This window comes from Hordeum vulgare, chromosome 4H (assembly GCF_904849725.1).
Source record: "Hordeum vulgare subsp. vulgare chromosome 4H, MorexV3_pseudomolecules_assembly, whole genome shotgun sequence".
Taxonomy (NCBI): domain Eukaryota; kingdom Viridiplantae; phylum Streptophyta; class Magnoliopsida; order Poales; family Poaceae; genus Hordeum; species Hordeum vulgare.
This window is the reverse complement of record NC_058521.1, coordinates 604,287,592-604,429,278: the sequence shown is the minus strand read 5'-3', so window position 1 is coordinate 604,429,278 and position 141,687 is coordinate 604,287,592. Positions and strand designations below refer to the sequence as shown.

General features: G+C 46.1%; 9 protein-coding genes and 1 pseudogene across 10 annotated transcripts in view; 4 read left to right on the top strand and 6 right to left on the bottom strand.

Moving 5' to 3' along the window:
• The first annotated feature begins 43,263 nt into the window (after window positions 1–43,263).
• Window positions 43,264–67,223, top strand: LOC123450914 (DJ-1 protein homolog E-like). The gene is made up of 4 exons (XM_045127950.1): window positions 43,264–43,654; window positions 65,696–65,964; window positions 66,061–66,429; window positions 66,526–67,223. The coding sequence occupies exons 1-4, from the start codon at window positions 43,264–43,266 to the stop codon at window positions 67,078–67,080; spliced, it is 1,584 nt and encodes a 527-aa protein (XP_044983885.1). The 3' UTR covers window positions 67,081–67,223.
• A 921-nt stretch (window positions 67,224–68,144) lies between these two features.
• Window positions 68,145–71,426, top strand: LOC123450011 (palmitoyl-protein thioesterase 1-like). Its single transcript, XM_045127406.1, has 12 exons — window positions 68,145–68,360; window positions 68,454–68,538; window positions 68,639–68,690; window positions 68,816–68,836; window positions 68,963–69,016; window positions 69,156–69,206; window positions 69,475–69,537; window positions 69,928–69,993; window positions 70,093–70,131; window positions 70,559–70,681; window positions 70,833–70,925; window positions 71,022–71,426. The coding sequence occupies exons 1-12, from the start codon at window positions 68,258–68,260 to the stop codon at window positions 71,265–71,267; spliced, it is 996 nt and encodes a 331-aa protein (XP_044983341.1). The 5' UTR covers window positions 68,145–68,257; the 3' UTR covers window positions 71,268–71,426.
• A 949-nt stretch (window positions 71,427–72,375) lies between these two features.
• LOC123450010 (protein ARABIDILLO 1-like) lies at window positions 72,376–81,687 on the bottom strand. The gene is made up of 12 exons (XM_045127404.1): window positions 80,176–81,687; window positions 79,918–80,076; window positions 79,755–79,832; window positions 79,532–79,663; window positions 78,835–78,962; window positions 78,621–78,708; window positions 78,182–78,276; window positions 76,999–77,062; window positions 76,186–76,361; window positions 75,435–75,656; window positions 73,098–73,182; window positions 72,376–72,830 (listed from the first exon to the last, which is right to left on the bottom strand). The coding sequence occupies exons 1-12, from the start codon at window positions 81,490–81,492 to the stop codon at window positions 72,654–72,656; spliced, it is 2,721 nt and encodes a 906-aa protein (XP_044983339.1). The 5' UTR covers window positions 81,493–81,687; the 3' UTR covers window positions 72,376–72,653.
• A 4,213-nt stretch (window positions 81,688–85,900) lies between these two features.
• LOC123447530 (general transcription and DNA repair factor IIH subunit TFB5-like) lies at window positions 85,901–86,950 on the top strand. Its single transcript, XM_045124139.1, has 3 exons — window positions 85,901–85,996; window positions 86,380–86,455; window positions 86,555–86,950. Exons 2-3 carry the CDS (start codon window positions 86,421–86,423, stop codon window positions 86,730–86,732), a joined length of 213 nt encoding a protein of 70 aa, XP_044980074.1. The 5' UTR covers window positions 85,901–85,996; window positions 86,380–86,420; the 3' UTR covers window positions 86,733–86,950.
• Window positions 86,951–94,442: 7,492 nt separating this feature from the next.
• LOC123450913 lies at window positions 94,443–96,762 on the top strand (annotated as a pseudogene).
• Window positions 96,763–100,955: 4,193 nt separating this feature from the next.
• Window positions 100,956–101,839, bottom strand: LOC123450009. The gene has a single exon (XM_045127403.1). The coding sequence runs from the start codon at window positions 101,614–101,616 to the stop codon at window positions 101,188–101,190; it is 429 nt and encodes a 142-aa protein (XP_044983338.1). The 5' UTR covers window positions 101,617–101,839; the 3' UTR covers window positions 100,956–101,187.
• Window positions 101,840–101,933: 94 nt separating this feature from the next.
• Window positions 101,934–107,870, bottom strand: LOC123450007 (U-box domain-containing protein 52-like). 2 transcript variants are annotated; one of them, XM_045127400.1, is made up of 11 exons: window positions 107,791–107,870; window positions 106,995–107,198; window positions 106,736–106,863; window positions 105,794–105,918; window positions 105,491–105,693; window positions 104,969–105,222; window positions 104,797–104,859; window positions 104,331–104,432; window positions 103,803–104,231; window positions 102,834–103,598; window positions 101,934–102,698 (listed from the first exon to the last, which is right to left on the bottom strand). In XM_045127400.1, exons 1-11 carry the CDS (start codon window positions 107,849–107,851, stop codon window positions 102,510–102,512), a joined length of 2,523 nt encoding a protein of 840 aa, XP_044983335.1. In that variant the 5' UTR covers window positions 107,852–107,870; the 3' UTR covers window positions 101,934–102,509. The 2 variants fall into 2 exon arrangements, with proteins under 2 accessions (XP_044983335.1, XP_044983336.1); XM_045127401.1 differs by having other exon boundaries at window positions 106,736–106,857.
• A 738-nt stretch (window positions 107,871–108,608) lies between these two features.
• Window positions 108,609–112,817, bottom strand: LOC123450008 (hexose carrier protein HEX6-like). The gene is made up of 3 exons (XM_045127402.1): window positions 112,512–112,817; window positions 111,390–111,715; window positions 108,609–110,088 (listed from the first exon to the last, which is right to left on the bottom strand). The coding sequence occupies exons 1-3, from the start codon at window positions 112,645–112,647 to the stop codon at window positions 108,973–108,975; spliced, it is 1,578 nt and encodes a 525-aa protein (XP_044983337.1). The 5' UTR covers window positions 112,648–112,817; the 3' UTR covers window positions 108,609–108,972.
• Window positions 112,818–136,081: 23,264 nt separating this feature from the next.
• LOC123450006 lies at window positions 136,082–138,175 on the bottom strand. The gene is made up of 4 exons (XM_045127399.1): window positions 137,743–138,175; window positions 137,052–137,219; window positions 136,795–136,903; window positions 136,082–136,646 (listed from the first exon to the last, which is right to left on the bottom strand). The coding sequence occupies exons 1-4, from the start codon at window positions 138,076–138,078 to the stop codon at window positions 136,453–136,455; spliced, it is 807 nt and encodes a 268-aa protein (XP_044983334.1). The 5' UTR covers window positions 138,079–138,175; the 3' UTR covers window positions 136,082–136,452.
• Window positions 138,176–138,670: 495 nt separating this feature from the next.
• The window catches only part of LOC123450005 (quinone oxidoreductase), a 3,186-nt gene continuing 169 nt past the window's right edge, over window positions 138,671–141,687 (bottom strand). The window contains exons 1-5 of the mRNA XM_045127398.1: window positions 141,540–141,687; window positions 141,315–141,453; window positions 140,354–140,580; window positions 139,667–139,924; window positions 138,671–139,170 (exon numbers count right to left, since the gene is read on the bottom strand). The exon at window positions 141,540–141,687 is cut by the window's right edge and continues 169 nt beyond it. Of these exons, the coding sequence (XP_044983333.1) occupies window positions 138,865–139,170; window positions 139,667–139,924; window positions 140,354–140,580; window positions 141,315–141,453; window positions 141,540–141,687 (1,078 nt within the window). The 3' untranslated portion in view covers window positions 138,671–138,864. The remainder of the gene's footprint in view (window positions 139,171–139,666; window positions 139,925–140,353; window positions 140,581–141,314; window positions 141,454–141,539) is intronic.

Sequence of the window (141,687 nt, the reverse complement as noted above, 5' to 3'; positions counted from 1 at the left end):
CGTTTTGGGCCATTTTCATGGGCTACGTATTGTTTTGGGGTTCCGGGTAGATTTTTGATACTCCATGAACCATGTGCACGTCTAACGAGACGTCGTAAAAACTCGTTCCTTTTGTAGTTTCAGTCTAGTTTTGTGGGATATACCTGGTTTGGGGTCCCGCGTCGATTTTTAATGCTCCATGAACCGTGTGCACGGCTATCGAGATGTCGAAAAAACTCATTGTTTTCGTCTTTTTGGGCCAGTTTTGTGGTCCATAGCGCACTGTTTTGGGGTCCCGGGTTGTTTTTTATGCTCAATGAACCCTGTGCACGACTATCGAGATGTGGCCAAAAATCGGTGTTTTGTCGTTTCGAGCCACCTTCGTGGGCTACAGCGCACTGTTTTGGGGTCTCGTGTCGATTTTTATGCTCCATGAACACTGTGCACGGCTATCGAGTTGTTGCAAAAATTCTAGGATTTTGTTGTTTCGAGACACTTTCATGGGCTATAGCGCACTATTTTTGGGTCTCGGGTCGATTTTTTATGCTCCATGAACCTTGTGCACGGCTATCAAGATGTCGAAATAACTTGTTGTTTTGTCGTTTCGGGCCAGTTTCGTGGGCTATAGCGCACTGTTTTGGGGTCCTGGGTCGTTTTTTGAAGCTCCATGAACCCTGTGCACGACTATCGAGATGTCGCAAAAAATCAGTGTATTTGTCGTTTCGGGCCACTTTCGTGGGCTATAGTGCACTGTTTTGTGGTCTTGTGTCGTTTTTGAATGCTCCATGAACCCTTTGCACGACTATCGAGACGTAAAAAAACTCGTTGTTTTTATCGTTTCGGGCTATTTTCATGGGCGATAACGCGAAGTTTTAGGGTTCCGGTTCAATTTTTGATGCTTCATGAACCTTGTGCACGACTATCATGATGTCGAAAAAATTGGTTGTTTTTATCATTTCGAGCAAGTTTCATGAGCTATAACGCTGTTTTGGGGTACCTCGTCAATTTCTTATGCTCCATGAACACTATGCATGGCAATTGAGACGTCGCAAAAACTCGTTCTTTTGGCGTTTCTTGCGAGTTTCGTGGGATATAACGCACTCTTTTGGGGTCGATTTTTTATGCTCCATGAACCATGTGCACGGCTATCGAGATGTCGACATAACTCATTGTTTTTTCGTTTCGGCCTAGTTTCCTGGGCTATAGCGCACTGTTTTGGGGTCCGTGGTGGATTTCTTATGCTCCATGAACCTTGTGTACGGCTATCGAAACGTCGCAAAAACTCATTCCTATTGGCGTTTGTGGCGAGTTTCGTGGGATAGAGCGCACTCTTTTGGGGTCCCGGGTCGATTTTTGATCCTCCATGGACCCTCCGCATGGCTATCGAGACATAGCCAAAACTCGGTGTTTTTGTCGTTTCGGGCAAGTTTCGTGGGCTATAGCGCACTGTTTTGGTGTCCCGGGTTGTTTTTTATGCTCAATGAACACTGTGCACGGCTATTGAGATGTCGCAAAAATTCAATGTTTTTGTCGTTTCGTGAAACTTTCATGGTTTATAGCGCACTGTTTTGGGGTTACGGTCGATTTTTTATGCTCCATAAACCGTTTGCACGACTACCGAAACGTCATAAAAACTCGGTTTTTTTTGTCGTTTCGGGCTAGTATCATGGGCGATAACGCGCTGTTTTAGGGTTCCGAGTCTATTTTTGATGCTTCATGAACACTGTGCACGGCTACCATGATGTCGAAAAAATTGGTTGTTTTTATCATTTCGTGTATGTTTCGTGGGCTATAACGCGCTGTTTTGGGGTACCTCATCAATTACTTATGCTCCATGAACCCTGTGCACGTCTATCAAGACATCGCAAAAACTCGTTCTTTATGGCGTTTTTGACCAGTTTTGTGGAATATAGCGCACTGTTTTGGGGTCCTGGGTTGATTTTTGATGCTTCATGGACCCTGTGCAGGGCTATCGACACATCGCAAAAACTCATTGTTTTGTCGTTTTGGGCCATTTTCATGGGCTACGTATTGTTTTGGGGTTCCGGGTAGATTTTTGATACTCCATGAACCATGTGCACGTCTAACGAGACGTCGTAAAAACTCGTTCCTTTTGTAGTTTCAGTCTAGTTTTGTGGGATATACCTGGTTTGGGGTCCCGCGTCGATTTTTAATGCTCCATGAACCGTGTGCACGGCTATCGAGATGTCGAAAAAACTCATTGTTTTCGTCTTTTTGGGCCAGTTTTGTGGTCCATAGCGCACTGTTTTGGGGTCCCGGGTTGTTTTTTATGCTCAATGAACCCTGTGCACGACTATCGAGATGTGGCCAAAAATCGGTGTTTTGTCGTTTCGAGCCACCTTCGTGGGCTACAGCGCACTGTTTTGGGGTCTCGTGTCGATTTTTATGCTCCATGAACACTGTGCACGGCTATCGAGTTGTTGCAAAAATTCTAGGATTTTGTTGTTTCGAGACACTTTCATGGGCTATAGCGCACTATTTTTGGGTCTCGGGTCGATTTTTTATGCTCCATGAACCTTGTGCACGGCTATCAAGATGTCGAAATAACTTGTTGTTTTGTCGTTTCGGGCCAGTTTCGTGGGCTATAGCGCACTGTTTTGGGGTCCTGGGTCGTTTTTTGAAGCTCCATGAACCCTGTGCACGACTATCGAGATGTCGCAAAAAATCAGTGTATTTGTCGTTTCGGGCCACTTTCGTGGGCTATAGTGCACTGTTTTGTGGTCTTGTGTCGTTTTTGAATGCTCCATGAACCCTTTGCACGACTATCGAGACGTAAAAAAACTCGTTGTTTTTATCGTTTCGGGCTATTTTCATGGGCGATAACGCGAAGTTTTAGGGTTCCGGTTCAATTTTTGATGCTTCATGAACCTTGTGCACGACTATCATGATGTCGAAAAAATTGGTTGTTTTTATCATTTCGAGCAAGTTTCATGAGCTATAACGCTGTTTTGGGGTACCTCGTCAATTTCTTATGCTCCATGAACACTATGCATGGCAATTGAGACGTCGCAAAAACTCGTTCTTTTGGCGTTTCTTGCGAGTTTCGTGGGATATAACGCACTCTTTTGGGGTCGATTTTTTATGCTCCATGAACCATGTGCACGGCTATCGAGATGTCGACATAACTCATTGTTTTTTCGTTTCGGCCTAGTTTCCTGGGCTATAGCGCACTGTTTTGGGGTCCGTGGTGGATTTCTTATGCTCCATGAACCTTGTGTACGGCTATCGAAACGTCGCAAAAACTCATTCCTATTGGCGTTTGTGGCGAGTTTCGTGGGATAGAGCGCACTCTTTTGGGGTCCCGGGTCGATTTTTGATCCTCCATGGACCCTCCGCATGGCTATCGAGACATAGCCAAAACTCGGTGTTTTTGTCGTTTCGGGCAAGTTTCGTGGGCTATAGCGCACTGTTTTGGTGTCCCGGGTTGTTTTTTATGCTCAATGAACACTGTGCACGGCTATTGAGATGTCGCAAAAATTCAATGTTTTTGTCGTTTCGTGACACTTTCATGGTTTATAGCGCACTGTTTTGGGGTTACGGTCGATTTTTTATGCTCCATAAACCGTTTGCACGACTACCGAAACGTCATAAAAACTCGGTTTTTTTTGTCGTTTCGGGCTAGTATCATGGGCGATAACGCGCTGTTTTAGGGTTCCGAGTCTATTTTTGATGCTTCATGAACACTGTGCACGGCTACCATGATGTCGAAAAAATTGGTTGTTTTTATCATTTCGTGTATGTTTCGTGGGCTATAACGCGCTGTTTTGGGGTACCTCATCAATTCCTTATGCTCCATGAACCCTGTGCACGTCTATCAAGACATCGCAAAAACTCGTTCTTTATGGCGTTTTTGACCAGTTTTGTGGAATATAGCGCACTGTTTTGGGGTCCTGGGTTGATTTTTGATGCTTCATGGACCCTGTGCAGGGCTATCGACACATCGCAAAAACTCATTGTTTGTCGTTTTGGGCCATTTTCATGGGCTACGTATTGTTTTGGGGTTCCGGGTAGATTTTTGATACTCCATGAACCATGTGCACGTCTAACGAGACGTCGTAAAAACTCGTTCTTTTTGTAGTTTCAGTCTAGTTTTGTGGGATATACCTGGTTTGGGGTCCCGCGTCGATTTTTAATGCTCCATGAACCGTGTGCACGGCTATCGAGATGTCGAAAAAACTCATTGTTTTCGTCTTTTTGGGCCAGTTTTGTGGTCCATAGCGCACTGTTTTGGGGTCCCGGGTTGTTTTTTATGCTCAATGAACCCTGTGCACGACTATCGAGATGTGGCCAAAAATCGGTGTTTTGTCGTTTCGAGCCACCTTCGTGGGCTACAGCGCGCTGTTTTGGGGTCTCGTGTCGATTTTTATGCTCCATGAACACTGTGCACGGCTATCGAGTTGTTGCAAAAATTCTAGGATTTTGTTGTTTCGAGACACTTTCATGGGCTATAGCGCACTATTTTTGGGTCTCGGGTCGATTTTTTATGCTCCATGAACCTTGTGCACGGCTATCAAGATGTCGAAATAACTTGTTGTTTTGTCGTTTCGGGCCAGTTTCGTGGGCTATAGCGCACTGTTTTGGGGTCCTGGGTCGTTTTTTGAAGCTCCATGAACCCTGTGCACGACTATCGAGATGTCGCAAAAAATCAGTGTATTTGTCGTTTCGGGCCACTTTCGTGGGCTATAGTGCACTGTTTTGTGGTCTTGTGTCGTTTTTGAATGCTCCATGAACCCTTTGCACGACTATCGAGACGTAAAAAAACTCGTTGTTTTTATCGTTTCGGGCTATTTTCATGGGCGATAACGCGAAGTTTTAGGGGTTCCGGTTCAATTTTTGATGCTTCATGAACCTTGTGCACGACTATCATGATGTCGAAAAAATTGGTTGTTTTTATCATTTCGAGCAAGTTTCATGAGCTATAACGCTGTTTTGGGGTACCTCGTCAATTTCTTATGCTCCATGAACACTATGCATGGCAATTGAGACGTCGCAAAAACTCGTTCTTTTGGCGTTTCTTGCGAGTTTCGTGGGATATAACGCACTCTTTTGGGGTCGATTTTTTATGCTCCATGAACCATGTGCACGGCTATCGAGATGTCGACATAACTCATTGTTTTTTCGTTTCGGCCTAGTTTCCTGGGCTATAGCGCACTGTTTTGGGGTCCGTGGTGGATTTCTTATGCTCCATGAACCTTGTGTACGGCTATCGAAACGTCGCAAAAACTCATTCCTATTGGCGTTTGTGGCGAGTTTCGTGGGATAGAGCGCACTCTTTTGGGGTCCCGGGTCGATTTTTGATCCTCCATGGACCCTCCGCATGGCTATCGAGACATAGCCAAAACTCGGTGTTTTTGTCGTTTCGGGCAAGTTTCGTGGGCTATAGCGCACTGTTTTGGTGTCCCGGGTTGTTTTTTATGCTCAATGAACACTGTGCACGGCTATTGAGATGTCGCAAAAATTCAATGTTTTTGTCGTTTCGTGACACTTTCATGGTTTATAGCGCACTGTTTTGGGGTTACGGTCGATTTTTTATGCTCCATAAACCGTTTGCACGACTACCGAAACGTCATAAAAACTCGGTTTTTTTTGTCGTTTCGGGCTAGTATCATGGGCGATAACGCGCTGTTTTAGGGTTCCGAGTCTATTTTTGATGCTTCATGAACACTGTGCACGGCTACCATGATGTCGAAAAAATTGGTTGTTTTTATCATTTCGTGTATGTTTCGTGGGCTATAACGCGCTGTTTTGGGGTACCTCATCAATTCCTTATGCTCCATGAACCCTGTGCACGTCTATCAAGACATCGCAAAAACTCGTTCTTTATGGCGTTTTTGACCAGTTTTGTGGAATATAGCGCACTGTTTTGGGGTCCTGGGTTGATTTTTGATGCTTCATGGACCCTGTGCAGGGCTATCGACACATCGCAAAAACTCATTGTTTTGTCGTTTTGGGCCATTTTCATGGGCTACGTATTGTTTTGGGGTTCCGGGTAGATTTTTGATACTCCATGAACCATGTGCACGTCTAACGAGACGTCGTAAAAACTCGTTCTTTTTGTAGTTTCAGTCTAGTTTTGTGGGATATACCTGGTTTGGGGTCCCCGCGTCGATTTTTAATGCTCCATGAACCGTGTGCACGGCTATCGAGATGTCGAAAAAACTCATTGTTTTCGTCTTTTTGGGCCAGTTTTGTGGTCCATAGCGCACTGTTTTGGGGTCCCGGGTTGTTTTTTATGCTCAATGAACCCTGTGCACGACTATCGAGATGTGGCCAAAAATCGGTGTTTTGTCGTTTCGAGCCACCTTCGTGGGCTACAGCGCGCTGTTTTGGGGGTCTCGTGTCGATTTTTATGCTCCATGAACACTGTGCACGGCTATCGAGTTGTTGCAAAAATTCTAGGATTTTGTTGTTTCGAGACACTTTCATGGGCTATAGCGCACTATTTTTGGGTCTCGGGTCGATTTTTTATGCTCCATGAACCTTGTGCACGGCTATCAAGATGTCGAAATAACTTGTTGTTTTGTCGTTTCGGGCCAGTTTCGTGGGCTATAGCGCACTGTTTTGGGGTCCTGGGTCGTTTTTTGAAGCTCCATGAACCCTGTGCACGACTATCGAGATGTCGCAAAAAATCAGTGTATTTGTCGTTTCGGGCCACTTTCGTGGGCTATAGTGCACTGTTTTGTGGTCTTGTGTCGTTTTTGAATGCTCCATGAACCCTTTGCACGACTATCGAGACGTAAAAAAACTCGTTGTTTTTATCGTTTCGGGCTATTTTCATGGGCGATAACGCGAAGTTTTAGGGTTCCGGTTCAATTTTTGATGCTTCATGAACCTTGTGCACGACTATCATGATGTCGAAAAAATTGGTTGTTTTTATCATTTCGAGCAAGTTTCATGAGCTATAACGCTGTTTTGGGGTACCTCGTCAATTTCTTATGCTCCATGAACACTATGCATGGCAATTGAGACGTCGCAAAAACTCGTTCTTTTGGCGTTTCTTGCGAGTTTCGTGGGATATAACGCACTCTTTTGGGGTCGATTTTTTATGCTCCATGAACCATGTGCACGGCTATCGAGATGTCGACATAACTCATTGTTTTTTCGTTTCGGCCTAGTTTCCTGGGCTATAGCGCACTGTTTTGGGGTCCGTGGTGGATTTCTTATGCTCCATGAACCTTGTGTACGGCTATCGAAACGTCGCAAAAACTCATTCCTATTGGCGTTTGTGGCGAGTTTCGTGGGGATAGAGCGCACTCTTTTGGGGTCCCGGGTCGATTTTTGATATGGACCCTCATGGCTATCGAGACATAGCCAAAACTCGGTGTTTTTGTCGTTTCGGGCAAGTTTCGTGGGCTATAGCGCACTGTTTTGGTGTCCCGGGTTGTTTTTTATGCTCATGTGCACGCTATTGAGATGTCGCAAAAATTCAATGTTTTTGTCGTTTCGTGACACTTTCATGGTTTATAGCGCACTGTTTTGGGGTTACGGTCGATTTTTTATGCTCCATAAACCGTTTGCACGACTACCGAAACGTCATAAAAACTCGGTTTTTTTTGTCGTTTCGGGCTAGTATCATGGGCGATAACGCGCTGTTTTAGGGTTCCGAGTCTATTTTTGATGCTTCATGAACACTGTGCACGGCTACCATGATGTCGAAAAAATTGGTTGTTTTTATCATTTCGTGTATGTTTCGTGGGCTATAACGCGCTGTTTTGGGGTACCTCATCAATTCCTTATGCTCCATGAACCCTGTGCACGTCTATCAAGACATCGCAAAAACTCGTTCTTTATGGCGTTTTTGACCAGTTTTGTGGAATATAGCGCACTGTTTTGGGGTCCTGGGTTGATTTTTGATGCTTCATGGACCCTGTGCAGGGCTATCGACACATCGCAAAAACTCATTGTTTTGTCGTTTTGGGCCATTTTCATGGGCTACGTATTGTTTTGGGGTTCCGGGTAGATTTTTGATACTCCATGAACCATGTGCACGTCTAACGAGACATCGTAAAAACTCGTTCTTTTTGTAGTTTCAGTCTAGTTTTGTGGGATATACCTGGTTTGGGGTCCCGCGTCGATTTTTAATGCTCCATGAACCGTGTGCACGGCTATCGAGATGTCGAAAAAACTCATTGTTTTCGTCTTTTTGGGCCAGTTTTGTGGTCCATAGCGCACCTGTTTTGGGGTCCCGGGTTGTTTTTTATGCTCAATGAACCCTGTGCACGACTATCGAGATGTGGCCAAAAATCGGTGTTTTGTCGTTTCGAGCCACCTTCGTGGGCTACAGCGCACTGTTTTGGGGTCTCGTGTCGATTTTTATGCTCCATGAACACTGTGCACGGCTATCGAGTTGTTGCAAAAATTCTAGGATTTTGTTGTTTCGAGACACTTTCATGGGCTATAGCGCACTATTTTGGGTCTCGGGTCGATTTTTTATGCTCCATGAACCTTGTGCACGGCTATCAAGATGTCGAAATAACTTGTTGTTTTGTCGTTTCGGGCCAGTTTCGTGGGCTATAGCGCACTGTTTTGGGGTCCTGGGTCGTTTTTTGAAGCTCCATGAACCCTGTGCACGACTATCGAGATGTCGCAAAAATCAGTTTATTTGTCGTTTCGGGCCACTTTCGTGGGCTATAGTGCACTGTTTTGTGGTCTTGTGTCGTTTTTGAATGCTCCATGAACCCTTTGCATGACTATCGAGACGTAAAAAAAACTCGTTGTTTTTATCGTTTCGGGCTATTTTCATGGGCGATAACGCGAAGTTTTAGGGTTCCGGTTCAATTTTTGATGCTTCATGAACCTTGTGCACGACTATCATGATGTCGAAAAAATTGGTTGTTTTTATCATTTCGAGCAAGTTTCATGAGCTATAACGCTGTTTTGGGGTACCTCGTCAATTTCTTATGCTCCATGAACACTATGCATGGCAATTGAGACGTCGCAAAAACTCGTTCTTTTGGCGTTTCTTGCGAGTTTCGTGGGATATAACGCACTCTTTTGGGGTCGATTTTTTATGCTCCATGAACCATGTGCACGGCTATCGAGATGTCGACATAACTCATTGTTTTTCGTTTCGGCCTAGTTTCCTGGGCTATAGCGCACTGTTTTGGGGTCCGTGGTGGATTTCTTATGCTCCATGAACCTTGTGTACGGCTATCAAAACGTCGCAAAAACTCATTCCTATTGGCGTTTGTGGCGAGTTTCGTGGGATAGAGCGCACTCTTTTGGGGTCCCGGGTCGATTTTTGATCCTCCATGGACCCTCCGCATGGCTATCGAGACATAGCCAAAACTCGGTGTTTTTGTCGTTTCGGGCAAGTTTCGTGGGCTATAGCGCACTGTTTTGGTGTCCCGGGTTGTTTTTTATGCTCAATGAACACTGTGCACGGCTATTGAGATGTCGCAAAAATTCAATGTTTTTGTCGTTTCGTGAAACTTTCATGGTTTATAGCGCACTGTTTTGGGGTTACGGTCGATTTTTTATGCTCCATAAACCGTTTGCACGACTACCGAAACGTCATAAAAACTCGGTTTTTTTTTGTCGTTTCGGGCTAGTATCATGGGCGATAACGCGCTGTTTAGGGTTCCGAGTCTATTTTTGATGCTTCATGAACACTGTGCACGGCTACCATGATGTCGAAAAAATTGGTTGTTTTTATCATTTCGTGTATGTTTCGTGGGCTATAACGCGCTGTTTTGGGGTACCTCATCAATTACTTATGCTCCATGAACCCTGTGCACGTCTATCAAGACATCGCAAAAACTCGTTCTTTATGGCGTTTTTGACCAGTTTTGTGGAATATAGCGCACTGTTTTGGGGTCCTGGGTTGATTTTTGATGCTTCATGGACCCTGTGCAGGGCTATCGACACATCGCAAAAACTCATTGTTTTGTCGTTTTGGGCCATTTTCATGGGCTACGTATTGTTTTGGGGTTCCGGGTAGATTTTGATACTCCATGAACCATGTGCACGTCTAACGAGACGTCGTAAAAACTCGTTCCTTTTGTAGTTTCAGTCTAGTTTTGTGGGATATACCTGGTTTGGGGTCCCGCGTCGATTTTTAATGCTCCATGAACCGTGTGCACGGCTATCGAGATGTCGAAAAAACTCATTGTTTTCGTCTTTTTGGGCCAGTTTTGTGGTCCATAGCGCACTGTTTTGGGGTCCCGGGTTGTTTTTATGCTCAATGAACCCTGTGCACGACTATCGAGATGTGCCAAAAATCGGTGTTTTGTCGTTTCGAGCCACCTTCGTGGGCTACAGCGCACTGTTTTGGGGTCTCGTGTCGATTTTTATGCTCCATGAACACTGTGCACGGCTATCGAGTTGTTGCAAAAATTCTAGGATTTTGTTGTTTCGAGACACTTTCATGGGCTATAGCGCACTATTTTTGGGTCTCGGGTCGATTTTTTATGCTCCATGAACCTTGTGCACGGCTATCAAGATGTCGAAATAACTTGTTGTTTTGTCGTTTCGGGCCAGTTTCGTGGGCTATAGCGCACTGTTTTGGGGTCCTGGTCGTTTTTTGAAGCTCCATGAACCCTGTGCACGACTATCGAGATGTCGCAAAAAATCAGTGTATTTGTCGTTTCGGGCCACTTTCGTGGGCTATAGTGCACTGTTTTGTGGTCTTGTGTCGTTTTTGAATGCTCCATGAACCCTTTGCACGACTATCGAGACGTAAAAAACTCGTTGTTTTTATCGTTTCGGGCTATTTTCATGGGCGATAACGCGAAGTTTTAGGGTTCCGGTTCAATTTTTGATGCTTCATGAACCTTGTGCACGACTATCATGATGTCGAAAAATTGGTTGTTTTTATCATTTCGAGCAAGTTTCATGAGCTATAACGCTGTTTTGGGGTACCTCGTCAATTTCTTATGCTCCATGAACACTATGCATGGCAATTGAGACGTCGCAAAAACTCGTTCTTTTGGCGTTTCTTGCGAGTTTCGTGGGATATAACGCACTCTTTTGGGGTCGATTTTTTATGCTCCATGAACCATGTGCACGGCTATCGAGATGTCGACATAACTCATTGTTTTTTTCGTTTCGGCCTAGTTTCCTGGGCTATAGCGCACTGTTTTGGGGTCCGTGGTGGATTTCTTATGCTCCATGAACCTTGTGTACGGCTATCGAAATGTCGCAAAAACTCATTCCTATTGGCGTTTGTGGCGAGTTTCGTGGGATAGAGCGCACTCTTTTGGGGTCCCCGGGTTGTTTTTTATGCTCAATGAACACTGTGCACGGCTATTGAGATGTCGCAACAAATTCAATGTTTTTGTCGTTTCGTGACACTTTCATGGTTTATAGCGCACTGTTTTGGGGTTACGGTCGATTTTTTATGCTCCATAAACCGTTTGCACGACTACCGAAACGTCATAAAAACTCGGTTTTTTTGCCGTTTCGGGCTAGTATCATGGGCGATAACGCGCTGTTTTAGGGTTCCGAGTCTATTTTTGATGCTTCATGAACACTGTGCACGGCTACCATGATGTCGAAAAAATTGGTTGTTTTTATCATTTCGTGTATGTTTCGTGGGCTATAACGCGCTGTTTTGGGGTACCTCATCAATTACTTATGCTCCATGAACCCTGTGCACGTCTATCAAGACATCGCAAAAACTCGTTCTTTATGGCGTTTTTGACCAGTTTTGTGGAATATAGCGCACTGTTTTGGGGTCCTGGGTTGATTTTTTATGCTTCATGGACCCTGTGCAGGGCTATCGACACATCGCAAAAACTCATTGTTTTGTCGTTTTGGGCCATTTTCATGGGCTACGTATTGTTTTGGGGTTCCGGGTAGATTTTTGATACTCCATGAACCATGTGCACGTCTAACGAGACGTCGTAAAAACTCGTTCCTTTTGTAGTTTCAGTCTAGTTTTGTGGGATATACCTGGTTTGGGGTCCCGCGTCGATTTTTAATGCTCCATGAACCGTGTGCACGGCTATCGAGATGTCGAAAAAACTCATTGTTTTCGTCTTTTTGGGCCAGTTTTGTGGTCCATAGCGCACTGTTTTGGGGTCCCGGGTTGTTTTTTATGCTCAATGAACCCTGTGCACGACTATCGAGATGTGGCCAAAAATCGGTGTTTTGTCGTTTCGAGCCACCTTCGTGGGCTACAGCGCACTGTTTTGGGGTCTCGTGTCGATTTTTATGCTCCATGAACACTGTGCACGGCTATCGAGTTGTTGCAAAAATTCTAGGATTTTGTTGTTTCGAGACACTTTCATGGGCTATAGCGCACTATTTTTGGGTCTCGGGTCGATTTTTTATGCTCCATGAACCTTGTGCACGGCTATCAAGATGTCGAAATAACTTGTTGTTTTGTCGTTTCGGGCCAGTTTCGTGGGCTATAGCGCACTGTTTTGGGGTCCTGGGTCGTTTTTTGAAGCTCCATGAACCCTGTGCACGACTATCGAGATGTCGCAAAAAATCAGTGTATTTGTCGTTTCGGGCCACTTTCGTGGGCTATAGTGCACTGTTTTGTGGTCTTGTGTCGTTTTTGAATGCTCCATGAACCCTTTGCACGACTATCGAGACGTAAAAAAACTCGTTGTTTTTATCGTTTCGGGCTATTTTCATGGGCGATAACGCGAAGTTTTAGGGTTCCGGTTCAATTTTTGATGCTTCATGAACCTTGTGCACGACTATCATGATGTCGAAAAAATTGGTTGTTTTTATCATTTCGAGCAAGTTTCATGAGCTATAACGCTGTTTTGGGGTACCTCGTCAATTTCTTATGCTCCATGAACACTATGCATGGCAATTGAGACGTCGCAAAAACTCGTTCTTTTGGCGTTTCTTGCGAGTTTCGTGGGATATAACGCACTCTTTTGGGGTCGATTTTTTATGCTCCATGAACCATGTGCACGGCTATCGAGATGTCGACATAACTCATTGTTTTTTCGTTTCGGCCTAGTTTCCTGGGCTATAGCGCACTGTTTTGGGGTCCGTGGTGGATTTCTTATGCTCCATGAACCTTGTGTACGGCTATCGAAACGTCGCAAAAACTCATTCCTATTGGCGTTTGTGGCGAGTTTCGTGGGATAGAGCGCACTCTTTTGGGGTCCCGGGTCGATTTTTGATCCTCCATGGACCCTCCGCATGGCTATCGAGACATAGCCAAAACTCGGTGTTTTTGTCGTTTCGGGCAAGTTTCGTGGGCTATAGCGCACTGTTTTGGTGTCCCGGGTTGTTTTTTATGCTCAATGAACACTGTGCACGGCTATTGAGATGTCGCAAAAATTCAATGTTTTTGTCGTTTCGTGAAACTTTCATGGTTTATAGCGCACTGTTTTGGGGTTACGGTCGATTTTTTATGCTCCATAAACCGTTTGCACGACTACCGAAACGTCATAAAAACTCGGTTTTTTTTTTGTCGTTTCGGGCTAGTATCATGGGCGATAACGCGCTGTTTTAGGGTTCCGAGTCTATTTTTGATGCTTCATGAACACTGTGCACGGCTACCATGATGTCGAAAAAATTGGTTGTTTTTATCATTTCGTGTATGTTTCGTGGGCTATAACGCGCTGTTTTGGGGTACCTCATCAATTACTTATGCTCCATGAACCCTGTGCACGTCTATCAAGACATCGCAAAAACTCGTTCTTTATGGCGTTTTTGACCAGTTTTGTGGAATATAGCGCACTGTTTTGGGGTCCTGGGTTGATTTTTGATGCTTCATGGACCCTGTGCAGGGCTATCGACACATCGCAAAAACTCATTGTTTTGTCGTTTTGGGCCATTTTCATGGGCTACGTATTGTTTTGGGGTTCCGGGTAGATTTTTGATACTCCATGAACCATGTGCACGTCTAACGAGACGTCGTAAAAACTCGTTCCTTTTGTAGTTTCAGTCTAGTTTTGTGGGATATACCTGGTTTGGGGTCCCGCGTCGATTTTTAATGCTCCATGAACCGTGTGCACGGCTATCGAGATGTCGAAAAAACTCATTGTTTTCGTCTTTTTGGGCCAGTTTTGTGGTCCATAGCGCACTGTTTTGGGGTCCCGGGTTGTTTTTTATGCTCAATGAACCCTGTGCACGACTATCGAGATGTGGCCAAAAATCGGTGTTTTGTCGTTTCGAGCCACCTTCGTGGGCTACAGCGCACTGTTTTGGGGTCTCGTGTCGATTTTTATGCTCCATGAACACTGTGCACGGCTATCGAGTTGTTGCAAAAATTCTAGGATTTTGTTGTTTCGAGACACTTTCATGGGCTATAGCGCACTATTTTTGGGTCTCGGGTCGATTTTTTATGCTCCATGAACCTTGTGCACGGCTATCAAGATGTCGAAATAACTTGTTGTTTTGTCGTTTCGGGCCAGTTTCGTGGGCTATAGCGCACTGTTTTGGGGTCCTGGGTCGTTTTTTGAAGCTCCATGAACCCTGTGCACGACTATCGAGATGTCGCAAAAAATCAGTTTATTTGTCGTTTCGGGCCACTTTCGTGGGCTATAGTGCACTGTTTTGTGGTCTTGTGTCGTTTTTGAATGCTCCATGAACCCTTTGCACGACTATCGAGACGTAAAAAAACTCATTGTTTTTATCGTTTCGGGCTATTTTCATGGGCGATAACGCGAAGTTTTAGGGTTCCGGTTCAATTTTTGATGCTTCATGAACCTTGTGCACGACTATCATGATGTCGAAAAAATTGGTTGTTTTTATCATTTCGAGCAAGTTTCATGAGCTATAACGCTGTTTTGGGGTACCTCGTCAATTTCTTATGCTCCATGAACACTATGCATGGCAATTGAGACGTCGCAAAAACTCGTTCTTTTGGCGTTTCTTGCGAGTTTCGTGGGATATAACGCACTCTTTTGGGGTCGATTTTTTATGCTCCATGAACCATGTGCACGGCTATCGAGATGTCGACATAACTCATTGTTTTTTCGTTTCGGCCTAGTTTCCTGGGCTATAGCGCACTGTTTTGGGGTCCGTGGTGGATTTCTTATGCTCCATGAACCTTGTGTACGGCTATCGAAACGTCGCAAAAACTCATTCCTATTGGCGTTTGTGGCGAGTTTCGTGGGATAGAGCGCACTCTTTTGGGGTCCCGGGTCGATTTTTGATCCTCCATGGACCCTCCGCATGGCTATCGAGACATAGCCAAAACTCGGTGTTTTTGTCGTTTCGGGCAAGTTTCGTGGGCTATAGCGCACTGTTTTGGTGTCCCGGGTTGTTTTTTATGCTCAATGAACACTGTGCACGGCTATTGAGATGTCGCAAAAATTCAATGTTTTTGTCGTTTCGTGAAACTTTCATGGTTTATAGCGCACTGTTTTGGGGTTACGGTCGATTTTTTATGCTCCATAAACCGTTTGCACGACTACCGAAACGTCATAAAAACTCGGTTTTTTTTTGTCGTTTCGGGCTAGTATCATGGGCGATAACGCGCTGTTTTAGGGTTCCGAGTCTATTTTTGATGCTTCATGAACACTGTGCACGGCTACCATGATGTCGAAAAAATTGGTTGTTTTTATCATTTCGTGTATGTTTCGTGGGCTATAACGCGCTGTTTTGGGGTACCTCATCAATTACTTATGCTCCATGAACCCTGTGCACGTCTATCAAGACATCGCAAAAACTCGTTCTTTATGGCGTTTTTGACCAGTTTTGTGGAATATAGCGCACTGTTTTGGGGTCCTGGGTTGATTTTTGATGCTTCATGGACCCTGTGCAGGGCTATCGACACATCGCAAAAACTCATTGTTTTGTCGTTTTGGGCCATTTTCATGGGCTACGTATTGTTTTGGGGTTCCGGGTAGATTTTTGATACTCCATGAACCATGTGCACGTCTAACGAGACGTCGTAAAAACTCGTTCCTTTTGTAGTTTCAGTCTAGTTTTGTGGGATATACCTGGTTTGGGGTCCCGCGTCGATTTTTAATGCTCCATGAACCGTGTGCACGGCTATCGAGATGTCGAAAAAACTCATTGTTTTCGTCTTTTTGGGCCAGTTTTGTGGTCCATAGCGCACTGTTTTGGGGTCCCGGGTTGTTTTTTATGCTCAATGAACCCTGTGCACGACTATCGAGATGTGGCCAAAAATCGGTGTTTTGTCGTTTCGAGCCACCTTCGTGGGCTACAGCGCACTGTTTTGGGGTCTCGTGTCGATTTTTATGCTCCATGAACACTGTGCACGGCTATCGAGTTGTTGCAAAAATTCTAGGATTTTGTTGTTTCGAGACACTTTCATGGGCTATAGCGCACTATTTTTGGGTCTCGGGTCGATTTTTTATGCTCCATGAACCTTGTGCACGGCTATCAAGATGTCGAAATAACTTGTTGTTTTGTCGTTTCGGGCCAGTTTCGTGGGCTATAGCGCACTGTTTTGGGGTCCTGGGTCGTTTTTTGAAGCTCCATGAACCCTGTGCACGACTATCGAGATGTCGCAAAAAATCAGTGTATTTGTCGTTTCGGGCCACTTTCGTGGGCTATAGTGCACTGTTTTGTGGTCTTGTGTCGTTTTTGAATGCTCCATGAACCCTTTGCACGACTATCGAGACGTAAAAAAACTCGTTGTTTTTATCGTTTCGGGCTATTTTCATGGGCGATAACGCGAAGTTTTAGGGTTCCGGTTCAATTTTTGATGCTTCATGAACCTTGTGCACGACTATCATGATGTCGAAAAAATTGGTTGTTTTTATCATTTCGAGCAAGTTTCATGAGCTATAACGCTGTTTTGGGGTACCTCGTCAATTTCTTATGCTCCATGAACACTATGCATGGCAATTGAGACGTCGCAAAAACTCGTTCTTTTGGCGTTTCTTGCGAGTTTCGTGGGATATAACGCACTCTTTTGGGGTCGATTTTTTATGCTCCATGAACCATGTGCACGGCTATCGAGATGTCGACATAACTCATTGTTTTTTCGTTTCGGCCTAGTTTCCTGGGCTATAGCGCACTGTTTTGGGGTCCGTGGTGGATTTCTTATGCTCCATGAACCTTGTGTACGGCTATCGAAACGTCGCAAAAACTCATTCCTATTGGCGTTTGTGGCGAGTTTCGTGGGATAGAGCGCACTCTTTTGGGGTCCCGGGTCGATTTTTGATCCTCCATGGACCCTCCGCATGGCTATCGAGACATAGCCAAAACTCGGTGTTTTTGTCGTTTCGGGCAAGTTTCGTGGGCTATAGCGCACTGTTTTGGTGTCCCGGGTTGTTTTTTATGCTCAATGAACACTGTGCACGGCTATTGAGATGTCGCAAAAATTCAATGTTTTTGTCGTTTCGTGAAACTTTCATGGTTTATAGCGCACTGTTTTGGGGTTACGGTCGATTTTTTATGCTCCATAAACCGTTTGCACGACTACCGAAACGTCATAAAAACTCGGTTTTTTTTTGTCGTTTCGGGCTAGTATCATGGGCGATAACGCGCTGTTTTAGGGTTCCGAGTCTATTTTTGATGCTTCATGAACACTGTGCACGGCTACCATGATGTCGAAAAAATTGGTTGTTTTTATCATTTCGTGTATGTTTCGTGGGCTATAACGCGCTGTTTTGGGGTACCTCATCAATTACTTATGCTCCATGAACCCTGTGCACGTCTATCAAGACATCGCAAAAACTCGTTCTTTATGGCGTTTTTGACCAGTTTTGTGGAATATAGCGCACTGTTTTGGGGTCCTGGGTTGATTTTTGATGCTTCATGGACCCTGTGCAGGGCTATCGACACATCGCAAAAACTCATTGTTTTGTCGTTTTGGGCCATTTTCATGGGCTACGTATTGTTTTGGGGTTCCGGGTAGATTTTTGATACTCCATGAACCATGTGCACGTCTAACGAGACGTCGTAAAAACTCGTTCCTTTTGTAGTTTCAGTCTAGTTTTGTGGGATATACCTGGTTTGGGGTCCCGCGTCGATTTTTAATGCTCCATGAACCGTGTGCACGGCTATCGAGATGTCGAAAAAACTCATTGTTTTCGTCTTTTTGGGCCAGTTTTGTGGTCCATAGCGCACTGTTTTGGGGTCCCGGGTTGTTTTTTATGCTCAATGAACCCTGTGCACGACTATCGAGATGTGGCCAAAAATCGGTGTTTTGTCGTTTCGAGCCACCTTCGTGGGCTACAGCGCACTGTTTTGGGGTCTCGTGTCGATTTTTATGCTCCATGAACACTGTGCACGGCTATCGAGTTGTTGCAAAAATTCTAGGATTTTGTTGTTTCGAGACACTTTCATGGGCTATAGCGCACTATTTTTGGGTCTCGGGTCGATTTTTTATGCTCCATGAACCTTGTGCACGGCTATCAAGATGTCGAAATAACTTGTTGTTTTGTCGTTTCGGGCCAGTTTCGTGGGCTATAGCGCACTGTTTTGGGGTCCTGGGTCGTTTTTTGAAGCTCCATGAACCCTGTGCACGACTATCGAGATGTCGCAAAAAATCAGTGTATTTGTCGTTTCGGGCCACTTTCGTGGGCTATAGTGCACTGTTTTGTGGTCTTGTGTCGTTTTTGAATGCTCCATGAACCCTTTGCACGACTATCGAGACGTAAAAAAACTCGTTGTTTTTATCGTTTCGGGCTATTTTCATGGGCGATAACGCGAAGTTTTAGGGTTCCGGTTCAATTTTTGATGCTTCATGAACCTTGTGCACGACTATCATGATGTCGAAAAAATTGGTTGTTTTTATCATTTCGAGCAAGTTTCATGAGCTATAACGCTGTTTTGGGGTACCTCGTCAATTTCTTATGCTCCATGAACACTATGCATGGCAATTGAGACGTCGCAAAAACTCGTTCTTTTGGCGTTTCTTGCGAGTTTCGTGGGATATAACGCACTCTTTTGGGGTCGATTTTTTATGCTCCATGAACCATGTGCACGGCTATCGAGATGTCGACATAACTCATTGTTTTTTCGTTTCGGCCTAGTTTCCTGGGCTATAGCGCACTGTTTTGGGGTCCGTGGTGGATTTCTTATGCTCCATGAACCTTGTGTACGGCTATCGAAACGTCGCAAAAACTCATTCCTATTGGCGTTTGTGGCGAGTTTCGTGGGATAGAGCGCACTCTTTTGGGGTCCCGGGTCGATTTTTGATCCTCCATGGACCCTCCGCATGGCTATCGAGACATAGCCAAAACTCGGTGTTTTTGTCGTTTCGGGCAAGTTTCGTGGGCTATAGCGCACTGTTTTGGTGTCCCGGGTTGTTTTTTATGCTCAATGAACACTGTGCACGGCTATTGAGATGTCGCAAAAATTCAATGTTTTTGTCGTTTCGTGAAACTTTCATGGTTTATAGCGCACTGTTTTGGGGTTACGGTCGATTTTTTATGCTCCATAAACCGTTTGCACGACTACCGAAACGTCATAAAAACTCGGTTTTTTTTTGTCGTTTCGGGCTAGTATCATGGGCGATAACGCGCTGTTTTAGGGTTCCGAGTCTATTTTTGATGCTTCATGAACACTGTGCACGGCTACCATGATGTCGAAAAAATTGGTTGTTTTTATCATTTCGTGTATGTTTCGTGGGCTATAACGCGCTGTTTTGGGGTACCTCATCAATTACTTATGCTCCATGAACCCTGTGCACGTCTATCAAGACATCGCAAAAACTCGTTCTTTATGGCGTTTTTGACCAGTTTTGTGGAATATAGCGCACTGTTTTGGGGTCCTGGGTTGATTTTTGATGCTTCATGGACCCTGTGCAGGGCTATCGACACATCGCAAAAACTCATTGTTTTGTCGTTTTGGGCCATTTTCATGGGCTACGTATTGTTTTGGGGTTCCGGGTAGATTTTTGATACTCCATGAACCATGTGCACGTCTAACGAGACGTCGTAAAAACTCGTTCCTTTTGTAGTTTCAGTCTAGTTTTGTGGGATATACCTGGTTTGGGGTCCCGCGTCGATTTTTAATGCTCCATGAACCGTGTGCACGGCTATCGAGATGTCGAAAAAACTCATTGTTTTCGTCTTTTTGGGCCAGTTTTGTGGTCCATAGCGCACTGTTTTGGGGTCCCGGGTTGTTTTTTATGCTCAATGAACCCTGTGCACGACTATCGAGATGTGGCCAAAAATCGGTGTTTTGTCGTTTCGAGCCACCTTCGTGGGCTACAGCGCACTGTTTTGGGGTCTCGTGTCGATTTTTATGCTCCATGAACACTGTGCACGGCTATCGAGTTGTTGCAAAAATTCTAGGATTTTGTTGTTTCGAGACACTTTCATGGGCTATAGCGCACTATTTTTGGGTCTCGGGTCGATTTTTTATGCTCCATGAACCTTGTGCACGGCTATCAAGATGTCGAAATAACTTGTTGTTTTGTCGTTTCGGGCCAGTTTCGTGGGCTATAGCGCACTGTTTTGGGGTCCTGGGTCGTTTTTTGAAGCTCCATGAACCCTGTGCACGACTATCGAGATGTCGCAAAAAATCAGTGTATTTGTCGTTTCGGGCCACTTTCGTGGGCTATAGTGCACTGTTTTGTGGTCTTGTGTCGTTTTTGAATGCTCCATGAACCCTTTGCACGACTATCGAGACGTAAAAAAACTCGTTGTTTTTATCGTTTCGGGCTATTTTCATGGGCGATAACGCGAAGTTTTAGGGTTCCGGTTCAATTTTTGATGCTTCATGAACCTTGTGCACGACTATCATGATGTCGAAAAAATTGGTTGTTTTTATCATTTCGAGCAAGTTTCATGAGCTATAACGCTGTTTTGGGGTACCTCGTCAATTTCTTATGCTCCATGAACACTATGCATGGCAATTGAGACGTCGCAAAAACTCGTTCTTTTGGCGTTTCTTGCGAGTTTCGTGGGATATAACGCACTCTTTTGGGGTCGATTTTTTATGCTCCATGAACCATGTGCACGGCTATCGAGATGTCGACATAACTCATTGTTTTTTCGTTTCGGCCTAGTTTCCTCGGCTATAGCGCACTGTTTTGGGGTCCGTGGTGGATTTCTTATGCTCCATGAACCTTGTGTACGGCTATCGAAACGTCGCAAAAACTCATTCCTATTGGCGTTTGTGGCGAGTTTCGTGGGATAGAGCGCACTCTTTTGGGGTCCCGGGTTGTTTTTTATGCTCAATGAACACTGTGCACGGCTATTGAGATGTCGCAAAAAATTCAATGTTTTTGTCGTTTCGTGACACTTTCATGGTTTATAGCGCACTGTTTTGGGGTTACGGTCGATTTTTTATGCTCCATAAACCGTTTGCACGACTACCGAAACGTCATAAAAATCGGTTTTTTTGTCGTTTCGGGCTAGTATCATGGGCGATAACGCGCTGTTTTAGGGTTCCGAGTCTATTTTTGATGCTTCATGAACACTGTGCACGGCTACCATGATGTCGAAAAAATTGGTTGTTTTTATCATTTCGTGTATGTTTCGTGGGCTATAACGCGCTGTTTTGGGGTACCTCATCAATTACTTATGCTCCATGAACCCTGTGCACGTCTATCAAGACATCGCAAAAACTCGTTCTTTATGGCGTTTTTGACCAGTTTTGTGGAATATAGCGCACTGTTTTGGGGTCCTGGGTTGATTTTTGATGCTTCATGGACCCTGTGCAGGGCTATCGACACATCGCAAAAACTCATTGTTTTGTCGTTTTGGGCCATTTTCATGGGCTACGTATTGTTTTGGGGTTCCGGGTAGATTTTTGATACTCCATGAACCATGTGCACGTCTAACGAGACGTCGTAAAAACTCGTTCCTTTTGTAGTTTCAGTCTAGTTTTGTGGGATATACCTGGTTTGGGGTCCCGTGTCGATTTTTAATGCTCCATGAACCGTGTGCACGGCTATCGAGATGTCGAAAAAACTCATTGTTTTCGTCTTTTTGGGCCAGTTTTGTGGTCCATAGCGCACTGTTTTGGGGTCCCGGGTTGTTTTTTATGCTCAATGAACCCTGTGCAAGACTATCGAGATGTGGCCAAAAATCGGTGTTTTGTCGTTTCGAGCCACCTTCGTGGGCTACAGCGCACTGTTTTGGGGTCTCGTGTCGATTTTTATGCTCCATGAACACTGTGCACGGCTATCGAGTTGTTGCAAAAATTCGAGGATTTTGTTGTTTCGAGACACTTTCATGGGCTATAGCGCACTATTTTTGGGTCTCGGGTCGATTTTTTATGCTCCATGAACCTTGTGCACGGCTATCAAGATGTCGAAATAACTTGTTGTTTTGTCGTTTCGGGCCAGTTTCGTGGGCTATAGCGCACTGTTTTGGGGTCCTGGGTCGTTTTTTGAAGCTCCATGAACCCTGTGCACGACTATCGAGATGTCGCAAAACATCAGTGTATTTGTCGTTTCGGGCCACTTTCGTGGGCTATAGTGCACTGTTTTGTGGTCTTGTGTCATTTTTGAATGCTCCATGAACCCTTTGCACGACTATCGAGACGTAAAAAAACTCGTTGTTTTTATCGTTTCGGGCTATTTTCATGGGCGATAACGCGAAGTTTTAGGGTTCCGGTTCAATTTTTGATGCTTCATGAACCTTGTGCACGACTATCATGATGTCGAAAAAATTGGTTGTTTTTATCATTTCGAGCAAGTTTCATGAGCTATAACGCTGTTTTGGGGTACCTCGTCAATTTCTTATGCTCCATGAACACTATGCATGGCAATTGAGACGTCGCAAAAACTCGTTCTTTTGGCGTTTCTTGCGAGTTTCGTGGGATATAACGCACTCTTTTGGGGTCGATTTTTTATGCTCCATGAACCATGTGCACGGCTATCGAGATGTCGACATAACTCATTGTTTTTTCGTTTCGGCCTAGTTTCCTGGGCTATAGCGCACTGTTTTGGGGTCCGTGGTGGATTTCTTATGCTCCATGAACCTTGTGTACGGCTATCGAAACGTCGCAAAAACTCATTCCTATTGGCGTTTGTGGCGAGTTTCGTGGGATAGAGCGCACTCTTTTGGGGTCCCGGGTCGATTTTTGATCCTCCATGGACCCTCCGCATGGCTATCGAGACATAGCCAAAACTCGGTGTTTTTGTCGTTTCGGGCAAGTTTCGTGGGCTATAGCGCACTGTTTTGGTGTCCCGGGTTGTTTTTTATGCTCAATGAACACTGTGCACGGCTATTGAGATGTCGCAAAAATTCAATGTTTTTGTCGTTTCGTGAAACTTTCATGGTTTATAGCGCACTGTTTTGGGGTTACGGTCGATTTTTTATGCTCCATAAACCGTTTGCACGACTACCGAAACGTCATAAAAACTCGGTTTTTTTTTGTCGTTTCGGGCTAGTATCATGGGCGATAACGCGCTGTTTTAGGGTTCCGAGTCTATTTTTGATGCTTCATGAACACTGTGCACGGCTACCATGATGTCGAAAAAATTGGTTGTTTTTATCATTTCGTGTATGTTTCGTGGGCTATAACGCGCTGTTTTGGGGTACCTCATCAATTACTTATGCTCCATGAACCCTGTGCACGTCTATCAAGACATCGCAAAAACTCGTTCTTTATGGCGTTTTTGACCAGTTTTGTGGAATATAGCGCACTGTTTTGGGGTCCTGGGTTGATTTTTGATGCTTCATGGACCCTGTGCAGGGCTATCGACACATCGCAAAAACTCATTGTTTTGTCGTTTTGGGCCATTTTCATGGGCTACGTATTGTTTTGGGGTTCCGGGTAGATTTTTGATACTCCATGAACCATGTGCACGTCTAACGAGACGTCGTAAAAACTCGTTCCTTTTGTAGTTTCAGTCTAGTTTTGTGGGATATACCTGGTTTGGGGTCCCGCGTCGATTTTTAATGCTCCATGAACCGTGTGCACGGCTATCGAGATGTCGAAAAAACTCATTGTTTTCGTCTTTTTGGGCCAGTTTTGTGGTCCATAGCGCACTGTTTTGGGGTCCCGGGTTGTTTTTTATGCTCAATGAACCCTGTGCACGACTATCGAGATGTGGCCAAAAATCGGTGTTTTGTCGTTTCGAGCCACCTTCGTGGGCTACAGCGCACTGTTTTGGGGTCTCGTGTCGATTTTTATGCTCCATGAACACTGTGCACGGCTATCGAGTTGTTGCAAAAATTCGAGGATTTTGTTGTTTCGAGACACTTTCATGGGCTATAGCGCACTATTTTTGGGTCTCGGGTCGATTTTTTATGCTCCATGAACCTTGTGCACGGCTATCAAGATGTCGAAATAACTTGTTGTTTTGTCGTTTCGGGCCAGTTTCGTGGGCTATAGCGCACTGTTTTGGGGTCCTGGGTCGTTTTTTGAAGCTCCATGAACCCTGTGCACGACTATCGAGATGTCGCAAAAAATCAGTTTATTTGTCGTTTCGGGCCACTTTCGTGGGCTATAGTGCACTGTTTTGTGGTCTTGTGTCGTTTTTGAATGCTCCATGAACCCTTTGCACGACTATCGAGACGTAAAAAAACTCGTTGTTTTTATCGTTTCGGGCTATTTTCATGGGCGATAACGCGAAGTTTTAGGGTTCCGGTTCAATTTTTGATGCTTCATGAACCTTGTGCACGACTATCATGATGTCGAAAAAATTGGTTGTTTTTATCATTTCGAGCAAGTTTCATGAGCTATAACGCTGTTTTGGGGTACCTCGTCAATTTCTTATGCTCCATGAACACTATGCATGGCAATTGAGACGTCGCAAAAACTCGTTCTTTTGGCGTTTCTTGCGAGTTTCGTGGGATATAACGCACTCTTTTGGGGTCGATTTTTTATGCTCCATGAACCATGTGCACGGCTATCGAGATGTCGACATAACTCATTGTTTTTTCGTTTCGGCCTAGTTTCCTGGGCTATAGCGCACTGTTTTGGGGTCCGTGGTGGATTTCTTATGCTCCATGAACCTTGTGTACGGCTATCGAAACGTCGCAAAAACTCATTCCTATTGGCGTTTGTGGCGAGTTTCGTGGGATAGAGCGCACTCTTTTGGGGTCCCGGGTCGATTTTTGATCCTCCATGGACCCTCCGCATGGCTATCGAGACATAGCCAAAACTCGGTGTTTTTGTCGTTTCGGGCAAGTTTCGTGGGCTATAGCGCACTGTTTTGGTGTCCCGGGTTGTTTTTTATGCTCAATGAACACTGTGCACGGCTATTGAGATGTCGCAAAAATTCAATGTTTTTGTCGTTTCGTGAAACTTTCATGGTTTATAGCGCACTGTTTTGGGGTTACGGTCGATTTTTTATGCTCCATAAACCGTTTGCACGACTACCGAAACGTCATAAAAACTCGGTTTTTTTTTGTCGTTTCGGGCTAGTATCATGGGCGATAACGCGCTGTTTTAGGGTTCCGAGTCTATTTTTGATGCTTCATGAACACTGTGCACGACTACCATGATGTCGAAAAAATTGGTTGTTTTTATCATTTCGTGTATGTTTCGTGGGCTATAACGCGCTGTTTTGGGGTACCTCATCAATTACTTATGCTCCATGAACCCTGTGCACGTCTATCAAGACATCGCAAAAACTCGTTCTTTATGGCGTTTTTGACCAGTTTTGTGGAATATAGCGCACTGTTTTGGGGTCCTGGGTTGATTTTTGATGCTTCATGGACCCTGTGCAGGGCTATCGACACATCGCAAAAACTCATTGTTTTGTCGTTTTGGGCCATTTTCATGGGCTACGTATTGTTTTGGGGTTCCGGGTAGATTTTTGATACTCCATGAACCATGTGCACGTCTAACGAGACGTCGTAAAAACTCGTTCCTTTTGTAGTTTCAGTCTAGTTTTGTGGGATATACCTGGTTTGGGGTCCCGCGTCGATTTTTAATGCTCCATGAACCGTGTGCACGGCTATCGAGATGTCGAAAAAACTCATTGTTTTCGTCTTTTTGGGCCAGTTTTGTGGTCCATAGCGCACTGTTTTGGGGTCCCGGGTTGTTTTTTATGCTCAATGAACCCTGTGCACGACTATCGAGATGTGGCCAAAAATCGGTGTTTTGTCGTTTCGAGCCACCTTCGTGGGCTACAGCGCACTGTTTTGGGGTCTCGTGTCGATTTTTATGCTCCATGAACACTGTGCACGGCTATCGAGTTGTTGCAAAAATTCTAGGATTTTGTTGTTTCGAGACACTTTCATGGGCTATAGCGCACTATTTTTGGGTCTCGGGTCGATTTTTTATGCTCCATGAACCTTGTGCACGGCTATCAAGATGTCGAAATAACTTGTTGTTTTGTCGTTTCGGGCCAGTTTCGTGGGCTATAGCGCACTGTTTTGGGGTCCTGGGTCGTTTTTTGAAGCTCCATGAACCCTGTGCACGACTATCGAGATGTCGCAAAAAATCAGTTTATTTGTCGTTTCGGGCCACTTTCGTGGGCTATAGTGCACTGTTTTGTGGTCTTGTGTCGTTTTTGAATGCTCCATGAACCCTTTGCACGACTATCGAGACGTAAAAAAACTCGTTGTTTTTATCGTTTCGGGCTATTTTCATGGGCGATAACGCGAAGTTTTAGGGTTCCGGTTCAATTTTTGATGCTTCATGAACCTTGTGCACGACTATCATGATGTCGAAAAAATTGGTTGTTTTTATCATTTCGAGCAAGTTTCATGAGCTATAACGCTGTTTTGGGGTACCTCGTCAATTTCTTATGCTCCATGAACACTATGCATGGCAATTGAGACGTCGCAAAAACTCGTTCTTTTGGCGTTTCTTGCGAGTTTCGTGGGATATAACGCACTCTTTTGGGGTCGATTTTTTATGCTCCATGAACCATGTGCACGGCTATCGAGATGTCGACATAACTCATTGTTTTTTCGTTTCGGCCTAGTTTCCTGGGCTATAGCGCACTGTTTTGGGGTCCGTGGTGGATTTCTTATGCTCCATGAACCTTGTGTACGGCTATCGAAACGTCGCAAAAACTCATTCCTATTGGCGTTTGTGGCGAGTTTCGTGGGATAGAGCGCACTCTTTTGGGGTCCCGGGTCGATTTTTGATCCTCCATGGACCCTCCGCATGGCTATCGAGACATAGCCAAAACTCGGTGTTTTTGTCGTTTCGGGCAAGTTTCGTGGGCTATAGCGCACTGTTTTGGTGTCCCGGGTTGTTTTTTATGCTCAATGAACACTGTGCACGGCTATTGAGATGTCGCAAAAATTAAATGTTTTTGTCGTTTCGTGAAACTTTCATGGTTTATAGCGCACTGTTTTGGGGTTACGGTCGATTTTTTATGCTCCATAAACCGTTTGCACGACTACCGAAACGTCATAAAAACTCGGTTTTTTTTTGTCGTTTCGGGCTAGTATCATGGGCGATAACGCGCTGTTTTAGGGTTCCGAGTCTATTTTTGATGCTTCATGAACACTGTGCACGCCTACCATGATGTCGAAAAAATTGGTTGTTTTTATCATTTCGTGTATGTTTCGTGGGCTATAACGCGCTGTTTTGGGGTACCTCATCAATTACTTATGCTCCATGAACCCTGTGCACGTCTATCAAGACATCGCAAAAACTCGTTCTTTATGGCGTTTTTGACCAGTTTTGTGGAATATAGCGCACTGTTTTGGGGTCCTGGGTTGATTTTTGATGCTTCATGGACCCTGTGCAGGGCTATCGACACATCGCAAAAACTCATTGTTTTGTCGTTTTGGGCCATTTTCATGGGCTACGTGTTGTTTTGGGGTTCCGGGTAGATTTTTGATACTCCATGAACCATGTGCACGTCTAACGAGACGTCGTAAAAACTCGTTCCTTTTGTAGTTTCAGTCTAGTTTTGTGGGATATACCTGGTTTGGGGTCCCGCGTCGATTTTTAATGCTCCATGAACCGTGTGCACGGCTATCGAGATGTCGAAAAAACTCATTGTTTTCGTCTTTTTGGGCCAGTTTTGTGGTCCATAGCGCACTGTTTTGGGGTCCCGGGTTGTTTTTTATGCTCAATGAACCCTGTGCACGACTATCGAGATGTGGCCAAAAATCGGTGTTTTGTCGTTTCGAGCCACCTTCGTGGGCTACAGCGCACTGTTTTGGGGTCTCGTGTCGATTTTTATGCTCCATGAACACTGTGCACGGCTATCGAGTTGTTGCAAAAATTCGAGGATTTTGTTGTTTCGAGACACTTTCATGGGCTATAGCGCACTATTTTTGGGTCTCGGGTCGATTTTTTATGCTCCATGAACCTTGTGCACGGCTATCAAGATGTCGAAATAACTTGTTGTTTTGTCGTTTCGGGCCAGTTTCGTGGGCTATAGCGCACTGTTTTGGGGTCCTGGGTCGTTTTTTGAAGCTCCATGAACCCTGTGCACGACTATCGAGATGTCGCAAAAAATCAGTGTATTTGTCGTTTCGGGCCACTTTCGTGGGCTATAGTGCACTGTTTTGTGGTCTTGTGTCGTTTTTGAATGCTCCATGAACCCTTTGCACGACTATCGAGACGTAAAAAAACTCGTTGTTTTTATCGTTTCGGGCTATTTTCATGGGCGATAACGCGAAGTTTTAGGGTTCCGGTTCAATTTTTGATGCTTCATGAACCTTGTGCACGACTATCATGATGTCGAAAAAATTGGTTGTTTTTATCATTTCGAGCAAGTTTCATGAGCTATAACGCTGTTTTGGGGTACCTCGTCAATTTCTTATGCTCCATGAACACTATGCATGGCAATTGAGACGTCGCAAAAACTCGTTCTTTTGGCGTTTCTTGCGAGTTTCGTGGGATATAACGCACTCTTTTGGGGTCGATTTTTTATGCTCCATGAACCATGTGCACGGCTATCGAGATGTCGACATAACTCATTGTTTTTTCGTTTCGGCCTAGTTTCCTGGGCTATAGCGCACTGTTTTGGGGTCCGTGGTGGATTTCTTATGCTCCATGAACCTTGTGTACGGCTATCGAAACGTCGCAAAAACTCATTCCTATTGGCGTTTGTGGCGAGTTTCGTGGGATAGAGCGCACTCTTTTGGGGTCCCGGGTCGATTTTTGATCCTCCATGGACCCTCCGCATGGCTATCGAGACATAGCCAAAACTCGGTGTTTTTGTCGTTTCGGGCAAGTTTCGTGGGCTATAGCGCACTGTTTTGGTGTCCCGGGTTGTTTTTTATGCTCAATGAACACTGTGCACGGCTATTGAGATGTCGCAAAAATTCAATGTTTTTGTCGTTTCGTGAAACTTTCATGGTTTATAGCGCACTGTTTTGGGGTTACGGTCGATTTTTTATGCTCCATAAACCGTTTGCACGACTACCGAAACGTCATAAAAACTCGGTTTTTTTTTTGTCGTTTCGGGCTAGTATCATGGGCGATAACGCGCTGTTTTAGGGTTCCGAGTCTATTTTTGATGCTTCATGAACACTGTGCACGGCTACCATGATGTCGAAAAAATTGGTTGTTTTTATCATTTCGTGTATGTTTCGTGGGCTATAACGCGCTGTTTTGGGGTACCTCATCAATTACTTATGCTCCATGAACCCTGTGCACGTCTATCAAGACATCGCAAAAACTCGTTCTTTATGGCGTTTTTGACCAGTTTTGTGGAATATAGCGCACTGTTTTGGGGTCCTGGGTTGATTTTTGATGCTTCATGGACCCTGTGCAGGGCTATCGACACATCGCAAAAACTCATTGTTTTGTCGTTTTGGGCCATTTTCATGGGCTACGTATTGTTTTGGGGTTCCGGGTAGATTTTTGATACTCCATGAACCATGTGCACGTCTAACGAGACGTCGTAAAAACTCGTTCCTTTTGTAGTTTCAGTCTAGTTTTGTGGGATATACCTGGTTTGGGGTCCCGCGTCGATTTTTAATGCTCCATGAACCGTGTGCACGGCTATCGAGATGTCGAAAAAACTCATTGTTTTCGTCTTTTTGGGCCAGTTTTGTGGTCCATAGCGCACTGTTTTGGGGTCCCGGGTTGTTTTTTATGCTCAATGAACCCTGTGCACGACTATCGAGATGTGGCCAAAAATCGGTGTTTTGTCGTTTCGAGCCACCTTCGTGGGCTACAGCGCACTGTTTTGGGGTCTCGTGTCGATTTTTATGCTCCATGAACACTGTGCACGGCTATCGAGTTGTTGCAAAAATTCTAGGATTTTGTTGTTTCGAGACACTTTCATGGGCTATAGCGCACTATTTTTGGGTCTCGGGTCGATTTTTTATGCTCCATGAACCTTGTGCACGGCTATCAAGATGTCGAAATAACTTGTTGTTTTGTCGTTTCGGGCCAGTTTCGTGGGCTATAGCGCACTGTTTTGGGGTCCTGGGTCGTTTTTTGAAGCTCCATGAACCCTGTGCACGACTATCGAGATGTCGCAAAAAATCAGTTTATTTGTCGTTTCGGGCCACTTTCGTGGGCTATAGTGCACTGTTTTGTGGTCTTGTGTCGTTTTTGAATGCTCCATGAACCCTTTGCACGACTATCGAGACGTAAAAAAACTCGTTGTTTTTATCGTTTCGGGCTATTTTCATGGGCGATAACGCGAAGTTTTAGGGTTCCGGTTCAATTTTTGATGCTTCATGAACCTTGTGCACGACTATCATGATGTCGAAAAAATTGGTTGTTTTTATCATTTCGAGCAAGTTTCATGAGCTATAACGCTGTTTTGGGGTACCTCGTCAATTTCTTATGCTCCATGAACACTATGCATGGCAATTGAGACGTCGCAAAAACTCGTTCTTTTGGCGTTTCTTGCGAGTTTCGTGGGATATAACGCACTCTTTTGGGGTCGATTTTTTATGCTCCATGAACCATGTGCACGGCTATCGAGATGTCGACATAACTCATTGTTTTTTCGTTTCGGCCTAGTTTCCTCGGCTATAGCGCACTGTTTTGGGGTCCGTGGTGGATTTCTTATGCTCCATGAACCTTGTGTACGGCTATCGAAACGTCGCAAAAACTCATTCCTATTGGCGTTTGTGGCGAGTTTCGTGGGATAGAGCGCACTCTTTTGGTGTCCCGGGTTGTTTTTTATGCTCAATGAACACTGTGCACGGCTATTGAGATGTCGCAAAAAATTCAATGTTTTTGTCGTTTCGTGACACTTTCATGGTTTATAGCGCACTGTTTTGGGGTTACGGTCGATTTTTTATGCTCCATAAACCGTTTGCACGACTACCGAAACGTCATAAAAATCGGTTTTTTTTGTCGTTTCGGGCTAGTATCATGGGCGATAACGCGCTGTTTTAGGGTTCCGAGTCTATTTTTGATGCTTCATGAACACTGTGCACGGCTACCATGATGTCGAAAAAATTGGTTGTTTTTATCATTTCGTGTATGTTTCGTGGGCTATAACGCGCTGTTTTGGGGTACCTCATCAATTACTTATGCTCCATGAACCCTGTGCACGTCTATCAAGACATCGCAAAAACTCGTTCTTTATGGCGTTTTTGACCAGTTTTGTGGAATATAGCGCACTGTTTTGGGGTCCTGGGTTGATTTTTGATGCTTCATGGACCCTGTGCAGGGCTATCGACACATCGCAAAAACTCATTGTTTTGTCGTTTTGGGCCATTTTCATGGGCTACGTATTGTTTTGGGGTTCCGGGTAGATTTTTGATACTCCATGAACCATGTGCACGTCTAACGAGACGTCGTAAAAACTCGTTCCTTTTGTAGTTTCAGTCTAGTTTTGTGGGATATACCTGGTTTGGGGTCCCGTGTCGATTTTTAATGCTCCATGAACCGTGTGCACGGCTATCGAGATGTCGAAAAAACTCATTGTTTTCGTCTTTTTGGGCCAGTTTTGTGGTCCATAGCGCACTGTTTTGGGGTCCCGGGTTGTTTTTTATGCTCAATGAACCCTGTGCACGACTATCGAGATGTGGCCAAAAATCGGTGTTTTGTCGTTTCGAGCCACCTTCGTGGGCTACAGCGCACTGTTTTGGGGTCTCGTGTCGATTTTTATGCTCCATGAACACTGTGCACGGCTATCGAGTTGTTGCAAAAATTCGAGGATTTTGTTGTTTCGAGACACTTTCATGGGCTATAGCGCACTATTTTTGGGTCTCGGGTCGATTTTTTATGCTCCATGAACCTTGTGCACGGCTATCAAGATGTCGAAATAACTTGTTGTTTTGTCGTTTCGGGCCAGTTTCGTGGGCTATAGCGCACTGTTTTGGGGTCCTGGGTCGTTTTTTGAAGCTCCATGAACCCTGTGCACGACTATCGAGATGTCGCAAAACATGAGTGTATTTGTCGTTTCGGGCCACTTTCGTGGGCTATAGTGCACTGTTTTGTGGTCTTGTGTCATTTTTGAATGCTCCATGAACCCTTTGCACGACTATCGAGACGTAAAAAAACTCGTTGTTTTTATCGTTTCGGGCTATTTTCATGGGCGATAACGCGAAGTTTTAGGGTTCCGGTTCAATTTTTGATGCTTCATGAACCTTGTGCACGACTATCATGATGTCGAAAAAATTGGTTGTTTTTATCATTTCGAGCAAGTTTCATGAGCTATAACGCTGTTTTGGGGTACCTCGTCAATTTCTTATGCTCCATGAACACTATGCATGGCAATTGAGACGTCGCAAAAACTCGTTCTTTTGGCGTTTCTTGCGAGTTTCGTGGGATATAACGCACTCTTTTGGGGTCGATTTTTTATGCTCCATGAACCATGTGCACGGCTATCGAGATGTCGACATAACTCATTGTTTTTTCGTTTCGGCCTAGTTTCCTGGGCTATAGCGCACTGTTTTGGGGTCCGTGGTGGATTTCTTATGCTCCATGAACCTTGTGTACGGCTATCGAAACGTCGCAAAAACTCATTCCTATTGGCGTTTGTGGCGAGTTTCGTGGGATAGAGCGCACTCTTTTGGGGTCCCGGGTCGATTTTTGATCCTCCATGGACCCTCCGCATGGCTATCGAGACATAGCCAAAACTCGGTGTTTTTGTCGTTTCGGGCAAGTTTCGTGGGCTATAGCGCACTGTTTTGGTGTCCCGGGTTGTTTTTTATGCTCAATGAACACTGTGCACGGCTATTGAGATGTCGCAAAAATTCAATGTTTTTGTCGTTTCGTGAAACTTTCATGGTTTATAGCGCACTGTTTTGGGGTTACGGTCGATTTTTTATGCTCCATAAACCGTTTGCACGACTACCGAAACGTCATAAAAACTCGGTTTTTTTTTGTCGTTTCGGGCTAGTATCATGGGCGATAACGTGCTGTTTTAGGGTTCCGAGTCTATTTTTGATGCTTCATGAACACTGTGCACGGCTACCATGATGTCGAAAAAATTGGTTGTTTTTATCATTTCGTGTATGTTTCGTGGGCTATAACGCGCTGTTTTGGGGTACCTCATCAATTACTTATGCTCCATGAACCCTGTGCACGTCTATCAAGACATCGCAAAAACTCGTTCTTTATGGCGTTTTTGACCAGTTTTGTGGAATATAGCGCACTGTTTTGGGGTCCTGGGTTGATTTTTGATGCTTCATGGACCCTGTGCAGGGCTATCGACACATCGCAAAAACTCATTGTTTTGTCGTTTTGGGCCATTTTCATGGGCTACGTATTGTTTTGGGGTTCCGGGTAGATTTTTGATACTCCATGAACCATGTGCACGTCTAACGAGACGTCGTAAAAACTCGTTCCTTTTGTAGTTTCAGTCTAGTTTTGTGGGATATACCTGGTTTGGGGTCCCGCGTCGATTTTTAATGCTCCATGAACCGTGTGCACGGCTATCGAGATGTCGAAAAAACTCATTGTTTTCGTCTTTTTGGGCCAGTTTTGTGGTCCATAGCGCACTGTTTTGGGGTCCCGGGTTGTTTTTTATGCTCAATGAACCCTGTGCACGACTATCGAGATGTGGCCAAAAATCGGTGTTTTGTCGTTTCGAGCCACCTTCGTGGGCTACAGCGCACTGTTTTGGGGTCTCGTGTCGATTTTTATGCTCCATGAACACTGTGCACGGCTATCGAGTTGTTGCAAAAATTCGAGGATTTTGTTGTTTCGAGACACTTTCATGGGCTATAGCGCACTATTTTTGGGTCTCGGGTCGATTTTTTATGCTCCATGAACCTTGTGCACGGCTATCAAGATGTCGAAATAACTTGTTGTTTTGTCGTTTCGGGCCAGTTTCGTGGGCTATAGCGCACTGTTTTGGGGTCCTGGGTCGTTTTTTGAAGCTCCATGAACCCTGTGCACGACTATCGAGATGTCGCAAAAAATCAGTTTATTTGTCGTTTCGGGCCACTTTCGTGAGCTATAGTGCACTGTTTTGTGGTCTTGTGTCGTTTTTGAATGCTCCATGAACCCTTTGCACGACTATCGAGACGTAAAAAAACTCGTTGTTTTTATCGTTTCGGGCTATTTTCATGGGCGATAACGCGAAGTTTTAGGGTTCCGGTTCAATTTTTGATGCTTCATGAACCTTGTGCACGACTATCATGATGTCGAAAAAATTGGTTGTTTTTATCATTTCGAGCAAGTTTCATGAGCTATAACGCTGTTTTGGGGTACCTCGTCAATTTCTTATTCTCCATGAACACTATGCATGGCAATTGAGACGTCGCAAAAACTCGTTCTTTTGGCGTTTCTTGCGAGTTTCGTGGGATATAACGCACTCTTTTGGGGTCGATTTTTTATGCTCCATGAACCATGTGCACGGCTATCGAGATGTCGACATAACTCATTGTTTTTTCGTTTCGGCCTAGTTTCCTGGGCTATAGCGCACTGTTTTGGGGTCCGTGGTGGATTTCTTATGCTCCATGAACCTTGTGTACGGCTATCGAAACGTCGCAAAAACTCATTCCTATTGGCGTTTGTGGCGAGTTTCGTGGGATAGAGCGCACTCTTTTGGGGTCCCGGGTCGATTTTTGATCCTCCATGGACCCTCCGCATGGCTATCGAGACATAGCCAAAACTCGGTGTTTTTGTCGTTTCGGGCAAGTTTCGTGGGCTATAGCGCACTGTTTTGGTGTCCCGGGTTGTTTTTTATGCTCAATGAACACTGTGCACGGCTATTGAGATGTCGCAAAAATTCAATGTTTTTGTCGTTTCGTGAAACTTTCATGGTTTATAGCGCACTGTTTTGGGGTTACGGTCGATTTTTTATGCTCCATAAACCGTTTGCACGACTACCGAAACGTCATAAAAACTCGGTTTTTTTTTGTCGTTTCGGGCTAGTATCATGGGCGATAACGCGCTGTTTTAGGGTTCCGAGTCTATTTTTGATGCTTCATGAACACTGTGCACGGCTACCATGATGTCGAAAAAATTGGTTGTTTTTATCATTTCGTGTATGTTTCGTGGGCTATAACGCGCTGTTTTGGGGTACCTCATCAATTACTTATGCTCCATGAACCCTGTGCACGTCTATCAAGACATCGCAAAAACTCGTTCTTTATGGCGTTTTTGACCAGTTTTGTGGAATATAGCGCACTGTTTTGGGGTCCTGGGTTGATTTTTGATGCTTCATGGACCCTGTGCAGGGCTATCGACACATCGCAAAAACTCATTGTTTTGTCGTTTTGGGCCATTTTCATGGGCTACGTATTGTTTTGGGGTTCCGGGTAGATTTTTGATACTCCATGAACCATGTGCACGTCTAACGAGACGTCGTAAAAACTCGTTCCTTTTGTAGTTTCAGTCTAGTTTTGTGGGATATACCTGGTTTGGGGTCCCGCGTCGATTTTTAATGCTCCATGAACCGTGTGCACGGCTATCGAGATGTCGAAAAAACTCATTGTTTTCGTCTTTTTGGGCCAGTTTTGTGGTCCATAGCGCACTGTTTTGGGGTCCCGGGTTGTTTTTTATGCTCAATGAACCCTGTGCACGACTATCGAGATGTGGCCAAAAATCGGTGTTTTGTCGTTTCGAGCCACCTTCGTGGGCTACAGCGCACTGTTTTGGGGTCTCGTGTCGATTTTTATGCTCCATGAACACTGTGCACGGCTATCGAGTTGTTGCAAAAATTCTAGGATTTTGTTGTTTCGAGACACTTTCATGGGCTATAGCGCACTATTTTTGGGTCTCGGGTCGATTTTTTATGCTCCATGAACCTTGTGCACGGCTATCAAGATGTCGAAATAACTTGTTGTTTTGTCGTTTCGGGCCAGTTTCGTGGGCTATAGCGCACTGTTTTGGGGTCCTGGGTCGTTTTTTGAAGCTCCATGAACCCTGTGCACGACTATCGAGATGTCGCAAAAAATCAGTTTATTTGTCGTTTCGGGCCACTTTCGTGGGCTATAGTGCACTGTTTTGTGGTCTTGTGTCGTTTTTGAATGCTCCATGAACCCTTTGCACGACTATCGAGACGTAAAAAAACTCGTTGTTTTTATCGTTTCGGGCTATTTTCATGGGCGATAACGCGAAGTTTTAGGGTTCCGGTTCAATTTTTGATGCTTCATGAACCTTGTGCACGACTATCATGATGTCGAAAAAATTGGTTGTTTTTATCATTTCGAGCAAGTTTCATGAGCTATAACGCTGTTTTGGGGTACCTCGTCAATTTCTTATGCTCCATGAACACTATGCATGGCAATTGAGACGTCGCAAAAACTCGTTCTTTTGGCGTTTCTTGCGAGTTTCGTGGGATATAACGCACTCTTTTGGGGTCGATTTTTTATGCTCCATGAACCATGTGCACGGCTATCGAGATGTCGACATAACTCATTGTTTTTTCGTTTCGGCCTAGTTTCCTGGGCTATAGCGCACTGTTTTGGGGTCCGTGGTGGATTTCTTATGCTCCATGAACCTTGTGTACGGCTATCGAAACGTCGCAAAAACTCATTCCTATTGGCGTTTGTGGCGAGTTTCGTGGGATAGAGCGCACTCTTTTGGGGTCCCGGGTCGATTTTTGATCCTCCATGGACCCTCCGCATGGCTATCGAGACATAGCCAAAACTCGGTGTTTTTGTCGTTTCGGGCAAGTTTCGTGGGCTATAGCGCACTGTTTTGGTGTCCCGGGTTGTTTTTTATGCTCAATGAACACTGTGCACGGCTATTGAGATGTCGCAAAAATTAAATGTTTTTGTCGTTTCGTGAAACTTTCATGGTTTATAGCGCACTGTTTTGGGGTTACGGTCGATTTTTTATGCTCCATAAACCGTTTGCACGACTACCGACACGTCATAAAAACTCGGTTTTTTTTTGTCGTTTCGGGCTAGTATCATGGGCGATAACGCGCTGTTTTAGGGTTCCGAGTCTATTTTTGATGCTTCATGAACACTGTGCACGCCTACCATGATGTCGAAAAAATTGGTTGTTTTTATCATTTCGTGTATGTTTCGTGGGCTATAACGCGCTGTTTTGGGGTACCTCATCAATTACTTATGCTCCATGAACCCTGTGCACGTCTATCAAGACATCGCAAAAACTCGTTCTTTATGGCGTTTTTGACCAGTTTTGTGGAATATAGCGCACTGTTTTGGGGTCCTGGGTTGATTTTTGATGCTTCATGGACCCTGTGCAGGGCTATCGACACATCGCAAAAACTCATTGTTTTGTCGTTTTGGGCCATTTTCATGGGCTACGTGTTGTTTTGGGGTTCCGGGTAGATTTTTGATACTCCATGAACCATGTGCACGTCTAACGAGACGTCGTAAAAACTCGTTCCTTTTGTAGTTTCAGTCTAGTTTTGTGGGATATACCTGGTTTGGGGTCCCGCGTCGATTTTTAATGCTCCATGAACCGTGTGCACGGCTATCGAGATGTCGAAAAAACTCATTGTTTTCGTCTTTTTGGGCCAGTTTTGTGGTCCATAGCGCACTGTTTTGGGGTCCCGGGTTGTTTTTTATGCTCAATGAACCCTGTGCACGACTATCGAGATGTGGCCAAAAATCGGTGTTTTGTCGTTTCGAGCCACCTTCGTGGGCTACAGCGCATTGTTTTGGGGTCTCGTGTCGATTTTTATGCTCCATGAACACTGTGCACGGCTATCGAGTTGTTGCAAAAATTCGAGGATTTTGTTGTTTCGAGACACTTTCATGGGCTATAGCGCACTATTTTTGGGTCTCGGGTCGATTTTTTATGCTCCATGAACCTTGTGCACGGCTATCAAGATGTCGAAATAACTTGTTGTTTTGTCGTTTCGGGCCAGTTTCGTGGGCTATAGCGCACTGTTTTGGGGTCCTGGGTCGTTTTTTGAAGCTCCATGAACCCTGTGCACGACTATCGAGATGTCGCAAAAAATCAGTTTATTTGTCGTTTCGGGCCACTTTCGTGGGCTATAGTGCACTGTTTTGTGGTCTTGTGTCGTTTTTGAATGCTCCATGAACCCTTTGCACGACTATCGAGACGTAAAAAAACTCGTTGTTTTTATCGTTTCGGGCTATTTTCATGGGCGATAACGCGAAGTTTTAGGGTTCCGGTTCAATTTTTGATGCTTCATGAACCTTGTGCACGACTATCATGATGTCGAAAAAATTGGTTGTTTTTATCATTTCGAGCAAGTTTCATGAGCTATAACGCTGTTTTGGGGTACCTCGTCAATTTCTTATGCTCCATGAACACTATGCATGGCAATTGAGACGTCGCAAAAACTCGTTCTTTTGGCGTTTCTTGCGAGTTTCGTGGGATATAACGCACTCTTTTGGGGTCGATTTTTTATGCTCCATGAACCATGTGCACGGCTATCGAGATGTCGACATAACTCATTGTTTTTTCGTTTCGGCCTAGTTTCCTGGGCTATAGCGCACTGTTTTGGGGTCCGTGGTGGATTTCTTATGCTCCATGAACCTTGTGTACGGCTATCGAAACGTCGCAAAAACTCATTCCTATTGGCGTTTGTGGCGAGTTTCGTGGGATAGAGCGCACTCTTTTGGGGTCCCGGGTCGATTTTTGATCCTCCATGGACCCTCCGCATGGCTATCGAGACATAGCCAAAACTCGGTGTTTTTGTCGTTTCGGGCAAGTTTCGTGGGCTATAGCGCACTGTTTTGGTGTCCCGGGTTGTTTTTTATGCTCAATGAACACTGTGCACGGCTATTGAGATGTCGCAAAAATTCAATGTTTTTGTCGTTTCGTGAAACTTTCATGGTTTATAGCGCACTGTTTTGGGGTTACGGTCGATTTTTTATGCTCCATAAACCGTTTGCACGACTACCGAAACGTCATAAAAACTCGGTTTTTTTTTGTCGTTTCGGGCTAGTATCATGGGCGATAACGCGCTGTTTTAGGGTTCCGAGTCTATTTTTGATGCTTCATGAACACTGTGCACGACTACCATGATGTCGAAAAAATTGGTTGTTTTTATCATTTCGTGTATGTTTCGTGGGCTATAACGCGCTGTTTTGGGGTACCTCATCAATTACTTATGCTCCATGAACCCTGTGCACGTCTATCAAGACATCGCAAAAACTCGTTCTTTATGGCGTTTTTGACCAGTTTTGTGGAATATAGCGCACTGTTTTGGGGTCCTGGGTTGATTTTTGATGCTTCATGGACCCTGTGCAGGGCTATCGACACATCGCAAAAACTCATTGTTTTGTCGTTTTGGGCCATTTTCATGGGCTACGTATTGTTTTGGGGTTCCGGGTAGATTTTTGATACTCCATGGACCATGTGCACGTCTAACGAGACGTCGTAAAAACTCGTTCCTTTTGTAGTTTCAGTCTAGTTTTGTGGGATATACCTGGTTTGGGGTCCCGCGTCGATTTTTAATGCTCCATGAACCGTGTGCACGGCTATCGAGATGTCGAAAAAACTCATTGTTTTCGTCTTTTTGGGCCAGTTTTGTGGTCCATAGCGCACTGTTTTGGGGTCCCGGGTTGTTTTTTATGCTCAATGAACCCTGTGCACGACTATCGAGATGTGGCCAAAAATCGGTGTTTTGTCGTTTCGAGCCACCTTCGTGGGCTACAGCGCACTGTTTTGGGGTCTCGTGTCGATTTTTATGCTCCATGAACACTGTGCACGGCTATCGAGTTGTTGCAAAAATTCTAGGATTTTGTTGTTTCGAGACACTTTCATGGGCTATAGCGCACTATTTTTGGGTCTCGGGTCGATTTTTTATGCTCCATGAACCTTGTGCACGGCTATCAAGATGTCGAAATAACTTGTTGTTTTGTCGTTTCGGGCCAGTTTCGTGGGCTATAGCGCACTGTTTTGGGGTCCTGGGTCGTTTTTTGAAGCTCCATGAACCCTGTGCACGACTATCGAGATGTCGCAAAAAATCAGTGTATTTGTCGTTTCGGGCCACTTTCGTGGGCTATAGTGCACTGTTTTGTGGTCTTGTGTCGTTTTTGAATGCTCCATGAACCCTTTGCACGACTATCGAGACGTAAAAAAACTCGTTGTTTTTATCGTTTCGGGCTATTTTCATGGGCGATAACGCGAAGTTTTAGGGTTCCGGTTCAATTTTTGATGCTTCATGAACCTTGTGCACGACTATCATGATGTCGAAAAAATTGGTTGTTTTTATCATTTCGAGCAAGTTTCATGAGCTATAACGCTGTTTTGGGGTACCTCGTCAATTTCTTATGCTCCATGAACACTATGCATGGCAATTGAGACGTCGCAAAAACTCGTTCTTTTGGCGTTTCTTGCGAGTTTCGTGGGATATAACGCACTCTTTTGGGGTCGATTTTTTATGCTCCATGAACCATGTGCACGGCTATCGAGATGTCGACATAACTCATTGTTTTTTCGTTTCGGCCTAGTTTCCTGGGCTATAGCGCACTGTTTTGGGGTCCGTGGTGGATTTCTTATGCTCCATGAACCTTGTGTACGGCTATCGAAACGTCGCAAAAACTCATTCCTATTGGCGTTTGTGGCGAGTTTCGTGGGATAGAGCGCACTCTTTTGGGGTCCCGGGTCGATTTTTGATCCTCCATGGACCCTCCGCATGGCTATCGAGACATAGCCAAAACTCGGTGTTTTTGTCGTTTCGGGCAAGTTTCGTGGGCTATAGCGCACTGTTTTGGTGTCCCGGGTTGTTTTTTATGCTCAATGAACACTGTGCACGGCTATTGAGATGTCGCAAAAATTAAATGTTTTTGTCGTTTCGTGACACTTTCATGGTTTATAGCGCACTGTTTTGGGGTTACGGTCGATTTTTTATGCTCCATAAACCGTTTGCACGACTACCGAAACGTCATAAAAACTCGGTTTTTTTGTCGTTTCGTGCTAGTATCATGGGCGATAACGCGCTGTTTTAGGGTTCCGAGTCTATTTTTGATGCTTCATGAACACTGTGCACGGCTACCATGATGTCGAAAAAATTGGTTGTTTTTATCATTTCGTGTATGTTTCGTGGGCTATAACGCGCTGTTTTGGGGTACCTCATCAATTACTTATGCTCCATGAACCCTGTGCACGTCTATCAAGACATCGCAAAAACTCGTTCTTTATGGCGTTTTTGACCAGTTTTGTGGAATATAGCGCACTGTTTTGGGGTCCTGGGTTGATTTTTGATGCTTCATGGACCCTGTGCAGGGCTATCGACACATCGCAAAAACTCATTGTTTTGTCGTTTTGGGCCATTTTCATGGGCTACGTATTGTTTTGGGGTTCCGGGTAGATTTTTGATACTCCATGAACCATGTGCACGTCTAACGAGACATCGTAAAAACTCGTTCTTTTTGTAGTTTCAGTCTAGTTTTGTGGGATATACCTGGTTTGGGGTCCCGCGTCGATTTTTAATGCTCCATGAACCGTGTGCACGGCTATCGAGATGTCGAAAAAACTCATTGTTTTCGTCTTTTTGGGCCAGTTTTGTGGTCCATAGCGCACTGTTTTGGGGTCCCGGGTTGTTTTTTATGCTCAATGAACCCTGTGCACGACTATCGAGATGTGGCCAAAAATCGGTGTTTTGTCGTTTCGAGCCACCTTCGTGGGCTACAGCGCACTGTTTTGGGGTCTCGTGTCGATTTTTATGCTCCATGAACACTGTGCACGGCTATCGAGTTGTTGCAAAAATTCTAGGATTTTGTTGTTTCGAGACACTTTCATGGGCTATAGCGCACTATTTTTGGGTCTCGGGTCGATTTTTTATGCTCCATGAACCTTGTGCACGGCTATCAAGATGTCGAAATAACTTGTTGTTTTGTCGTTTCGGGCCAGTTTCGTGGGCTATAGCGCACTGTTTTGGGGTCCTGGGTCGTTTTTTGAAGCTCCATGAACCCTGTGCACGACTATCGAGATGTCGCAAAAAATCAGTGTATTTGTCGTTTCGGGCCACTTTCGTGGGCTATAGTGCACTGTTTTGTGGTCTTGTGTCGTTTTTGAATGCTCCATGAACCCTTTGCACGACTATCGAGACGTAAAAAAACTCGTTGTTTTTATCGTTTCGGGCTATTTTCATGGGCGATAACGCGAAGTTTTAGGGTTCCGGTTCAATTTTTGATGCTTCATGAACCTTGTGCACGACTATCATGATGTCGAAAAAATTGGTTGTTTTTATCATTTCGAGCAAGTTTCATGAGCTATAACGCTGTTTTGGGGTACCTCGTCAATTTCTTATGCTCCATGAACACTATGCATGGTAATTGAGACGTCGCAAAAACTCGTTCTTTTGGCGTTTCTTGCGAGTTTCGTGGGATATAACGCACTCTTTTGGGCTCCCGGGTTGATTTTTGATGCTTCATGGACCGTGTGCACGGTGTTGGGGATATTACCTACGGATAACCCGCCCTTAGTGGGTCGGGTCATCAAAGGGGGACTCACCATTAGAAGTGTGTCCTGTGGCCCAGAAGCTGGATGGCGGTTCGAGAGGTTATGCAGATGATGGATTACCAAGGGAGTTCCCAAATCTTGGAGGGCACGGCGACTTAGAGATAGGGAAAGCTACGAAGAGTAGCATGGCCAGGACTCTTGTAAACCCTAGGGCCTCGACCTGTGTATAATGGCGAGTCCCGGGGTAAGGTCAGGCGAGTTAGAGAGAATCGAGAGCTAGGTCACGCGAGTTACGCCCTCCTTGTAATCGAAACCATCATCAATCCACACAAAGCAGGACGTAGGCTTTTACCTCTTCACGAGGGGCCGAACCTGGGTAAATCTGAGTCTCGCTATCGCTCACCCCCTTCGAGTCACCACCATGGTGCGATCGCTCCATCTTTAAGTCCTTTCACGAGAACATCTGCCGTGATAAAACCACGACAGTTGGCACCCACCGTTGGGCTAGCGCACGGTGGAGTTGAGTTCTCGAAAGGAGCCCTACCAGGGTCAGAAAGCTATGCGGCCGGCATCATGACAAAAAGCCGCCGCGGAAGGTACTACATCGACAACTCGCTATGGGGGCCAGAAGCCGATTTAGTCGAATCTGGTTACAGAGTCCCCTTCGGCAAGATCAACATCTTCATCGGCATGATTGGGACGCCCGTGCCTGAGCGGGACACCTCCACCGACATCATCGAGCCGGCCAGGTACGTCCTCCCCATCACACGACGGGACAGAAGTCGCCATGCCTTCGTCGGTTTTACGCAGGGAAACGACGTACAAGACGAACTGGCGGCCCAGGAGATCACCGCCGTCAATTCTGACGGTGTGTCATCTATGGGCGAGACAGATTCAATCCATCCTCTTCAGGAAGGACAACTTGGAGGGCTGTCATTGGCAATGGACTCCGAGATCCTCGAGAGATCCCATCGACAAATCGCCATCTATATGGCGGGGTCGGCACAGCCTCAGCAAAACCCGGCCGGCAACAACGAAACCGGTGGGACGTCGAAACCCCCAGCACAAGCCATGGCGGAGTTAGCGGCGGAGGTCGCCAGCCTTATGGCGACCGCTGTCACGTCCGAGAATCAAGAGTCTATCAACGCCGAGCTAGCAAAGCTGCGGGAGGCCATGGCAAACGCACAGCGGGACATGGAAGCAGAAGCCGCCAGGGTAGAGACGCAGCAGGCTGCAATCGCAGCGGAGACGGAGCGGTTGAACACCGAAGGCTGGCGGCTCGAGAGACAGCAGCACGCGTCCGACGCCGTTCACCAAAGGAGGCACCATAGACGTATCCCGGCCGACTTACATCCAAATCGACTCTTCGACACTCCGCGCACCCCCGGGGCAGGTCCTGGTCGACCTTTACAAACTGTTCCAAGGGGAGGTCCGGCTCCACCACCTAACCCGTCGCTGCCTCAACCGATGGATGCCCATGCGACCCGGTTCCAGACGCCACGAGGTCACTGATACGCCTCCAACGTATCTATAATTTTTGATGGTTTCATGCTATTATCTTGCCAAACTTTGGATGTTTTGTATGCCTTTTATATATTTTTTGGGACTAACTTATTAACTCAGTGCCAAGTGCCAGTTCCTGTTTTTTCGTGTTTTTGACCCTTTTCAGAGGAGGATTTTAAACAGATTCCAAACGGAATAAAACTTCCGAAAAGATTTTTTTCCGGAACAAAAGATATGCAGAAAGCTTCGGAACCAAGGCACGGAGTCCCGGGGGAGGCCACAAGCCCCCATGGCGCAGCCAGGGGGCCCGCGCCTCCCAGTCTGGTGGGCTCCCTGGGCCTCCCCTGCCCTAGCTCCCTCGCCTATAAATTCCTTAAAATCCCTAAAAAATAGAGAGATCCACGAAAATACTTTTCCACCGCCACAAGCTTCTGTCTCCGCAAGATCCCATCTGGGGCACGTTCTGGTGCCCTGCCGAAGGGGAGATTTGGATACGGAGGGCTTCTTCATCAACACCATGACCTCTCCGATGATGCGTGAGTAGTTCACCATAGACCTACGGGTCCATAGCTAGTAGCTAGATGGATTCTTCTCTCTCTTGGATCTTCAATACAAAGTTCTCCATGATCTTCATGGAGATCTATCCGATGTAATCTTCTTTTGCGGTGTGTTTGTCGAGATCCGATGAATTGTGGATTGATGATCAGATTATCTATGAAACTTATTTGAGTTTCTTCTGATCTCTCTTATGCATGATTTCATATCCTTGTAATTCTCTTCGAGTTGTGGGTTTTGTTTGGCCAACTTGATCAATGGTTCTTGCAATGGGAGAAGTTCTTGGTTTTGGGTTCATACCGTGCGGTGACCTCACCCAGTGACAGAAGGGGTAGCGAGGCACGCATCGTGTTGTTTCCATCAAGGGTAAAAAGATGGGGTTTACATCATTGGTTTGAGTTTATCCCTCTACATCATGTCATCTTGCTTAAGGCGTTACTCTGTTCGTCATGAACTCAACACACTAGATGCATATTGGATAGCGGTCGATGTGTGGAGTAATAGTAGTAGATGTAGAAAGTATTGGTCTACTTGTCTCGGACGTGATGCCTATATGTATGATCATTGCCTTAGATATTGTCATGACTTTGCGCGGTTCTATCAATTGCTCGACAGTAATTTGTTCACCCACTGTAATATTTGCTATTTTGAGAGAAGCCTCTAGTGAACAATAGCCCCCGGGTCTACTTCACACCATATTTTCAGCCTTACCCTTTTACTTCGTTGCACTTTCCGCCTTCAGATCTCACTTTGCAATCAATCTTGAAGGGATTGACAACCCCTTTCTAGGGTTGGGTGCAAGCTCTTTTGTCTTTGCGCAGGTACTCTGGACATGACGAGATTCTCTTACTGGATTGATACCTTGGTTCTCAAACTGAGCGAAATACTTACTGCTCCTGTGCTGCATCACCCTTTCCTCTTCAAGGGAAAAACCAACGCAAGCCAAGTCTCCGTCAACGTGCCAATTTCTGGCATTGTTGTTTGAGAAGTAGCAGAAGGATTTCTGGCGCCGTTGCCGGGGAGGATCAAGTCAAGAACTCATCCAAGTAAGTGTCGCAAACTCATCTCTTGCATGTACTTTTTTGCCTCTCGTTTTCCTCTCCCCCACTTCTGAAAAACAAAAATTTACAAAAATATTTGCCTTTTTTGTTTGCCTTTCCTTTGCTTGTGTGCTATGTGCCTTCAATATGCTTGCATCTTCGCTTGCTGAGAATTTAGTGATATGGATCCTCATCCACTTGCTAATCTCTTTAAGAGATCCAATTATGTTGATCCAATTGCTAGTGAGTTGAGTACACTTGACTTTCTCTATGGAGTTTTGCTTGAGATGCGTGAATCTGAAAATGGTGATGAAGAAATTTATGAAGTGATTCACGAGGGCTCCTTGAATGAAAAGCATGATTGCAATGGTTCACTATGAATTCTATTAATGGCAATCATGCTAAAAATATGCAAAACCCTAAGCTTGGGGGTGCTAGTTTTGCTATGTCCACTACTTGTTGCAATGATCATGATTGGGGTAATGATTTTTCTTTTGATCTTGAAAATTTGTTTAAGCCTCATGATGAATATGATGTTTGCAATAAGATTGAAAGTGGGTTTGGAGAAGTCATGACTTTGCATGCATGTGGATCATGAAAATTATATCCTTTGGGATAGCTATATTGTTGAATTTTAATATGATCCCACATGTAATTGCTATGAGAGAGGAAAATATTGTGGTAGAAACTTTCATTTTACCAAATTACCTCTAGTTATGTTGAGATTGCTATTGTCTGTTTCTTCTTCCTTGCATTTGGTAACTATTGTTTGTCTTGCCAATTTTTTTCCTATAAAATGCCTATGCATAGGAAGTATGTTAGACTTATATGTGATTTTCACATGCTTTATGATGCTCCGTTGTGCTTCAATTCTTGTCTTTTGTGTGAGCATCATTGAATTATCAAATACCTAGCTAAGGGTGTTAAACAATAGCGCTTGTTGGGAGGCAACCCAATGAATTTATCTTTGCTTTTTTGATTTATATTTTGTTGGGTCCACACCATCATAATTCTGTTATGATTGTGTCTTTTGTGTTTCTTTTTGTGTTTAAGCCAAGCAAAACCTTTATGACTAGTCTTGGTGATGGTTGTTTGATCCTGCTGGAAAAAGACAGAAACTTTTCGCTCACGAGCTTATTTTTCATTTTTATGCAGAAAGAGATTTTGAGTTGATTCTTTTTGCTGCTGGTTGATATGCCTTTTTTCCAGGCAGCCGTAATTTTTCAGAATTTGTGAGGTAACAGAAGTATACTAAGTATACAGATTGCTACAGACTGGTCTGTTTTTGACAGATTCTGTTTTTGTTGAGTTGGTTGCTTGTTTTGATGAAACTATGGATAGTATCGGGGGGTACTAGCCATGGAAAAGTGAGAATACAGTAATCTAACACCAATATAAATATAAATCAAGATTGCTACAGTACCTAAATAGGTGGTAGTTTGTTTTCTTGTGCTAATGATATCACGAGTTTCTGTTTAAGTTTTGTGTTGTGAAGTTTTCAAGTTTTGGGTGATGTTCTCATGGACAAAGGGATAAAGAGTGGAAAGAGCTAAAGCTTGGAGATTCCCAAGGAATCCCAAGACAAATTCAAGGACACCAAAAATCCTAAGCTTGGGGATGCCCCGGGAAGGCATCCCCTCTTTCGTCTTCGATCCATCGGTAACACTACTTGGAGCTATATTTTTATTCACCACATGATATGTGTTTTGCTTGGAGCGTCTTGTATCGTAGGAGTCTTTTCTTTTTATTGTGTCACAATCATCCTTGCTTCACACCTTTTGAGATAGACATGCACTCATAGTGAATTTGCTAGAATGCTCATTGTGCTTCACTTATATCCTTTGAGCCTAGATAATTTTGCTCTATGTGCTTCACTTAGATCTTTTAGAGCACGGCGGTGCGTGACTTGGTAGTTGGTTTGTTCTATGAAAGTAGTCCCAAATGTGATAGGTGCCCAAAGAGGATACAAAAACCTCCATCTTCATGTGCATTGGGTAGAAAGATAAGTTTTATTCCTCTCAATTAGTATTGAGACGTGGATTTGGTAATATTAAAGAGTTATGTTAGTAGGGTGCTGTGAATCTAGAAATACTTGTGTTGAAGTTAGTGATTCCCGTAACATGCACGTATGGTGAACCGCTATGCTAGGAAGTCGGAGCATAATTGATCTATTGATTGTCATCCTTTGTGTTCCGGTCGGGATCGCGCGATGGTTAACACCTACCAACCATTCCCCTAGGAGTATGCATTTAGCAATTTGTTTCGATTACTAATAAAAAATTTCACAATAAGTATGTGAGTTCTTCATGACTAATGTGAGTCCATGGTATAGATGCACTTTCACCTGCCACCATTGCTAGGCTCTCTAGTGCCGCGCAACTTTCGCCGGTGCACAAACCCACCATATGCCTTCCTCAAAATAGCCACCATACCTACCTACTATGGCATTTCCATAGCCATTCCGAGATATATTGCCGTGCAACTCCCACCGTTCCGTCTCATGACTTGTGCCATCACTCTCATATTTCCATTGCATGATCGTAAGATAGCTAGCGAGATGTTTCAACATCATACGCCAAGCTAGATCGTTGCACATCCCGGTACACTGTCGGAGGCATTTCCTATGGAGTCATCATCGTTCTAAGCTTTGAGCTGTGAGTAAATAAAAGTGTGATGATCATAATTATTAGAGCATTGTCCCATGTGAGGAAATAAAAAAAGAGGCCAAAGTTGCCGACATAAAAAAAGAGGCCAAAGATCCCAAATAAAAAATAAAAAAAAAGAGAGAAAAAGAGAGAAGGGACAATGCTACTATCTTTTTCCACACTTGTGCTTCATAATAGCACCATGTTCTTCATGATTGAGAGCTTCTTGCTTTGTCACCACCATATACTAGTGGGAATCTTTATTATATAACTTGGCTTGTATATTCCAAGGATGGGCTTCCTCAAATTTCCCTAGGTCTTCGGGAGCAAGCAAGTTGGATGCACACCCACTAGTTCTCCTTTTGAGCTTTCACATACTTATAGCTCTCATGCATCCTTTGTATGGCAATCCCTACTCATTCACATTGATATCTATTAATGGGCATCTCCATAACCCTTTGATACGCCGAGTCAATGTGACCATCTCCTCCTTTTTTGTCTCACAACCACCACCACACTCTATTCCACCTATAGTGCTATATCCATGGCTCACGCTCATGTATTGTGGGATAGTTGAAAAAGGTTTGAGAAAGTAAGAGTGCGAAAACAATTACTTGGCCAATACCGGGGTTGTGCATGATTTAAATTAGTTGTGTGGGGATGATGGAGCATAGCCAGAGTATATGATTTTGTAGGGATAACTTTCTTTGGCCTTGTTATTTCGAAAGTTCATGATTACCTTGCTAGTTTGCTTGAGGTATTATTGTTTTCATGTCAACAACAAACTATTGTTTTGAATCTTATGGATCTGAACATTCTTGTCACATGAAAGAATTTACAAATGACAACTGTGCTAGGTAGCATTCCACATCAAAAATTCAGTCTTTATCACTTCCCTACTGGAGAACGAGCAGGAGTAAAGCTTGGGGATGCTTAATGCGTCTCCAACGTATCTATAAATTTTTTATGGTTTCATGCTATTATCCTGTCAAACTTTGGATGTTTTGTATGCCTTTTATATCTTTTTTGGGACTAACTTATTAACTCAGTGCCAAGTGCCAGTTCCTGTTTTTTCCGTGTTTTTGACCCTTTCCAGAGGAGGATTTTGAACGGAGTCCAAACGGAATAAAACTTCCGAAATGGTTTTTTTCAGAAGAGAAGATACACACAAAGCTTGGGAACAAAGGCAGGGAGTCCCGGGGGAGGCCACAAGCCCCCATGGCGCGGCCAGGGGGCGCGTCTCCCAGGCTTGTGGGCTCCTTGGGCCTCCCCTGCCCTAGCTCCTTCGCCTATAAATTCCCTAAAATCCCTAAAAAATAGAGAGATCCACGAAAATATTTTTCCGCCGCCACAAGCTTGTGTCTCCGCAAGATCCCATCTGGGGCACGTTTTGGTGCCCTATCGGAGGGGGATTCGGATACGGAGGTCTTCTTCATCAACACCATGACCTCTCTGATGATGCGTGAGTAGTTCACCATAGACCTACGGGTCCATAGCTAGTAGCTAGATGGCTTCTTATCTCTCTTGGATCTTCAATACAAAGTTCTCCATGATCTTCATGGAGATCTATCCGATGTAATCTTCTGTTGCGGTGTGTTTGTCGAGATCCGATGAATTGTGGATTGATGATCAGATTATCTATGAATCTTATTTGAGTTTCTTCTGATCACTCTTATGCATGATTTCATATCCTTGTAATTCTCTTCGAGTTGTGGGTTTTGTTTGGCTAACTTGATCTATGATTCTTGCAATGGGAGAAGTGCTTGGTTTTGGGTTCATACCATGCGGTGACCTCACCCAGTGACAGAAGGGGTAGCAAGGCACGCATCTTGTTGTTGCCATCAAGGGTAAAAAGATGGGGTTTACATCATTGGTTTGAGTTTATCCCTCTACATCATGTCATCTTGCTTAAGGCGTTACTCTGTTCGTCATGAACTCAATACGCTAGATGCATGCTGGATAGCGGTCGATGTGTGGAGTAATAGTAGTAGATGTAGGAAGTATCGGTCTACTTGTCTCGGACGTGATGCCTATATGTATGATCATTGCCTTAGATATCATCATGACTTCGCGCGGTTCTATCAATTGCTCGACAGTAATTTGTTCACCCACCGTAATATTTGCTATTTTGGGAGAAGCCTCTATTGAACACTATGGCCTCGGGGTCTACTTCACACCATATTTTCAGCCTTACTCTTTTACTTCGTTGCACTTTCCGCCTTCAGATCTCACTTTGCAATCAATCTTGAAGGGATTGACAACCCCTTTATAGCGTTGGGTGCAAGCTCTTTTGTGTTTGTGCAGGTACTCTGGACTTGACGAGATTCTCCTACTGGATTGATACCTTGGTTCTCAAACTGAGGGAAATACTTACTGCTCCTGTGCTGCATCACCCTTTCCTCTTCAAGGGAAAAACCAACGCAAGCCAAGTCTCCGTCAACGTGCCAATTTCTGGCGCTGTTGTTTGAGAAGTAGCAGTCACTTCTCGAATCCCGTGGATAATGTGTTGGCGGCAACCCGCCACCTGGAGTCCCTTCCGATTTATGGAAACTCCCCGGCCGAGATAGAAGCCAGAAACGCCATCGAGATGCTAAATACGGTCGTGGTCCAACACACGCAGTATTCTCATAACCTCGATCGGTTGCACTCCACGCCTCAGGCGAGCCACACTAGAAGTCACCACGAGGACTTACCCGCAGTAACCAGCGGGCCACGGCGATTCCCTCAAAATAACCCACTCGGGATGCCCGACACGCGAGCCCAAGACATCATGGATGCGGCACGAGCTACGCGTCATATAGAAACAGCAGCCGCGGCGGGGCCGGTCTATCCGGCTTACACCTCGACACCTCCCGCACCCTTGGACGCCAAAGGCAAGCACATCGGAGTATCGTGTCTCGCACCGGTTCTGCGCAATGAGCGGATGCCAAAGGACTTCAAAGGGCCCCGAAAGGTCCCTAATTACTCGTCGGATCTCGAATCAGGGTCATGGATCGAGAGTTACGAACTTGCGATGGACATGGTCGATGTAAATGAGGCGGTTTGCGCCAAGTATTTCACTATGATGCTCGAGGGGACGGCGCACGCGTGGTTGAAAACTTACCGCCTAACTCCATCAACACCTGGGCAGAGCTAAAAGAGCGCTTCATCAAGAATTTTAGAGGAACTTGCAAACGCCCGATGACCATCGTCGACCTGCAGCGTTGCGTCTAGCGGCCGGATGAGTCGGCCCATCACTGGACTCGGCGAGTCGCGAAGGTGATTCATTCATCAGAAGGCATCTCGGTGGCTCAGGCAGTCTTGATCCTGGAGAAGAACTGCCATTACGAACCTTTGGTACTAAAGCTAGGGCGACTTAAGAGGAAAGTACAGGACATGGGCGAATTAATGGATACCCTCACTAGGTATGCTGAGTCGGATGACACCAAGGATCCTGGGGAGGACGACGACAAAGTTAGTACCGCAAGGAAGGGAAAGTTATCAAAGGGCCACTCTCAGTTTCAGGGTCGGGGCAACCACCACCATGGTGGGCACGGCAAAAGAAGACAACAGGAAAGTCCTACGGAAATCCACGCCAGAAGAAGCGGGGCTTCAGTGGGAAGAAACCACACAATTATCACGAGATGCTCAAAGGCCCCTGTCCGCAGCATGCCACGGCGGAGGGACCGGCGACTCACTCTTGGGAGGATTGCAACGTGATGCAGGAATTCCGGGCCGAGGCGCTCAGAAGAGGTCAAGGCGGTGACCAGGGACAGCGACAGGAGCAACCCGGCACATCCGAGTCAAGCCAGATCCCGTTCGGCGGTTTTCCTAACCCGGGACCATAGGGCGGGTCGCAGCCCAACACTCGACAGTACCAAGTTCACAACCAGCGGTACAACCCGCCAGGAGTGTTTCAGCAACCGCCCTCACAAGGGGATCTCCAGCGACATGAAGATCGGGGCGGCTTTCAGAATAACCCTAAGCAACTAAACAACGGGCAATACCACGTGTTCACCACTAGCACCTGCAAGTGGGATCAGAAGGTGAAACATAGAACCTTCAGCGTGGTCGAGCCGGCGCTCCCCCGATACCTTCACTGGTCTGAACAACCCATAACCTGGAGGAGGGAGCACCACCCACCCCGAGTAGATAACCCTGGCGACTTGGCTTTGGTCGTGGCTCCCCAAGTCGGGGGTTACACTCTTTCCAAAGTCCTCATGGATGGAGGCAGCAACATTAACATCTTATACTTTGATACCTTCCGACGGATGAATCTCTTGGAGAAAGACTTGATGCCATCATCCACGGTCTTCCACGGTATCGTCCCCGGTAAGTCGGAATATCCAATTGGGTGGATTAAACTTAACGTGGCATTTGGCACAGAGTCCAACTATAGGAGCGAGTCTCTCATGTTCGAGGTGGTCAAGATCAAGAGCCCCTACCATGTGTTGTTTGGAAGGCCCGCATACGATCGATTCATGGCCTGCCCATGTTATGTTTATCTCAAACTCGATGCCCGGCCCCAAGGGACCTATCACCATCAATGGAGACAGGAAGATAGCTCAAGAATGTGAAGAAGGAGATGCAGCTTACGCCGAGTCGGCTTGCGCGGCCGAAGAGCTCAAGTTTCACCAAGCTAATATTGACCCGGCTAACATGACGCCTCTTAAAAGGCCAACCATCGACTCTGGGCCGCCCCTCAAGTTTAAACCGGCGGACGATACCAAGGTCATAGACTTCACGCCTGGCGACTCCACCAAGCAGTTCACTGTTGGGGCGGGTCTGGATTCCAAATAGGAAAGCGCGCTCATCGAATTCATCTGTGGGAATCAGGACATCTTCGCATGGGAACCTTCTGATATGCCAGGTGTACCGAGAGAATTCGCTGAGCACCATCTTAATACTGACCCTAAAGTTAAGCTAGTTCGGCAGTATCTTCGCAGGTTTAATGAAGAGCGTTGTAAGGAGATCGGAGAGCAAGTCGCCCGGCTCTTGGCCGCGGATTTATCATCGAGGTTTTCCATCCTGAATGGTTGGCTAACCCGGTCCTGGTGCTAAAAAAGAACGGTACTTTCTGCATGTGCATTGACTACACTGACCTCAACAGAGCCTATCTGAAGGATCCCTTCGCCCTTCCCCGCATTGATCAAATTATTGATTCAACAGCGGGTTGTGACCGTTTGTGTTTCCTGGATGCGTACTCAGGATACCATCAGATCAAGATGGTAGTGGCGGATCAGGAGAAGACATCCTTTATAACCTCTTTCGGAGCTTTCTATTACGTCTCTATGCCGTTCGGACTCAAGAGTGCGGGGGCGACTTATCAACCATGCATACAAATTTGTTTGCACAACCAGATCGGTCGTAATGTCCACGCTTATGTGGACGACATCATGGTCAGATCTCGACAGAAGGAGTCTCTCTTGGGGGATCTAACGGGAACTTTTGACAATCTACGCGTCTACCAGATGAGGCTTAATCCACCAAGTGTGTGTTTGGTGTTCCTGCAGGGAAGTTACTAGGCTTTTTGGTATCGGAGTGTGGCATTGAAGCTAACCCGGACAAGATTGAAGCTATTACTTCGCTGAAGAAACCGGCTAACATTAACCAAGTCCAGCGCATGGCGGGTCGAATCGCAGCTTTGAGCCGCTTTATAAGTTGCCTCAGGGAGAAGGCCATCCCTCCATATAAGTTGCTCAAGAAAACTGATCGGTTCGTATGGACGGATGAGGCCAACGAAGCCTTTGAAGCCTTGAAGTGACAATTAGTTAACCTGCCAGTATTGGCGGCTCCGACGGATAAGGAACCAATGCTCCTGTACATTGCGTCCAATTCCAAGGCAGTTAGCGTGGCGGTGGTTTTCGAACGGAAGGAAGAAGGAAAGGAGTATCTGGTCCAGCGACCGGTGTATTTTATCAGCGAGGTCCTAACCCTCTCCAAGCAACATTACCCGCAGTGGCAAAAGCTGGTTTTTGGGGTGTTTATGGCGAGTCGGAAGCTAAAGCACTACTTCCACGAACATCCAATTATGGTCGTCAGTTCCGCCCCCCCCCCCCCCCCTCGGTGACATCATACTGAATCGAGAGGCAACCGAAGGGATTGCTAAGTGGGCCATCGAGTTAGGGCCCCATCATGTGCGGTATACGCCTCGGACGGCCATCAAATCTCAAGCACTCGTGGACTTCATCAACGATTGGACCGAGTTGCAAATCCCATAGGATAGGCCCGATTATACTTATTGGACCATCTATTTCGATGGATCCACGCAATTGGAAGATTCGGGGGCCGGCGTGGTGATAACTTCGCCTCAAGGTGACAAGTTTTGCTATGTCCTTCATCTTTGTTTCCATGTACCAATAATGCATCACAATATGAAGCTTTGCTCCATGGTTTGCGACTCGCCAAAGAGATGAACCTCACGTGAGTGAGATGTCTGGGCGACTCGGATTTGGTGGCACAACAGATTTCTGGCACCTGGGATTCACGAGACCCCTTGATGGCGTCTTACAGACGAGCTCTGTCAGATGTGGCGGGTCACTTCCATGGTTATCAAGTGGGTCACATCGACCGGTGGCTTAATGAAGCAGCGGACGCTCTTTCACGTCTCAGTTCACAACGTAAGCCGGTTCCCCCCATTGTCTTTTTGGATATATTATATAACCCCTCGGTGAGACTTCCTTCATAGGAAGACTTAGCGGTGCCGGACCCCGAGTCTCAACTCGTGGCGGCTCTTCATGCTACTCTGGACTGGGCGGCTCCTTATATGGCGTATCTCACCAGAGGCGAGTTACCTGCCGATGAATTATTGGCTCGCCAAATCGTCCGTCAGTGTAAATCCATGGTCATACACAATGGCGAGTTGCACAAACGAAGCATCTCACGGGTATTTCAAAGATGCCTCTCTCCTGAAGAAGGATGTATGATCCTCAATGAGATTCACGCTGGCGACTGTGGTCATCATGTTGGGTCACGATCTTTGGTTTCTAAAGCCTTCAGACATGGGTTCTATCGGCTGACGGCTCACGCAGATGCAGAGGAGATCGTTCGCTGATGTGATGGCTGCCAAAAATTTGGACGTCAAATCCACTCGTGTCGGCTCACGAATTGCGGATGATACCAATCACTTGGCCATTTGAAGTCTGGGGGCTTGATATGGTTGGCCCTTTCAATATGTCATCCACTAAAAAGACTCACCTATTGGTAGCGGTTGACAAGTTTACCAAGCGGGTTCAGGCAGAGCCCGTTAGTAGCTGTGATGCAGACACAGCCGTCAAATTCTTGAAGAAACTGATTTTCAGATTTGCATATCCTCATAGTATCATTACTGACAATGGTACTAATCTATCCAAAGGTGCAATGCAAGATTTTTGTTCACGAGAGCATATTCGGCTTGACGTTTTCGCGGTTGCACATCCCTAGTCCAATGGGCAGGCGGAAAGGGCGAATCGGGAAATATTGCGGGGATTAAGCCTCGGCTCATGGTACCTTTGGAACGTACTCCAGGGTGTTGGGTGGAGGAGTTGCCTTCAGTATTGTGGAGCATCAGGACAACTCCAAATCGCTCCACGGGCTTTACTCCTCTCTTTCTCGTCTACGGGGCAAAGGCGGTGTTACCAAGTGACATCAGACACGATTCACCGCGAGTCGCCGCCTATGTGGAACAGGACAACGAGCTGGCATGACAAGACTCATTGGACGCTTTGGAAGAGGAACGTGACTTGGCCGCGTCACGCTCGGCGATCTACCAACAAGACTTACGACGCTACCACAGCCGCCGGGTCAAGAGCCGGACTTTCCAAGAGGGCGACGTGGTGCTCCGTTTGATTCAAGATCACACTGGTATGCACAAACTATCACCTCTGTAGGAAGGACCGTTTGTCATCAGTAAGATTCTTTGAAATGGCTCATACTACTTGGTGGATCTTCGCCCAGATCGGCCAACTACAGAGGTTGAGAAAACTCGCTCCTGGAACATAGCCCACCTGCGGCCTTACTACACTTAGAGCCATGGGCTCCTTTTTTCCAATTTTCAGTAAATTGTAATTCATTATTTATGAAAGCAATAAAGCCGGCACCCACGAACTTCGGGGTCCTTTGCCGTTTCAGCTCTTGAAAGCATGAATCTTTATTGTTCTATAAGTCGTCCAAACATGGACGCTATCAAGGCCAAAGAGCATAAGTCGCCATGTTGCACTTATTTCAAAACTGGGCCTCGGTAAAGCCAAAGAGGACCAGTCGCTGATACATCTCAAACGTATCTATAATTTTTTATGGTTTCATGTTATTATCTTGTCAACCTTGGATGTTTTATATACCTTTTATATCTTTTTTGGGACTAAATTACTAATTCAGTGCCAAGTGTCAGTTCCTGTTTTTTCTGTGTTTTTTACTCTTTTCAGATCTGATTTTGGAACGGAGTCCAAACGGAATAAAATCCCCGAAATAAATTTTTCCAGAACGGAAGAAGATCGGGAGACTTGAGGGACAAGGCAGGGGGGCCACAGGGAGCCCACAAGCCCTGTTGCCGCGGCCAGGGGCGCTCGCGGCAACCAAGCTTGTGGCCTCCCTGGCGCTCCCCTGCCCTAGCTCTTTGGCCTATAAATTCCCTAAAAATCCAGAAAAAATCAGGGCATCCACGAAAACACTTTTCTTCCGCCGCAAGCTTCCGTTTCCGCGAGATCTCATCTGGAGACCCTTCCCGGTGCCCTGCCGGAGGGGACTTTGGAGTTGGAGGGCTTCTACATCAACATCATCGCCTCTCCAATGACTCGTGAGTAGTCTACTTCAGACCTACGGGTCCGTAGTTAGTAGCAAGATGGCTTCTTCTCTCTCTTGGATCTTCAATACAAAGTTCTCCATGATTTTCATGGAGATCTATCCGATGTAATCCTCTTTGGCGGTGTGTTTGTCGAGATCCGATGAATTCTGGATTTGTGATCAGATTATCTATGAATTATATTTGAGTCTTTGCTAATTTCTTATATGCATGATTTGATATCCTTGTAAGTCTCTCCGAGTCTTGGGTTTTGTTTGGCCAACTAGATCTATGATTCTTGCAATGGGATAAGTGATTGGTTTTGGGTTCATACCGTGTGGTGACCTTTGCCAGTGACAGAAGGGGCAGCAAGGCACGCCTCGTGTTGTTGCCATCAAGGGTAACAAGATGGGCTTTTATCGTAGATATGAGATTGTCCATCTACATCATGTCATCTTGCTTAAGTCGTTACTCTGTTCTCATGAACTTAATACACTAGATGCATGCTGGATAGCGGTCGACGTGTGGAGTAATAGTAGTAGATGCAGAAAGTATCGGTCTACTTGTTTTGGACGTGATGCCTATAGATATAATCATTGCCTTAGATAACGTCACGACTTTGCGTGTTTCTATCAATTGCTTGACAGTAATTCGTTCACCCACCATCTACTTGCTTTAATGAGAGAAGCCACTAGTGAACACTACGCCCCGGGTCTATTCCCAACTATCGTTTCCACTTTCACGTTTACTTTGCTTTGTTTACTCTTTGCTTTCAGTTCTCACTTTGCAAACAATCTATAAGGGATTGACAACCCCTTCATAGCGTTGGGTGCAAGCTCTTTGTGTTTGTGCAGGTACTTGAACTCTCCTCCTACTGGATTGATACCTTGGTTCTCAAACTGAGGGAAATACATACCGCCGCTGTGCTACATCACCCTTTCCTCTTCAAGGGAACACCAACGCAAGGCTCCAAGGCCGCGAGGAAACCCTTTGCATATTTGCTAAGGAAGTCCCTATAGGCGTAGCCGTAGCAGCAGGATTCCTGGCGTTGCCAGGGAAGGTCTGTTGTCGCAGTAGCAGAAGGATTTCTGGCGCGGTTGCCGGGGAAGGAGAGATCAAGTCAAGATCTATCCAAGTAAGTGTCACAAACTCATCTCTTGCATTTACCTTTTTTGCCAGTTGCCTCTCGTTTTCCTCTCCCCCACTTCACATTTGCCGTTTTCATTTGCCTTTTTTGTTTGGCTTTTTCGTTCGCCTTTCCTTTGCTTGTGTGCTATGTGCCTTCAATATGCTTGCATCTTCACTTGCTGAAAATCTAGTGATATGGATCCTCATCCACTTGCTAACCTCTTTAAGATATCCACTTATGTGGAACAAATTGCTAGTGAATTGAGTGCACTTGACTATCTTTATGGAGTTTTGCTTGAGATGCGTGAATCCGAAAATCGTGATGAAGAAACTTATGAAGTGATTCACGAGGGCTCCTTGAATGAAAAGCATGATTGCAATGGTTTCACTATAAATCCTATTAGTGACAATCATGCTAAAAATATGCAAAACCCTAAGCTTGGGGATGCTAGTTTTGCTATGTCCCCTACTTGTTGCAATAATCATGATTGGGGTGATGATCTTTCTTATGATCTTGAAAATTTGTTCAAGCCTCATGATGATAATGATATTTGCAATAATATTGAAAGTGGGATTGGAGAAGTCATGACTTTTGTTGATGATAATCCCACTATTTTTGAAGAGCGTCAGCTTTGCGTGCATGTGGATCATGAAAAAAATATCCTATGGGATAGCTATATTGTTGAATTTGAATATGATCCCACATGTAATTGCTATGAGAGAGGAAAATGGTGTGGTAGAAACTTTCATGTTACCAAATTACCTCTCGTCATGTTGAGATTGCTATTGTGTCTTTCTTCTTCCTTGCATATGGCAACTATTGGTTGTCTTGACAATCTGTTTTCCTATAAAATGCCTATGCATAGGAAGTATGTTAGACTTAGATGTGATTTGCACATGCTTTATGATGCTCTCGTTGCGCTTCAACTCTTGTCTTTTGTGTGAGCATCATTGATGCCTAGCTAAGGGCGTTAAACAATAGCGCTTGTTGGGAGGCAACCCAACGAAACTATCCTTTTTCTTTCTGTTTTGTGTTTTCCACACTTTCATAATTCTGTTATGATTGTGTTCTTTGTGTTTCTTTTTGCGTTTGTGCCAAGTAAAACCGTTATGATTAGTCTTGGGGATGATCGTTTGGTCATGCTGGAAAAGACAGAAACTTTCTGCTCACGAAAAGAATTTTTTTTTTCTGTAAGAGCTTTTGAGTTGATTCTTTTTGCTGCTGATTGCTACGCAAATTCTTCAGACTGTCGTAATTTTTCAGAATTTTTTAAGTACCATAAGTATACGAAGTATACATATTGCTACAGACTGGTCTGCTGTTAACAGATTATGTTTTTGTTGAGTTGGTTGCTTATTTTGATGAAACTATGGATAGTATCGGGGGGTATTAGCCATGGAAGATTGAAAATACGGTAACCAACATCAACATAAGTAGAATTTAAATTTGCTACAGTACCTAAGGAAGTGGTGGTTTGCTTTCTTGTACTAATGTTATCACGAGTTTCTGTTTAAGTTTCGTGTTGTGATGTTTTCAAGTTTTGGGTGAAGTTCTTATGGACAAATAGATAAAGAGTGGCAAGAGCTCAAGCTTGGGGATTCCCAAGGCACCCCAAGTTGATTCAAGGATGTCGTAAAATCCTAAGCTTGGGGATTCCCGGGAAGACATCCCCTCTTTCGTCTTCAATCCATCGGTAACGTTACTTGGGGCTATATTTTTATTCACCACATGTTATGTGTTTTGCCTGGAGCGTCTTGTATCGTAGGAGTCTTTTATTTTTGTTGTGTCACAATCTTCCTTGCTGCACACCTAGAGAGAGAGAGACATGCACTCACCGTGATTTTGTCGAGCTTCACTTATATCCTTTGGTTAGACAATTCAGCTCACATGTGCTTCACTTATATCTTTTGAGCTAGTTGATTTTGCTCTATGTGCTTCACTTATATCTTTTAGAGAACGGAAGCGCGTGGCTTGGTAGTTGATCTATGCTATGAAAGTAGTCTCAAAAGGGGTAGTTATCCAAAGGGATATGAAAACTTCCATCTTCATGTGCATTGAATAGTTAGAGAAGTTTGATTCCTCTCAATTAGTTTTGAGATGTGGTATGGTAATATTTAAGTTATGTTAGTGGGGTGTTGTGGATCTAGAAATACTTGTGTTAAAGTTAGTGATTCCCGTAGCATGCACGTATGGTGAACCGTTATGTGATGAAGTCTGAGCATGATTAGCCTATTGATTGTCATCCTTTGTGTAGTGGTCGGGATCGCGCGATGGTTTATACCTACCAACCCTTCCCCTAGGAGTATGCGTTGAACGCTTTGTTTCGATTACTACTAAAACTTTTGCAACAAGTATATGAGTTCTTCATGACTAATGTTGAGTCCATGGTTTAGATGCAACTTTCACCTTCCACCATCACTATCTTCTTTAGTGTCGTGCAACTTTCGCCGGTGCATAAACCAACCATTAGCGTCCCTCAAAACAACCACCATACCTACCTACTATGGCTTTTTCAAAGCTATTCCGAGATATATTGCCATGCAACTACCACCATGACATGTGCCACTACATTGCCATTGCATGATCGTAAGATAGCTAGCATGATGTTTCCATTTATGTCTATGCCATGCTAGATCATTGTCACGGTACACTACCAAAGGCGTTCCATATAGAGTCATCATTGCTCTAAGTTTTGAGTTGAAAGTGTGATGATCATCATTGATGGAGCATTGTCCCATGTGAGGAAATAAAAGAGGCCAGCGAAGCCCATATACAAAAAGAGGCCAAAGATGCCCACCAAAAAATTATAAAAAAAGAGGCCAAAGAGCCCACAAAAAATGATGAGAGAAAAAGAGAGAAGGGACAATGCTACTATCATTCCACACTTGTGCTTATTAAGCACCATGGTCTTCATGATTGAGAATCTCTCGTTTTGTCACCACCATATAGCTAGTGGGAAATTTTCATTATATAACTTGGCTTGTATATTCCAATGATAGGCTTCCTTAAAATTGCCTTAGGTCTTCGTGAGCAAGCAAGTTGGATGCACACGCACTAGTTTTCTTTAAGAGCTTTCACATACTCTTAGCTCTAGTGCATCATTTGTATGGCAATCCCTACTCATTCACATTGATATCTATTGATGAGCATCTCCATAGCTCATTGATATGCCTAGTTAACGTGACCATCTTCTCCTTGTTTGTCTTGCAACCTCCACCACATTCCATTCCACTTATAGTGCTAAAATCATGGCTCACGCTCATGTATTGCGTGAGAGTTGAAAAGGTTTGAGAAAGTAAAGGTGTGAAAACAATTACTTGGCCAATACTGGGGTTGTGCATGATTTAAATTCGTTGTGCAAGGATGATAGAGCATAGCCAGACTATATGATTTTTTAGGGATAACTTTCTTTTGGCCTTGTTATTTTGAAAGTTCAAGATTACCTCGCTAGTTTGCTTGAATTATTGTTGTCTCCACGTCAATAGCAAACTATTGTTTTGAATCTAATGGATCTAAACATTCACGTCACATAAGAGGAGTTACAAAGGACATCTATGCTAGGTAGCATGAAAGCATCAAAAATTCATTCTTTATCACTTCCCTACTCGAGGACGAGCAGGAGTTAAGCTTGGGGATGCTTGATATGTCTCAAACGTATCTATAATTTTTGATGGTTTCATGCTGTTATCTTTTCAACTTTGGATGTTTTATATACCTTTTATATCTTTTTTGGGACTAACTTACTATTTCAGTGCCAGTTCCTATTTTTTCTGTGTTTTTGACTCTTTACAAATCTGATTTTGGAACAGAGTCCAAACGGAATAAAATACCCGAAATAAATTTTCCAGAACGGAAGAAGATCGGGAGACTTGAGGGCCAAGGCAGGGAGCCCACAAGTCCTGTTGCCGCGGCCAAGGGGGGGCCCGCGGCAACCAAGCTTGTGGCCTCCCTGGCGCTCCCCTGCCCTAGCTCTTTGGCCTATAAATTCCCTAAAAATCCAGAAAAAATCAGGGCATCCACGAAAACACTTTTCCGCCGCCGCAAGCTTCCGTTTCCGCGAGATCTCATCTGGAGACCCTTCCCGGTGCACTGCCGAAGGGGACTTTGGAGTTGGAGGGCTTCTGCATCAACATCATCGCCTCTCCAATGACTCGTGAGTAGTCTACTTCAGACCTACGGGTCCGTAGTTAGTAGCTAGATGGCTTCTTCTCTCTCTTGGATCTTCAATACAAAATTCTCCATGATCTTCATGGAGATCAATCCGATGTAATCCTCTTTGGCGGTGTGTTTGTCGAGATCCGATGAATTGTGGATTTGTGATCAGATTATCTATGAATTATATTTGAGTCTTTGTTGATTTCTTATATGCATGATTTGATATCCTTGTAAGTCTCTCTGTGTCTTGGGTTTTGTTTGGCCAACTAGATCTATGATTCTTGCAATGGCAGAAGTGCTTGGTTTTGGGTTCATACTGTGTGGTGACCTTTCCCAGTGACAGAAGGGGCAGCAAGGCACGCATCGTGTTGTTGCCATCAAGGGTAACAAGATGGGCTTTTATTGTAGATATGAGATTGTCCATCTAGATCATGCCATCTTGCTTAAGGCGTTACTCTGTTCTCATGAACTTAATACACTAGATGCATGCTGGATAGCGGTCGACGTGTGGAGTAATAGTAGTAGATGCAGAAAGTATCGGTCTACTTGTTTTGGACGTGATGCCTATAGATATAATCATTGCCTTAGATAACGTCACGACTTTGCACAGTTCTATCAATTGCTCGACAGTAATTCGTTCACCCACCGTCTACTTGCTTTCATGAGAGAAGCCACTGGTGAACACTACGGCCCCCGGGTCTATTCACAACTATCGTTTCCACTTTCACGTTTACTTTGCTTTGTTTACTCTTTGCTTTCAGTTCTCACTTTGCAAACAATCTATAAGGGATTGACAACCCCTTCATAGCGTTGGGTGCAAGCTCTTTGTGTTTGTGCAGGTACTTGAACTCTCCTCCTACTGGATTGATACCTTGGTTCTCAAATTAAGGGAAATACTTATCGCCGCTATGCTACATCACCCTTTCCTCTTCAAGGGAACACCAACGCAAGGCTCCAAGGCCGCGGGGAAACCCTTTGCATATTTGCTTAGGAAGTCCCTATAGGCGTAGCCGTAGCAGCAATATTCCTGGCGTTGCCAGGGAAGGTCTGTTGTCGCAGTAGCAGTTGCCGCGTGCATGGTTCAAACATAGGCGCCTCATATGATTTTGAGAATTAAGCCGGCTTACTTGGGGGCTACAAGTCCCCAAGTCGTTTCGCAGTAAGAGCGTACTCGGTTTTGTGATCCTATGCCCGTTTTTTCCTAAATCATAGGTCACTTGGGGGCTTCCACTCACCGAGTTCGGCCTGAATACCCTCTTGGCTAGCGAAAATTTATCACATTACAAATGGTTATACTGGACTATGTGTTGAACAAGTCGCCAGATGGACCTATGTACTCTGGACGTGTCAATCCATCATTTGGACCCTGAACTCTCCTTGGTTAAAACATAAAAGGTACCGGCCCTTGTCACACATGGAGAATAATGAAACCATTGGTTCATTGAACCTGCTTCACTGAAGCTTGACTCGCGCCTGATGAGCTGATTTAAACAATAAGGCTTTTTGCAAAGACCTTCTAAGGATAACACTAGAGTTTTGCAAACTCGTCTTGTCCTGTCGTAGCTCATTGAGGCGACAAAATTTTATTTTTTTGATGGCACGACCACAAGGTCCCATACTATTTTTGAGTCGGCCTCTCTTTATAACTCGCCATGACTCATTGGGCTAGTTTTTAACTATTATTTGCCATAGCCCAGGGGGCAGGTTTATTTTGGCCATAACCCAGGTGGCTGGTCTATTCTTTGCCATAAACTCACTGAGTCGGCTTATATTTTTCCTAACACACAGGATGAAGACTTTTATGCCAAATTGTGACATTTCCTTGATTATCAAAGTTAAAGGCGATTCACGCATAGACTCAAGGAATAAATGGTTCATGAAAGGTCAAATCAAAAGGCACTAGTGGCCAAATTGTTTCTCCACGACATCTAACAAGCTATTACATGGCTCCCATGGCCAAGACGGGCGTCATCCCCCAGTGAAGAAAGGATCAGGTTGTCTTTTTAAGGTCACACTTACACCTTGGGAAGACTCAAGCCGCCTCCGAGTCACCTTGTCTTGAGCTCTCTCCAACTTCAATTTGTAAGTCGCCCAGTTTCCAGTTACACTTGGATAGGGCGACGAACTCGTCTTCATCATCAAGGAAGAGGGATAGATCCATGTCAAGGTCAAAAGGATTCTTGGGCCGACGAGGAACCAAGCTAGCAATTTCGTACGAGGGGAAGTCACCTTCTTGTTCTTCTCATCATATGCGGCTTGGTATTTATTCAAATCCAAGCCGGCTACCAGCTGAGTCGCCGGGAAGCGGGATTCCTTGATCACCCGGTGGTAGTCCTCCTCGGTGAACTCCGACCCGTCGTCCTTTAGTTCAGGGTAGCCAGCGGCTATTTCTTCTAGTTTGAGCTCTGGGGCATAGGCTAAACACCGGCTTAGGGTGTTCAGGACTCCCTTCCGGCTGGATGAACTTTTTCAGTTCCTCTATTTGGGGAGGCAACATGGACAGATAGCTAAGCATGTTCTTGATGGTTTTAACTGGCTCCTTGCTACCCATCACCGCCTTAATCGTCAGCACGCCCCCGGTATATAGCTGCTCGGTGAAGGTATATATAGCCTTTAGCTTCAACACGCAGTCATCTTCTCCGGCGCCGCCACGACACGAGAGTGGTCAGGCGAGAGAAAGTGTGTCGTTTCGCGAGAGACAGAGAGACGAGGTTCGGTTCCACGAGGCTGGACGGGTGGGTCGTTTCCCGACGATTTCAACGCGGTTTGGGAGGGAACTAATTCCGACCGGGTCTAACCGAAGGTTGTTATAACTTGTAAGCCAAACCGGGATCCGATCCCAACCGGAGTGAAACCCACGGGGATCGGTGGGGTTTCGACCCGATCCCGGCGGGGGTGGGGATAACCGAACATAGCCTGAGGGAACAATTTGACGATTTAGCGTCACATTAATCCAGATAACAGTGGAAGACTTATTTATCCGTTTAAACTCGTAGGTCCTAAAGCTTCTGTGGTATTTATTTATTTGAACTGAAAAAACGGTTCGATCTATTCGTATATATTTAATCATGCATATAATACAAGGAACATCAGAAATACTAAATGAGTAATGCGGTGTTGTATGTGGTGACTTGTCAATCTTGAAGCTGGGTGACTATGGCCCTGTTTCTTTAAAAAGTTCTAAGACTTTTTTTAGTCACAACTAAAAAGTTTCTAGTCCCTATCCGTTTCTTTCCAAGGACTAAACATGGACTAGAGGTCATTAAATGACATGCAAAAAGACCATGTTGCCCCTAGTAATATATACTAGAAATTATTAAATGATATGCTAAAAGTAGGGGCACTGTTGGAAAAAGTGGCAAAAAAGTCCCAAAAAGTCCCTTTCATAGGGACTTCTTCCTTTAGTCCCAAATACCCTCTTTTAGTCCCTAAAAGTCCCTCATGTTTCTTTCACATCTCCCCTAATAATAAAGCACGTAGTGCTTCTGTCGTCTGCTGCGGTAACTTTGCAAAAAGGCCCCTGTATTTTCCTATATTCAACCCGCAGTCCAAATCGAATCTGTACGAGGGGGAAAAACTCGCTGCCTCGCGGTACTCCGCCGCCGCCTCCGCCCACCTCCAGCCACGCACCGCGTGCCGCCGGCCACCTCCTGCCATGCCCCGCCCTCCCCCGCCTCACTGCGCGTCGCCGGGCATCTAAACAACGCCCCCGTGCCCCCACCTTCGACCCTCACCAACCACCGCCCTCTCTACCATCATCGGGCGCCACCAGCGACCACCCACCCACCCACTCGCGCCGATCTCGGCGACCCACGCGCACCTGAGATTCGGCGCCCCCAGCCGCCAGCCTAGGATCTCCCGAGCCCCAACCGCCATGCTCTTCTTCCCTGTTCTCCGCGTCAAGATCGACAGTGCCGGTGCCCACGCTGCATTCCGGGGCGGAGGCGCTGCTGCGGCGGCTGCGCCACTCCAATCTGGGCGTGGTATGGGCGGTCGCGCTCGTCGGGGCGGTCGCGGGCTGAGCTGCGCAGGCCGGCCGTGCTCACGTGCCACAGCCAGGTCCTGCTCGCCGCTGCGGGCGCCATGGGCGGCGTCCGGTGCACCGCCTTCTTCAGCCTGCGGCCCCTGGTGGAGCTGGCCGGCGAGACCTGGGTCGAGCCCGATCCCTTCAGCCTCTGCGTCGCCGATGGCCACGTCCTAACCGCCATCGCGCAGCTCCTACGTGCCATGGGCGCGCGAGTCCACGGCGGGCGCGGCCAGGGCGTCCTCTTCCTCTGCGTCGTGAGCTAGCCACATCTCCCCCCCCCCCTCCCCTCCGTTCTTGAAACATCTGGAATTACTAATTGTGGTGTGATGAACTGATGATCGACACAACAGGACTACGTGGAAAACTACGAGGCGAACGTGCCCTTCCGCGCGCTGGACGCCGTGGGATGCCGCCTGGAGGCGGCGTGCCCGACGAAGCGCAAGGGCGAGGCGTGCGTCACGGTGATCTACGAAGACGTCGCCGGCGCAGCCCCCGGCACGGTGAGCGACGAGAAGCGCGAGCATAACTTCGCGATGACCGTGGACTGGGCCGACATTGACGTCGACGACTACGAGTGCGTGGTCGTGCCCAACGGCCGGTCGCCGGAGCTGCTGGTGACCAAAGAGGAGGCGGTGGCGCTGGTGGCGAAGTTCGCCGCCAAGGGGGAGGTGGTCGGCAGCATCAACCAGGGCCACCTCGTCCTCGCCGCGGCGGGGCTCCTCAAGGGCAAGAGGTGCGCGGGCAGAGTGCCCATGAGGGTGATCTCCAACCTCACCGGCGCGGTGGGCGTGGAGCCTGAAGGGGCGGTCACCGACGGGAAGCTCGTGACGGCGGCGAGCTGGCCGGACCTTGCCGAGTTCATAGCTCACCTCGTGGATCTCTTGGGCATCACCGTCTCCTTCTGAATCTGAAGATGCAATGCATCTTCTCCTCCGTCTGTAATAACTTGAGTGTGAACACTGATCACTGTCACACTCTGCAGAGTTCAGATATTGTCCACGAGCTGTTATTAATGACGCGAATGGCCATATGGTTCCTGTTAATGAACTCGTTTTGCTTGCGGCAGTTTTATTTGGAAAAGATGCCCCCATCTAAACTGCAAGATCTTTAGTTGGCTAGCACCAGAATAACGCATATGGATTTGATCACCAGGAAAGGCCTACAAGATCAGTTTTTTGATTTGATGTCTCTGTCACGAGGAGGGAAATACAACAGAGGCAAGTTTACAATAATGTGCATATTTCCTTTGATGTGGATGTCCTTGAAGAGTGGTGGATCGGATCTAGGAGCATTCTGCAGTAAAATATACGGTGTGGTTTTGGTTCCCTGTGTGTGCTAACTGTATGAAGGTTATAGAAGCAGAGAACACCTTCTGATTTTGGTTCCCTGTGTGTGCTAACTGTATGAAGGTTATAGAAGCAGAGAACACCTTCTGATTTTGGTTCCCTGTGTGTGCTAACTGTATGAAGGTTATAGAAGCAGAGAAACACCAGGGTGTTCGCTAACACCAACCAACAGAGAAAGAAAGAGGAACTGGACTCTCGAATTAGTTCTAACTTGCAACTTTGATCATTGGCTGGAGGAGCAGGTGTTGTATCCATTTTTTCTATTCTATATGATACTGGAATCACAATTGTTATCCAATTCCATTTCTTGGCTGTTGTGCAAAAATTCAGAGAAAAATGATTGTTGGATGAAAAACCGGTGTAGTTTGTGGCAAATGTCTATGTTGTAGCTGTAGTCATAAGACATGTAACAATGTCTTCCGTTGCAACGCACGGGCTTTTGTGTTAGTAGGACTAAAAGGGACTTTTTTTGTCCCTACATCAAAAAGTCTCTGAAAAAGAAACACCCCCTATATGACTTTTCGTAGACTTGTGTACGCGCTCGTGGTGATTAAAAAAATGTTTCAAACACATGGGCCAGACGACGCGTGTACGATAATAATCTCGTGCTGATGATTGAACAAAAAGTTGAAACTCTCATCTCGCGAACTTCTTTGTCTGAAACACCGTCCAGCGTCGAGCCACGCGGTCAATCTCAGCAGGGAGCGACGTCGTCCCGTCTGTCTCTCTGGGTCCCATGCCGCCGAGACCTCCGCTTCGCCTCTCCGGCGCCGGCGCCGGCGCCGCCATCCTCCTCCTCCTCGCCACCGCGGAGGCGGTGCCCTTCGTCGTCCTGCATGGTCGGTCCACTACCCTCACCTACTCTACTCTGCTTCCCATCCATGGCTTCCTGATTGGTTGGTTGACTGATCGGTTCGCGATTCGAGCTGCAGGGATAGGGGACCAGTGCGCCAACCGCGGCGTCGCCGAGTTCACCCGCCTCCTCGCCGACTGGTCCGCCGCCGACGGCCACTGCCTGTACGACCTGCTCCATCTTCTTGCACGCCATCACCCGCTTGCCCCTCTGGCATCTCATCTCCTAACTACAGTTTGACTTGTTGTGCTCCCTTGTGTTCAGAGAAATCGGAAGCGGGACATGGGACTCCTGGCTCATGCCTCTCAACCAACAGGTCTGCTTCTGGTTCAACAAGCACAGTTTTTCTCACGTTTGTCTCTACAAAAACCATCTGAATCTTTGTTTTTCATAACCGTTGTCAAATTCACTCGCTGTTATTTTCCCTTGCAATGTCAACAGGCTCAAGTCATTTGCAACAAGGTCAGGTGATCGATTCGCCGCTTTGGCCGATGATGATGTCTTTTCCTCTGCTGCATGCTGGGTCGATAGATACATAGTAATCATCCCTGCCTGCCTGCCTGCCTGTATGGTAATTTGTTTTTGCAGGTGAAGGAGATGAAAGAGCTGAGCGGCGGCTATAACATCGTTGGCCTGTCTCAGGTAGTTTACATGTTCATGTCCTTCTGTCATTTTGTTTAAGAAAATTAGTTTTTCAGCTAAATGATACTGTGATTATTACGCTGGTTCTGCTCTAGTTTGTGTCACTCTTCGCTAAATTCTTCGTTATGTCCTTTCACAGGGGAACTTGATCGGTCGGGCAGTAGTCGAGTATTGTGATGATGGACCACCGGTGAGTTGCTTTTCAAATTGTACTGTATATACAAGAGATACAATAGATGGCTTTCAGACTTACAGTGCGAAATCTGGATGCTTGTGAATGTGTTGGGCCTCAGTTCTCATGTCTAACATGCCAAGTAGCACTAGTTTTTTTTCCCAAAATCATTCATACAAGGTCCTACTTTTTTAAACTTTCAATGATGAGCAGGCCTCACGCTTTGCAGAGATTGCTATTTGGGTTTTGTGCAGTAAGTTAGGTATTCTGATACTTCTTCTAACAGGTCAAGAATTTCATCTCGCTCGCGGGGCCTCATGCTGGTACCGCTTCCGTGCCGCTTTGTGGTGTAAGTTAATCTAATAATTATCTCCAACTAATATCCAGTTTGTTGTGTCAAGTTTTCAACCAACAACTCAACAGCAGACTGGCAAATTATCTAAGAACAGATAGCTTTCTGCTCTTTCATGGGTTTCTGATGACAACTATATATTAAAGGAATATATTGTAGAGGTATACGCTAATGCCATTCAATATTTAAACATCCTATATCAGCTCATGCCAGCCTCAGCCCTGAGCACTTGCAAGATGTTTGGACAAATCTCTGACCCTGAGTGCAACTACCAGTATTGTAGTTATTTTAATGTATTATAATGTCTTCAGTTCAGTTCCCCGTATCCCCCTTCTAAAGTCTGATTACTGTAGCTACCTCCTAACATTGTATGTCTCTTTTCTGCAGTCTGGTATTTTCTGTATTATTGCTGATGCCCTGATTAAATTGGAGATCTACTCAGACTATGTACAGGTACTGGCGTCTTGGCTTAGTCATGTCCCAAACTCTAGTCCGCAGTATTAATAAACTAGAGATTTTCAATGGAATAACTTGACCCGTGGTGGATTACAGGCACATCTTGCACCAAGTGGTTACATCAAAATCCCAACGGTCAGTATTATATTGCATTTCTTCAGGTCATCGTCCCAATAAACAGGAATTCATCTTTATGTTATTATAGTTATTATCATTTACAACCGAACCTGCACTTTTTTGAACTTTCAAATTGCTTGCTGTGCTGGTCAGTTAGGTGTTATTGGGAATTCTGTATTTTCCTTTCAGAAGTGTTTGATAACCATGTTATAAGCATGCTAGTTTCATGTTCTTAGATTTGTGTATGACGCTAACTCGCAATCAGAAGAATTTTATGTAGGTAATCTTAATGTGTGTTTAGCTTTCAACTTTTACTTTTCTTTCTTCACAGAATGGAATATCGTAAAAACCATTGATTGGTCTTTAACCATAAATCCTGGAACTAAACCAGAGCAGTATTCAATGCTATATTCTGAGCCACTGAAAATGTATACCGTCGTTCCAGGATATGGATGATTATCTGAAGGGATGCAGGTTTCTTCCGAAACTTAACAATGAGATACCAGGTGAAAGAAATGCTACCTACAAGGAAAGGTTCAGCAGCTTAGAGAACTTAGTATTGATCATGGTAAGGTTGACAAAAGCCTAAAATTGCATCTTGATCCACGTTCAAAGATTACATGTTAGCATATATAGTGCACTGTATAAGTTGGCAAGAAATATCAAAATGTACTTCACCTATGATGCCCTTAACTATTTCCCCCTAATATCATGTGCAGTTTGAGAATGATATCGTCGTCATACCCCGGGAAACTTCGTGGTTTGGTTATTACCCTGATGGAGCCTTTGAGCCAGTCCTACCTCCTCAGCAGGTAGAAATTTTATCTTCAGTGTTGGAACCAGTGACGCGGCTTAGCGACTCGATGATGTTTCGAGGCGATTTCTGCTCACTAAGATTTGGTCTGCAGACAAAGCTGTATCAGGAAGACTGGATCGGTCTGAAGGCCCTGGACGAGGCCGGGCGAGTCAAGTTCGTGTCGGTGCCAGGAGGCCACCTGGGCATCTCCAACAGCGACATGAGGAAACACATTGTGCCTTACTTGAAGGACAAACCATCTGCCTCCGCTTCGCTCGCCGCCACCTGGCACGCCATCGGGGAGGCGCTCGGGCTGATGGGGAACGATGTCGGCGTCCTCCTTCAGTCCTCAACATGATGATCCACAATCATGTTGTCAGGGATATATAATGTTGGATGGTGTACATGTCATTCTTTGTTCAGGCTTTTGGTTGTAGCGTCGCTTTGTAGAAGACCACATCAACTGTAAAAACAAAAATCAAAGGTTAAATGTCAGGTCCTTAATTGGCTTTATTCACATGATTTGCTCATTTTGGTCTTGTATACACTTTGTTGCCTGTATTTTGGAGTTCATGATTTGCAATCTTCTACATGCCTAGTACTACTTGACAGCAGTGGTTTTAATTATGACTTGCAAAATGCGGCATGGTTCTGTTTATAGAAAAATGCCAAATGGAGGCAATTTCAAATTCATTTTTTTTTACTTTTCAATTTTTTTGAAAAAACTACACATATAATACCTGCAATGTGTATGTCTGAAATTTCAGGATGAAATACCATGAAATGCAAGGTGCCAAGAAAAACATGGACTTAATGAACACACATGTGCTAAAAAGGCACATATTTGTTTTTTTAGCTCTCAATTTAACGTATTTTGTCTAACACGCATGTACATTATGTATCTATCTATCCTTATATACATGTACTCCCTCCGTTCCTAAATATAAGTCTTTTTGACATTCCAATAAAGGACTACATACGGAGCAAAATGAATGGATCCACACTCTAAAATATGTCTATATACATCCGTATGTAGTTCAATAGTGGAATCTCTAGAAAGACTTATATTTAGGAACAGATGGAGTATATATTATTCAGAATTTTTTGAAACTAACAAGTTTGAATTTTTTATTTTTCAAAATTCCAGCCTCCACGAAGCTCAGCCTCCAAAACGCCCTACTCATGTTGATAGCTTCATTCCTAAAAAATATATTTTCTAGGTCTAACAGAGACGATAGAAAAATATATCAACAAATTAGTTTCATTCAATTAATCATGAAATACATTTTCGTACCACATACAGCCTAACAGTGTATCTGTTTTATCTAATGAATAAAGTGGGTGGTGTTTTGATTAAAAAACATGCTTTCTTTTATCTAGACTTGGGTCAAATGTAGATTGGTTTGACTTAGGACAAAGCAAAACCTTCAAATAATTTAGAGTTGGCTGCAGCTGAAGTCCAAATATACCGCAAACACCTCATAAATTAGCTAGTGCACTCATCCATAAGATTATCTTACACACTAGGCAATTTTACTTTACTTGCTTTTACACACAAAATCGCAAGCACACTCAGCGGAAACAACAAGATGCCAACCAAGTTCTCTGAAGAGTTGCCAAAATTCGACGACGATAGCCGTCATGTCGTCTGGTTCATGCCAAAGCCATAGATATGGGGGAATAAATATGTCAGCTGCTCTTCTCCACCATTAAAGTAGTAATACTGTTTGCTCATCCTTTGCTTCTATGTTGAAGGCCCTGCTTGGTGGAGCTCCAAATTCCGAAGGACGATCCTTGCGAAGATCTTCGCTTCGATGGGAGCTGTTGCCGCAGCTGCTGCCCACCTTAAGACTCGGGATGCCCCAGCTTTCTGAAGTAGGGTTGCGTGGTGCACAGCATGCCGACCGGATGGCATAGTGAACTGCACGCATCATTAGAGACAGTTAGTCAGGGGGATGCAGCAAGTATAACAGCAGGGTCGGAAGAAGTGTATCACAAAATGAAGCAACTAAGGGTACATGGAAACAAGCATGAAGGCAGGTTTGGATAAACCATTGATCATTTGCTTCAAATCATGTCAAATATCAAGGAGCGCAACAAAGGCGCTATGCCAAGGGCTAGAAACAGAGGCATGTCTAAACATATATGCATGCATCCCCACCATAAATCTGAATATACAGGAACCAACCTGAAGCAGGGCAAAAGCTGCACAAGCACGAAGAACTGATGAAGGATTCCGTAGCGTGTCAACAAACCTAGCAATCTCAGCTCGGCTGAAGGAAGTTAAAATTAAATTAGTATTATCCTGTGTTTTACTCAAAATCAATACCTACATCGTGCCACAAGCTCAACAATTATGCAGATAAGAATATAAAGAAATCACAACAGCCCAACACATTATCACACAATAACTCATCCAACAGTAGTCCACATTAAGCATGGTCCAACACATTATCACATGATAACACTCCAAACAAATAGTCCACATTAAGCAGCTATGTGCTGCACCGACACAGCATTCGGAAACATAACTAGGCTCTTTCCACTACTCAGTGCATTCCTGAACCCAGTGGCGGAGCCACAAATTTTCTGGAGCCTGGGCAAGTTTGAGCCTTAGGGTGAATCAAAAATTCGATGTTTCAAAGTATAACATATAAAATGACACCAAGTTTCTGAACCACAATTCTATTTTCTATGTTCGATATGAGGAGGATACTCACAATTTTTCTCCCTCTTTCCTTGAACGTGCTCAACACGTATTTTAGGGCGGAGCCAGAACTCTTTTGTTTCCGATTACACTCTATTCACATTTGGAGTGTTTGGTCTATTAACCCCAAACCTCCTCATATATGCATTATATGATTTAAATTTTGAAGTTAACATCAACTATTCAGAACAAATCTTTAGACAAAAGATTACGATTATGAAGGATCATCACCAATGACCAATTACCCACACCCTGACCTTAAAATTTAAGCCCTAACAAGTCTCTCAATCTTAAAATCAGTTAGCAACCTCATCTAATTATGAAGGAAGGGATAAGCAGGCTATGATGCAAGCCGTTCCTCGAAATATCCCACGGATCCGCTACGGCTCCACCCTAGGCACACACCCTCTAGCCTCCACTTGCGGTTGATTCGTCTCCATCTCTCATATAGACCGAGGATGAAGTTGTCTCGAACAAGAATAGCCGAACATGATGTGTTGCGGAGTGATGGAGCGATCGACCGATGGTGTCCCGTCTCGATTAAACGAGTTTTGCTACACCCATGGGTAACTACTGAGCGAAGGGAGTTAGGGAGTGATTTGACAGTGTTTAATTGGACATTAATGGGGTGGCCGGCCCATCCTGGAATTCAGAGGCGTCGTTTGGTTAGTGTGAAAGCAAATTTCGTCCGTTCTAAAATAAGTGTTGTGCTTCTCGTGCAAATTGGAACTAAAACCACGTCTCTTATTTTGGATCGGAGGAAGTAAAAAAGCTTACTTCTTTTTAGAGAGAGTGAAAAGGTTATGTTTTTTCATTTTAGTCCGTTCTAAAGTAAGTGTCGTGCCTTTAATTTAGATTTAAGCTAAACTATGATAGTTATTTTGGAATGAAAGGAGTAAAAAGCTTACAAATTTTTTAGAGAGACTAAAAAGCTTCTAGCATTTTTCCGAGTAAACAAAGCAACAGCCGATGAGCCAAACCACATGCTTAGCTTAGCTAGTCCGTCGCAGAAGGAAAACGCACAGGTAAACCATGATCAGCCCATTAATCTATTAAATATTAGTCCAGCTACTGGTACATGCATGTCTAGTAGGCCTTCTCGTTTCATGAACTGAGCAAACGACAGCCAATTCGGCCACGGCTGCCCAGGCTACTGGTACATGCGATGACAAATTTTCCCGTTGTGACACGGCCATCGCTAGCTTGTGTGTAGGTAGGGAGCCCGGGCAAATGCCCAGGCTAGCCGGGCGTTGGCTCCGCCACTGCCTGAACCTAGCCAGCCCATCGGTACCCATCCTCTTTCCTGCTTTCGTTTCTCCAGACCATATGTAAAAAAACTAATACTAGCAGTGCCGGCTCATAGCAGAACCTCAACTCCTGACTGATATCACCGACAAGACAGCCACAAGCAGCAAGCAAGTTTCTGAAGATATTGACTGACCAAAGTTTTAACAAACTTGTTTCGCCCTCAACTACATAAATAAATGTGCTTATTTTGAGCCAAACACATTTGAACTTTAAAGTTACTGTTTCAAACTTCCCAAATCTCAACGGATTCGTCCGTCTATTACGGATGAGCTCTAAAAATGTCAAAACTAGCTTCGGTATGGTCTTTAAGTAAACAAATCATTCCGCTGATCCTTTTGCAGTTTTAAACATGGATAGTAAACCAGAACTCAGATTGAACTAACAAATCAGAGAGTTATATCAAAGGAAGATGTCTTGACATAACTGTCTTCATTTCATATTTGAGTTGAAAAGTCAAAGGCTTAAGCTTCAGGGCTAGTTGATACTATTCAAAGGAATACAAAATCAAACCTGCATCTAAGATGTCCAGCTTCTTGTATAAAAAGTGCTTCAGCAACCTGAGATAACGCTGCTGCGCCTGAGGATGAAGCAGCCGTAGAAAACATTTGTGGATCGGAAAAGGTTAACACAAAGGCTTCTATATGCTTAAATGCCAGCCTTCTTGCTCCCTCAAATTTTACAATTTTGGAACTACCCTGTGAGGATGTCCCAACCAATGCTACCTCATCCATTCTGCCAGTCAACAATTCAAGATTAGACCATATATAAAGTACACACTTCTATTTTAGCTCTTTCTGCAATATCTCAAAAATCTTTGTTGAGACAAAGAATATATACTATTTCAGCAGCTATACTACTGAAATTTTAGCAACATATCTACAAGCAGATATGGAGACCATACTGTCAATTAATACTAAGAAAGAAAGCTCACTCAGATTGCACAGAGGCATAAATTGGAAGATACCATCTAGTGTGTGAGGGAGGGCCACATGTCAATGACACATTCGGTGGTGTTTTCTAACTTAGATCTTTGCGAATGGCTTTATACTGGCATGTAGCATCTAAGGTCGTCTGCTTTTCAGATATTAAAACAAGCAGTGCAATCCATACAATACAAGGAAACTTCGTAAAGAAAACTTGCATATACTTCAGCAAATATATAGTAACATATGGGGAAAACAACTGAACCATGGTACGTTTTGGCATGCCTTGTACAGCTTAAGCAACATGAGGGAGAAGCAATGACACAAAAGCAGCGTACCTTCCATCAAACATATAAGCAAGGGTTAGTGCAGCCATGAACCGAGCCATTTTTGAGTGTGATGATGAGCACAAATGCACTAGGACAGGTACACCGCCTTCTTCAACTATGCGGAGAGAATTACAAGAATAGAAAGCAAGATTCCACAGTGCACCAGCTGCAGTCTCATGAACAACCTGTAAAAATAGCAAGTAACATACCTTGAGAAAAATGAAGTTTTTCTTGTTTGCATGCTTAGCTTACAAAGGATGTACTCCTCTGTAAAGAAATATAAGAGCGTTTATACATCACTAATGTAGTGATCTAAACGCTCTTATATTTCCTTACGGAGAAAGTACTAGATACAGAGGATGCAAATCTATATGATAAAGTACCATTAGAATCACATAAGCAGCAGAGATTAGTCAACCTTAACAATGAACAAAGGGCATCATCGAGATTCAAGAAAAGAGTATTATGGTGGCAAGAACTTAATCTTGACTTTACTTACAATATTGATCAAGAAATCAGCTACATAAAGTTCAGATGAAGAAAATTAGATCAAACAGGATCACAAGCTTCAAATAACTGGACCAGAATGAAGTGCACGATCATAAGACTGCTCTCAGAAGCTCAACACAGACCTATTGACAGAAGAAGAAACTAAGCATACGGTACACTGCACTGGTGCATTATGTAGTGTGCATGATACATCTGGTGCATTGAAGCAAATAGAAAATAAAAGAACATGGTTTTGTTTAAGTCTATGTCAGTGTTTATATTGTCTTTATATAAACCAAAACACTGGGTGCATTGAAGATAAGCAGCGCTTACTTCAACCTCCGACTGTGCCAATGCAATTAGAGGTGGAATGCCACCTTCCCTTCCAATAGCAATGCTGAAAGCGAAACAGAAACGTTAGCAGCAGGAAAGAAAATCGGTAACTGTATCATGCAAAGCACTTCCAATCCAGCACATCAAACAAAACGCGGAAGAGTTCAAAGCAAACAATGAAGCTTATGCTGAGAACAACTATTAACTAAAGTCTCTGCGAATTTATTATTATTACATAACTGTCATCTCTGTTAAGCTTCATGCACTAACCAACGCAACCAAAAGTTCGAACTGATGGAAAGGGCTAGGCAATCCACATATACACTTCAACACCCCCCCTCACGTGTAACGCGGAAAGTCAACACGTGGACAAACTCAGAGGTATGGCTCAAGAGGCCTATACGTGGACAGATAGGGGGCGGCAGCAATTTCTTAATAAACTGCGAAAGCCAGGACTTGAACTCAAGACATTAGGCTTTGATACCATGTTAAGCTTCATGCACTAGCCAACGCAACCAAAAGTCCGAACTGATGGAAAGGGCTAGGCAATCCACATATACACTTCAACAATCTCTACCCACCTTAATAGTATAGCATCTTTACTCCATTTACTGTACAAAGAAATTAAGATATAACAAAATACATGCACATAAGTGTAATAGATGCATATGTTGTATCGTATGCTTATTTTCACAACATGATCTATGTCATTCATAGTGAGCTCATATATATGCTTACCTTCACTCTGCATATTTTTAGTTTTTTCACCCGCTACTTCTTGTTGTTCATAAGCAAACTAATATTTGTCCACCAGATCATACTGATATTCTTAATGTTTTTTTTTTGTACAGATATATTCCAAAAAATATGAACTAAATCCTGAAAAATCACCCTCATGCAAACACCATCCTGCATCTTGCATTGCAAGACTTGGACTCAAGAGATCAAGCCAAAACAGAAGGGGCAGCAGGGTCCGGGGAAGGGTCCGACCACTTTGGGTCTATTGTACGCAGCCTTTCCCTACATTTCTGCAAGAGGCTGTTTCCAAGACTTGAACCCGTGACCTCATGGTCACAAGGCAGCAGCTTTACCACTGCGCCAAGGCTCCCCTTCATCAAGCCAAAACAGAGTATAAAAAAAATCCAAATGCACGATTATGCCATCAATTCAGTTATTCAGTTACCTGTTAGCTTCTGAAACAGATAGTCCCCACAGAGCACCCGCAGCTCTCTCCTGAAGACCGTCCGAAGCATTTAAACATTCTTGACAGAGCGAGACCTAAACACCATTTGTGTTAAGGAAAGAAATGTTTCCTATTATAAAGCATATAAAGGGTGATGGGCCAGGTGAGTTTGCTGTCGGTGCAAAGCAAGGAGAGATAGGGGGGGAAAAAGGTGGTTCGTGCTTCTCTTGCATATTTTCTCAATTCTTCAAAATAACAAAAATGGCAATATGTTTTTTTTCTCTTGAAACACGTCCATTATTCTTCAAAAATTTGCTTAGGTCAAAATTAAATCTAGATTTTACTTTAACTCAGCTTGCTCTATATGAGAGATGTCACGTATATGCATATGTAAAAGAATAAGAAATTCGCAGTAGATGCAGCGAATATAGAGCCATACCAGAGCTTGAACACCCCCAGCAGAAGCTATGGGTTCCCGATTTCTATCATCAAATGACAAGTTCCACAAAGCACCAGCAGCTTCTTGTCTAATTGATGCATGAAAAATAGCCCAATTGTAATTTGCGATTTGTCGCAAGATTCAAGGAGAAATATGTGACATATAGTACAAAAGCTTGGCAGATCAATGTCGCTTGACTAAAGCAGAATTATACCTGACACCTTCACTGGGAGAATGTGTTAGTTGCACCAAAGCTTCAAGAGCACCTGGTTCCTGGCCAACCGCAGCATTATTGTTGTTGTTGTCTCCATGTGCAGCTAAATTAGCTAAAGCTCGTGCAGCCTGCATGCAAAATGATACTCGAGTTATTTACAAGATAACCCAACACTGAACTAAATCAGATTGCATATTTAAGTGAAAATTGTTATGTTCTAAAACAAGAAGAAAAAATAAAAACGGTACAGACTTGGGATCTCATTAGAAGATTCAATTCTGTCAGCACAAAAAAAAAACAATGTGCACAACAAACAGTGGGAACAGCTCCTCTGGCCTCAGCAAACATAAATCCAATAATTATTATCCACGCAGCCCAAATTTAGATGAAGAAGGCCAAAACAGTTTTGCAATGTGTTTTTATCCTTATTTTGTAAACACCAATTGTAGAGGAAATGTGTAAGCATGCACTCACTCATTACAGCTCTGGACAGTGCAGACAAGACATAAATTTTTAAAAATAGTGCAGATTTAAGTGTGTCTAACCGGCCAGGCACGTATGCTGCAGTTTCTGACTAAGCTTATTCGGCTGAATACAGGGGGGCTAGGGTAGATTTAACTAATTTGACAAAAATGGAAGATGTAGAAGCACTAAAAGCAAGGTATGTGTTATTCATTAAAAGCAAGGTATGTGTTACCTGCTCTAAAACCCCTTCAACTTTGCAGGAGCGAGCAAGCGTAACCAAGGCATGGATGCCACCAGCCGTTGCAACCTCCAAGCTACATTTGTCATCAGCAGCAAGATTTGCAAGTGCACCAGCAGCACGTTCCTGTAAAAAGTTATGACAATTAAAAAAAAACATCTATTACAAACTGAATCAACACAACATATAAGGTGAAGAATTTTGAGACAGTCCTTACAAGCACTCCAGTTCCTGCAGGCCATCGAAATATAAGATCAACCAAAGCTTTTATCCCACCAGCCGCTGCGATAGCCACCTGATAAGAAATTGAAATTAATCATCATACCGGACAAGAAATGCCGAGGGTAAAGCAGTTAGAAACAACACCGAGCACTCACAACCTTGTGTTCTTCTCCCACTGACAGATTCCACAGCCCCCCAGCAGCCTCTTCAGCAACCAGACGGTTTACTGACTTTGCCATGTTAGTGAGTATGGCAATACCTCCCTGATCTGCAACTGCTTTTGCAACCTTAGGGTTCACGGATAAGTTGGCGATCGCCTGCACGATGACATCAATATGCATAACAAATTATCAACACTACTATAGCTTGAATATTGACACCACTATAGCTTGAATATAACTGTAGAATTCAAAAACCTTTGCAGCTTCAGACTGCAGAGTCTCCCTGGAGCACCTTGCGAGATCCAACAGCATTGGTATCCCCCCTTCGAGCATCACAGCCTCGGACCTTGCAGGGTCCACATTGGTGTTCTCATCATCGATAACCGCAAATGTCGCGAGCGTGGTGGCCGCCCGCTCCTGCACATCTTCCTGGGAGCTCTTGAGCAGGGTTAGCAGCAGCGCAGCGCCCTGGTCCAGCCAAAACTGGTTCATGCCATGTGGGTTGGTCTCTGGAATTCGCAGGAGGGACTGCGACAGGACCCATTCGAGCCATGTTATGAGCTGAGACACCCCATTGCGCTTGCCACTTAAAGAGCTACACTCATCGAACACCACAACGTCCTTGACAGCAGTGTCTGGACACAGCGGGGCGGCATCGGCGGCGATGAATTTAGAGACGGTGCGGTTGATGGTGAGCACGAGCTTGCCCCTGGAGTTGGCGAAGGCGGCGGGGCTGTGCGCCTCTTCCTCCTCGAGGGAGGCACAGTTAAGGGCGCATATGAGCCTGAGGGTGGTGGAGTGTGTGATGAGGCGGGAGACGGCGCCGGGGGAGACGTCGGTGCGGGATACATCTAGGGCGGAGAGGGAGGGGAGCTGCGCCCAGGACGCGGATGCGGTGGCCCACTTGATGTTCTGGCAGCCGGCGACGGAGAGGAAGCGGATGGATGTGAGGCCGGCGAGAGCAGGCTCGTCGAGGGCGAGGCAGTCGATGAGGGCCAGATCGTGGAGGAGCGGGCAGTGGCGCGCGAGGTCGGCGAGGGCGTCGGCGGCGACCTCGCGGAGGCCGGAGAGGCGGAGGCAGCGGAGGCGCGGGCAGCAGAGGGCGACGCTGCGGAGGGCGTCGCTGGAGATGCGGTCGAGCGGGTCGGGGCCGATGTGGAGCTCGGCGAGGCCCCCGTGGCGCGCGGCGAGGACGGCGAGCGCGGCGTCGGTGAGGTCGCGGCAGCCGGAGAGGCGGAGCGAGCGGAGCCCTGTGGCGCGGAGGAAGGGGGCGGCCTCCGCGGCGGCGCGGCCGGCGAGGCGGAGGCTGCGCAGGTGGGGCGCGCAGCGGGGCGCGAGGGTGGCCGCGGCGGCCGGGTCGAGGCGGCGGAGGTGCAGCGCGGACCAGAGGCAGGGCGAGGCGGCCAGCGCCCGCCAGGCGCGGCAGGTGGCGGCGAGGGCGGCGCGGTCGCGGTAGCCGAGGCGCGCGAAGAGGTGCAGCGTGGCGTCGTCCGGGAGCGCGGTCCAGTCGAGCGGGCGCGGATGCGCCGCCGGGCCGTCCCTGGCGGTTCGGCGGCGCAGGCGGCGCGTCATGGCCGGGCGGGCGGAGGGCGGCCGATCCGGCCCGGTCAGCTGGCTCCCACGCTTCCCAGTACAGTGGCGTAGCCTAGCTAGGCGAGCTCGGGCCGACCCCGGGGCGAGGGAGGGGGGGCGGAAGGGGGATAGGGGAGGGGAGAGGAGAGGGACGGCATGGCCGACAGGACAAGAGAGAGATTCGGAGGAGAAGCACACCCCAACTAAATACTGCACTTGCCACTCAAAATTATACGTACTATACTCCACTACACTGCACAAGTAAATTCTGCAAAACCCAAATGAAATCCTACATAGGAGTATGTGTGTGTAGGGTTTGTGCTAGGATTTTGAGTTTTTCTTTCTTTTATTGCGAGGAAAACTTCCGACCTAACTATTCATCGATTATCAAGATAGTACATAGAACATCAAAAGTGAAAAAAAAAATACATTCGGATCCGTAGGCCACCTAGCGACGCCTAGAAGCATTGGAGCGAGCCGAAGGCATGCCGTCGTCATCGCCTCTTTCTCATCAGAGGCGGACAAACTTTTGTTGTAGTAGGCAGTTGAGAAGTCGTCGTGCTAAGACCCCGTAGGATCAGGGCGCCAGAGTAGCAATCGTCGCGATGAAGATAAATGTAGATTGAAAGAATCCAACCTGTAGACACATGAGCACGGAGAAACAAAGACCGGATCCACGTGGATCCATCGAAGACAAACACCAACCAAATCCCATGAGATCCGTCGGAGACCAACCTCCACACGCCCTTTGACGATGCTGAAAACACCATCGGGACGGAGGCTAGGCGAGAAAAACCGGTGGCAGTGTTGGCAGGAAGCAGGAGTTTGGATGGAGGGTACGAGGGCCGCCCTTTTTTTCCTTTGGCTAGGATTTAGAGTTCTTTGTATGGGAACTTTAACTTTTAAGCATGTGTTTTTTCCCGTGTTTAGTTACATTTTCGAGCTTTGTTCATGCTATTTTTATATCATTAGTATATAATTTTCCCATCTTTTTGTGAAAATTTGTGTTGGAGAACGTTGCATAGAAAACAAATATTTTCCTACGTGCAAACACGATCTATCCATGGTGATGACCATCTACGAGAGGAGAGATTGAATCTATATACCCTTGTAGATCGCTAAGCGGAAGCGTTCAGGAACGCGGTTGATGTAGTGGTACGTCTTCGTGATCCAATCACGAACCGTCCCGCGATCTCCCGATCAAGTGCCGAACGGACGGCACCTCCGCGTTCAACACACGTACAGCTTGGTGACGCCTTCACCTCCTCGATCCAGCGAGCGATGATGAAGTAGCAACCCGAGTCCTCCGACAGCACGACGACGTGGTGAGGTGTTGGTGGTGACAGCTCAGCAGGGCTTCACCGAGGGGTATTTGGAGGAGAGAACTACGAGGGAGAGGAGGTGCAGCGTCGTGGCAAGATTGTCGTGTGGCTGCCCTCGCTCCACCTCTCTATATATAGGGGGGAGGAAGAGGGGAGGGCGCCCTAGGGTTTCCCCCTAGGGGCCGACGGACAAGGGAGGAGAGGGGTGGCGGCTAGGGTTGGATGCCCCCTCCCACTTGGATGCCTTGCCACCCAAGTTGGGCTAGCAGCGCCCCCAAGGAGGAGCCCACCCCTCCTTCGGCCGAAGTGGGTTGGGGAGAGAGGCTGCACCCAGCCCCCGGGGGGCTGGGGTGCCCCCTCTCCTTGGACTATGAGCCCCCCCCCAACAATTGTTGGGGCCTCCCGAAACCTCTTTCGGCACTCCGTGAATCCCTCGGTACACCTCGGAACACTTCCGAACTCCGATGAACTTCATACTATATATCAATCTTCACCTCCACACTATTCTGGAGTTCCTCGTCACGTCCAAGATCTCATCCGGGACTCTAACAACCTTCGGTCACCAACACAATGACTCAATTATGCTTATATCGTCACCGGATCTTAAGTGTGTAGACCCTGCGGGTTCGAGAACTATGCAGACATGACCGAGACACTCTCCGATCAATAACCAATAGCGTTCCTACATATTCTACGAAGATCTTTCATCGGTCGAACCTCAGTGTCAAGGATTTACTCAATCCCGTATGCTATTCCCTTTGTCCATCGGTATGTTACTTGCCCGAGATTCGATTGTCGGTATCTCTATACCTAGCTCAATCTCGTTACTGGCAAGTCTCTTTACTCGTTCCGTAATACAAAATCTCGTGACCAACTCCTTAGTCACGTTGCTTGCAAGCTCATTGTGATATTGTATTACCGCGTGGGCCCAGAGATACCTCTCCGTCATACGGAGTGACAAATCTCAGTCTCTATTCATGCCAACCCAACAGACACCCTCGGAGATACCTATAGAGCACCTTTATAATCACCCAATTACGTTGTAACGTTTGATACACACAAGGCATTCCTCCGGTGTCCGGGAGTTGCATGATCTCATGGTCATAGAAACAGATACTTGACATACAACAAACAGTAGCACTAAACTGACACGATCATATGTTGCGTTTATAGTTTGGGTCTTGTCCAATCATTCTCCTAAAATAGAGTGGCAACTTCATGAAAACAACACATGTGTCGTGGCTTGTTGTACAACACTAGGGAGCCTTAGGTGCTCCTCTTATTTGGTTCGGTGAGGGGGTGAAGAGACGAATGAGTCCCACCTACGTGACATAATGATTTTACCCAGGGTTCGGGACATTGTGAAGCATAAAACCCTAGGTCACAAATGCACACCCCAAGGTAATGTGCTCTCATTTTGCAGATGTTTCATGGTGTCCAATTCTTGTACCTTAGGCTCCTATTAGCTTCCCCATAAAAATATGAGAGTCGCCACTGCTCTTTTCCTGGTTTTAAAATGACTAAGTCGGTATGGCACCAAAATAAACTTTTATATGGTAGTCACACACCAGACATGGGATGTTTATGAAGTAGTAGAACCCATGATCGAGACGAGGGAACCACACACCAGACATTGGCTATTTATTGTCATGGAGACATTTGTCACATTATGATTTTATTCACATGGTAGCCACATTATGGGAAAATTGGCATGCTTTGCACAAAGAAAATCGTGAAGGAGAGTTCGAGACGCCTCTTTGAGCACACTTTTAGTCAAAAACTTCATGTGTGACATTCGGAGCAGCCAACAGAACAAATCACCATCCAAATGGCCTGGAACTCCAAACCAATCAATTGATGTTTAGAAAGCGCCTCTAGAGGGTTTTGCAAAGTTTAATGTCGAGAGTGCGGTGTCTAGTAGTGGCGGCCATGGAGTGGTGGGAGTCATGCGCCAATCGGGGCAAGCTCCTAGGCTCGTCCTCGATCACATTCAAGAATATCACCTACCCTACTGTTCTGGAAGTCCCATCTTGTTGAGAAGCTTTGGCATTGGCTGATGATATGATGTTGCTCAAGGTATTCATTGTGTGAGACTGTTTGGAGGCAATAAAAGACATCCATGATAGGGGCAGGAGGCCACTACAATGCCATTGTTCTAGAGATTTCCCAACACATGGATGATTTTGAGGTGTGCCAATACACTCATGAAGGTAGAAGTCACAACTTTGAAGCTGGTCGATTAGAAAACTCTCTCGATCATTATATTTCAAACGTTACGCCATGAGATCATGAAACTAACACATAATATCCCTGAATGAAGCTGCATGATCCCAATTCTTTTTGGCCCATCAACATTATCTCTTCTTCACCTGCTCTTACTGTCCCTGGATACGGATCCCACCATGAACTAGGCCGGGTTACAACTTCACGACCGAGTCTTGGGCCCTACGAGCGCCTCCTTCTTTGCAAAACCACCCGACTTCCAGCTATCCTCTCATGAAGGTTGCTGCATCCATCCATTCAAACGACGCCGCCCTCCTCCACTTGCATCGTGACACCCCCCCCCCCCTCCTCTAGGTGCTACCCCGGGCACCCGCGTTAGTTCAGTATCGATGCTTCGATCATGTGCCTTGCTAGTCTGTCATGTAGCCTTGTTCCTCTATGTCGCCTCGTAGCTAATCGTGGTACACCGTGTTTGGGATGATTCAAACCAGCAATCCATATATATGAATATATTTTTATTTCAGAGTATATATGTATGTATATGTGAACCAATTTTCAATAATATATTTGCTAGAATATATCAAATAAATAAATACTGAGTTTTTTAGGGTTAAAATGCTGCAGTTTAGTATTGTTTATTTTTTAGGGCTAAAATCCTGGTTAATATGCTACAAATGGGTCCCAAGTATTCTTCAGAGTGATCCCAACATACCGGGCTAAAAAGTTTGTGGTGGTATTAGGCTGGCCCGTATAGCCAGCCTTTGCCAACTACTGCTGGGCTCTCAAAAAGGATAATTAGCCCAATATCATCATATAGCAGTCATTCCCTTCCGTCCTCCTTTCACCGTCGCCGTCGCCGGCGAGCCACGGACCTTGTCCGCGCCTCCTTCCCCTCGCCAAGACCGGAAGATTCGCGCCCAGGAGGCTTCTCCTCTGACAGCGTTCGCCGCCCCCTCCAGGTGCACTCAGCTATCTAGTCCATCCCACGTTAATGTTACCGTTTTTTCTGAAAGATTGTTGCTGCCATGTGATGTAAACACATTTGGATTATCCATGCATTGGGTGTATGTTCCCCTAAACTCTGGCACATGCTGGATTCTCTTTTCCATTTTGATGGTCCCAATCCAAAGTTCCAAACTCAATGTCTAGACAGTGGGTACTTGGTGTTCACCGCTCGATCCTGCTCCCCTCCTCCCCCTGTTTTCTCTCTGCTCCTGGCTAAATGGTATCACCCATTGTCACTGTAGAACACCATTGTCTGTATGATATGTGTCAAATTGTTTGTAAGTGTTTCAGTAACATTACTATTCCAAATGACTTGGTTGTTCTGTTTGCCAAACAGGTAAATATATATATATTCTACTGTACTGAGCACATTGAAAGATGGTTAATGCAATCAAGGGGTTGTTCATCTCCTGGTAAGCTCATAAATCCCAACAGGATCAACCGACTTTGTTCATTTGACCATCACTCTGCAGTTTTACTTAACCCACTGGTTTATCTTTTTGGTTTCCCAGTGATATACCGATGGCTCAGTTCATTGTTAATATGAATGCGTCAATGCCCGCATCGGACAAGTTCATCATGCACATTCTTGACCCCACACACATGTTTATCCAGCCTAATATGGGAGATTACATCAGAAGTAAGATGACGGAGTTCAGAGACCAGAACAGCTACGAGAAGCCAATGTGAAGGGCCGCCATCCATTAATTACCATGGTGTTAGCCTCAAACTCCATCCAGAGATACCTATGTTGATCATGGCTATGTAGAATGGTTATATATATGCTGAGACTGAACATTATGTTTCACTCAGCGATGTTCTGGAATGACAGTTCTGTAGCGTCGCAGAGTTTTGCGTCTTATGTATCTTTGGACCGAGCATTTAGCTGATAATATTTCTGGTGATACCGTGCGCTGAATAAAGTACCACTTCTTATGTAGGAGTATTACTCTTGTCAAGATGTTTGGTAAGCTAATAATTACTGGAGCTCTGGTCAGAGGAGCGGTCAGAGGAGCCAAGTACTTCCTCTGTCCTAAAATAATTGTCTTAATTTTGTACTAGCTTTAGTATATAAAGTTGTACTAAACTTAAGAAACTTATTTTGGAATGAAAGGAGTAAAAGTTTTACTATAATTGTTTACCAAAATTATCAACCCTAGATTAAAAAACCAAGTAAATGAAGTAAGAGAGATGTATATGTGTTACGATTCGTAAAATCGAGTCTCCAATTGGTTCAGCCATGCATTTCTCTGAATATATGTACTCCATTTCATACCCAAGAAATATTTTCTTGTAGGCTTGTACATAGTAGAGCTAAAAGCTGCCGACAAGGAGTATTACTCTTGTCAACCTATGGTTGAATGGTTAGAGGCACCTATGATAGTCCATCAGGTTCAAGTCTTTTGAATTTATTTCAGGATTTTCGACAATACACTTTTACTAGGAGGAGACGTTTTCGTCGACGACGAGGCGTCTACGGTGACTTTGTAAATCTTAAGATGATATGTCGGTTCAGTCTTGGAGGTGCTTATAGTCATAGGGATAGGACATGCATGTGTGCGTTTATAGGAATGAGTGTATGCGCGTGTATAAACGCTTGCGTCTGTGCTGTGTTTTTTTTTTTACAAAAGCTCTGTTATAGGATCCAAGTAGAAGTTTTACTATAACTAGACGAAGCCCCGTGCGTTGCTGCAGAAAACTTGTTAAAAAATATATGGATAAATGTTAAAAAACTAATGTTAATAAAAAACCATTATAAAAATGTCTTGCTTAATTACCCTGAAAAAATTCATGCAAGACGGTATATTTTGCATGAAAAGATTAATGAAAAAGTAACTCATGACTACATGCACGACTTGATGATATGGTATTGTTGCATGGAGAAAGAATTGGACAGTAGGTTCTAGCTATTTAAGAATAGAAGATTGCAGACCAAATTATCATCCCTGGATTATAAAACCAACTAAATAAAGTAAGAGAGATGTATTCGTGTTACGATTCGTAAAATCGAGTATCCATTTGGTTCAACCATGCATTTCTCTGAAGGAAAAAATTCAAAATGAACCTTGAACTCGTAGAGGCTAGCGAAATCGAACCCCCAAGTCCAAATCCTTGAAATCGGCAATCCCAACTCTCAAATCCCGGTCTAAATTAAACCCTGGAGTCGTTTTGGGCAGAAAAACACTTATGTGGCATAGTTAACTGGATCCTTCTGACTGGTGGGCCCGCGCTCTGATAGATGGGGCCGTTGGAAGTGGGATATATCCGTTGGGAGACGCGGGGGCAGTGAGCTTGATTGGGGATTTCTCAGCTAGGGTTTGCACGGCGGCGGCGGGGAGACGCAGGGACGATTACTGCTTGTCGGCATACGGCTGTGGGCAGTGCGATGTCGTGGTCATCGGGGTCTTCCTCTGCCCTGGGCTTCCGCAAGAACAAATTGAAGGAAATTTAGAGTCATAAATAGGAAATATAATCTGCATCAGGTCTGCATATTACAAGATAGGTGCTTACAAGCACATGATCACCAAAAGCACAAAAGCACGTAGTCTAGAAGTAGAGGGTACACACAGACATTATTACATCAGTAGTGCCACTGCAAGTGAAGTATGAGTAAGATGGAATTGAAGAAGCAGATCTGCCCCTCTTTGCTCCTCTTCCTCTGCCTTTGACAACTGGTGGATTTCCTGTTGCTGGAGCAGCTTGAGGACCTGCTGCTGTTCTTGGTGCTCGAGCAGCTTGAGAAGCACCTGGTGCAGTTTTTGGTGCTGGAGCAGGACGAGTACCAACTGTTGTAGCTGTAGCTTTGTTTCTTGGAGGTTTAAACTGCCTTGTTGGTGCTGGAGCTTGAGATGCAGGTTGAGAGCTAGGTGACCCGGGAACATGAGAGCTAGATGCTCCAGCAACATTGGCAGTAGTGTCCTGGGTTCATACCCATCTTTGGAACCAAGAGGAAACTGATTGTGTATTGCCTTCTTCTCCCAGTGAGCAACCTGACTTCATACCCATCTTTGCCATTCCAAAGCACCTCCATGAACTGGGTTCTTGCTATGCTTGCTTGCAATTTTTAAAATATGCTAGGGCATATTTTTCTTGAATTTTTTCAGCTTTTGTCGTCTGCTCCTGAATCCTAGTGAATATTTTCTTTCTTATTTTCTCTTGCATGGAAATTATTGGATAAAACATTGCATCCACAATTGCATGATTGAAAGACTCACACAAATTGTTGTCCACCGATTCACACTTGGAACCAACAGGAAAATATGCCCTAGTCCAATGTGTGGGATCTGTTTTCATCATATCCTTTACACCATCTGGTGTTTCTTATGCAAGCTTGGCTTTGTAGTAGTTGAAATCTTGGATGTTAGTTGCTTTGGCAACTGCACACAAAAAAATCTGCCACTCATGTGCCCCGTGCTTCTTCCTCGAGTTGGCATATATATGCCTAGCACACATTCTGTGCTCTGCATTTGGCAGATAATCACTCATGACATTTATCAGTCCCTTTTGCTGATTTGAGATGAATACTCAACCAACTCCATTGTTGTTAATATCCAGATCTTTAATGAGCAGTCCAATAAACCATTTCCATGACCCATTTGTTTCTTGCTCAACTACAGCCCAAGCCACTGGATACATTTGATTGTTGGCATCTCTGGCTATAGCACAAAATAGTTCAGCGTTCACAGCTCCTTTGAAGAAACAACTATCTAATCCAATCACCTTCTTGCAACCAGCTTTAAACCATTCCTTCAATGCCTTAAAGCATACATAGAAGCTCTGGAAAACATGTTGATCCATGATTTTTGGATCCAAACACACAACCACAGTACTACCTGGATTACTCATAAGAAGCTCCAACTGATAATCAAAAACCCTGGTCTATTCATTCTTCAAGCCACACATCAGCAAACATATCTTGCAACACAATGGCTTTCATGCTCTCAATCTTCTTTGCATGCTTGCATTTTGAGGTGGATACATCAGCAAACATATCTTGGAACACAGTGGCTTTCATGCTCTCAATCTTCCACATTGGATTTGCAAGTATAAAGTGTTCATACCTTTGTGCAACAACCTTGGAGGTCACAAGTTTGTCTCTCTGTTTTGGGCATGTTCATCATTCAATGTAATGACTTGGAATCTGCTTGTCCTTGATGTCTTTGCTGCATAAATCAACCAAGGACAGCCATCCCAGCCACACTTGGCCCTCACTGTGTCTGACTCTGATTTTTTGAACACAATGCTTCTTTTTGTCACCAGCCCCTATCTCCTTAGTGCTTTCACAAGTTGGTTCTTGCTTCTAAAGACCATCGACAACTCAAACTTTCGAATTTCCGTGTCATTCTTGTATCTTGGAAACCTGCTCTTCCTCCTCACTGACTTTCCATCTGAATCTTCATTGTAAGAGTAGTCTTCATCTAATGAATCATAGTTCGAGTCCTCCTCATCTCCAACCAACTCTTCCTCCATGTTTGCAATCAAATTAATTGGGATTGCTTTAGTGAGATCTCTTCCTATCCAAGTGTTAGTATCTTTCATTTTTTTAAATTTCCTTGCATGCCTTCTTAGCTCTATCACTTCTGAACCTTCACCACTGTCCTCACAATGAGGCATGTATTCAGGGTCACTGTCATTGTCTTCACTTTCAGCAGCTGGAGCTGACATCAAAGGTTGTTGTGAAGCAACAAGAATTGGGCTTACATCAGCAGTTTGTGGCATTGCATTAGAAACAGAAGCTTGACTTGGATTGCAAAGTTGGGAAAAGATAGGTTCATCAATATCAGTAGCCACTGGATGTCTCCTTGCTCTTGAATGCTTCACAAGACTAGAAATTATTTCAGTAATAACACCTTTGTCATCAGGAATTAGAACAACATCTTCAGAGTCAGCTTCAACAGTCATGACATCAGGTTGATCATCAATTATATGCATATAATTTCTTCCTCAAAATCACTGCAGCTACTACTATCTTCACTGTCCTCCTCCCCATGGTACTCAACATAATCAACCACTCCTCCAACACATACATACTCACTCATCTCAACACATTTCATGCCATCATTCAGAAATACCAATCCATTTGTCAAAGCTTTCCTAGGAATGAGAAAATAAATCTTCATTGATTCTTTCAGCTGCACATGATCCTTCAAGTAACTTTTTACTTCCTGCAATGATAGCTTGTCCCTCTCGATTTCAGAATACTCCTCATCACCTCCAACATAATCTAGTTTCTGACCAATGCGGATGAACTCGCCTCCCAGATGAAATCTAACATTTAGAATCTCTGTCGGCTCCATGGTTTAACTGAAAATAAACACAACCATATCACTCTTCTCCGATATTAATACCCTTCTTTTCCGTCACCGAAAATTGTAACTTTTCCCCTTACCCTAACCCTATTGCTACAGAGAGAGGCCTCAAGACGGTGCCCAGAAGAGGAGGATTTCGGGGACATACCATTTCTCATTGCTCATCGCAGTTCATCGTTCCGATCGTCGCCGCTGCGGTCGATCACCCGCCTGTCGCCATTGACGTTGCCGAAGGAGAGAAAAAGCAGGGGAGGCACCTCCTCGACTTCTACGGTGGATGGGCTCCTTCGACTTGAAGGGGTACATAAGCCCGAGTACACGGGCTCTCTCACTGGGCCGGCCCAGCTTGCCCAAATGAACCAACCCCCCCCCCCCCCCCCCCCGCCCCCGCCTAACAGGAAAAAAGCAATCCTGGCTCCCTCTTTGGGAAGGCCTCCAGGGTTTAATTTAGACCGGGATTCGAGAATTGGGAGTGCTGATTTCAGGGATTTGGAGTTGGGGGTTCGATTTCGCTAGCCTCTACGAGTTCAAGGTTCATTTTGGACTTTTTCCTTCTTTGAATATATGTACTCCATTTTGCACCCAAGAAGTATGTTCCTATAGACTTGTACATGGAGAAGGACTTCGGTACCAACCAACCAACCCCCTTCCCTAAATATGTAAAGATAGTATTGTCTTCACACCTTATGTATTCGTACCCGCCACCCGTCGTCCGTCCGCCCGTCCCTTGTACGCCTGCCCATGTCCGCCTACACGACGTGTCGGTGGTTGGTTGGAAAAGGAAAAAAACACCGCATCCCCCGCCGAACTAACCCTAGCCTTGTCCGTCGCCGCCGTGACTCCAACGGATGATTCATGTCGCACTTTCGTCTTCGCCTTGTCGCTGTGACCACCGACACCAGCACGAGTTGCGTCGTCGCCTCCGCCCGAACAGACGCTCCACCACCGACGCGTTGACGCCCTTCTTGTTGTGACCATTATCCATCGACACTGGCACGCCGGCGTTCGCGGTGCCCGACGCGACATGTCCATGTTGAAACGACGACATGGTAGCCACCGACGCATCGGCGTCGAACCCGACGTCGGATGGCGTCTAACCTATCGATGGCAGATAATAAGTTTTTTTTTTCATTTAATCCATGCGATTGTTGATGAACTCACTATATCCGCTATGACGTTAGGAGATGTTGGCATTGATCTAACACCTTTTTGAAGGTGTATTGGTGGAGGGAGAAACCAAATATGCCGGTGATGAATCTGTTGATGAGGATGGATCCTCGTCATTGAATGCAAACGAACCGTCTAAAGACAACTATATGAATTAGGATGAATTGTATAATGGCAATGTAAGAGTTGTAAATGTTGACCAGAAAATGTCGAATACAAACTAGTGCATTGACACTTACATGTCTTATTAAATTTATACAGGTACAAGCCAGGTACAAGCCAATGATGACAATGAGGATTACAATATAGATGAACAATCTTATGCTACCCAAATACATTTAAAAAATGTTGGACAATGATTGGCATGAAAATTGCATTACCACTTACATGTTTTACTATAAATCTGCACAAATAAATGCCGATGGTGACAATGAGTAGAGAACTATGATAAGAGCGACATCGATGCATCTTATGAAGGAAGCGTGAGCCAAATAAGTTTTTAAATTATTCATGAAAACTAAAACATATCAACAGACTGACAAACATCTTATGAACGGCGCGCCTAGCCGATCGGCACGGGCCAGCGCCAAGCCTGTCGCGCCCGCCGGAGCTCGGCGATGACGTCCTAGTAGGACTTGTCGTCCTAGAATGTATGGCGGCCGGCGGCGTTCCATTGGCGGCAACGCTCCTCCGTCGTCACGCCGGGGCCTCTCATCGGGTATCCGTCAGCGGAGACCTTGAACTCCTTCGGGAGGCGGCACCCCGATGGCACCATGAATCCCAACCGGAGAAGCTCCTCCATCTCCGGCATGCCCGAACTCGTCGGCCAGGCGCTGCCGGGCGAAGGGCCGCTGCTGACTGAAATGCTGCCGGCACTGTGGAACGACATGCTACCGACGAGAGGAGGAAGCGGCGGGGGAGAGAGGGTGTCGGAGGAGAGAGAGGTGTTGATGTGAGGAGGGTCGGCCGGCAACACGAGTTTATATAATCGCGGCAGAGCGGCGGGTAGGTGGACGAGCGGCGCCGGAGTAACGCCGACAGTAATGGCGGTCTTGGAAACCGTCTGCTTCAAGAACCGCCGAATTGACCGGCGTCACCCAACCGACATCACACGGACCACTCGGCGCGTGTTGAACGATGTACATGGCGTGTACACATCGGGCTTACCCGTATACGTTGCGCGGGCTGGTGCCTGTACTTACACTTGTGCGGGGGTGACATATTATAGTGAAAGGTCGATCCTGCCTTTTTAATGAAGGGATACAGAACGATCTCAGCCGCCGTTGTATTTAGAACGATCTCAGCCGCCGTTGTATTTAGGGAGTTGTACCGAATTCTCCCCTAATAATAAAGCGCGGAGTGCTTCTGTCGTCCGTGGTGGCGTTTTTGTAAAAAAGTGCCTGTCGTTTTAGGTAATTAACCCACAGTCCTTCCATAAGTCGGGTCGAACCGTTTTTTACTTTTTATGAAAACCCCCCTCTATTGAATCCGAACTAACCCGCGGTCCCTACATCATCGGTGATTGAGCAGACGAGGCTGGTCCGCTGGGGACAGAGGGCAGGAGGAGCACACGAGGTCGGCGGTGGCCCGTCTAATCCGGCGACAGTAGGAGCACACGAGGCCGTCGACGGTCGCGATACCACCACAACACGCCGCCGCCCCGCGTCGTCCCGAGGCGACGTGCGTGCAGATCGGGGTTGGCGCGAGACGCAGATTGACAGATTCCATTTTCGCCTTCCCTAGAAGCCGACAAGGCAGCGTCGCCGGCCGACGACGGCATCCACGAGGAGTTGCCGGCCTCCGCCCAGAACGGGAGGCCCGGATCCGAGCCGGCGGCCGCGCCTGAGGTGGAGGTGCAGCTCTTCCGCCGCGGCCGGCGGCCGACGACCACGCCGTCGCCACCGCCGCCGCGGCCAGGCTCGCCATGGCGGAGGAAGCCCCGGGCGCCGGCCCGGCCGCGGTGCCCATCTCCCTGTCGCCGCTCCTCCCGCCGCCGCAGATGGTGGTGGTGGCGCTCGACGCCACCCGCGACCACCGCGAGGTTGAGGTCAGGATGTCGCTTAGGGCGCTCGTCGCGCGGGGCGACATACTTCGCGGCGGCGACTCCCTCCTCGTGCTCGGCGTTCTCCACTCCTTCACCAATCCGAGTGAGGACCGAGCTCCCCCTTTAGTTTGATCCAACCAATTCAGACCATCCAAAATGCATTGACCCAATGGAGCCTGCATTAGTGATTGTCTTATGATGGCTTCTCACACTTCTCTTGATTGAATCTACGATCTGAGTGCGGCAACTTTACTTCTTTTGTTTCTTGACAGATATATCAGGAGACTCGGTTTTGAAGGAGGACATATTGTTGATCCTGATCTGGTAGTTTCTACTGATGCATTAGACAGTTGTCTTCTTTCTTTTGTTAATTATTATGCACTTACACTTAGCTTTGTACAGGGAGAGTTGTTGTGTCCAGTGTGTCGCAGATTTGCAAATTCCATTCTTCCAGCATCGCCCGATTTCTCTGGTATAACTAGGAAGGCGATGCCAATTGCTCAAACCACGCCTACTGAGGCTGCTGCAAGTATACATAACTTACAGTCCCCTCGTGCACTGGCCCTCCTTGAAAGTGCCAGAAAAATTGTTGGACAAAGCACATTTCTAAAAGCTTTTCATGGGAATGTGAATGACACTGCGGAGCCAGCTTTAGATCCTTTCCTTCGAAGACTCACTATGCTTTACTATCCTCGCAGCAAAAGCAGCTTTTCAGCATCTGAAAGGCTAAGCCCATCCTTGTTTCTCTGGGAAACACTTCGGTACTCTGTCGTTTCTACAGAGATCGCTTCTCGTGATAGAATGTCAAGCTATTCTGCTCAATCGAAGTCTTGCTTAGAATCTCTGCGCAGCGAATTGAATTCATCGAGTGGATTCATATTGTCTCTGTTGTTTCGTGTTTCTCACTCTGCACGTGTTTTGAACCGCCGTGAGGTTCTTCTGAGATTTGAAGGTATCCAACTGTTAGCAGGGTCTATTTGCTCTGGTATTTCTGGGCGATAAAGATCTTTTGGATGCTACTAAGCGAAAAGGTATGTAGGGCACCTTGGCCCCCTTTGTACAATTTTCCTACATCATGGATTTTTCCAGTGCTGTTTCTTAGAATTCACCTACTTTCACTTATAAATTCCAACAGGTATCACGGTAAATTATATAGTTATTAAAAAGATCAAATGGGTAACTTGTATGATGTACCTATTTTTGTGTTTTTGATTCCTGTTTACTGGAAATTCAAATCACTATACCATATTTACGTGCAGGAATATACCATATTTATGTATCCTCTTTCTCACATTTCTGTTTTTAATAGGCACTTCGCTACCTATGGTTGACCCGGAAAGTGAGGGTGAAATATTTCCTGATATTCAATTTTGGAAGTAGTGTGCTGATCCTGTCCTGGCTCAAGATCCATTTTCTTCATTGATGTCAGCACTTTTCTGCCTGCCCATTGAAGTTTTGACCTTCACAGAATTCTTCATCCCTATTGTTCATCTATTCTACATTGTTTGTGTCATTCAGGTATGCTGTTCTGCAATCTCCCACCACCTACATAGTTCTGTTATGGTGTATTTCTTTGTAACATATGTATTGTGCTGTAGGCACTGATAACATGCTATGGACAAGAAGCTTTTGACATATCAATCTTCCATGGCTGCCTTCTTAACGATGTTTGCCAGGAGATGTGAGGATATGATATTGCTAGAGAATATTTTGTATCTAAGCACATCGATCCCTCTTGTGAAAAATGCCCAATCTCAATCTATATAAGAGAGGTGATTACTCAATCTCAATGGCTAGAAAAGTACTCACGATTTTCGTTCTTTGCATATAAATTTGACATAGAAATCATAAAAATTCTATGAACAAAAAAAATCATAATTTTTTTACATATTCGATCTTTACATATATATGAACATACAAACATGCATACATAAATCTCCTCCAAAACGTCTAATTCAGCACACAATGATGATTATATTGTTGCAGTGTCAAAGCTACCAATAAATGCATAGCATGAAGAGGTGCAGTGGACATTCTTTGTTGAAATGTCGAAAAAGTCTGCACTGAATCTCTTTGTTGGATGTAAACATGAATAACGTTTCAACTAGAAATAAAATTTGGAAGCACAAATATTATTTGAAAAAACCCTGATTTGTTTCTGAATGTGTGAATTATATTTGTAAAACAGGAGTGTTTTTGAATTAGTGGATATTATTTTGAAAACAGGTCCATTTTCTAAATTTTTGAACAAAATTTGTAAAAGCGAGACTTTTTGGATCTCTTAGCAATTTGTTTTTTGCGGATACAACCTGGAGCTCGGGGCAGGGCCTTGTCGCCGGCGACGCAAGGCCGAGGGGCGGTGTGCGGGCACGAGGAGGCAAGGTCGAGGAGGGATGGCGCGTGGGCGCAGGAGGAGAAGGAGGCGGGGTCGACGAGGGCGGCGTGCGGGCGCAAGAGGATGCTGGCCGTCGGCTTCCAGTAGGGGCGAGGAGGCGGCGCACGTATGCGAGGAGGCAGGGTCGAGGAGGCGCAGGATGACGTCGGGAGGCGGGGACGAGGAGGCGCAGGATGACGTCGGGAGGCGGGGTCGAGGAGGTGTAGTAGGATGCCGGCATGTGGCGCTCCGGTGAGGGCTTGGCGAGGGCGGCGCCGGTCGCGAGGGCTTGGCGGCGGCCAACGTACTACTTGGTCCCCTCGATACTCCCTAAGACAGAGGACACGACTGTGGCAGAGCAGGCTGAGGCAAGGCGACTTGTGGGATGCGCCTTGACGAGGCCGAGGTGGCCTCCTCGCGGTCAATGCGAGCAGATGAAGAAACCAACATGAAGCGACGGTCCGAATCGGGGTCGGACGCGTGAGGCTGCTGGACGGATTGGTAGCGTAGGACGACGACTTGACGGGCCAGATCGGACAACGGCAGAGGAGGAGCTCGAGGATGAGGCGGGCAGGTGACACATGCTTCTGGGCGGTCTGAATCCGGCGACTTGACGAGGGAGTGCCGACGACAGTTTTGAACTCCATGGTGGCAGCGTCATTTTTGTTCGTCTGAGTCCCCTTGTTCGACAGAGAAGAAAGATGGTGAGAATAGAGATGAGATTTATGGTTGGATTGGGAGGGAGAAGCGCAGGGAAGAGCCGACTCATCGGCGTGGTCCTGTTGTTGTTGCCCGCTTCGTAATGGACGAGGGCATGAGGAGGTGCGCGTGCGCGGTGAGATCTGGGAAAAAAGGAAGACTGCAGTATGCCGCTGTTTGCAAGTCCCTCGATGGGGAATCCGCCTGTAGCCTGCTAGCCGTCTTGTGCGAGATACACACGGCGTTATGAGGGACCCACGCATCGGTAAATCATCTCGCGAGGTCCATCCCTTTTTTCCCCAACGATTCCCATTCACATGTGACCTCTCTCCTTCATAACACCCGTACAAACACCAAGTGCACACCAGTTATTTTTACAATAGATAAGAAAGCTACAGCCGGACCCCTATTTCATCCCTAAACGCCCGAACGTTTGTCCGGTGCATAAGCTAATCACACACTTTATTTATTGCTCAATAATATATTTTTATACATGAAATAAGTTGTGTCTTTTTTATACATAAAACAAGTTGTGTCTTTTTTATACATGAAACAAGTTGTATCTTTTTTTACCCGGTGCAACGCACGGGCATTTGTACTAGTAGTAAAACTATATATAGAGTCAACTTTGTGACATTCCTATTTGTTGACTAACATGATTGTTTAGGAAAGCATAGATAGAGTAGGATTTGTTCCTGCCTTGACTTGTACTTCAAGATGATCATGTACTTCTATATATATGCCCACGAGGCTCAAGCAATACAACAACTATTCTACCTATCCTTCTCTATTCCCCCCTTCAACATGGTATGTGCCGCAAGTTTCTTGACCTAGCCGCCGCCACCGCTTTCGCCCCGCGCGCCGCCCTCGGTGCGGTTGGCCTCCATGACCGCCGTCGGGGGCCACGTCGCCGTACCTAGGGTTCGTCCATCGGTGCTGTTGACCGGGTGTCCTAGAGAGTCTTTTTTCTCGATCTCTTGATCCGGGTCTTCTCTCTCATGTCGGTCTTTTGATCGCGCTCTTTCTTTTTGGTTTTTCGATCTAAGATCGGTTTGCGTCGTCCGCCGCCGCCGTCGACCACCACGAATCTACTCCAACATCGGCGCAGCCCGACTTCTCCTTCAACCGGGCATCCCCGCGCAAACCCGGCGGCCACTCAATGCCGCCGGTCACAAGCCGACACGCCCGTCGATCTCCGCCGGTGCTACTGCAACAAAAGACCTTCCAACGGCGTCAGAAATAGGAGTGTTGCTTGATACTCCTCAGCAACGGCACCAGGAATCCTTCTGCTACGGCTACGCCTTAAGGGACTTCCTAGGCAAATATGCAAAGGATTTCCCCCGTGGCCTTGGATGAAGGAGCTCATCACCGACCTTGGAGTGGTTCCAAACGCGTCGAGTCCAATGACGCTCTTCTGTGATAACACTGGGGCCATTGCCATAGCCAAGGAGCCCAGGTTTCACCGGAAGACCAAGCACATCAAGCGCCGCTACAACTCCATCCACGACCATGTCCAGAGTGGAGTAATAGATATTTGTAAAGTACACACGGATCTGAATGTTGCAGGCCCGTTGACTAAACCTCTTCCTCGAGCAAAACACGATCAACACCATAATGCAATGGGTGTTCGATACATTATACATCATAATGTAACTAGATTATTGACTCTAGTGCAAGTGGGAGATTGTTGGAAATATGTCCTAGAGGCAATAATAAAATGGTTATTATCATATTTCCTTGTTCATGATAATCGTCTATTGTTCATGCTATAATTGTATTAACAGGTAAACAGTAATACATGTGTGAATAAATAGATCACAATGTGTCCCTAGCAAGCCTCTAGTTGGCTATCTCATTGATCAATAGATGATCATGGTTTCTTGATCATGGGCATTAGATGTCATTGATAACGGGATCACATCATTGGGAGAATGATGTGATGGACAAGACTCAATCCTAAGCATAGCACTAGATCGTATTGTTCGTATGCTAAAGCTTTTCTAATGTCAAGTGTCTTTTCCTTCGACCGTGCGATTGTGCAACTCCCGGATACCGTAGGAGTGCTTTGGGTGTATCAAACGTCACAACGTAACTGGATGACTATAAAGGTGCACTACAGGTACCTCTGAAAGTGTTTGTTGGGTTGGTACGAATCGAGATCGAGATTTGTCACTCCGTGTGACGGAGAGGTATCTCTAGGCCCACTCGGTAGAACATTATCATGAGCTCAATGTGACTAAGGAGTTAGTCACATGATGACGTGCTACGGAACGAGTAAAGAGACTTACCGGTAACGAGATTGAACAAGGTATAGGTATACCGACGATCGAATCTCGGGCAAGTTCTATACCGACAGACAAAGGGAATTATATACGGGATTGATTGAATCCTTGACATCGTGGTTCATCCGATGAGATCATCATGGAACGCGTGGGAGCCACCATGGGTATCCAGATACCGCTGATGGTTATTGGCCGGAGAGCGTCTCGGTCATGTCTGCATGCTTCCCGAACCCGTAGGGTCTACACACTTAAGGTTCGATGACGCTAGGGTTATAGGGAAATGTTATACGAGGTTACCGAAAGTTGTTCGGAGTCTCGGATGAGATCCCGGACGTCACGAGGAGCTCCGGAATGGTCCGAAGGTAAAGATTGATATATAGGATGGATGGTTTTGGACACTGGAAATGTTTCGGGCGTCACCGGTAGCGTACCGGGACCACCGAGACCACCGAAAATGATCTCGGGGGTCCACCGGGAGGGGCCACCAGGCCCAAGAGGTACCATGGGCCAAAAGGGGGATGGCAACCAGCCCAAAGTGGGCTGGTGCGCCTCCCACGAGAGGCCCAAGGCGCAGGAGGGAGGGCTTGGCAAAACTCAGCGCGACGCGTCTCAACTACGTCTTCTTCCTGGCGCACCACTACTTCGACACCACTGGGTCCATGACTAACTCGGCGCCTCCTTGCGCCCGCGGCGACTTCCTCGACACCGGCTACCCCGACTCGACATCGACCACGGCGTTCTCCGCACAGCTACCTCGACCACGGCTACACCACCCTACGCTCTCGGCTACCAGCTGGACCAACGCACGAAGGCTACCGTCTTGCTTGAGCAACTTCGTCGGTTTCCACTCCAGCCACAACTTCCACGATGCATCGACTGTTACGACTGTGTGGGGATGACCGTCGGCTTACCTTCGGATTCTTCTTCAGTCTCACTGTCTGCGTCGTTACCGTTGTGAGTGCGGGGAGATGTTGAGTAACGTGATTGTTTAGGAAAGCATAGATAGACTAGGATTTGTTCCTGCCTTTGTACTTTAAGATGATCATGTACTCCTATATATATATATGCCCACGAGGCTCAAGCAATACAAGAAGTCAACAACTATTCTACCTATCCTTCTCTATTCTCCCCTTCAACACTACTACTACCTTGGTCCGAAAATAAGTGCCCTGCACTGATGCACTGATTTAGTAGTAAGTACAAGTTTAGATAAAATATACTTCTAGATACTCCTGGTGATGCTGAGAAGTGTTATTATGCTATGGCGGACTCACTCGTCATCGTCCTCCTCGCCACGGTACAGCTTTTCAATGAAATCGCCATGGTCGTCATCTGCGGCAGGTCTGGTGTCGAGATACACCTGGTGGCTGAGCCGTGATCTCGTGGCCACCTTGTCATCGGCGAGGTCGATGCAGCCATTGACGATGTACTCGGCCCGGAGCACGGCCTGCTTGGCGGCTTGGTGCCTCCTCAACTCGTTGAAGAAGTCGACGCCGTCGTTCCACTCGTCCTTGTAGGGGCTGTGATCGTCGTCGTCGTCTCGACGGGGGAGAGGCTTGCTGTAGTCAACGGAGAGGATGTATTCCACCTCATCCGCCGGCATCACTTTCCTTTCCTCGGCCGCCGTTGCATCGGCATCAGTAGAAACTTGGGCCGGGGCCGGGGCCGCCGCCGGGCTGCCGCCGTCTTCGCCGGCCATCGCACGGGCAGCAGGTTTGGTGGATGGATTTTCTTTCGATTTGGAACCCTTTGGATTCGATTCGATGGATTTGGGAAGCTTCTTGGTCCGATGTTTGTTTTATAAAGAAGAAGAAGGAGGACTCGGGTTCAGGCTTGGGCCGTATTATTATACCTTGGCTTGACTTGACTTGATTTGATTGATGGCCCAATAACTACCTTCAATTCGATTCCGATCCACGGTGCAGATTCAGTTCCAATATGACCAAAACTTTCCGTAAACGAAACGTATCCGTTTGCCTGCCAAAATCGATGATTAGCAGAAAGAAAGTGCACCCAAAACCAAAACGATATCCACATTTTTTCATTCATCTCTCATCTCAATCTGGCTTTCGCAGCACAAGGCCAACAACACCAGTACAAAAAAGGCCACATCCTCCAACAAGTTTCAATGCCAAAAGACACAATAGCACGTACAGCATAACCACGCGTACGGCATCCATCCAACCAAAATTCTCCGTATCCTATCCTTATTAGTATTTAGACGACCAACATCAACTCATGATGCAATCGCCAGCCCTCTGGATCATCTACCCTCTGCCCTACTCTCCTGGTCCTGGACATCTCCACTAGTCTACTTACAGCAAAATTGCTCCTCGACAGCAAAATAGCGTGTCCAGGTCCTGATCATCGTAGTATGATAACCACCAACAGTATATATGGTTGCAGCAAAATTGCTCCTTCGCTTCATGCACAAGCAGCAGCTGACACGAAATAACAGACGCACAAAAACACCTCTCTCTCTTCCTAGTATACCCGCATTAACCTTCTCTCCAAACCCAATCCAACCAAACTCCGATGATATATATGTGCAGCACTCTCTACTGTCTGTTAGACTGACTTAGCTATTTACCATTAGAAGCCTCCCCCCCGGGCCGCCCAGCTCGTGATGGCGCTCAGAAGAGACAGGTTAGCCACCAGCTTCTTGTCACGCAGCCGCGCCTTGGTCACCGGCGACGTGTCCATGTCGCACAGCCACATCTCCATCGCGCTGCGCTCGTACGAGTACCCGTCCGCCGCCAGCACCGGGTCCTTCATCACCCTCTGCACCAACCACACACACACACACAGGGATTACTAAGTAAGTACGGAGTAGTATTAATCAAACATCCATGCAGATGCAGCACCAAAAATCTATGCCACAAGCTATTTCCCACTGTGGAAACCATACGTACGTACCTTGAGTATTGGGCACATGAAGTGGCTGGGCGGCGGCCCGGGCAAGCCAGGCAAGGCCCGCGCCAGCTCCAGCATACCGGCCGTGATATGCTTCAGCCGTTCCAGCTCCACCACCACCACGCTCTTGAGGTCAGGCCGGTCCTTGCTCCGCATCTCCAAACACTTGAGGCCTAGCTGGGCAAGTTCATGCGCTTCTTTCACGGGCCACTCCCCTGCGCCCTCATCCAAGACATCAGTGATCCGGCCGCCTTCCACCGCTCGCTCCACTAGCTCAGGTAGCCCGATCGGTGACCTGGCCGTCAGCAGCTCAAGGATCACCATGCCAAGCGCGTACGTGTCCGACTTCACCGACACCTGCCCGCTTCTCTGGTACTCCGGGTCCAGGTAAAACAGTGTGCCCGCCAGACCCGTCTTCTTGAACACCGTGCGGTTTGACAGAGTCTCCTTGGGTGGCATCAGGGTTGACAGGCCCACGTCACCAATCTTGCTCACTAGGTTGCTGTTGAGGAGGACGTTTTCAGGCTTCAGGTCACGGTGGATGATTGGGCTGGGCTTTGCGCTGTGCAGGAACACGAGGGCTGACCCAATTTCCCAGGCAATACGGAAGCGATCAAACCATGGGATAGGTGGTGTGCCCTTTTTCAGCTGCAGACGATCCGCAAGGCTGCCGTTCTCCATGTACTCGTACACCAAGCAGCCCTTGTCCGGACAGGCTCCCAGGAGCATCACCAAGTGCGGGTGGCGTATCCTGCTCAGAACCTCAAGCTGCAGAAACAGGCACTTGCATCAACTTTTTTTGAACGAGCATTGCCACTTAAGAACTTGACATAAAAATTCTCAACATGGGACCCTTGCTGCCTGCTTCACCATGTCATGATGAAAAGGCCATAAAAAACACATACAGTGCTGCCTAATAAACAAACAGCTCGCCAGAAGAAGAAGCACAGAATGAAGTCAGCCGATAGGTACCTCTTGGTTGAAATGCTTGGTACTGGAGCTGTCATTACAATGAAGGACCTTTATCGCTACATTCAAGTGATTGAGATGGCCCTTGTATACCGTTCCATTAGACCCAGTCCCGATCTTGAGTGACTCTGACAATGATGCTGTAGCGTTATCGATCTCTTCCCAAGTGAACGTCCAGTACGAGTCGTCTTGAAGTACAAGGAGCTTCTCCAGCCTCGCCTTCCTGTCAGCGTCCTTGGATGCCTTTGCCAGCAGCCTATTTTTCTGAATAACCTCCAACCTCGTAAGATGCTTTACTTGGGTTGTTGCCTCCTCTGCGACAAGTCTCTGCGCCGTCTGTTCCAGTACATCGTCATTGGCCTTATCCACCCTGGCCTGTATCTCACTTAACTGAGCTTCCACTTCCATGCGCCTGGTAGCTAATTCATTCACCTGACCGACATCAATAAGGATCAGAGGTAAGATGATTTAAACATTTGTACTGAATTGGTAAATTCACCCTTTTTGACAGCAACCACACCACTGACTTGCCTGATGAGATGCATCGGCAGACTCATCCTGGACGAGTTTGTATGCTCCTTGTATATGTCCCAGTTCAAGCTTCAGCTTTTCGAGCTCTGTACTGACATCATTCTGCATTGAGACAGGTTATCAGAGGAGAACAGAGTTAGAGTGCAATCCCCAACACATAACATATTCCATTCACATCCTTTTCCAGCGCAACAGTTATCATTTGCCTAATTAAAAATGCATCTATAATAATTCATAATCCATAAGGCACGTGCCAACTCCATAGTAACTAGTTATCAATCGGATATTGGAGGAAAACAAATTACTGTGGCAAAGTGAGCAAAAACCTGGGGAGTTTTTAATATATTAGCTGTTATCTGGGCAAAAAATCAAAACAAAAGCTATGTGTTGGACAGTAAATATAGTTTCAATGAAGATGTTCATATAATTAAAATTCTGTCAATAACCAATAAAATGCACCACCAACCTTTTTGTCTGAAAGCATTAATCCCAGCAGTGAATTTTCTTTTGCTGGCACCTTGTCCGAACCCTGCAATTAACAAAAACAAAAGCCATGTGTTGGACGTGCAAATATAGTCTCAATGAAGACGTTCGTATAATTAAACTCCTGTCAATAAGCAAGAAATTGCACCACCAACCTTGTTGTCTGAAAGCATTGATCCCAGCAGTGAACTTTCTTTTGTTAGCACCTTGTCCGAACCCTGCGATTGACTTGATATAGATCTTTCAGAACCAGTGGATGGGGTAATTCTTCTGTCCTTGTCGGGATATACTGATGCATTTCCACTGAGATAATCATATAAAGTAAAACCTTCAACAGATGAACAACTTTCGAGCTTCTCTGATGCCAAGTTGGAGGGTGGCAGGCCCTGCCCTGAACTGTCATCCAAATCTGATGAGACAGGGGAACAGGTAACATTCAGATGATGAGAAGGAGAAATAAGCAACTCCAACTTGCTTAAGTTTTCATTTAAGATTACACTTTTAAGCCAAGCAATAGAAACAATAATAGACTTATGTCTTCATGCAAGCTTGCTGCAGTTTCACAGTTCCAGCAGCAATAAGAAACGGGAAGGAATATATTGCACACCAAAGATGCACATAAAGGAAACAATACGTGAGAAACATTTGGTGATAGCTTGACGACTACGGGGCCTTACCTGATCTTGAGGAATCTGTAATAAATTCTTCGGTCTCGGAGCTCTCGGAGTTGCCTTTTGGTACTAGAGAGCCAGAGGGCGAGCCGCTTTCTGACTCAGAAGCATAAATTGAAGACAATCCATCCTTTGAAACAACATATGCTGTGCAAAAGCTGGGGACACTCTTGCAAATTTTGGTGGTCGTCCTACTTGTACTGGAACTCCTATATAAGACATTTATCATCCAATGATCAGCAGGAGCATGCACATTAATTATTATTCATCACGAATTAGTACAGTACAGGTATGGGTATGAGGAGCTACCCAGTGAATGGGTTCTTGCTGGAAGGGTTACCGACAACGAGGATCTGTATCTGGTACTGAACAACGAGACTGGAAATGGTATCTGCGACATCGCTACCCTCAACAAGCAGTACTTGAGCTTCAACCTGAGCCAAGTAAGTAAACAAATTAATTCAACCAACAGACAAGGGGTTGATTCATCCGGTCAGCCTAGAATAGGAAATGGAAATACGCTTGTTAAGGCAAGTCAACCTCTGCCAAGTAAGTAAGCAAATAAACTCAACCAACAGACCAGGGGGTGCTGCATTCATTCAGCCTAGAATATGAAATGGATACCGACTACTACTACTTGTTGAGGCAGGTAAACCTGAGCTAATTAAGTAAGCAATTAAATCCAACACACATGCGTTCGAATTCGCAAGTACTTGAGCTTCAACCTGAGCCAGGTAAGTAAAGAAATCAATTCAACAAACAGACAAGGGGTTGATGCATTCATCCAGTCAGTCCAGAATAGGAAATGGAAACATGCTCCGTGGTAAGGCAAGTCAACATGTGACTAGCAAGTAAACAAATACTAAATCCAACCAACAAAGGGGTTGTTGCATGCATTCAACATGTGACCAGTAAGTAAAGAAATCAATTCAACAAACAGACAAGGGGTTGATGCATTCAGTCAGCCAGTCTAGAATAGGAGATGGAAACATCCTTGTCAAGGCAAGTCAACCTGGGTCTAGTACGTAAACAAATAAATTCAACCAACAGCAAAGGAGCTGATGCATTCATTCGGTGTAGAATATTAAATGGAAATGGAGTACTTGTTAACGCAAGTCAACCTGAGCCAATCAAGTAAACAGATAAATCCAACCAACATACAAGGGGGTCGATCCATCCATCCATCAATTCATTCAGATTCAGTCTAGAACAGGAAATGGAAACGGAGTAGTTGCTAGTAACTGAAACCACCTTGTATTCATCACATGTGTCTTTGCAGCCGCGCAGCATTTCCTGCTTCTTGATCCACAGTCCGTGGAGATAGTCGACGCTGATGTCGCTGCTGACGTCATCAATCGGGAGGCGGTTCTTCACTGGAGCTAAGCCACAAAGAGACACAGACACAGGCACAGACACAAACACAAACACATGGTGAGCACATAGCGAAAGGAACTGAAGCGGGCGGAAGCGAGGAGGAAGAAGGAGAGGGGCGAGTAGCAGCGTAGCGTACGTGGCGTGGGCACGGCCAGGACCGGGATGAGGACATGGATGAGCTTGAAGGCGGGAGGGGCGGCGTCGTCCCTGACGAAGTTGGCGAGCGCCCACTGGAGGACATAGGCGCTGGATTTGGAGCCGCCGAGCGCCAGCCCGACGACGGTGCCCGCTCCGGTCCCGTCTCCCTCCTTGGCGGCCATCGGTGGATCGCTCACATGCCCTGGTTCATCAGCAAGAGGCGCAGAAACGAAACCGATCAGCAACGGCAGCAGCAGGAAATTACCCGACGCGCTCTCGTCGGGGAAGAGCGCGCGCGCGCGAGAGAGAGAGAGAAGCACGAGAGTTCCGCCACCGCAACGCGCGCCGCGCCGACGACTAGGCCAGGGCCTCTCGAGACCGAGCAGAGCAGTCTCGTGCGCGCGCGCACTGGTCTGCTCGGGGAAGAGCGAGAGAGCGAGGAGCAGCACAGGGGCTCCGGCGCCGCAGATGCCGCGCTAAGCCCCGCCTCCGCCACCGACGAGGACAGGGTAGGCTAGGGCTGCTCGAGCCGAGCCGAGCGGTCGCGCGCGCGCTCTGGGGTGGGGGGCGCGGCGCGGGCGAGCGGGGGGAGGGGTTTGACATGCATTTGGTGGGGCCTGGAGCGGGGCTTACCCGTGGAGCGCGGACGGTGCTTCACTCCGGCCCGCGTCGGCGACGGCGAGGTCCCCGGAGCGGAGGAGGAGGGAGGAGGGAAGGTACGCTACGGCGCGGCGGTTAGGAAAAAATGAAGAGAAGAGAGCAGGGGGGTGCGGGGTTTGTAGGACGCGACGGACCTGGTCGCATGGGCCGCGCTAGGCTTCGTGGGTCGGCCCAGCTGGTTGTTGTTCGGCCCATCCTTTCGTCTCCTGCTCTAGGGCTCGGCTCGGCCCACCAACCTCCGCTATTTCGTCCCTGAAAAAAAAAAACCCTCCGCTCTGTCTGTCAGCGCTGCACACTGAGACGGGCCGTCTCTGGAGGGGAGGAGCCGCGGCCGCCGCCGGCCGCTGGGAAGAGGATGATCTTGCCTGGCGGCCGGGCGCCGCTCCCTCACGCCGACGAGGTCCCTCCGGCAGTAAGGTATACCACCTGTCTCTTCTCCACGCCCCCGTTCCTCCACCCCCAAAGCTGCTGAATCACCATGGATCCTCATCCACTGCACTCTCTTCACCATGGATCCTCATCCACTGCACTCTCCTATGGAACCACTTCACTGATTCATAGCTCCAGCGCTGGTTTGAGACCCAACAGGATTTTCCTTACGATTTAGGGTCAAAATCGCATTCCTGTTAGGCGCGCATGAACAAAACGGCTAGTAAAATGTTGGCTACCATGCTGCCATTCCACATTGCTTAGGCTGGGCAGCACACTGATCTAGTCTTGTTCCATGGCGTTCTGTTCAGCTGCCCTTCACACCAACTGTGTTGTTCTCTTCTCTTCTCTTTATTGCAGGACTCTGCATATCTGTATTACCAAGGTGAGAAACACAGGACAGTTCAACCAACAGCTCAAGGCAGTCAAACAAATATGATGTGAATAAATGTAAATGTGTGCCCTCACAGGAGATACATTATCTGAATCCCAAGATAGACAGATAGATCCTTGCACTCTGATGAAAACCCAATCACAATCATATATAAGGTGGTTTCTTCCATATACAGTAGAGGTGAGGGCTTGTCTTCTGACTGACACGCGTAATTATAATAAGCAGAGCTTACAAAACCTTGATCTTATTTAGTCAAGCTGCAATATACTCCTACCTTATTACCTTCTGCCATTCCAAATACTATCAACTTCTATAGGTTACATCATCAATTCATACTCACAGGTGCACTAAACTATTGACTTGAGTTAGGATACATACAGTATAATGTGGCTATATTGAGTGCCTCCCCTTGTACATGCAGATATATACTGATCATCGGACTAGTTCATCATTTTTGGAGTGCAGGTTTTTGCACCCCCGCAAAAGAATGTCACTAACTGCTATGTGATGTGGTGGACATGGATATGGTTCCTGCTCCAGTTTGCGCCTGATCCACCTCCTCTTCCTCCTCCCCAACTATCCTCTTCCAGAACCAGTGCCTCCTCCAGACCTGCTCCATCTGCTCCATGGGCAGCTGCTTCGTCTCCGGCAGGAAGAAGAAGACGAACAGCGTCATCACGCACACCCACCCTCCGAACAGGAAGAAGGTGCCGAACTTGAGATGGCACAGCATGTTGAGGAACGTCTGCCCGATCACAAAGGTCATCAGGAAGATGACCGCGATCACAACGCTCTGCCCTGCCGACCTGATCTCCAGCGGGCAGATCTCTGTCGGGACCAAGTAGGTGAGAGGTCCCCAGGACCAGGCGAACCCCGCCACGAAGACGCACATGATGATCAGGACCAGGTACCCGTACTCCTTCCCCATGACTCCTTGGTCCTTGAACTTCACGGCCAGGATCGCGCCTACCGTGAACTGTGACAGGATCATCTGAACACCGCCTACCAGCAACAGCTTTCTGCGCCCGAACTTGTCGACGACGATCATGGCCACAATGTTGGCAACTGTGGCGCAGAGGCGTGTCACGACCGCTGACATGAGTGCCGCACTCTCCCCTAGCCCGATGGTCCGGAACATGACCGGGGCGTAGAAGTTGATCACGTTGATTCCCGTGACCTGGTTGAAGAAAGGAATGAGGAGGGCTATCACGAGCTGCGGCCTGTACTTCTTCTTCAGGATGTTCCGGTACGGGTTCTTGATTGCTCTGGATATGTTGCTAGCGGTGACCAGATCGTCGAGCTCTTTCTGAACCCCCGTCGTGCCACGCAGCTTCTGGAGCATTATCTTCGCCTCGTCGACATTGCCATCACGCTGGATCAGGAAGCTGGGGGTCTCAGGCAGGAAGATCGCACCGATAGTCAGAAATGCAGCAGGCACAGCAGCCATGGACAGTGATATCCTCCACCCCCATCCTCCTTCGATTTTCTGCACTCCATAGTTGATGAGGTTCGCGATGAGGATGCCGATGCTGATACAGAGCTCAAAGCCGTTGTTGATGGCGCCACGGTATTGCGGCGGCGCCATTTCTGAAAGGTATAGTGGAATCGACTGCAATACAATTTACTCATTAGTTAGTTGCCAGTACAATAAAAGTCTAACCTGCAATTCTCCTGGAAAAGATATACTTGTAGGACACATGCATATTCTTTCTAGATTGCGTATGAAAAGAAAATTCAGACAGCATAAAGTTTCATGAGATAGCATCTTGTATTTCGTTTTTGCAAAATCATATCGCAAGGGGGACACATGAATATACTTTCTAGATTACGAATATGAAAAGAAAGTCGAGACAGCATAAAAGTTTCAGGAGAGAGCATCTTGTATTTCTCTTTTGCAAAAGAACACATTGCGCTGGTGGTTGCTTTTGGTGATGAATCATAGTGAACTTCCTTTTCTGCTCTTTCACTGATGTGAGTAGTCACCACTTTAGCAGGTTGAGATACTGATATGTTTTGTAGGTTTCTTGCTGGTTTGATCTAACGAATGAATCCTGATATTTTATTTGAAAGAGATAATCCATCAAATTCCCCAAAATAGAAATTGTACTAATTCATTCTGGCCACATTTAATAAGGGTTGAAAAATTGACTTGTGGGCTAAATTGTCTTTGTGTCCATGAAGAAGACTGCTGACTTGACTTTGATTGTTGCAGCTATTAACTTGAAATATCTCAAAACGGAACATTTTCCTTGAGGCAGCAGCAATACTGTGGCAAGTTGAGACGCTGATCTATTTTGTTGCTGTCTTGTTGTTTCTATCTAATTGATTAACAAATTCCCGTGGTGTATAAAGTAGAAATAATCCATCCAATCCACTGAAAGTAAAATTTTATACCAATTCATTCTGCCACAACAATAATGGTTGAAATTTTGACTTGTGGGCCAAATTGTCGTTGCGTCCATGAAGAAGACTACTGACTTGACTTTGATTCCTATTGATGTGCACTCTCAAACAGATTATTTTCCTTGAGGTAATTGTATTGGTATGAATGAATAATCTCTGGACAGTAAGTAGGTGTGGTGCCACTTGCCAATTTTGACAAGGACAAAAGTGGATCCACAGTGAGACGGCGACCACAACAGGTTGCTTTCTGGCTAGACTGGAATGGCCATGTAAGAAAGCTACTTGTAGAAAATGAAGTCCACTAAACAATCTTGGGTGTGTGGCAGCTTTGAACTGGACAAATTACACAGTGACGTCTGCCTCTCGTGATCAAGTTCGGTACCAAGTGTCAAAGTCAAATGGGATCATGGACTTGCTTGTGACTGGAATATCATTATTGAAAGACTAACGAACTAACTAAGTAAGCATGTTGTGACATGACATGGAGATGCAGATGCAGGCAGGAACCTGGTTGGTGAAGCCGAGGCCGATGCCGAGGAGGATGCGGTTGACGAGGAGCATGTAGACGTTGACGGCGGCGCCCCCGAATGCGGATCCGGCGATGAAGACGGAGCCGCCGATGAGGATGGATGCGCGGCGGCCGTAGCGGGTGGTGACGGTGGAGGCGAAGAGGGTGGCGACGAGGCCGGCGACGTAGAGGGAGGAGGTGAAGACGGTGAGCAGCTCGCTGTCGAAGCGGCAGTAGTTGGAGACGGCCGCTTTGTCCCCGTTCATCTGGTGGTACACGTCCGGGAAGAACTTCTTCAGGAACGACTCCATGGAGGTTACGCCGCCTGTGCATTTGGTCATCCATCAATCAACATCAGTAACACATCATGTTTGTATGTATGTAGGAGCATGTACAGTGGTTATTGTTAACTGGCTTGGCAAATCACATCAGTCATAGTCTTATTATTAAAGTAGAAGACTAGATTGATGGAGTACTAGGATTGGTTAATAAATGAATTGTTGAGTTCTCCCTTGTTGCCCTGAATCATTACAGTATTGTTAACTGGATTACAAATAATATGGAGTACTAATACTGTAATGTGCCTTAGAGTAGCGTTTTTGGATTATTTGATTTTCATAAAATGCCTAATGATGCATCAAGACGGAGGGAGTAGTGATGTTGGTGAGTTGATCGTCACCGGTCCCTAATCAAATGAACAAGAGGAAGAATAAGAAGTAAAAAAAATTTAGGATAAGAAGAAGTCATGCTGATGAGCTGAAGTGGGGCACTGAATTGGTTGCTGGTAGTAGCAAGTGGCAGTGAACAATCATGCATACGGGCGGTAGTACGAGTACTAGTAGGTTGGGTAGGTGTTAAATGCGCAAGGAAGGGGAAGCCCATCCATCCAATGATCCGATCCAATCCAATCCAATCAATCTGGCACCGCAAAGAGTACACCCAAAATTAATTACTAACCCGTTCCTTTGAGTGTGCATGCACTTAATGAATAATTATTACTGTATTAATCAGTTAACTGACCTCTCTCCTCGCTCGCTCTCAACTCCGGCTGGCTCCCGGAAGGAAGGAATGCTATGCTAGGTGGATGGGAGGAATTGTAAGGGGAGGAGGAGGTAAATAACCTGAGATTCCGAGGTCGTAGCCGAAGAGGATGCCGCCGCTGCCGGCGACGATGCAGGAGAGCACGACGAAGGAGGTGACGCGGCCGTTGTACCCGCCGCCGCCCGCCGGGCCCTCCACGAACGCCCCTATCGCCATTGATGGGTTCTTGTAGCTGGTTGGAGATGGATTGGGCAGGGGAAGGAAGGATGGGGAGCTTGGCTAGAACAGCTAGCGCTAGCAGTGGGGGAGTGAGAGGGGGTTGTGGGCAGGGGGTGTGCCTATTTATTTCCCTGAGCCTTGTGCTTCTCCTTCTCCTTCGATCGGGTGGGCAATGGCAGCGGCATACCACATGTTTACAGCAACTTTAACAGGCCTTTTAAAAAACCGATCCTTATACACAGTTTGTGTCATGTCTGTCTCGGATACGGGTCGAAAAAAAATGCAGTGGATAAAAAAAAGGAATCGTTTCCACCCGGCGCGCCGGTCGCCCCCTCGCGTGCTGGCCCATGCAACATTTTTCCCATCCCGCGCGCTTCGTTGGTCAATGGATGCAATATTTTTCGTTTATATTTGTTGCAACCAGCGTCATTTTTGTTGCAAGTATTTTTTTACTATATTTTGTCCCAGTATAAAAGTTGCATATATGTTTGGTTGCAACTCCAGTTCATCGGATTTTTCATTACAATCGATGTTTTTTTACTTTTCTTACAACCATGTTAATTTTTGCTACAACCGGCATCATGTTTTGATGCAACCGTTCACTAAAAAAGTTGCATACATGTCACGTAAATATTTGTTACAACTGGCGTTTGACTTTTGCTACCACGTACCATCAGCTTCGTTTTTTTGCTACATTCACGTAGATATTTTTTTGCTACAAATTTTGTTTTTTGTTGCAACCGTTAAAAAAATTGTTGCATCGAATCAAATTTTTGTTGCATAGGGGAAAAATGTTGCAGGCGGATCCAACGGTGCGGACGCGCGGGGGTTGGTGGATCGTATGGCCCGCGCGCGGCCGGCCGAAAGTTTGGACCGGCGCAGATCACTCCCCTAAAAAAAATCTAAATAAACATATAAATTTTTAAAAAAATGTGCGTCAGATCAGAAAACTGCAAATGAAACTACTGTACGTTGTCGGCCCGTCAGCTCTAGCTCCGCTTCCGCCTCCAGCTCCCTCTTCACCGTGCGGAGCGGCGGGAGCTCCGTCGGCTCCCTTTTAATCGGTGCCAGCGTGCGGTAGCTCAATGCCCCGGCGGATCTGCCCGAGGCGGAGGAACTGCCCGCATCGGAATACATTCGCGCCATCATGCGGTCGTACTCCTCCGTCTCGCGGCGGAGGAGCGACATCGGCGGCGAAAGGCCTTGGTTGGTGTAGCGGCTCGGGGCCCTCTTCCACACGACGTCCGATGCCATGTACCGCTTCTGTTCGAGGTCATCTTCGCCACCGTCGCGATCCGCCGACCAACTATGAGGCCACATTTCGAGGAGGAGAGGGGAGATTTAGCTCGCCGACGACGAGAAATCGCGAGGAGAATTCGGGGTTGGCGATGGCGTGCAGATAGGGTTTCTTCCCGTATCGAAGCCGTCAACCCGTAGATGTACTGTATGGAGAAGTCGGTTCACGGGCCATTGTTATAAAAATTACGGGTCGAGCGACTATACAGGCTCTGATCTAGCCCAAAAAGAACCAAACTCGTGTAGCCTCTGGCATTTTACAGTTCCAACCAATTTACAGGTCTGTTAGAGCTGCTCTTAGAGCAACTCCAACAGGCGTCAAAAACAACTTCGCGTGCTAAAAAACTGATATATTTTTTTGCGCCGGACAGCTCCAGTAGGGGCTGCAAAACACTGCACGCGTCAAAAAATTTAGACATGCATTAAAAAAAACGCTATCGCACGTAATAAATTTGGAGAGTCGAATCGCGTATGCTTCATAATTTGCACCGCGTGTTTTCTTAAACGGGTGTCTTCATAATTTGCACCGCGTGTTTTCTTAAACGGGTGTCTGAAGAAGCAATGTTGATCGCTGTACAATAAAAAAATAATACAAAAACGTGCTAAAACTTTTACGCCGTTGGAGATGCTGTTACAGCCGGGCGGTGAGGATGGCGGATCGGGTTGGGGTTGGGGTTGGAGTTGGATGCTTCTGGCCGACAGCGGCACTAGGATGTGGTGTGGGGGCCGCACCTCAGCCTCACTCGCTCACATCCGCCGGACCAATCAATTTTGCCTAGCGTTGGCGTCTTGGGTTCGGTGGGTGGGGGCCACGCGTCGGCGGCCCGGTCCTCAAGCTGGAGCAAGCAAGCATGCCACGTGCTGTGTCGCTGCTCATTCATCATTCTTTCTTCTATCTCACAGAAATAATTAAAAAAAAAGCCTGAATAATCTTTATTTATTTATTGCGGGTGACATCTATCTTTATTCTTAAAAGAATCTCAAAGTCTATACTCCCTCTGTTCAGTTTATAAGTCCGGCACGTGTATCTAGGTCATTAATTTGACCAACTTAATGAGAGGCATATATTATAAAAAATATATCATTAAAAACTTTACATGTTTTTTTCTAATGATATAGTTTTTATGTTAAAAAATATATTTTATATAAGTCAAAATTGACGATCTAGGTACACGTGTATGTCTTATAAACTGTGACGGAGGGGGACTTTTTCACTGTTTTAACCTTTTTTTTAAACATGAGCACAAAATAAACCAGATTTGAAAACATTTCACGATCTGACCCTTTTAAAAACGCCACAAGCCGTGGCGTTGCTGCCCCACTATGCAACGCCAGTCTACCATGGCGTTGCTGCCCTACCGTGACACGCCTGTCTATCGTGGCGTTTTTCCTTTCTTGCAACGCCAGTCTAATGTGGCGTTGCAGACCCACTGTGAAACGCCACAAGCCGTAGCGTTGCTGCCCCACTATGCAACGCCAGTCTACCATGGCGTTGCTGCCCTACCGTGACACGCCTGTCTATCGTGGCGTTTTTCCTTTCTTGCAACGCCAGTCTAATGTGGCGTTGCAGACCCACTGTGAAACGCCACAAGCCGTGGCGTTGCTGCCCCACTATGCAACGCCAGTCTACCATGGCGTTGCTGCCCTACTGTGACACGCCTGTCTATCGTGGCGTTTTTTCTTTCTTGCAACGCCAGTCTAATGTGGCGTTGCAGACCCACTGTGAAACGCCACAAGCCGTGGCGTTGCTGCCCCACTATGCAACGCCAGTCTACCATGGCGTTGCTGCCCTACTATGACACGCCTGTCTATCGTGGCGTTTTTTCTTTCTTGCAACGCCAGTCTAATGTGGCGTTGCAGACCCACTGTGAAACGCCACAAGCCGTGGCGTTGCTGCCCCACTATGCAACGCCAGTCTACCATGGCGTTGCTGCCCTACTGTGACACGCCTGTCTATCGTGGCGTTTTTCCTTTCTTGCAACGCCAGTCTAATGTGGCGTTGCAGACCCACTGTGAAACGCCACAAGCCGTGGCGTTGCTGCCCCACTATGCAACGCCAGTCTACCATGGCGTTGCTGCCCTACTGTGACACGCCTGTCTATCGTGGCGTTTTTCCTTTCTTGCAACGCCAGTCTAATGTGGCGTTGCAGACCCACTGTGAAACGCCACAAGCCGTGGCGTTGCTGCCCCACTATGCAACGCCAGTCTACCATGGCGTTGCTGCCCTACTGTGACACGCCTGTCTATCGTGGCGTTTTTCCTTTCTTGCAACGCCAGTCTAATGTGGCGTTGCAGACCCACTGTGAAACGCCACAAGCCGTGGCGTTGCTGCCCCACTATGCAACGCCAGTCTACCATGGCGTTGCTGCCCTACTTTGACACGCCTGTCTATCGTGGCGTTTTTCCTTTCTTGCAACGCCAGTCTAATGTGGCGTTGCAGACCCACTGTGAAACGCCACAAGCCGTGGCGTTGCTGCCCCACTATGCAACGCCAGTCTACCATGGCGTTGCTGCCCTACTGTGACACGCCTGTCTATCGTGGCGTTTTTCCTTTCTTGCAACGCCAGTCTAATGTGGCGTTGCAGACCCACTGTGAAACGCCACAAGCCGTGGCGTTGCTGCCCCACTATGCAACGCCAGTCTACCATGGCGTTGCTGCCCTACTGTGACACGCCTGTCTATCGTGGCGTTTTTCCTTTCTTGCAACGCCAGTCTAATGTGGCGTTGCAGACCCACTGTGAAACGCCACAAGCCGTGGCGTTGCTGCCCCACTATGCAACGCCAGTCTACCATGGCGTTGCTGCCCTACTGTGACACGCCTGTCTATCGTGGCGTTTTTCCTTTCTTGCAACGCCAGTCTAATGTGGCGTTGCAGACCCACTGTGAAACGCCACAAGCCGTGGCGTTGCTGCCCCACTATGCAACGCCAGTCTACCATGGCGTTGCTGCCCTACTGTGACACGCCTGTCTATCGTGGCGTTTTTCCTTTCTTGCAACGCCAGTCTAATGTGGCGTTGCAGACCCACTGTGAAACGCCACAAGCCGTGGCGTTGCTGCCCCACTATGCAACGCCAGTCTACCATGGCGTTGCTGCCCTACTGTGACACGCCTGTCTATCGTGTCGTTTTTCCTTTCTTGCAACGCCAGTCTAATGTGGCGTTGCAGACCCACTGTGAAACGCCACAAGCCGTGGCGTTGCTGCCCCACTATGCAACGCCAGTCTACCATGGCGTTGCTGCCCTACTGTGACACGCCTGTCTATCGTGGCGTTTTTCCTTTCTTGCAACGCCAGTCTAATGTGGCGTTGCAGACCCACTGTGAAACGCCACAAGCCGTGGCGTTGCTGCCCCACTATGCAACGCCAGTCTACCATGGCGTTGCTGCCCTACTGTGACACGCCTGTCTATCGTGGCGTTTTTCCTTTCTTGCAACGCCAGTCTAATGTGGCGTTGCAGACCCACTGTGAAACGCCACAAGCCGTGGCGTTGCTGCCCCACTATGCAACGCCAGTCTACCATGGCGTTGCTGCCCTACTGTGACACGCCTGTCTATCGTGGCGTTTTTCCTTTCTTGCAACGCCAGTCTAATGTGGCGTTGCAGACCCACTGTGAAACGCCACAAGCCGTGGCGTTGCTGCCCCACTATGCAACGCCAGTCTACCATGGCGTTGCTGCCCTACTGTGACACGCCTGTCTATCGTGTCGTTTTTCCTTTCTTGCAACGCCAGTCTAATGTGGCGTTGCAGACCCACTGTGAAACGCCACAAGCCGTGGCGTTGCTGCCCCACTATGCAACGCCAGTCTACCATGGCGTTGCTGCCCTACTGTGACACGCCTGTCTATCGTGGCGTTTTTCCTTTCTTGCAACGCCAGTCTAATGTGGCGTTGCAGACCCACTGTGAAACGCCACAAGCCGTGGCGTTGCTGCCCCACTATGCAACGCCAGTCTACCATGGCGTTGCTGCCCTACTGTGACACGCCTGTCTATCGTGGCGTTTTTCCTTTCTTGCAACGCCAGTCTAATGTGGCGTTGCAGACCCACTGTGAAACGCCACAAGCTGTGGCGTTGCTGCCCCACTATGCAACGCCAGTCTACCATGGCGTTGCTGCCCTACTGTGACACGCCTGTCTATCGTGGCGTTTTTCCTTTCTTGCAACGCCAGTCTAATGTGGCGTTGCAGACCCACTGTGAAACGCCACAAGCCGTGGCGTTGCTGCCCCACTATGCAACGCCAGTCTACCATGGCGTTGCTGCCCTACTGTGACACGCCTGTCTATCGTGGCGTTTTTTCTTTCTTGCAACGCCAGTCTAATGTGGCGTTGCAGACCCACTGTGAAACGCCACAAGCCGTGGCGTTGCTGCCCCACTATGCAACGCCAGTCTACCATGGCGTTGCTGCCCTACTGTGACACGCCTGTCTATCGTGGCGTTTTTCCTTTCTTGCAACGCCAGTCTAATGTGGCGTTGCAGACCCACTGTGAAACGCCACAGGCCGTGGCGTTGCTGCCCCACTATGCAACGCCAGTCTACCATGGCGTTGCTGCCCTACTGTGACACGCCTGTCTATCGTGGCGTTTTTCCTTTCTTGCAACGCCAGTCTAATGTGGCGTTGCAGACCCACTGTGAAACGCCACAAGCCGTGGCGTTGCTGCCCCACTATGCAACGCCAGTCTACCATGGCGTTGCTGCCCTACTGTGACACGCCTGTCTATCGTGGCGTTTTTCCTTTCTTGCAACGCCAGTCTAATGTGGCGTTGCAGACCCACTGTGAAACGCCACAAGCCGTGGCGTTGCTGCCCCACTATGCAACGCCAGTCTACCATGGCGTTGCTGCCCTACTGTGACACGCCTGTCTATCGTGGCGTTTTTCCTTTCTTGCAACGCCAGTCTAATGTGGCGTTGCAGACCCACTGTGAAACGCCACAGGCCGTGGCGTTGCTGCCCCACTATGCAACGTCAGTCTACCATGGCGTTGCTGCCCTACTATGACACGCCTGTCTATCGTGGCGTTTTTCCTTTCTTGCAACGCCAGTCTAATGTGGCGTTGCAGACCCACTGTGAAACGCCACAAGCCGTGGCGTTGCTGCCCCACTATGCAACGCCAGTCTACCATGGCGTTGCTGCCCTACTGTGACACGCCTGTCTATCGTGGCGTTTTTTCCTTTCTTGCAACGCCAGTCTAATGTGGCGTTGCAGACCCACTGTGAAACGCCACAAGTCGTGGCGTTGCTGCCCCACGATGCAACGCCAGTCTACCATGGCGTTGCTGCCCTACTGTGACACGCCTGTCTATCGTGGCGTTTTTCCTTTCTTGCAACGCCAGTCTAATGTGGCGTTCCAGACCCACTGTGAAACGCCACAAGCCGTGGCGTTGCTGCCCCACTATGCAACGCCAGTCTACCATGACGTTGCTGCCCTACTGTGACACGCCTGTCTATCGTGGCGTTTTTCCTTTCTTGCAACGCCAGTCTAATGTGGCGTTGCAGACCCACTGTGAAACGCCACAAGCCGTGGCGTTGCTGCCCCACTATGCAACGCCAGTCTACCATGGCGTTGCTGCCCTACTGTGACACGCCTGTCTATCGTGGCGTTTTTTCCTTTCTTGCAACGCCAGTCTAATGTGGCGTTGCAGACCCACTGTGAAACGCCACAGGCCGTGGCGTTGCTGCCCCACTATGCAACGCCAGTCTACCATGGCGTTGCTGCCCTACTGTGACACGCCTGTCTATCGTGGCGTTTTTTCCTTTCTTGCAACGCCAGTCTAATGTGGCGTTGCAGACCCACTGTGAAACGCCACAAGCCGTGGCGTTGCTGCCCCACGATGCAACGCCAGTCTACCATGGCGTTGCTGCCCTACTGTGACACGCCTGTCTATCGTGGCGTTTTTCCTTTCTTGCAACGCCAGTCTAATGTGGCGTTGCAGACCCACTGTGAAACGCCACAAGCCGTGGCGTTGCTGCCCCACGATGCAACGCCAGTCTACCATGGCGTTGCTGCCCTACTGTGACACGCCTGTCTATCGTGGCGTTTTTTCCTTTCTTGCAACGCCAGTCTAATGTGGCGTTGCACACCCACTGTGAAACGTCACAGGCCGTGGCGTTGCTGCCCCACTATGCAACGCCAGTCTACCATGGCGTTGCTGCCCTACTGTGACACGCCTGTCTATCGTGGCGTTTTTTCTTTCTTGCAACGCCAGTCTAATGTGGCGTTGCAGACCCACTGTGAAACGCCACAGGCCGTGGCGTTGCTGCCCCACTATGCAACGCCAGTCTACCATGGCGTTGCTGCCCTACTGTGACACGCCTGTCTATCGTGGCGTTTTTCCTTTCTTGCAACGCCAGTCTAATGTGGCGTTGCAGACCCACTGTGAAACGCCAGAGGCCGTGGCGTTGCTGCCCTACTATGCAACGTCAGTCTACCATGGCGTTGCTGCCCTACTGTGACACGCCTGTCTATCGTGGCGTTTTTTCTTTCTTGCAACGCCAGTCTAATGTGGCGTTGCAGACCCACTGTGAAACGCCACAGGCCGTGGCGTTGCTGCCCCACTATGCAACGCCAGTCTACCATGGCGTTGCTGCCCTACTGTGACACGCCTGTCTATCGTGGCGTTTTTCCTTTCTTGCAACGCCAGTCTAATGTGGCGTTGCAGACCCACTGTGAAACGCCAGAGGCCGTGGCGTTGCTGCCCTACTATGCAACGTCAGTCTACCATGGCGTTGCTGCCCTACTGTGACACGCCTGTCGATCGTGGCGTTTTTTCTTTCTTGCAACGCCAGTCTAATGTGGCGTTGCAGACCCACTGTGAAACGCCACAGGCCGTGGCGTTGCTGCCCCACTATGCAACGCCAGTCTACCATGGCGTTGCTGCCCTACTGTGACACGCCTGTCTATCGTGGCGTTTTTCCTTTCTTGCAACGCCAGTCTAATGTGGCGTTGCAGACCCACTGTGAAACGCCACAGGCCGGGGCGTTGCTGCCCCACTATGCAACGTCAGTCTACCATGGCGTTGCTGCCCTACTGTGACACGCCTGTCTATCGTAGCGTTTTTTCCTTTCTTGCAACGCCAGTCTAATGTGGCGTTGCAGACCCACTGTGAAACGCCACAGGCCGTGGCGTTGCTGCCCCACGATGCAACGCCAGTCTACCATGGCGTTGCTGCCCTACTGTGACACGCATGTCTATCGTGGCGTTTTTCCTTTCTTGCAACGCCAGTCTAATGTGGCGTTGCAGACCCACTGTGAAACGCCACAAGCCGTGGCGTTGCTGCCCCACGATGCAACGCCAGTCTACCATGGCGTTGCTGCCCTACTGTGACACGCCTGTCTATCGTGGCGTTTTTTCTTTCTTGCAACGCCAGTCTAATGTGGCGTTGCAGACCCACTGTGAAACGCCACAGGCCGTGGCGTTGCTGCCCCACTATGCAACGCCAGTCTACCATGGCGTTGCTGCCCTACTGTGACACGCCTGTCTATCGTGGCGTTTTTTCCTTTCTTGCAACGCCAGTCTAATGTGGCGTTGCAGACCCACTGTGAAACGCCACAGGCCGTGGCGTTGCTGCCCCACTATGCAACGTCAGTCTACCATGGCGTTGCTGCCCTACTGTGACACGCCTGTCTATCGTGGCGTTTTTTCCTTTCTTGCAACGCCAGTCTAATGTGGCGTTGCAGACCCACTGTGAAACGCCATAGGCCGTGGCGTTGCTGCCCCACTATGCAACGCCAGTCTACCATGGCGTTGCTGCCCTACTGTGACACGCCTGTCTATCGTGGCGTTTTTCCTTTCTTGCAACGCCAGTCTAATGTGGCGTTGCAGACCCACTGTGAAACGCCACAGGCCGTGGCGTTGCTGCCCCACTATGCAACGTCAGTCTACCATGGCGTTGCTGCCCTACTGTGACACGCCTGTCTATCGTGTCGTTTTTTCCTTTCTTGCAACGCCAGTCTAATGTGGCGTTGCAGACCCACTGTGAAACGCCACAAGCCGTGGCGTTGCTGCCCCACGATGCAACGCCAGTCTACCATGGCGTTGCTGCCCTACTGTGACACGCCTGTCTATCGTGGCGTTTTTTCCTTTCTTGCAACGCCAGTCTAATGTGGCGTTGCAGACCCACTGTGAAACGCCATAGGCCGTGGCGTTGCTGCCCCACGATGCAACGCCAGTCTACCATGGCGTTGCTGCCCTACTGTGACACGCCTGTCTATCGTGGCGTTTTTTCCTTTCTTGCAACGCCAGTCTAATGTGGCGTTGCAGACCCACTGTGAAACGCCACAAGCCGTGGCGTTGCTGCCCCACGATGCAACGCCAGTCTACCATGGCGTTGCTGCCCTACTGTGACACGCCTGTCTATCGTGGCGTTTTTCCTTTCTTGCAACGCCAGTCTAATGTGGCGTTGCAGACCCACTGTGAAACGCCACAAGCCGTGGCGTTGCTGCCCCACGATGCAACGCCAGTCTACCATGGCGTTGCTGCCCTACTGTGACACGCCTGTCTATCGTGGCGTTTTTTCCTTTCTTGCAACGCCAGTCTAATGTGGCGTTGCAGACCCACTGTGAAACGCCACAAGCCGTGGCGTTGCTGCCCACTATGCAACGCCAGTCTACCATGGCGTTGCTGCCCTACTGTGACACGCCTGTCTATCGTGGCGTTTTTTCCTTTCTTGCAACGCCAGTCTAATGTGGCGCTGCAGACCCACTGTGAAACGCCACAAGCCGTGGCGTTGCTGCCCCACGATGCAACGCCAGTCTACCATGGCGTTGCTGCCCTACTGTGACACGCCTGTCTATCGTGGCGTTTTTCCTTTCTTGCAACGCCAGTCTAATGTGGCGTTGCAGACCCACTGTGAAACGCCACAAGCCGTGGCGTTGCTGCCCCACGATGCAACGCCAGTCTACCATGGCGTTGCTGCCCTACTGTGACACGCCTGTCTATCGTGGCGTTTTTTCCTTTCTTGCAACGCCAGTCTAATGTGGCGTTGCAGACCCACTGTGAAACGCCACAAGCCGTGGCGTTGCTGCCCACTATGCAACGCTAGTCTACCATGGCGTTGCTGCCCTACTGTGACACGCCTGTCTATCGTGGCGTTTTTCCTTTCTTGCAACGCCAGTCTAATGTGGCGTTGCAGACTCACTGTGAAACGCCACAAGCCGTGGCGTTGCTGCCCCACGATGCAACGCCAGTCTACCATGGCGTTGCTGCCCTACTGTGACACGCCTGTCTATCGTGGCGTTTTTCCTTTCTTGCAACGCCAGTCTAATGTGGCGTTGCAGACCCACTGTGAAACGCCACAAGCCGTGGCGTTGCTGCCCCACTATGCAACGCCAGTCTACCATGGCGTTGCTGCCCTACTGTGACACGCCTGTCTATCGTGGCATTTTTTCCTTTCTTGCAACGCCAGTCTAATGTGGCGTTGCAGACCCACTGTGAAACGCCACAAGCCGTGGCGTTGCTGCCCCACTATGCAACGCCAGTCTACCATGGCGTTGCTGCCCTACTGTGACACGCCTGTCTATCGTGGCGTTTTTCCTTTCTTGCAACGCCAGTCTAATGTGGCGTTGCAGACCCACTGTGAAACGCCACAAGCCGTGGCGTTGCTGCCCCACTATGCAACGCCAGTCTACCATGGCGTTGCTGCCCTACTGTGACACGCTTGTGTATCGTGGCGTTTTTCCTTTCTTGCAACGCCAGTCTAATGTGGCGTTGTAGACCCACTGTGAAACGCCACAAGCCGTGGCGTTGCTGCCCCACTATGCAACGCCAGTCTACCATGGCGTTTTTTCTTTCTTGTAACGCCAGTCTAATGTGGTGTTGCAGACCCATTTGTGAAACGCCAACAGTGCTGGCGGTACAGACCCACTGTTGAACGCAACGACGGCATCCAGCCAGCCCACGGCATGCTGCCAGCAACATGTGTACTGCTGAAACGCCATGGACCATGTCGTTTCGCTCGTGGTCAGCAACGCCAGTATCCCTGGCGTTTCTATGTGGACTGAAACGTAAGGTAGACTAGCGTTTGAGTGAGTCTGCAACGCCACAGTGGACTGGCGTTTCTACGTTCGTCTGCAACGCCACGGGCTCTGGCGTTTCAAAAAGGGCCAGATCGTGAAATGTTTTCAATCAGAGTTCATTTCGTGCAATATTTTCATCACATGGGTCAAAACAGTGAAAAAATCTGACGGAGGGAGTAGTATAAGAATGAAAAAGCATCGTAAATACTCCCCCCGTTCCTAAATATAAGTCTTTTTAGAAATTTTACTAAAGGGCTACATACGAAGCAAAATGAATGAATCTATACTCTAAACTATGTCTATATACATCTGTATGTAGTCCCTCTAGTGAAATTTCTTAAAAGACTTATATTTAAGATCGGAGGAAGTATAATAATAAAGAAAATAAATGAAGGACTCTTAACTGCCATTGTCGGCTTGACTTTGAGCATGGCTACACACCAGAGTCGTTACCATCATTATTAAACTGTTGAATCGGTCCAAAGCGTGTGACATAAAATCTCGTTATCAGCGAAAACACTTAAGAGCATGGTTAATAGTATAGCCAACTGCTGGCTATAAGTAGTCTTATAACCCATCTTATAGCTAGATTGTACAATAGTTAGCTATAAAAGAGCACTACTTTCATCATATATGGCCCACCTTTCATTCTCACAAAGCACCTAGGAGCACGTGCTAGAGCTGACTCTTCACGAAGAGCCCGCTTCCCTTATCTCTCCTCTTCTCTCTTATCCAACTCAGCAAAAATATAGTATTTTAATCCTTACAGCCTGCTGACTGTACCTTATTGTACTTGCTCTAACTTTGCCTCCTCAAAAAGACAACAGTTCCGCAGACTCTAGTCCAATTGACGAACTTAAAGAGGAAGATCAACTTAAAGATGAAGCACCACCATCCTCCCGAACAACGTTCATGCGAGTAAAAAAATAGACTAATCTAAACTACTAGCAAGAGTAGAGGCATCGGGATCCTCCTCCCCGCCTCCGCTCTCCTAAGTGGGAGGCAACGGGGAGATGATCCACGTGCTCGCTGGCAAAAATTGGAGGAGGTGACTGCCCTAACCGCCGCAATAACGAGAGGAAAGGAAAAGCCATATCTTTATTAGAGTTAGAGTGAATTCTAGTTTTTACCGTTACATTAACATTTTTAACACTAATTATCCCATTTAATAAATTTTCAAAGTTTTACCAGTTTTTACTACAGTGATTCTTTTGAGAGTGATCTGCCAGCTAACTCCGTGCAATCAGATTCCTCTTGGCGTTTCTTCCAATGCCAGAACCGGTCACTTGATTTAGCGCCCGTTTTTTTTCGTGGCTCTCAGGTGTATGTGTGTACCACATCGCAAGAAAGACGAACCGTTATCTTAAACGGTCAAGTACGTTCAATTTTGCATTCTGGGTTGTGGTTCGTAGGTTTAATGTGATGATATTTCAATTTTCTTCCTTGATGCAAACCATCGCAGGCAGCATTTATTTTATGCTTTGGGAAATCAACAAATAAAACATTACATTCTATTTTACAGATCTGCATTGCTATTGCCGAACATGTGTTTTTTAGTTGGGCTCAGTGATGTGTGTCCATTTGAAATTATTACTACCAGTTACTAATATAATAGGATGTAATTTTTTTAGTAGAAATATATGCTTGACAGTTAGTCTCAACTCTCAAGTAAAACACGATCTTTGCAAGAAGGCTTTTAAAAAATAAAAGGGGTAAAATCAGTCAAGATTGTTACTAAATGGGGTAATCTGGTTTAAAAGTTGTTAAATGAGGTAATCGATGTAAAAAATGCTAAATTAGGGGTTAAAAACCGAAATTCATTCTTAAATTTAATGTAAATAATAACTAAAAAGACAAAAAAAAAAACTCAGACCCTTGCTATATCTCCTCTTTCCGCTTGTAGTAACCTGTTCCCAAAGAAAGCAAAATTCTCATTTATCCCTGCCGAGCATCTGTGCCTCTCTACCCGGTGCACACATTTGTTTCTTTTCTTTTCCAAGGCAATGCACACATATTCGTGGGATGCAGAGGCTGGGGCTAAGCCTCCTTTTTTTTAAAAATGCACACATTCGTGACGCGTAATCTGCTATATTGGGACAAGGACTTGGTAGATGCAAAGTGAACACAAGCACGTAACTAGGGATAAAAGTGTATTTCTACCGTGCACGCTTGTTAGTATAATGAGCTCGGATTTAAACTTAGCTTGATCCACCAATATCAGAGCGTTGAGCTTGTTAAGATAATGAGTTAGCTCGGCTCGATTTGTTAACATAATGAGCTCAGATTTAAACTTAGCTTGACTCTGTGTAACTCATCAAGCTTGTTATAGATGTGAATAACAAGAAAAACATGTAACTAAGGAAATATACAACTATATATGCAATTGGCTTACAAAAATACCCGCAAAAAACACTTATAAAATATAATTGTACACAATACTTTTATTTACAGATCACGGTAATCAATATTTTACATCAATTGAACATTTGGTACACCAAATGACAATAATATTAGTACTTATCCCATGCCCCTCCTATTAACGAGCTTAAGGAGCTAACCGAGTAACTCGTTAGCTCGGCTCACTAAACTTGTTTTGTAAATGAGTTCGGATTAAAACTTGACTTGACTCGCTAGTGACCAAGTTTGAGTTGAGTCAAGCTGAGTCACGAGCTACTCATTTAGTTCGCAAGTTTAAGTTAAGATTCCATGCACGCACGAGCCTTGCTGACATGCGGGCAAAAATTTATGATGCCCTAAGGAATAAAAAGAAACCCGACAAGAACCTAATGATACATATACTTTTCCTTTCAAATGTTACATACACATAGTTACATTATTATAGATTTTGAAACACAAAGAACACCAACATCAATCTTATATGGCATTTTGAAACAAAACAATTGTTAACATAAACCGATGGATGTTGCATGGATGTCCAGCTGACCATGGATGTCGGATTCATACACACACGGTATATCAAAAAACCGCTTGCCGACACGAACATTGAAACCAACCATTGGCTTTGCGTGCCTTCGATCAAAGCACGGACGTGCGGGAATTTACTCCCCCTTTTCGCTCGGTTTGTTACGAGATAATATCAAAACCCCGACACTCTTCGCATTACTGCATGATCTTTGCATGAGTCATGTTAGCATGCAGCGTGTTTGTGTGTATGCGTGTGTGTTCATCATGCTAGTTATTATAGGCTCCTCACACAAGTTTCACTTTGGATAAAACGGTGTTACGAGTGATTTTTCTGCATGTCATTTTAGTGAGGTGGTGCTGTCGACGTACGTGTCGAAACTGTATATGTGCATAGCATAGATCGATCCAGCTAGCTACGATCGACATGACTTACCTTGCACTAGTGCATTATTATCACAATCAAAAAGAGGCAAGGATGGAAGATTCTACACACATACTATCGCCTAATCCCATGCACTAGCTTGGCTTGGTTGGTCCCTCTCTCTTTTATCCCTTTCATTCTTTTCCAGCAGCAGCACAAAGGCAGTAGTATCTAGTATGAGACGTACACATCATCGTTAACTAATTACCGAGGTATTTGGGCATGGATTGGATGTTACGTACTCACTCCGTCTCAAAATAACTGTCTCGACTTTGTACTAGCTTTAATATAAAGTTATACTAAGTTTAAGACAGTTATTTTAGAACGGAGGGAGTATACAAGACGACGTGTACACAAACACACGCACGGTGAGATGGCGGAATGAACGATTGATATGCGACCGACGATGGACGAGGTAGTGGATTGCACCGCATTTTCTTTTAGGGCAAACGAAAACGATCCATCCTCTTTCCTTTCATTGTCTTTCAAATATCTTTATGTTGCTGTTTGATTTCTGGTAGTACACAGACGTAAAGCTAGCTATCGCCACCGATGATGATGCACTGTCACCTTTGTGTATATGCACGCGTGGATCGTCGTGTAACCATGTATCCTCCTAGACATATATATAGATCGATATATGCATAAAGGTGGCGAGCTGGATCTTCCACAACGTAGCTTTGGTCGTACGCAGAAAGACACGTAATCACCAGCATCGTTCTCGCTGTGGAGAGTCGATCGTGTGGGCGACGTGGCCTTCGTTCGATGTCGTTGCTCGTCGGCATGTCAAAGTGATGGCGATGCTGCGACTGTTGTCCAGCATGTGGAGTGCATGCCATTCACTTCTGCAGAAGAGTCCCATATGTAGATGTTCTTTCTTTGTGTGTGGTTGTGCCGTGTCTTTTGGCTTTGTTTTTTTCTTCTTTTTGGCTATTTACTGTGGGGTCCATAGTCATCATTTATTCAAAAATAATAGCACAAAAGAGTACAATGGGTTATGGGACTCATATTCACACAAACTTACCTGTAAGTTGGCAAGTCTAGAGTCGAAAATTGCTTTTGGAGGCCGAGCTCCATGAAGGCCTCCAAATGCAAAATTCAAATTTCATAAAAATTCGTATTTTTTTTTACATTTCAAAAAATCTGAAAAAAATGCATGGATAGGATGAAGGTATAGTGTATAAGCGTGTAAATTTTTAGGACTAAATACGTTGAAATAAGGGCTGCGTAAAATCTGAGACTTTTTAACACGTTATACTATTCATCTTTTTTATACAGGTCACGTCTCCCAGTATTTCAACCTGAAATTCTACACACATCGGCCTCACATTCTTGTTTAGTTGTGCAATTTTATTTCGGATTTTCTAAAACCAAATTTTCGAATTTCGATTTTTTCAAAATTTTGGCCTCTATGGAGGCCGAAAGCCAAAACGCCGTTCTCATCTAGAGTAAGCTATGGATCCAGGAAATAAGTTTAGGCCTAACCTAGTCCCTCATTTTGTTAAGAGAATAGGGTTATGTCATGTACTCGCTCTGTAATCTAATATAAAAATATTTAGATTACTAAAGTAGTGTTCTAAATGTTCTTATATTAGTTTACGGAGGGAGTACAAATTTACAGCGCCGCGATGCAAAAGTGGGACAGTACTCCTCTCTAAACGTTCTTCCATCCCTCGTAATCCATATGTTCCAAGCCTCAGTAAACAGAGCTCAAATAAGAAAGAATGCCCAAACCGCATGTTTGCTTCTGAGATGCATTTTTTTGTGATGTGTGAGACCAATCAATCTGCAGCTAGTTCCAAGCCTTGAGGCTGAAATCACAAGAGAAAAAGAGGTGCAGCCGATCTTAATAAACATGAGCACAACACATCACACAAAGATTATCCTCCTGGCTGGATCGCCGGTGCCTTTCTAGCCAATAAGTCCTTGGTATTAACTATTCAGACGATCAAAAGACAATGTGTTGTCAAAAAACGCTCTTATATCATGGAACAGAGGGAGGAACAACCAAGCGAAGACCTTGATCTTCATATATATAGTGCATTTACTTTTCCATAGCCATCTACAGGGGTCGGCCGATCACTGGAAGATGAGAGTGCATCACGTGTAGTAACTCTTACACAGCACTGTAAATCTGTAATCACCAGAAGATCGAGTCCAACGCCAGGCACCAGGCTGCTCAGACTCCCTTTGTAAGTCTGTAACAGAGCCTCACGCAACTGCTAACCGAAATCTTTTGGCTTCGTTTCGGAATACAAGAAAGAAAAACATCATACTCGCGGAATTCAACCAGGTGAACGCCATGCCGTGTTTGAAAAAACAACAGTTTAGCTGATTATTATTACTACCAGGATTGATAGTACAAACTGAATCCGGACGAGCCGGCCACAGTTTTTTTTCTAAAGAAGATGGCATACCAAACATCAAATCTCGTGGAAAAAGATGACAGTTTCAGGTATATATGATGGATTTCTGCGACAAAGACTTTTGTTTGTATTTGGGACTGTAGATGACAGTGTCAGCATGGGAACCAGACAGACGGGACCCAAACATTTTCAGGTATTGTCACAAAGATATCATGATAGGTGTCTTCTGGAATATTAGGGGTTTGGGTCAACCTGGTAAAATACAGCGTCTGAGGATTTTATTTGTAAAAACTTGGTAGATTTGGTTGGTTTCTTTGAAACCAAGAGAGAGGTTATTGATAGTAACACTTTAAATACAATTGCTGGTAGTAAGAATTTTTCTTGGCATCAGTTACCTGCCATTAAAACTGCGGGGGGGGGGGGGGGGGGGGTGTCCTTGTGGGCATTAATAATGATTTATTTGATACTATTGGTTTTGTCAACAAAAAATAATGTGTGGTTGCTACTATTAAAAACAAACAAGATGGGAAAGTGTGGCAGTTTGCTGCTATCTATGGTACCTCTTATAATGAATTTAAAAGGGATTTTATTGCTGAGCTGCATGAGGTGTTGAGTTGTGCTACTTATCCCATTCTCCTGGGTGGGGACTTCAATCTGGTTAGGTCTGATTTGGATAAAAGTAATGGTGTTATAAACCATTCTACATCTTTTCTTTTCAATGACTGGGTCAATAAATGGGGTCTAATGGAGATTAATGTTGCTAACAGGAAATATACTTGGTGCAACAATCAGAATGACCCTATTTATGCTACTATTGATAGTGTTTACATACCCTTCCTGGGATGCTATCTTTCCACTATCTGTGTTGAGGGCTTTACCTAGGATTGGTAGTGATTACACCCCACTGATATTAGATACTTTGGCTCGGAGAGTTGTCTCTCCTAAACTTTTTCGGTTTGAGAAGTGGTGGCTGGGTCAGCCTGATTTTAGGGGTGTGGTTGAAACTAGTTGGAATACTCCATGTTTAGGTGATAAAGCCATTGATGTTTGGATCATTAAAACCAAACGCCTGAGGAAGAAAATTAAAGGTTGGAGTGCTAATATAGAAGCTGCTATCAAGAAGAAAAAGAGGGATTTGATTCAGGAATTTGATATACTTGATGTGTTTGCTGAATCTAACTGTGTTTCTCAGGATGATCAAAAGCGTATGAAAGAGATTAAATCCGAGTTAGAAGTTATATTGAGAAAAGAAGAGTCTGCTTTGTGGCAACGATCTAGGGATAGGAGAATTAAAGAGGGGGACAGGAATAATGCATACTTTCATGCTTTGGCCAATTACCGACATCGTAAGAATCATCTATCTGAGTTGATGGGTGATCATGGTCTTGTCTTTAGTACTGAGGAGATGTTACCTATTGCTACTGCTTTTTACAAAAATTTATTTGCTAAAGAAGAAAGACATAACATTCAGTTGGCCCCTGCCTTTTGGCAGGAGGATGAAAAGATTTCTGACTATGAAAATGATGAGCTTCAAAAGCATATATCTGAGGAAGAGGTTAAAAATGCTATTTTTAGTTCTTATGCTAATGGTGCTCCTGGTCCTGATGGTTTTTTCCTTTCTCTTTTACCAGTCCTTTTGGGAATTGATCAAATCTGATCTTATGGCCCTGGTGAAAGATTTTGAGGAAGGCAATCTGGAACTACATAGATTAAACTTTGCTTTAATCATTCTTCTCCCTAAGGAACTAGAAGCTAATACTATGAAAAAGTTTAGACCTATCAGCTTTAGCAATTGTGTGGTTAAGATTTTGTCAAAAATTCTTACCAATAGATTATCCCCTATTTGCAATAGGCTGATTTCCCCAAATCAAACTGCTTTCATCAAGGGCAGATATATTCTTGAGAGTGTGGTCCTTGCTCATGAGGTTAAAAGATATAATAGGCCTGGGCTTGTGCTCAAATTAGATTATGAAAAAGCATATGATAGAGTTAGTTGGGGATTCCTTTTTGATATGCTTGAATCTAGGGGGTTCTGCACTAAGTGGATCTCTTGGATCAAGTGCCTATTATTTCAAAATACTTTCAGTGTCAGATTGAATGATACTACATGCCCTTATTTTATAAGTGGTAAATGTCTTAAACAAGGGGATCCTATATCTCCCCTTCTTTTTAATTTAGTTGCTGATGTCTTTTCTAAGATGTTATTCAAAGCTGTTGCTCAGGGATTAATCTCTGGTTTGCTTGAATATGCCATCCCGGGGGGGGGGGGGGGGGGTAGTTAGTCTTCAGTATGCAGATGATACTCTCCTCTTTTTAGAGGACTCTGTTGAAAAAGCTAAGAATTTTAAATGGATTTTGTCCTGTTTTGAGAATCTTTCTGGGATGAAAATCAATTTCCACAAAAGTGATCTAATTACTATTAATGTTGATGAGTGTAGGGCCAAGTCTTTTGCCGAGATCTTTTGTTGTAATATAGGATCTTTTCCTATTAAATACCTTGGGGTGCCTCTTCATTATGATAAGTTGAGGAGGGAAGACTTGCAACCTTTGATTGATAGGATCATCAAGGGCATTTCTGGTTGGTTGGGTAGGTATCTTACTTTCAGGGGGAAAATTGTGCTGCTGTGTGCTTGCATTGTGAGCATCCCTGTTTATTTAATGGCATTTGTGAAATTTCCTAAATGGGCTATCAATGCCATTAACTCCCAGATGGCTCATTTTTTGTGGGGCAATATGGGGGATCAACATAAGTTCCATTTGGCCAAACGGGGCTTGGTGTCTAGAAAGAAGGATTTTGGAGGTTTAGGGATACCTAATATTAGAGATTATAATATGGCACTGTTGGTTTCCTGGGGGAAAAGATTTTTTAGGAATAATTCTGGGGACTGGAAAAAGGTGATTGCTTATAAGTATGATGTGACTTGTCCAAATATTTTTTGGACCAAAACAAAATTTGGATCTCCTTTCTGGAAAAGTGTTTCCTGGGCTTTACAAGCTTCTAGGAATTTTTATCACTGGAAAATTGGAAATGGTGCTAATATAAGTTTCTGGCATGATGTGTGGGCTGGGGAATGTTCCCTTAAAGTTAGGTTTTGGAAATTGTTTGACATATGTAATCAACAAGAATGTGCTGTGGCCCAGGTTTGGGATGGGGTGACACTTAGACTATCATTTAGAAGGTGTGTTGATCATAGTGGACTAAGTGATTGGGGAATGCTTATTAATCATATAAAGAATTATCCTTTATCTGATTCTCTTAATACTCCTGTGTGGGATTTGGAATCAAAAGGCATTTACTCTGTTAAGTCTTTTTATAATTGTATCAACTTTGGAGGGATGGTGTCTCCCTTTGGAGACTCTCTATGGAAAACTTTGTGTCCTCAGAAAATACATGTGTTTTTGTGGTTGTGTTTATACAACAAATCCTTGACTAGAAATAATGTGGCTAAAAGGAAAACAATTGAGGATAAGTCTTGCCTATTTTGTAGTGAAGATGAATCCATTCAGCATCTATTTTTTGAGTGTGTGAACTCTAACCTGATTTGGGATATTATATCTGATTTCTTTAAGATCTGCAGAATAAGTTGCATTAGTGAGGTTGCTTCCTTTTGGAAAGTTAATAAACGGAAGCCTGTTCTTAACTTGGTAATTGCTGCCTCCTTGTGGAGTATATGGAAATTAAGAAATGAATTCTGTTTTCAGGGGTGCAAATGGAAAAGTCTGGACTGTAACATTGTCAAGTTAAGAGGGATTTTGCTTCGATGGGAAGTTCTTTGTGGCGCTGCTCAACAAACCGAACTGAAGCAGTTCATTCGACTGCTGGACAAGCGCCGGGGGGAGATCCTGAGGATTGCCTGGCGATGATCTGAAGACTATCCTTATCCTTAGTTTCTTTTCTCCCTTAGTAGTTTATCTTGGCTTGTAATAAAAAGTAGACTTGCACTTTCCAGGACAGCTTCCTTTTGTTGGGATCTGCCTGTGGTTATTTTCGGTTGGTGTGGTAAAACTGTTATGTAGTTGGTTTATGGGCTTTTTCTGCTCCATTTATAAAAGTGGGGTAGGGGGGAAACCCCTTTCGTTCAAAAAAAGTGTTTGTCCATCTGCGCCGAAAAGCAGACACCGGAGATTAACAGTGACTTAACGGATGATCACTGGATGTTTTAAATGGGATGGTGACGGCAAAAAGGGGAAGAAATCACAATTCATGAACCAAGCTGACCTTCGGGAAGAGCGGTTGCGTAGAATGATCGATGGTGCCACCCAGGTGGCAGGACGGCTTCGAGTTCCGCCAGGTCAGGGAACCACTTGTCGACGCTTGGCGCGACCTGGCTAACAAGAGCGCCCATCGCTTCAACATTCATTATCTCAGACAGTCCATACTCGATAGACACCTGAAATCGACAAAGGGATTACTTATCACCGCACATAACCGTTGAATGCAGGAACATCAAACTTTGAGAGCTCAGTCTCTGCACCAGTCCAACCAATCTGCAACAGAAAATGCAGTGAACGTAGAAGCAGTAATCACATCTTTATCTTTACCTATTAATAAAGCACCTATTGCTTCTGTGGTACGTCATTTAAATTGCCCTCGAAGTTGGCTTAAATTATCCACTATGCCACCTATAAGTCAAAAAAAGGTTCAGCTTTTTTTCCTGTCAAAATCGCTGTACGCTATCCTTCTTAAAGGCTGAAACCGTGATTTGTTATTATCATGTGTGAGGCGTAGTGGCTGGTGCAACTCTCCTGCATCTAGGAGAGCTAGGTTTGATCCCTGGTTCAAGCACTTTTTCTCCCCCTTTTCTCTTTTTTTGTTTTTTTTCTTCTTTTTTCAGTTCTTCTATGTTTTTTTCTTTTTCTTTTTCTTTTTCTTTTTGACATAAACTTTGCACAAATATTAACCATGGATTTAAGAAATGTCAAACTTATAGACAAAAAAGTTTCCATATATACAAATAATGTACAGTGCATAGGGATCATAAAAAATATATTTTTCTTTTATTTTAAAAATATTGATCATAAAGAATATACAATGTGTATGGAACAAACTAGACATAAAGAATATAACTTTTCAAAAATGTTAATCGTGTATTTGGATAATGTCAAACATGTATATGAAAAATGATCATGATGCATATAAAATATGAGACTGTGTATAAAAAAAGTAGACATCAAAACTAAATATGTTTTAAAAATGTTGACCATGAAATTGAAAATATTAAATGTGTATATATAAAATATTTCTGATGTCACCTGCAAAAAAAATGTTTCTAATGTATAAAAAACTGAACAATGATGCTTATACAAACTTTACGTAAACCAATGACTTAGCTTTGATTTTTCATATTGTTTTAAACTGTTTTTTTGATGATTTTTTTAAGTATATCGATGTTGATATGCAATCTTGAAGATTTGGCATGCATGTACTTACAAATTTATTGTTTTCGATGGAGCTGTCTAATATGTTTGCAACCAAATTAAGGCTTTACTTTGATCACAAATGCATACACTTAAATCAGCAAGACAAAAATAATGCTCTTATGCATATGCTATCATTAATTAATAAAACATACTTTGCTATTTCATCGTCATGCAAATATTTGTGGGCATCACCGAGGAGGAGAGAGACCATGCAACTTGAAACATCAAGTAAGATCATATCCATGCTTACTTATTACATGTTCATTAATAATCAGATGACATAAATTTAAATTGTTTGAAATACCTGTATGCAATATTTTTTCATGCTTTGATTTCTTGATTTGTTAATTAAATATGCATCGAGTTGGCGTATACTCTCTCTGTAACTAAGCATACTGAACGTACTGAATTTTCTCTCAGAGAGAGAGAGAGAGGGACCTTAAAATGTGATGTCATTTAAAACTAAAAGACGTATACCTATTAAGGTCTTGAGTCGTGGTTATTGTGTTAAGAGTACGTGTTATTTTCTCTCCCGTTGCAACGCACGGGCTCTTTTGCTAGTGAGAGTATAAAAAAATAAGCTCACAACAGTTGAAGCTCGAATCCGCGATGCAACCCGACCACGGTGGCAAGACGGTAGAGGGAAACTAATGCTACAATCACCATAAATCAATATCTCTTCCAACAAGTTAAGCTTCTTTCAGAGAGTCAACTAGAGTGAGTTCAGGTGTGTGCCGCATAAAGAAGCTTCAGTTCAGGTTTAAGGAATAGGAACAGTCGGTCAGTTATCCCAGTAATCCATTCGTCGGCTATAAGGATGCAAATCGGAAAGATAAACTGCTGTTACAATTACCCTGATCATAAATGAGTACCTGTAGAAACAATCAGTCAGTTTAGCTTCGGTTCAGTTAACTGATGAAAGTCTGAAACCTCTCTGGTGTGTCTCAGTTGACTGAAAAACAACTCAAAGTTCAGGTTTGGTAACATGGCACAGGTCCTAGAGAGATAGATGCTTCTCAAGCATGAATGCAAAATCCGATTACATCGCATTGCGCGCAAGAACCGATCCGGTTGATGCCAACGCTGACAGCAAGGATCAGTGGCAGCCATCGTCCCGATCCAATCGATATGAACAGGCAAAGTTGTCTTAAAAGAAAAAACAGTTTAGCAAATTATTACCAAGATTGTACAAGCAAAATCCGCGGGACGAACCAACCACAGTTTTCTAAAGATGACATACCCAAACGACGAATCTCGTGGAAACAAATACGGATTTGCCAAACTAAACCAATCAAGCTCCCAGTGACCGTCCAGTGCTCGAGGAGTGGGATGGTGATGGCGATGGCATCATGCTGCTCCATTGTGTTTATCAGGTGACAAGGAAGTGTATGCCCGTGGTCGGGCCGCTTCGATTCTCCACCACCTTGAGCATGCTCTCACCGTCGCTCTCACCGCCGGGATGAAGAAGCTGCTTCTCGAGCACAGTGTACGCGCAGTACTCCACCTCGTAGACCTCCATGCCCGTCGCCCCGAAGCACGCCACCGACGAACCCACGCCCTCGCCTGCAACAAACCCAAACCAACTCAAGTCTTCAGTCCAGTGTAGAATTGGAGCGACCGATACACCATATTGGTGCACTGGTGCAACTGAATCTAAAACTGTTATGCTTCGCTTTGATAGCGGGTAAATATGCTTCCGAGCTCAACTCACCGTGTGTCACTAAGAGTAAGTTCTCATCAGGGTATTTGTCGGCAAGAGCCTTGATGACACTGGCATATCTGATTCTGGCCCCCTTCACAGACTCTCCCCACTTGGGTACCTGCAGTGGAAAAAGGTTGACAGTTTCAGGTATATATATGATGGATTTCTGTGATCTGCGTGCAGACACTAGAGATTAACGGTGACTTTAACAGACGATTACTGGATGTGTAAATGGTGACTGAAAAATGAAAGAAATCAGAAGTGACCTCCGGGAAGAGCGGCTCTGTAGAATGGTCGATGCTGCCAGATGGTAAGATGGCTTCGAGTTCTTCCAGGTCGGGGAACCACTTGTCGACGTTGGGCGCGACCTGGCTAACAAGAGCGCCCATCGCTTCAACATTCATCATCTCGGACAGTCCATACTCGATCGACACCTGAAATTTTCAAAGGGACTCCTTATCACCGTGCATAACCGTTTTGTGCAGGAAGATCAAAATCGAGAGGCCAATCTATCGTCGGCAATATTTTTAACCAATTCCGCACCAGAGAATGGCATGAATGTGGAAGCAGCAATCTCAGAGCAGTTGGAACAACACACCCACATTGTCTAAAGATGAAGAGCATGAACTGCATGTGGAGATTAATGGTGACTTAAGAGATGATTACTAAATGGAACGGTAGGCGGCATCGCTCATCGGTTATAGGGATGCGGAATGGGAGAGCTTACAATTACCCTGATCACAACGAGTATCTGTACACAAATAGTAAATCAGTTTAACTTGAGTTGAGTTGACTGAAAGTCTGAAACCTGTCTGGTGTGTTTCAGTTTAACTGAATGAAAACAGGTCAAGTTCAGGTTTAACATGGCGCAGATGAGATCCTTCCTGGCGATCCAACCAATATCAACCACGGGACAATGGAGGGGGGGAGGGAGGGAGGGAGGAAGAGGAAGTAGACCTTGACGCGGGAGGTGTCGAGGGGCACATTGGCGCTGGAGTCGAGGACGGCGGCGAGGGCGGCGTCGTCGGGGACGGCGCAGAGCGCGGCGACGGCCTGGGCGGCGGTCTGGAGGCAGCGGTGGAAGGGGGAGACGAGGACGCGGTGGAGCGCGTAGCCGTCGGCGGCGGCCTGCGCCCGGATGCGCTTGCCGACGGTCCAGGCCCGGAGGACCCCCGCGTCCGTCAGCGGCGGGTCCCACGGCCGCGGCTTGTTGGCCGGCCACATGGGCTCCGCGTGGTCCAGCCGGTCGCCGTGCCGCATCACCACCACCCGCTGCCCCGCCGCCGCCGCCATGGTGGCCGCCGGTCAAGAAGTCAAGATCAAGCCTTTCTTCCCTCTCCCCTGTTTCTTGGACAAGAGGCGTAGAACAGAACCAGAAGGCAGCGCTGCTCCTTCTCTGGATCCTTTTTTAAACAGCAACAACTACTGTACCATTTTAAACACAAGAAAATAAGGGCCGACGTTTTCAATTGTGTTTCTTCTTTTGATTCTTTCTATTTATACTTGTATTATTATTACAAGAATGATTGCAAAGTCGACTTGTGAACAACCCTTCTTCTTTATGTGTCCAGCAATTTTGAAACGAACAAATGAAATGTAGATAAAATATTTGCGAAAGCCGACTTCGGAACAACTCCTCTTCTTTTTCCCTCTGATGATCGCTTCAAAACAAATAAAATGAGATAATAGTAGATAAAATGCTGATCCTCACACATAAAGTATTTGCAATAATGTTTCTTAATTTCCTAGTACTTTTCTCTACCTGTTTTCTCCACCTAAACAGGGACAGGGACAGGCATAAAAAAAAAGGTCAACTTGTAGCGCAAACACATGACATGAGATGATCACATTCACAGGTACTAGACAGTTGTGATGTGCACAACAATTCCACGCAATCCAACTCATTCATACTGAATCCAACATAACCAGGTGAGACAGACAGATAAGAGGAATCAGTGTTCAGATGCAACTCCAACTCCTGCCAACATATTTACATGCATGTGGATTGTAGAGCACAAACATCGTCGAGCCCCCTGTTTATTCCTTCTTCTCCTACCGAAAAGACGACGGTGCTTAGTTCTACGGGATCAGCAGTACGGACCCCGAGGTCTTCCGGGCCTCGAGGTCGGCGTGGGCGCAGGCCGCCTCCGACAGCGGGTAGGTGTGCCTCACGCGGGTGTGCAGCACCCCGTTGGCCACGTTGGCAAACACCTCGCCCGCCGCCTCCAGCAGCTCGTCGCGGGTGCCCGTGTAGTGCATCATGCTCGGCCTCGTCAGGAACAGCGACTTGGACGCCAGGTCGCCCATGGAGATCGGGTCGGGCGAGCCCGAGGACTGCCCGAACGACACCAGGAAACCGCGGGGCGCCAGGCACTCCAGGGATGCCTGCACACAGGAACAGATCCAGTGTCATTCCGCTAATCAGTATGACATCATGCATCTGTGAACTCGTAAACAAATAGTGGAAAAAGGAAGATAAAAGGCGATATTTCAGGTGGTTACAGAAAAGCCGTTCAAGAAAACTATTTGTTGCAGCCAAAACACTACACAACATGCTTGTATCTCTTGAAAGGTATGAAAATGCAGGCGGCGTAGTTAAAACCAATTATGCCCAGGAATGCTACTGAATCATGACAACGTGAAGGTAAACACCAACCGATTCTTTCAAAAAAGGTGCTCAGATCACATTAACAGGTATTAAATATACATTAGTTATTCTTTTTACTGATGGGATGCTCGCAACACGAGCAGATTATCTTCAGATCTCAGTATTCAGTGTGAAGCAAATAGTAGTTCTAGGCAAAGTATCATCGAAAGGATAAAAAGAACGCAGTCCAAGTGAATCAAGCTTCCAAACTAGGACCTGGTACAGCAATCTTACCTTGTATGTGTCCTTTCCAACAGAATCATAGACCACATTTACACCTTTTCCACCTGTAATCTCCTTGACTCTGGTTGCAACATCTTCCTTTGTGTACATGATCACATGGTGGCATCCATCTAGATGTGCAAGTGAGGCTTTCTCTTCATTTGAAACAGTTCCAATGACAGTAGCACCAAGGGCGTTCGCCCATTGACAAAGGAGTGACCCAACTCCACCAGCAGCAGCGTGGATGAGAACAATATGGCCGGTCTCAACCTACACGGCAATCAAAATGTAGTCAAGCTCGCTGTCATGGCAATCGACTGAATCATCATGAAGCGATGTTGATGTCTGAGCATATCTAACATATGCAGACACAGTAATTACAGGTTGTAGAGATCCACAAACATATGCTGTAGGGGTTGGCAATCATTTTTGCAATAATCCATGATAAGGAAAAAAAACATGTTCACTCTTACAGTGGATCTCTTTAGTTTATGATACACGGATAGCTTGCATTTAAGCAGTTTAAACTGCTTATCAGGCCTCCAACAAGCAACATATAATCCGCAGTAATCATGCCCCTGGATACATACAGTGTGTTTTATCTATCTAGGTGCTCCGATTGACCTATGCACATTTCTTAACTTTAGGACTTTATTAGTATGTCACACAACTCTACAACACGAACAAGACAGAATGTACCTTAAATATGCGGCGAACTAGCATATGAACAGTCATCCCCTTGAGCATGATGGCAGCCGCTGTCTTGTGATCTACTGAAGGCGGGACAGGAACAGCAACATTGGCTGGAATAATCTGCTCTTCAGCATACGAGCCCATAGGCTTGCCTGCGTACGCGACGACATCCCCGACTTTCCTACCGGTCAGGCCAGGCCCTACAGCGGTCACCACACCAACAGCTTCCATACCTGGAGGTGGAACAGACCATAAAGCTAGAGAACAATGGAACAGAAACACTAATAACGGCGGAAAGCACAACCCACAAGCCAAATGACAGAAGTCTGATGCCATATAGCACATGTCAGAGGATAACACAAGGGAGCATCAATTCTTCTTTGAGCGATAAAATAAACTGGACCGTTTGGTCTTATGTTCAGTGAGCAAATGACCTCGAGAGAATCACGCTTCTGAGCATCTAAAAGAGCCGACGGTCAAACTAAAGAGACATCTCTGAACCTAGGAAAGTGAGACAATGTTTTGTTTTGAGTGGCATTTGGCCCGGGATAGATACGGTTTCTTCAGTTTCATCAGCAAGGCATCATCAATGTAATCGAAACAGGATAAGAAAAGCGAGCAGCAATACTAAACTGATATAAGCAATACTTAGATGTCGCAGGATAACACAACTGAGCGCTAATCCTGAGCTATAAGATCAGTTTGACCATTTGGCATTTGGTGTGACGCTCAGCGAGCAATGAACTCGGGAATCCTGCCCCTTGGGTATTTACTTACACCAACTCACGATGGATCAAATAAAACTATGGTGTGTCGACTAGTAGTAAAATGGTGAGTGAGACAGTGTTGGTTTGAGTGGCAACTGGCCCGGTTCCTTCAGTTTCGTCAGCAGCAGCAAAGATGTCATCGATCGATCGATCGATCTAGCGGAAACCCGTTTTAGGGTTGGGTTGGGGTAATACAGTACCGGGGGTGAAGGGGAGGGAAGCGGGGTAGACGCCCTTGCGGAAGTAGACGTCGATGAAGTTGACGCCGATGGCGGTGTTCCGGACCCGGATCTCGCCGTCCCCCGGCTCGCCCACCGCCACCTCCTCCCACTGCAGCGCCTGCGCAACATCACTCGAGATCCATTAGAGGACAGAACCCATCCCTGCCCCTGCCCCTGCCCGGAGAAGAAAAGGTTTGTGCTTGCCTCGGGGCCGCCGAGCTCGTGGACCCTGATGGCCTTGACCATCTCCGCCGTGGAGCAGCAGCAGCGGAGGCGGTGGCGGGGGCGGAGGCGGGTAGCGGGAGGAGGAAGGGGGCGCGGGTTGGAGCGGCGGAGAGTGGGGGGGACAGGG

Bases quoted from the DNA above. Each gene is read 5' to 3' on its own strand.
- LOC123450914 (XM_045127950.1), top strand. From the start codon at position 43,264: ATGGGCGAGACAGATTCAATCCATCCTCTTCAGGAAGGACAACTTGGA. The intron at 65,965-66,060 runs GCACCTGAGATT...CAAGATCGACAG, and splicing joins CCGATCTCGGCGACCCACGC to TGCCGGTGCCCACGCTGCAT. The intron at 66,430-66,525 runs GTGAGCTAGCCA...TCGACACAACAG, and splicing joins GCGTCCTCTTCCTCTGCGTC to GACTACGTGGAAAACTACGA.
- LOC123450011 (XM_045127406.1), top strand. From the start codon at position 68,258: ATGCCGCCGAGACCTCCGCTTCGCCTCTCCGGCGCCGGCGCCGGCGCC. The intron at 68,539-68,638 runs GTACGACCTGCT...CCTTGTGTTCAG, and splicing joins GCCGCCGACGGCCACTGCCT to AGAAATCGGAAGCGGGACAT. The intron at 70,926-71,021 runs GTAGAAATTTTA...TTTGGTCTGCAG, and splicing joins CAGTCCTACCTCCTCAGCAG to ACAAAGCTGTATCAGGAAGA.
- LOC123450010 (XM_045127404.1), bottom strand. From the start codon at position 81,492: ATGACGCGCCGCCTGCGCCGCCGAACCGCCAGGGACGGCCCGGCGGCG. The intron at 78,709-78,834 runs GTATAATTCTGC...TGCATCAATTAG, and splicing joins TCTCCCAGTGAAGGTGTCAG to ACAAGAAGCTGCTGGTGCTT. The intron at 78,277-78,620 runs GTATGGCTCTAT...AATGGTGTTTAG, and splicing joins CTGGGGGTGTTCAAGCTCTG to GTCTCGCTCTGTCAAGAATG.
- LOC123447530 (XM_045124139.1), top strand. From the start codon at position 86,421: ATGGTTAATGCAATCAAGGGGTTGTTCATCTCCTG. The intron at 86,456-86,554 runs GTAAGCTCATAA...TTGGTTTCCCAG, and splicing joins AAGGGGTTGTTCATCTCCTG to TGATATACCGATGGCTCAGT.
- LOC123450009 (XM_045127403.1), bottom strand. From the start codon at position 101,616: ATGGCCGGCGAAGACGGCGGCAGCCCGGCGGCGGCCCCGGCCCCGGCC.
- LOC123450007 (XM_045127400.1), bottom strand. From the start codon at position 107,851: ATGGGCCGAACAACAACCAGCTGGGCCGACCCACGAAGCCTAGCGCGG. The intron at 106,864-106,994 runs GTACGCTACGCT...TTTGTGGCTTAG, and splicing joins CCTGGCCGTGCCCACGCCAC to CTCCAGTGAAGAACCGCCTC. The intron at 104,860-104,968 runs GTTGGTGGTGCA...TGTTAATTGCAG, and splicing joins CAATGCTTTCAGACAACAAG to GGTTCGGACAAGGTGCCAGC.
- LOC123450008 (XM_045127402.1), bottom strand. From the start codon at position 112,647: ATGGCGATAGGGGCGTTCGTGGAGGGCCCGGCGGGCGGCGGCGGGTAC. The intron at 111,716-112,511 runs GTTATTTACCTC...CCAAATGCACAG, and splicing joins CTACGACCTCGGAATCTCAG to GCGGCGTAACCTCCATGGAG. The intron at 110,089-111,389 runs GTTCCTGCCTGC...ATTGTATTGCAG, and splicing joins GCCTCGGCTTCACCAACCAG to TCGATTCCACTATACCTTTC.
- LOC123450006 (XM_045127399.1), bottom strand. From the start codon at position 138,078: ATGGCGGCGGCGGCGGGGCAGCGGGTGGTGGTGATGCGGCACGGCGAC. The intron at 136,904-137,051 runs GTCACTTCTGAT...TTTCCACTGCAG, and splicing joins CAGAGCCGCTCTTCCCGGAG to GTACCCAAGTGGGGAGAGTC. The intron at 136,647-136,794 runs GTGAGTTGAGCT...GGTTTGTTGCAG, and splicing joins CTTACTCTTAGTGACACACG to GCGAGGGCGTGGGTTCGTCG.